We start from the raw sequence: 144,179 nt of genomic DNA, 5'->3' as shown, positions 1-144,179 counted from the left end.
ACATGAATGTTGGGCATTACTTTCTCGTAAACTCAAGCGCATGGTAAACTTCATAGTCAATTTCAAAGTATTAATTCATCAATTAGAACACTTATAAATATTGAGTTCCATGGGTGTATAGTATAAACTTGACTTATTACAATTAAGGATCCAATCGTCAATTTTCATGATAACATTGATAATCAAACAGAGCATTCCTGGATATCCCAACCTAAACTAAAACTTGCCTTATAATCCAGCTTTTTTACTCTTCCAGCTTTTGATTTTTCCATCAATCTCTTCACGCTGTGTCAACCTTTTTAAAGATCTTTAACAGGTAGCCGTTTTCGATGACAACTGCTTTTTTTTTTTTTAAAGCTAGATATTCTTCTTTTTTTTTTCATTTTTTTTCAAAGAACATGATGGACAAATTCCCCAGGTTGGTTTCTTCCATGCTTAGTGATTAGCAGGTTAATAATTCAATATCAAACTGAAACTTTAATGTATAAGCTAGATGTGACATGTGAAATCATGACTCAATCAATGTTTAAAATTTCTAATCACGGATTAATAATTCGAACTTAATTGTGAAATCGAACAGGTAGCTGAATCCAAGAGTCATAAATTACCAACATTACGTATCTTATACTTCTAAATCAAAGACGGCCATCAAAATCACTTTAAATTCACAAAAATTTCCAGAAAATTTTTTAAAAAATTTCACAATTTTTCCTCAAGATCAAGAAAATACTGATTAGGTAACCTAATCTCTCATCCCCAACCTAAAATCTATATTGTCCTCAATGTAAAAGATATGGTAATGCACATAAGACAACGAAAGTGTAGGAGAAGTGATGGAAAGATTGTACCTGATGAGGAGATTGAACGGCTTTTTCCCAAAGAGATTTTAGCGTGAAGACGGCTCGGCTCAAGAGTTAACCAACAAAAGCAAACTATTCTAAAACAACTGGAAAACAAACTAACCTAACAGCATAAAGCCAACTAACCTAGAATGACAAAAAGCAAACTACCATAGTCCTATGAAAGCAATAAACCTACCTATACCCCCATCAGACTAGGAGATCAATCCTAGTAAACAGGATCATTCAGAGGCATGGACATATCATCTGAATCAAATTTCTCAACGAATGACTTTAATCGATGTCCATTTACTTTAAACTCATTGTCATTGTCTGGATTCCGAATCTCGATAGTCCCATGAGGGTAAACATTAATAACAGTGAAAGGGCTGGTCCAACGAGATCGGAGCTTACCCGAAAAAAGATGTAACCGAGAATTATACATAAGGACTTTTTGACCTGGCGTAAATGATTTTCGCAGAATGTGTTGGTCATGAAACGCTTTCATCCTGTCCTTGTAATTTCTTGAGTTCTTGTACAGATCGTTCCGAATTTATTCAAGTTCATTTAACTGAATTTGCATAGCGAACCAGCGTCGTCCAGATTGAAATTCAGATTTTTGATCGCCCAGTAGGCTCTATGTTCCAACTCCACAGGAAAGTGGCAAGCCTTCCCATAGACGTGTCTGAAGGGAGACACTGTAATAGGGGTCTTAAATGTAGTACGGTAAGCCTATAAAGCATCGGTCGATCAAATTGACCAATCCTTACGGTTAAGGTTAGCTGTCTTTTCTAAGATATGTTTGATTTTTCTATTAAAAATATCAGCTCGCCCACTTGTTTGTGGGTGGTATGGAGTGCTCACCTTATGAGAGATACCATATTTCTTCATTAAACTCTCGAATGGTTTATTACAAAAGTGTGAGCCCCCATTACTAATGATGGCTTGAGGCATTCCGAATCGGGAAAGGATGTTCTCTTTTAAGAATTTAATGACCGTGCGATGGTCATTGTTCCGACACGAGATCGCTTTGACTCATTTAGTGACATAGTATACAGCAAGCAAAATGTATAAATTTACAAATGAATGGGGGAATGGTCCTATGAAATCGATGCCCCAACAATCAAATGCTTCTATGATAAGAATGGGGTTCAAGGGCATCATATTTCGATGGGACAATGCTCCCAATTTCTGACAACGCTCACAAGCTTTGCAAAACTCATGAATGTCCCTGAACATAGTGGGCCAATAAAAGTCACACTGCAGAATCTTGGCCATGGTCTTTTTAGCAGAAAAATGACCACTACAGGCCTGAGAGTGACAGAAGGAGATGACATTCTGATGCTCATCATCTGGCACACATCTCCTTAAGATTTGGTCTGGGCAATACTTAAACAAATATAGATCATCTCAAAAGAAGTTGCCCACCTCAGTGAAAATTTTCTTCTTATCTTGCACAGTCCATTGTGTCAGTATAAAACCTGTGGCAAGATAATCAGCAATATCAACAAACCAAGGTGAATGGGAGACTGTGAACAATTGTTCGTCAGGGAACATGTCATTAATATGTGCCATCTGAAGGGAATCAGAGGGATTAAAGCAGGAAAGATGGTCAGCCACTATGTTCTTTACTCCTTTTTTATCTTTAATGTCTAAATCAAATTCTTGGAGTAGGAGGATCCATCTTATCAGGCGGGGCTTAGAATCATTCTCAGCAAGAAGATACTTGAGCGCTGCATGATCTGTATAAATGACGATCTTAGATCCAATCAAGTAGGACCTAAATTTGTCCAAAGCGAACACTACGACTAAGAGTTCCTTTTCCGTAGTCGAGTAATTCACTTGGGCAGGATTTAAAGTTTTACTTGCGTAATGAATAACATAAGGCTTCTTTTCTTTTCTCTGGCCTAAAACCACCTCAAAAGCATAATCAGACGTGTCACACATAAGTTCAAAAGAAAGGCTCCAGTCGGGTGGCTTTATGATAGGTGCAGTGGTCAACATGCCTTTTAGCTTAGTGAAAGCTTCCTGTTATTGCTCAGTCCACTCGTATGGTGCATCCTTTTGACGTAGATTACATAGAGGATGAGAGATGAGACTAAAGTCCTTTATAAATTGTCTGTAAAACCCGGTGTGTCCTAAGAAGGATAGCACGTCCCGTATATTCTTGGGTGGAGGTAGGTTAGAGATAAGATCAATTTTTGCCTTATCTACCTCGATTCCTTTGGATGAGATGATATGTCTAAGGACAATTCCCTTACGAACCATGAAATAGCACTTCTCTGAATTGAGTACCAAATTCTTTTCTTCACATATTTTCAGCATACATTTAAAACTCTTTAAGCACTCGCTGAAAGATGGACCGAAGACAGAGAAATCATCCATGAAAACCTCTAGATATTGCCCCACCATATCAGAAAAGATACTCATCATACATCGCTGAAAGGTGGCAGGGGCATTACATAGTCTGAATGGCATCCTTCGGTAAGTAAAGGTGTCGTAGGGACATGTAAATGTAGTCTTTTCCTGATCTTCAGATCAGGGCCTATCTCTATCTAATTGTAGCCTGAATACCCATCAAGGAAACAGTAATACGAATGACCAACTAACCTTTCCGGAATTTGATCAATGAAGGGCAAAGGAAAGTGGTCCTTTAGTCTCGAGATTTCCAAGGCGTCTGGTGTGTTTTCCTATCTGGGAGTTCCTTTAGCCTCGAGCAAGCTCAAATCTTCCAACTTCCAGCCGATGTTAGATAAAGTGGAGGGGCGAATTCGAGGCTAGCAGGCGAGATGCCTATCCCAAGTAGGAAGGGCAGTTTTGGTGAATCATGTGCTTTCTGGTATTCCAATACACTTCTTAGCTACAACCCACATCCCGTCTCAGGTTCAGCTTTGATTAGAGAAGAAATTTACGTCATTCTTCTGGGTTGGGACAACGGTAAAAGCAAGTGTCACTGGAAGAGTTGGAAAGCGATTACTCTTCCTAAAGACGAGGGGGGTCTAGGAATCAGGAAGTTGAAAGACATTATGGCAGTGCTGCGGTTGAAGATGGTCTGGGCCATTAAATATGTTCCTGGGAAGAGTCTTTAGAGCTCCTTCATGTCTGCTAAATATGCTCAAGACCTATCCTCTTTGGGGCTTACTCATCCAGCAAGTTTCACCTCTCCTTTGTGGAAGAGGATTCACGAGTTCACCCCCTTAGTTGACTCCTATGTGCAATGGAAACTAGGAGACGGAGAATGCAATTTCTGGTCATCAAACTGGTTGGGGCTTGGCCCTCTTCATCGCCTAGCTACATCCCCGGTCCTAGCTTCTTTACTAGCTTTGAAGACTACGCAAGTGTTGGGAAAAGAAGGTCCCCTCCCTCCATCGGCAACCTTCAATTACCTACCACGATAGGTAATCGACCATATATTTCAACATGGTTTGTCTATCAGAGGGGCTAGATTCACCGCTTTGGCCTTTTTCAGCATCGGGTGTATTCTTAGTTGCCTCAGCCTGGGAAAAGTGCAGATCTCCTCAGCCCAACCGTAGCTAGGCCAAATGTGTGTGGCATGATACCCTCCCTCCTAGGATCTCTCTGTTCATTTGGAGGGTCCTGATGAAGGCGACGCCAGTGGATGTGGCTGTCCAATCGCACGGCATCAACTTGGCATCCAAGTGTGTGTGCTGTAACGGTAGCTCTTCCCAGGGCCACTCAACCGAGACAATCCCCCATTTGTTTTTGCACAGCCAGATTGTAGTAGCAGCATGGTCCTACTTTGGAAACCTCTTCAGTATTCACATTCTAGAGGCTGACTCGATCAACATCAGACTGACGCAATGGTGGGGAGCCTCTGCGATTTGTTCGGCGAAGTTTGTAGCCCACAAGGTCACCCCATGTTTGATCCTTTAGTCAATTTGGAAATGTCGTAATGCGGCAAGATTTGATGGGCAGATTGCCTCAGAAGCTGCAGTGTTTGCACAAGGTAGATGGTGGATGTCCATCATCACTAGGGACTTGTTGGAGGTTTCTTCAGCAACCTTGCATGCCCATCTCAGAGGCTTAGCTCCTCTCCCCTCAACTTCCAATTCAGATAACTGATATACCAGTCTCCCTCATCCTCTGCATGGAGAGAGAGGCAGATCCATGTCGGGCCGGTTGTCTAGGGTGGTTAGATGGTGCACACCCCCACCAGGCTGGGTTAAGGTTAACGTAGATGGGTCTGCGAATGGCAACCCGGGGATTTCCGGAGGCGGGGGCATATGTAGAGGTGACAAAGGAAATTTCTTGTTTGCATTTAAGTCAGGTTATGGAGTGGGGTCAAACGTGAATGCAGAGTTGCGGGCTATCCTAGATGGTAGGGTGCATTGCTTGTCTAGAGGCTTTCAGAAGGTGGTTGTGGAGTCTGATTCCCAGGTCGTCACTAACATCCTCCTTGGTGCAGCTAACCCCAGCTGGAAATGGGGATACTGGATATTGCAGATTGAGCAGCTTAGGAGTAGAGGGGATTTCCAATTTGTTCATATTTTAAGAGAAGGAAATGCGGCGGCCGACGCAATGGCTCAGGCCAAGAGCTTAAACCAATTGCCTCGCCTCGTTACTAGCCTGCAGGACCTCCCCATTCAGGATCGCGATCTATGTTTCCTCGACAAAGTGAGGCTGGGTTCTGTCAGGGAAGTAACTAGGGGTCCGTTGGGCTGAGCTTTGGTGGCCTATCTCCTTGTTTCTTTGAAGTTTTTTATGGTTTTTTTGGGGTTTTGTTTTTGTTTGAGGGAGCCTGGTTTATGATAGGTTTCCCCCAGGTAATTTTTTCTCTTGGGGGATCCCAAATGTAATTGATTCCTGATGAAATGGAAAGCTCGATGCGTTTTTTTAAGATAAATGCGGTGAGTACAAATCGAAGGGTCAATTCCCTTGAGGTCCGCAATCGTCCATCCAAGGGCTCCCTTATGCTCAATGAGAGTAGATATGAGCATACTCTCATGTTCTTGCTCAAGGTGGGATGAAATCACCACCGGGTATGTCTCATCTTGACCTAAAGAAACATATTTCAAATCAGAGGGCAAAGGTTTTAGGTCAAGCTTCAATGCCTTGAGGTTAGACGGCAGAGGCACTTCTTCGGTTTGGGGCAATTCTTCAAATTATATATGTGTTCACTCCCCGAGTAAAGGGTTGTGATGTAGTAATAAACTCAATGAGACCGAGGTCGAATCCCAAGAGACTGATACCTGTACGTAATCTAAAACTAGGTAGAAATAGAACTAGCCTAAGATGAAATCTAAATCAAATATAAATTGATAAATAATGGTGAGAGATTAATGTAAAACTTGACAGAAATCAAAGATAAGAAACTAGGGATTCAGAGGATTCACTTGTAGAGATCAGGGAGATCTACGGTCGATTCATGATCTCAACTGGACTTCGAGTCCCATCTTCATCCAGTTGGAAGATATATCACTAAAATTGAATCTAGACTTTTGTTGATCTAGTTTTCAAGAGATAAGACGGTTGTAAATTAGAATGGATTCCATCACAAAACCATGCCCATGAGACAAAGTAAACAACAGAATTAAACTAATCCACAGCTAATCAGAGAGATGTATGAATGTCAGGAAGAGTTCCGTCATCCAACCATGCCCAGGAGACAATGGTGAACAACAGGGCTTCCTAAATTCATAATCTCTATAATGAAAGAACATGCTCCAAGCTATCGCAGATCTATAGTAATTTCAGTCACAACAAACCATTAAAAACTGAAAACATTTCTATTAATCAAACTAAAATCAACATCAATTCATAACCATGAATCCAATTAGTAGAATCACCTCATCACGCTACAAGCTTCACCTCTTAGCCCTAGCTAAGAGGTTTAGCCCGCCATGATGCAGCTAACCCTTGAACAAAAACAAAATAAAAAGGAAACGAAAAGAAAGAAAAACACTACTATCTTTCTCTCTCTCTCACGTTCCACGTTGAAGCCCCAAACCGCGATCCCCTTCTCTCTCCTTTCTTCTCTCTTTATAGTTGTGAGGGGCGATAGGAAGGTCGGATGCCAGGAACCGACCTTGCCTACGCAGCAACAGATGGAGAGGCGATGGTTTTCGGCAACTTACGCAGCGAAACCATGAAGTTGATTGGCTGCAGTCCACGTTTGATGCTGTGGAGGATCTTGCTACAAAATCTGAGCCATTCAGGATCCTTGGCATTGGTCGTCCACCCCATGGCATGAATTTGGACGGTCCAGATGGACGGACCGACCCCTGCTATGATCACAGAATGGCCCGGATTGGCCGGGCGTGCGTGAGCTGCGTAAACAGAGCCCGAAACGGTCGGCGCTGGACTCTCAGTGGGGCCCACTTCCCTTGCCGTTTGAGAAATCCAAACCGTCCACCAGATTCCCCTAGAAATTTCGGTCGGGGATGGGTTGTTTTGGATCGGTTTTGGTGTGGCCCATAGAATCTTTCTTGCTGCCGTTCGTTCTGTGTTTGAACGGGTGGAAACCTATCATCACTATTTCTTCGAATTTTGTCACCTAGGCCTTAGTAAGAGGGCCTACGAGATTCCAATGGACGGTCCAGATTGGACCGTCGAATCAAGATGGTGGCCCACTGCACCCAACCGCAACTCTCTGTTGCTATGAAAAACGGAAATTTCTGTTTTTAATAAGAGAAGTCGGGTCAGCGCCCGACTTGGTTTTTCGGTGTTTGGCGAGTGCACTTGTGCTGTGTGCACTGGAAATGTCAGTTGGGTCCACTTGTGCTGTTTATGAAGTATCCAATCCGACCATCTGTTTCGTCACCTCATTTAACGCGTTCAGTCAAAAAATGAAGTATATCCAGATTTCAGGCGGGCCCCAAATCATGATTTTAGGGGCTGATCTAGCCGTTGGGCCACTTCCACATGGATCCAAGGGCTCAAATTTTATGTGTACGGTTAATTTATGTTCTTCGGGCCCTGTATGAAGTTTCGAGCCGATCAGATGGTGGGAACCCCGTGATCTTGTATTCTGGACGTTTTTCAGGCCTATTTGGAGTGAGTGGCTGTAATTTCTCTGATCTCTGGTGTGTAAATCCTTGATCTTAGTCCCATGAAGTCCCATCCAATGCCTTGGTGATGCAAGCATGTTAAATCCATATTTTTAGTGTCATTTCCAGTCCACGCTCGTAGATTTACCTTGCATCACAACATGATTAAAATAAAGCGTTAAACAGTATCATGCTCGTAAATCCAGCTAATAAGTGGGGTCTAATATGTAATATTTGACCCTCAACAATATAGCCTCTACCAGTTAACTTCAAGTTTCGGCGCAGTATCAAGCATGACAACCATCTCCCTAGTCATGTCATAATCAAAATCATGGGAGTGGGCCAAGCACGTCTCTAGAGGGTCAGAGGCGTTCTATCTTCCACGAAAGAGTCAATCATGTTAATGTCTTGGAAATCATTATCATCTTCTAACCGTCTGCCCGTATTGAAAAAGATGTTTAACTCTAATGTCATATTCCCGAAGGACATGATCATGACACCATTCCTGCAATTGATGATTGCATTTGAAGTGGCAAGAAATGGGCGACCAAGAATGACGGGAATCTGAGTGCTCATGTTACTGATGGATTTAGTATTCAGGATGATAAAATCTACATGGTAGTAGAATCTGTCAACTTGGACCAACACATCTTCAATTATCCCTCTCAGTACATGAGTAAAGCGGTCAGCAAGTTGTAATGTGGTTAAGGTGGGTTTTAATTCACCCAAACCTAACTGTTTGTACATCGAATAGGGAATCAGATTTACGCTCACTCCTAAGTTAAGAAGTGCGTGCTCAATGCGGTTATTTCCAATTACAAAAGCGATGGTTGGGTTACCGGGATCTTTGAATTTCTGTGGCACATCATGCTTTAGGATGGCAGTCACTTTCTCAGTTAAGAAAATTTTATTTTAAATATTTTGCCATCTTTTGGTCGTACATAAATCTTTCGAGAATTTGGCATATGAAGGTATTTATTTTACGGCATCAAGTAGAGGACTATTTAGCTTCACTTGTTTCAACACCTCTAGAATGTCCTAAGAGTTAGAAAGAGGTTTTAGTGTAACTAACTATTGGGGAAATGGAGCAACTGTCTTTCCTTGAAGTTCTGATTCTAATTCTTGTGGAGTAGTATTAGGTTTATCATCATTATCCTCTTTCGGGTTCTTAGGCTTTTCAACCCTTACCGAAATAAATTTGCCAATTATCTTCCCATTTCTAAGAGTGGTGATAGACTTAGCTTGCTCCATTTGATTTAAAGAGCTTGGATCACTTATTTCGTATTGCGGTTTAGGATTGGGGAAAGGTTGGGCAGGAAGAATCATTTTTTTCCCAATTGAATTTTTTGTCTCACGCCCTTGTATGGCCTTTGAAATGTCTTGAAGGGTTTGCAATATTCCCTGGGTGATAAGCTCTTGGTTTTGAAAATGTTTTAGAACCGGATCCTCTTAAGGTTTCACTTGATTTGGAATTTGATTAAAGTAACCTTGAGTAGTAGCAGTTTGTCCATTCCTCCAACTGAGATTTGGATGATTTCTCTAACTAGGATTGTATGTATTGGAAGTAGGTCCATTGAAAGGTCTTTGGTAATTGTTCACAGCATTGGATTGCTCATTCAACACCTCTTGAAAGGCAGGTATTGTTGGACAATTTTCAGTTGTGTGAACGTTTCAAGCACAAATACCGCAAACAGTTTCCTTAACCTTATCCTTCTTTAATTCCATGGCCTCGAATTTCCTTATGAGATTAGTCACTTTAGAATTGATATCATCTTCCTCTTTCAGGAGATACATTACACCCCTCTCCTTATATTGAGTCGGCCTAGACATGGTACTTGATTTTGGGTATGTGTCCCATGATTGCGCGTTTTCAGCAAGTCTAAGTAATCCCACACATCATCGACATTTTTATTCATGAATTCCTCATTGCACATTGTATCAACCAATTGGCGCATGGAAGATGTCAGTCCATCATAGAAAAAGTGTATAATGTGCCCGTTTCAAAACCGTGTTGTGGGCATGAACTGACAAGATCCTTGAACCTTTCCCAACATTGGAAGAATGGTTCATCCTCCTTTTGGGCGAAGTTCATGATTGACTTTCTAAGGGTGTTCGCTTTATGATGTGGAAAGAATTTCTTTATGAACTCCCTTATCATATCATTCCATGTGCCAATAGATCTAGGACGTAGTGAATGCAACCACGTCTTAGCTTTCTCTTTTAAGGAAAAGGGAAAGAGTTTCAGCCTGACTGTGTCCTCGGAAACATTTGAAGAGTATAAAGTGGTTATGATCTCATCAAACTCTTTTAGGTGTAAGTATGGATCTTCTGACTCAAGCCCATGAAATTTAGGAAAGAATCGGATCACCCTTGGCTCGAAATCCATGTGTCCCATATTCTCTGGAAAAACCATGCATGAGGGCGTGCTCACCCTCGCTGGTTGTAAATAATCTCGTAAGGTACGAGGCGGGGGTGCTTGATGCACCTCATTCTCATCTTGGACTTGCCCAACCCTAGGTTGAGGTAGTCCTTCTGGTCGATTTGCAGCCATAACCTCAATTAACTCTGGGGATCTCGAGCGGTGTCTAGTCCTGCGATGGATAGTCAACCCCTCAACAAGCAATTCTCCTTCAATCAAGAGACGTCGAGTGTTGTCATAGACCCACTTGGGCATGAAACACTCGGAGCCCTCAATTCAGATTCTAAACATAAACCTAAGAGAAAGAAAGTAATAAAAATCTAGAAAGAAAGAAGAGAGAGGGTTGGAAAGAAGTTACCAAATTAGAAGTTCTTAAAATAAAACCTGCAAAACAAAACAAAACAAGTCAATTTCCAGAAATAGAAATTTTGAAGTTAGAAAGTTCCTAAAATAGAAAGTAAACTAGTCTCTAAAAAGGAAAAATTCCTATAAAAAAAAGGAAATAGAAAGTTTCTAAAAACAAATTAAGAAAGTTCTGCACCTAAATTAGAAGAAATCCTAGAATTAGAAAGTTTCTAAAAGTAGAAAATAAAACCTAATCTAAAAATAGAAGATAGAAAAACTAGAAAATTAGAAAGAGATTATCAATTTAGAAAGTCTATGTCAGGGTCCTACAAAACAGGAAAGTTAGGTTAGTTTCTAAAAATCAAACAGAAAAACCTAAACCTAGAATTAAGAACTAGAAAAAACCCTAATCTTAACCTAATTATAAAACTAGTTAATCTTAGAAAAATGTAACCGTCAATCCTTGACAACGGCGCCAAAAACTTGTTCACCACCCCAAGTATAGGGTTACAATGTAGTAATAATCTTGGTAAGACCAAGGTCGAATCCACAGGGACTGAACCTTGTACGTAATCTGAAAGTAACTAGAACTAAAACTAGACGAAGATATAATCTAAACTAGAAGAATTTAAGAGAATAATGGTGAAGTATTAAACTAAAACTATTGAAATTCAAAAGTGGGAAACTAGGGTTTCCAAGGATCCACTTGTAGAGATCAGGGAGATCTATGCTTGATCACGAACACAACTGGATTTAGAGTCCCATCTTCATCCAGTTGGAAAATATATCATTAAAAACCAAATCTGAACTTCCTTTGATCCAGTTTTCAAGAGATGAGAGGTATGAGAATTAGAATTGATTCCATCACAAAACAATGCCTATGAGACAAAGCAAACAATAGAATTTAACCAATCTACATCCAATCTAAGGGAGATATGAACGTTAGGAAGGGTTCCATCATCCAACCAAGCTTATGAGACGATGGTGAACAACAGGGCTTCCCATCTTCACAATCTCTCTAATGCAAAGAACATACCCAAAGCTATCGCAGATCCATTGTAATTTAAGTCACAACAAGCCATTAAAAACTAAACGCATTCCTTACAATCAAACTAGAATCAAAATCAGTTCAATTTAAACATGAATCAAAAGGCATAAAGAAAAATCTCACATCACACTACAAGCTTCACCTCTTAGCCCTAGCTAGGAGGTTTCGCCTGTCATAGACATGATCAAACTAAAAATAAATCAAAGGAAGAAAAACCATGAAAGAAAGAGAAGCTCTTGATGATTAGAGAGATGGTCAGCTCTCTCTCTCTCTCTCTCTCTCTCTCTCTCTCTCTCTCTCTCGCTCTTACTCGTGCTCGCCCGTCCTCCTCCACGTCCAAAGATATGCCAAAGAATGCTTGGCTCTCTCTTCTTTTCTCCTTTATATAGGCACCAAGGGTGGTGCTTTGGCTGGAAGGTAGCTGGAGTCGGTGTGTAACTCGTACGTATGTTGCATGCGCAACAACAGCGAAACGCAAAGCTTCTCGCGTTTGGATCGAGTTTCGGGACAGTGGAGCACCAAAAAAATCCATTATGACTCCATTGTTGGGTAAAGACCCCCATTTCAGACTTTTAGACAGTCCAAATCACTGATCCGACCACTCCCTTGATCACACAGTGGCCCATGGAGGCCAGACGACCGGACGCACGTTCCTTGCGGACGTTCTTGCGCTGCGAAGCTCGGTGGGCCCCACAATACTGTTTTAAGAGCAATCCGCCCCGTTAATTGGATTCCTGACGAGATTTCAGCCAAAAATGAGTAGTTTTGGTGGAGTTTTGGTGCGGCCCACTATATCAAATCATCTCACCTTTCATCCTGCGTTTGACGGCGATCTACTTGTGTACGTGTGCATGGGACCAAAAGGCCACCATGTCTAGGGTCGTGGCCACCCCCCGAGGCTAATGGACGGTCTGGATCACTGAATTGCTCCACAGTGGTGGCCCACTACCAATCACAGCGTCCTCCCGTCCGCTCGCTGGACGTTTTCGCAAGAAGAGTCGGGTCGGCCAGACTTTGACCGGGTTGACCAGTCCGGTGCACATCCAGTGCACGTGCACCATATGTATGCAGATCCCCATGTGGGTCCATTTTGATACTTAAGAGAAATACTCTCCGTCCATCCATTTTGCCCTCCCATTTAAGGGGTGGAGACCAAAATTGAAGTATATCCAGATATCAGGTGGGCACCAGATTAGTGTGTTATGGGCTAATCTATCCGTTGGGCCACTTCTACACCGATCCAATGGCTAAAATTCGACATGTACGGTTAATTTATGGTCCTCAAATACATATAACGTTTCGAGCCAAACGGATGGTCGGAACCCTGTGATCTTGCATTCAGGACGACTTTCAGGCCTCTTTATCATTGATTACTTGATTTTCTCAGATCTTTAGCATATAAATTCTTCGATCTCGATCTCATGGGATCCGACCCTTGCCTTGGTGATTTTTGAGCATTAAATCCACGCTTTTAGTACCATTTTTCAATCTCAGCTCTTAAATTCACCTTGCAATAAAAACATGATTAAAATATGATATTAAGCATTATCATATATGTAAAATCATGTTATAATAGGGGTCTAATATGCAATATTTGACCCTCAACAATTGTCATGGTCCCCAGGTTGGTTTGGGTGGAAAACACCAACCTGGTTTGAAATCGGGTTGGGTTCTGGTTGAGCAAATTCGGGTCGGGTTTGGGAATGATCACGTATTTGGAGCTGGTTGGGTCAAGTATAGAGGACTTCAAGTTGGGTTTGGGTTGGTCACCTTGGATTGGAATTCAGCTCACGACAAGTTGTGGGTTGGATCCTCTTCAAGTCCGGTCGGGCTCAAGTTGACCCTCAACCTGACTCAATCCCCCAAGTTACACCTTCAAATGTTAGCCACACATGCCAGATTGTAAATGGTAGAGGTGTGTGTGGGCTAAGCAAATTTCAGCCTAAATAAATGGACGACAGTCAACAAACCTTGCGACCATATATGGTACCAAGGAAGCGATGGGCTCAATCTGTGATGTAAACTAATCCCACTGTGAGAGGTGCCCATTTGCGTAACATAAATCCCCAATGCGGAAAACTATATCATTGTTCTTTAAGTCTCGAATAAGCTGGTCAGTAGTATTAAGGGAGTCGGGTTGATGACACTCGATCTGATTGAAGCTCTCATCGATAGGCTTGCATAGTTTCACGGAATTGTAGGTTTTATTTTCTAATTCAGTTTTAAGGTATTGAAAATGTGTTTTAGGGCTTTTGTGAGCAAAGGAAAATCTAAGTTAGGGTTTTATATAGTTTTCAAGGTTAATTCTCGGATTAGTAAGTTTTTCCATCTCTTGTATACATTGATTATCATAGTTGGCTTGTTGTCACTTTGTACTGTGGTTTTTTCCTATGAGAGTTTTTTATGTAAAACCTTATGTTCTCTGTGTGCTTCATTTATCTGATCTCTTATTTTTTGATTCTAACTCAGGGTTGCTTCCACGCGTCTCCCCAACATTAAGTGAGCACCATGTGATCAATGCGTTGGATGATTTGACCGTTGGATATTTTGTATGGGCATGACGGTAGGCCCTATAAAGCTTTGGCCTACAGGTAATTCGCATCCTCACTTGAAAACTCATCGTTCTCCCTATCAAATATGGGTGGCACGCCTACTTACGTATTGAATCTGCCTCATTTTTTAATTCGTACCCTACAATGAGCTAGTGAAATAAATGGTTCAAGTCATATGTATGGTCCCATGGAGCTCAAAGTCACATGGGATTTATGTATATGTGGGTCATAGAAATATTGCATCCCATAAGAGCCATCCATCTAGTAATTCCAAAAATGAATGGCCACATGTTTTAAAAGAGCTCGGACTACATAATATTTGCTCATTAGTTTCAATGGTGTGGCCCACTTGATGAGGGGCGGCCTAATTTTCATTCCAAGTGATCTTTTATGGTGGGACCATTTTCATGGTACAAATTCCTTGGACAAGGATATATTAGCAGGAAAGATGTGGCTAAGACTGACAAGTCATACTTCTAACTATATGTAATTAGTTATAATTTAAAAGCCCAAGCATACTAGACCATCATATCTATCACTTTTCTTTGATGTGATTAGTTATAATTTATAAAATAAAGTACTCTGGACCATCATATCCATAACTTTTCTTTGCTTCCACTGCTGCATGTAGACAGTTTTAATATTTTGTTACTGCCAAATACCGTTGAGTAGATGGATGGGATCATCTGATGCATATCTATAAATATCGAAGCATTTAGAGCGAACTAGATGGATAGTCAAAATTCTCTACCTTCTTCCCTCTTTTGAATCACCTCCTTCATTACATGCTAGTTCGCATTTTGATCCACATGAGCCGGCATAGTTATCGTGAGAAAAGAGTGCTCACCCAATTCATGAAGTTTATGTGACACACTGACAAAAAAAATGCATTTATCTTAGTTCTACTTATATATACAAGAGCAGAGATAATATTTTATTTTTAGGGTTATTCTATTTTATTAAATGTATCAAATTTAGATGATTTACATTTCATTATGGAGTTATTTGATTTTATTAAAATTATTAAATTTAGATGATTTATATTTTTTATATTATTAATTCCATACTAGAATAAATATGTTTAATTGCTCCTGTGCAAACGGTGTATTGAAGAGAACTAAGATATTGGAGATAACTGAAAAAATGGTATGCATAAAAATCAATTGTGTCTCTCATATTTTTTTTCTTAATATAACTTATTTTTATTTTTTTATATAATTTATTTTGACTACTGATTTGTTATTAATCTTCTTTTTCCTAGTCACATCATTTCATTATATTATTTTTAGTCTTTAAGTTTGAAAGTAATTTGTATTTTATTTTTATTTTTATTTACCAAAAATGTCTCTTTTTTCGTGGCGGATCATATTAGAAAATAAAACCTTTGTTTCTTAGGGTTCTACAAAGAGAAAACCGATACAACTAGAAAGAAGTATCAGGTACTGCTCAAATATGTTCACAATAGCAGAAGGCAGGAAACTGATGAAGTGAAACAATGTACTACAAATAGAAGACATGCCCTTTTTCTGAGTGTTACTCTGATCTCGTACCACGTACAGGTCAGCAATTTTTAAAGCTTCTGGCCGCACACATCCGCATTCTTTTACAGCTTCGGATATCAAACGAATAATCTTTGCAACACCTTGTGCCTTTTCAATTAAATGTTTTATTTCACCTTCACAATCAAAATCTTTAATAGCTGCTCTTCTTTTAGCTCGATCACATATTTCCATGTCTGCCTCCAATTCCGAAGAAAAAGTGATATTAATAATCTCATGTCTAACACACTTGTAACCCCAAGCACTTGCAGTTTCATTGATTAAAGTCATTATACTTTTGTCCAGGCCAGTTATCTTCCTTATTGTCTCATCGAAAGGAAACTCCACTAAATTCTTGCAAACCTCTTAATACAATATGCTAATCAATCCTTCAACAGGTTTCTGGCTTGCATACGATGCCAAGTAAGGACCAATCATCTTCACACCAAATATGCTATTGAATGAAATCTTTATGTGATCCATGGATATTGCAAGTTGATTAGAAATTTGTATCAAATCTTCACTTACGCAGTGAACAAATGATATATTGTCAATGAGGGGTATGAGAAAGTGCGTGCTGGCTGACATTACTTTTTTTATACTTCCTGAGTCTCTCTACTACGTAGACCCAACTCTCTGCAACTCTAACGATGCCATAGTTGATCGGCGGAGTAATCTCCTTGATTAAGTTGGGGCAGATCGATGAGAACGATCGCTAAAATGGTGGGATAAAAGATTTCGATGTGAGAAGATGAGGGAGAAGATGCTTCATCTTCTCGATCACCATTTTAGGCGATGTTTGAGAGAAATTTGTATGTTTTGTGATAGATATTTCTAATATTTAGACAAATGTTTAGATATATTTTTATGATCTTTATTACCTTATTTATGTGCCATCACATGTGTAATAATGTTGAATTGGTGTGACATTTCAACAATCTATCTGGTATTTCAATTTTATTTTTTTTTTGTCAGGCGAAACTAACCATCAACATCTTACATGTTTCAGAACTAGTGTGGTATACAAGGAATAACAAGAAATATGGTATACAAGAAAGATGACCCGGCTGACTAACACTACTGGTATACAAGGACAACCACTCAACTGGAATATGTCAATTCTTTTTCATTCTTGTATTTTTTATTTTTTTTCTTTCAAATGTATTACTATTACTTTGTCATAAAGGAAATCCAAAGAAAATTTTGCCCATGTCCACACTAGTTCTGAAACATGTAAGATGTTGATGGTTAGTTTCGCCTAACAAAAAACAAAAAACTTATTAAATCACCAAATAGATTGTTGAAATGTCAAACCAATTCAACATTATTACACGTGTGATGGCACATAAATAAGGTAACAAAGATCATAAAAATATATCTAAACATTTGTCTAAATATTAGATATATCTATCATAAAGCATGCAAATTACTTTCAAACATCACTTGAAATGGTGATCGAGAAGCTGAAGCATCTTCTCCCTCATCTTCTCATATCAAAATCTTTTATCCCACCATTTCAGCGATCGTTCTCGTTAATCTGCCCCAACTTAATCAAGGAGATTACTTCGCCGATCAACTGTGGCATCGTTAGAGTTGCAGAGAGTTGGGTCTACGTAGTAGAGAGACTCAGGAAGTATAAAAATAGTAATATCAGCCGGCACGCACTTTCTCATACCCCTCATTGACAATATATCATTTGTTCACTGCGTAAGTGAAGATTTGATACAAATTTCTAATCAACTTGCAATATCCAAGGATCACATAAAGATTTCATTCGATAGCATATTTGGTGTGAAGATGATTGATCCTTACCTGGCATCATATGCAAGCCAGAAACCTTTTGAAGGATTGATCGACATATTGTATTTAGAGGTTTGCAAGAATTTAGTAGAGTTTCCTTTCGATGAGACGATAAGGAAGATAACTGGCCTGGACAAAAGCATAATGACCTTAATCAATAAAACTGCAAGTGCTTGGGGTTACAAGTGTGTCAGATATGAGATTATTAATATCACGTTTTCTTCGGAATTGGAGGCAGACATGGAAATGCATGATTGAGCTAAAGGAAGAGTAGCTATTAAAGATTTTAATTGTGAAGGTGAAATAAAACATTTAATTGAAAAGGCACAAGCTGCTGCAAAGATTATTCGTTTGATATCCGAAGCTGTAAAAGAATGCGGATGCGTCCGGCCAGAAGCTTTAAAAATTGTTGACCTGTACGTGGTACGAGATCAAAGTAACACTCAGAAAAAGGGCATGTCTTCTATTTGTAGTACAGTGTTTCACTTCATCAGTTTCCTACCTTCTGCTATTATGAACATATTTGAGCAGTACCTGATACTTCTTTCTAGTTGTACCGGTTTTCTCTTTGTAGAACCCTAAGTAACAAAGGTTTTATTTTCTAATATGATCCCCCATGAAAAAAGAGACATATTTGGTAAATAAAAATAAAAATAAAATACAAATTACTCTTAAACTTAAAGACTAAAAATAATATAATGAAATGATGTGACAGGGAAAAAGAAGATTAATAACGAATCTATAGTCAAAATAAATTATATAAAAAAATAAAAACAAGTTATATTAAGAAAAAAAAAAATGAGAGACAATTGATTTTTATGCATACCATTTTTTCAGTTATCTCTAATATCTTAGTACTCTTCAATACATCATTTGCATAGGAGCAATTAAACATATTTATTCTAGTATGGAATTAACAATTTAAAAAATATAAATCATCTAAATTTAATAATTTTAATAAAATCAAATAACTCCATAATGAAATGTAAATCATCTAAATTTGAAACATTTAATAAAATAGAATAACCCCAAAAATGAAATATTATCTCTGCTCTTGTATATATAAGTAGAACCAAGATAAATGCAATTTTTTTTGTCAGTGTATCACATAAACTTCATGAATTGGGTGAGTACTCTTTTCTCATGATAACTATGCTGACTCATGTGGATCAAAATGCGAACTAGCATGTAATGAGGGAGGTGATTAGTGGGAAGAAGGTAGAGAATTTTGACTGTCCATCTAGTTCGCCCTAAATGGTTCGATATTTATAGATATACATCAGATGATCCCATCCATCTGCTTAATGGTATTTGGCAGTAACAAAATATTAAAACTGTCTACATGCAGTAGTGGAAGTAAAGAAAAGTTATGGATATGATGGTCCAGAGTACTTTATTTTATAAATTATAACTAATCACATCAAACAAAAGTGATAGATATGATGGTCTAGTATGTTTGGGCTTTTAAATTCTAACTAATCACATATAGCTAAAAGTATGACTTGTTAGTCTCAGCCACATCTTAGCAACTGCCCGTCGAAAGGCAGAAGAATCCTTTCCATTCTTAGCAACTGCCAATCCCAGCCATATCTCGCCTTTTGGAGGCTTCATCCGAGAGATTTGGGACGTCCGAACTAGGGCTGTCCGGAAAATCTTGTAAGAAAGCCAAGATTTTGGGCGAGTCGCAGCCCTATCTCGAACCAACTTCGTTTTGGGAAGATCATCACCAACGGCCCATCCGTCACCAGGGAATGGGCCCCACAAGCCCCATGGGGATAATCTAACCCATCTAAACGCTTTCAATCATAGGATCGACCAATGGCTGCAAAATCACCATGACCAGTGGGTCATCTTCTCCAATATGGCTGGTTGACCCACATTTTGTAAAGCTAACCATTTCACTCGTCTAAGTCATTCATCATGCGGTCCACCCCATTTAAAACCCATCAGGAGCAATTGTATCAGCCCCTGTACCGGATCTAATGTTTGGGGAGGCCCTGACGACAAACCATTCCTAGTTTACTCACGTAATCTCCACCTAATCCTCGTGATTAGCGATAGAAGCGGAATGGCTATAAATAACCATGAATTAGGGTGAATCCCAAGAAGGTAGAAAAAGAAAGAAAATAGTATAGAGAGAGGGAAGGAGAGAACGTGAGTGAGCAGCTGCTGGAACCAATTTCCAGTTGTTGTCCAACTAAGTAACTCCAATCGGCTCTATAGAAGGCGAGTTAGAACCAATTTCTGACCCATTTTATTGTTGATTCGTCAGTGATTTTGAAGAGGTAGGAACCCCTCCACTCTGTTTGCTGTCGGGTCTATTTTGACCGAGCAGGATGGTGCAGCGAGTCGGGGTAAACTAGTGCGCTCACTGACTCACCTCACTAGCTTCAGTCAGGTATGGAAACTGGATCCACCCTTGTCATTACCTTGCACCTGGCTCATTTGTAACCCAACCCAATGTGTCGTTGTGGCAGGCTGGAACCCAACTAGGTGACCAGGATCAAGCCAATTCCTGACTTTTCGTCGAGCTCGGAGCTGAACTCACCACGCCCAGACTCTTCCAACATTCAAGAACAGTCCCTGACCAGGTAATCCACATCTATCCTTTCTCAGTTGTTGCAAGACTTCACACACTCGGCCAACCGCATGCACAATCATTTCCCCTGCAAACCGTCAATTATGAGTTAACTCGGTAACATTTTACTGAAACCTCAAAATGACCCGTAACAAGTGTCTTTCACAGCAGCTCGACTCAAAGAGTTATCACCCCTTGATCAGGTATAGCGCCTAAAAGACCCCTTGTGAGCTCCATTTCAAACAACTCGTAACGAGTTGACTCAATATTCGAACTGGATTGTAACTCAATCAGCCATTAAAACTGGAACCTGAGTTTCTATTTCACTATCCATGGAAGACAACTTCCACCTAGATATGAAGCTACAAAATGCACCAGCTTCAAGGGAACCCTCTCTCAATTCAACCATGAGTTAATTGGTCCGAGTTCCCAACCGAGTCAACTCAGTGGCACCCCACTGCTGACTATCATTTTTCTAATCAGGAAATACTTGGGATCATCTGCCGTGAAGAACACCCCTTCCTCCTATTAATCCAAACAAGATCATTACACACGCTTCATAAGAACATTTCAAATCAATACCCAAGGTGAGGGATATCCCACACGGCTTCAACATTTCATGGAGTTCTAAAGTAGTTGTATAAAGACATTATAACTGTGTAAACAGTAGTGTTGTTCCTCTAATTTTAATAAAATATCATGTGGAAATACCTGAATTTGATCACTCTAATCCATCTCATAAGGATGTTAGCATATTCATTTTGCCACATATGAAATGGCCTTAAATGCATGTACACACCTACTAGTTATATTAGACGTAGGAATCCTTATTTTCCATTCCATTGGTAAATTGCCACAATACTCATCATGTAAAGTAGATTTGTTATACTTTGATTCTAACCAAAGTTTTAGAGTGACAATAATAATAGGTTAGCTCTTTAGTTTTCTCATAAGAATGTGATGGACAGGCATTAGTACACTAAAATTCCTTTACTCAAGTCCCATGGTTGATAACTATAACATTGGAATGTGATTTATAATACTTTAGTAGAGGCTTGATTTTGGGCATAATCCTACTAGTAATGATAAGGGTCATGATATTTTATGTCAAGGTTAAGTTAGGTGTGGAATGTTGTCTTTCATGAGAAATGTTGAACAAATTTGTATTAAACTTGCATACTTGAAATATTATAATTATGAATCCTCATGGGAATAGAGCAAGTGAATGGACTTATATTGGGCTCACATGTGGATGTCTGATACTCTATTAAAAGACCGTGAACTTTGATCGCACTTATGAAAGTAATCTTGTTAAATGCATATGAGTATCATGGTACATGACATCCACGCATAACATATGGGTTTTTTTGAGTGCTCAATGTAAGCCACACTCTGTCTGATTAGCCGTGAATCCTATCACGTTAGTTAAACTCATAGAGCATGTGCATTTGGGTCACTTTGGGCGCTCTTTCTTTTCATGAGGCTTTTCCGGGATTAGACATTCCTCGGGCATACCTCGTGTATTTTTTCAGGAGATATCCTTGGGCGCACTCACTTGCATGATCTTTTCTGGGTGGCTAGTTCTCCTTGTGCGTATCTTTGAATATTTTTTCGGGTGACTAGTTCTCCTTGGACGACCCTTTATTTTGACAGCTGGATGTACATCCACAGATTTGTGACTTGAGCATACATTCATACATCCATACATGTGCATTTGAGTTTATATTATCCTCATTGTGATTGAATATGAGTGGTTTAAACTGTTTTGGAATAACATGATATGCATGAATCCTTGTGGGGAATTTCCACTGAGCTTTCACTGACCCAATAGTGCGGTTGCACCAAATAGATACAGGTATGATGGAGGAAGGTGACGCCTATGATGGTACCCCTGGCGCAACCAATGATGTAACGACCTTGGAATTTTTGTGCTAATCTTTCCTTAAGTAGTTGTTTTTGGGGTAATTAGCGCTATACTCGATTGCTTGTGAAATTCACATCAATCACTTTAAATTGTATCTGCATGGCTCTAAACTTGTAGATTAGTTAGCGCTACGTTACTCTGAAATCTGAGATCCATCGCTAAATCCAGTTGTTCTGGAAAATTTTTGGAAGATCTGGATCGGACCTGGACCGCGCGTCGGAAGTCCGATGGCGATGATCTTAGGCTGTTGCGGTCACCAAGTTGGGCTTGACCATCACCTCGAAAATCAAGTCCATGTGATGTTCTTGGTCGATTTGATTGAGTTCGGAGTGAAGAGTGTGAGAACGGTTGGAATTTATTAAGTTTTTTATGAAATCTGAGTCGTGTCGCTTGCGCGACGATTTTAAGCTATCTGACTGTTGGATTCTGACCCAATTTCACCCTCTGATCAGGATAGTTGGCCTAGGCATATCCTAGTGCTTGTGGACCTGATCGAGATTCCGTGACCGTTGAATTAAGTGTGGTCCGCCACGGCTGATCTGAAGAGCCGGTCGGTATGAAAACTCAGCTTGACCTAGATCCATGGTCAAGGAGCTTAAGTCCGACCTTTCGTGGTTATAGGCCCACCAGAAGTGCTTCGTTGGATCGAGAGAGGCATGCTTTGGTTATAACCTAAGTATACCTTGTCCCTAGGGTTATTTTCATCAATTTGAGGCCTATTTATAGTCCTTAAACCCTAGCTCTCTTTTCCATACGAATTTTCTCTAACCCTAGCTTGGAAAGAGAGTGGAAAAGAGAGAGAAAGTGAGAGAGATAAGTTGGTGAATCATCTTGGATTCTTCCTTGTTCTTCTTCATCTTTGAACCTTCACTTTGAATCGTTATTCTGACGATTCTGAGTTCATTTTGGGATAAGTTAATCTAACCCTAACCTGTGTTAGAGCTTAGATTAGTCTTAGTGTTGTTGTATCTCATTTCTATCCTTGTTTTAGGGTATCCTATCGCCGTTGACGAAGACAACTCGTCTAAATCAGTTCGGTGTTTCTTTCCTTGCTTAAGGTGCGGACTTTAAGTGTATAGGTTATGGTTTTCAAGGCTTTCAATGCCAGTTAATGATTTATTCTTGTTATGGATGAGATTTCACATGCCAAATGTTGTGTTTACGTTGCTTTCCTGATATGCATGTGCTATATTGAGATTTGTGTATTCTGTGTATTTATAAAGTACCGTATACGTATAAAATATGCACTTATGTTTGCCATGATTATTTGTCATGTATGTATGCTAGATGCATGTATGACAACTCCTTGGTAAAAGGAATTGTCTAAATGCATGTTTTTCAACATACGTCATGTATGTTGTTCCATGTATGCTAAGTGTTTGTAGAAATGCATGAATGATCTAAAGTGTAATTTGTTACACTAATTGCGGGCGTTGAGAAGTGATTCTCAACACTCCTATTGATGTGCATGATTTCCTTTATGCAAGTTACATTCCATGTTATTTAAATTCAAGCATTTCATATGCTTACATTTATGTTAAGTTGATATTCTTCAAATGTCTATGTACCATGATTTGAGTTGTTGTTCCTTTACTCTTTTACATCCAATATGAACATCTGTAGTAGTGTAATGTGTTTGGGACTATGCATTAGTCCAGGAAATCGGTAATCGACCCTATGTTCGTGGTTGAGGTTGCTTTCGCCACGTAGGATGTATTAGACGAACCCGAGCCGTATTAGAGTTGTCGGCAGTGGTTTGGCCACGCGGAGTGTTTGCGCACTCTATGTCGCTCAACTCAACGTGCGCTCGTGCTAGTCGAGTTCGTCAAGTAACTCGATTGTCCGATATATGTTCATCATGTATGGACGCTACTGCTTGAATCTAGGGTACCGAACTTACCAGTGAAATCCTATTAACCATGGTACTTGATCCGCTAAGACTCATGAGCCGGACATGGTGGTATGGGACACCGTGGTCGAGCTGTCGACCTACGCTGGGGTGACGAGCCTCCCCGTAGTGACCAGTGAGCAACTAAACTCGTGAGCCGATTATGGTGGTATGGGACACTATATTCGTGCTGTCGGCCTACATTGATTGGTGACGAGCCCTTTGTAGTGACCTCGAGCATACCTGGATACCGCAAGGAGGTAACGAGCCGAACTGTGGTAGTAAGGGCATGAAAGGCGTGCATTGATTGGTGACGAGCCATTTGCAACGACCTCAAATATATGATCGTATGAGATGTCTAGGATTGACGACCCTAGTATGGATCACTGTTTAGATGGTGATATGAGGAAGGTATCTTAGCTTCCCAATCCGGCTGTGTGAAATGGACTAATAACAACTTGGTAATCATATCCATGCACCACATTTGCATGTGCTTTGTAGATGTGGCGCACTTTGAGGCGATGTCATGCGTAACGTAAGATGAAGACGCTGAGGGTGTACGCGTGAGGGCACGCATCATATTACATACATCCTTGCATTAACAAGAGTACTTAGGATTTATTTAATTGTTCTGCTTTATCATTACTGTTTGATTGAACTGATAACATGTTAACCAGTGCCTTATTGTTCGACTGAGTTGATCACTTACTCCCACGTTTCTGGGGCGATGTTAAACACCCACCAGACTCTGTCTTAGGCTCTGATGTTGCAGATGCAGATGTGACTTCTGAGGCAGAGCGGGAGCTGGATGATGATGAGGCTGCGTTCTCTTATATGCAGTTTTCAGACGGGTTCTAGCGAGCCTCGGTCTGATGCGCGGGATCTCTGGGATTATTTTTGAAATTTTAAATTATGTAACTTGATACTTATAATTTTGTTAAATAACACTTTCATACGACCTGTCTTGTACATGTATTTCAGGGATTTACACTTGTACACATACTTTTCTATAAGTCTTCCGCTTGCTTTATTCACTTATCCCTGAATCATATCTGTGTTTTGGCTTAATCTATTCCATGTTTTATGCACTAATACAGTCAACATATATCCATCATTAAATATATTGCATAAGTGATGTTTTGGAACTCGGAAGCTGAGTTATGCTCGACCCCCGAATTTCAGGGCGTTACAAGAGGAGTATGGAGATGATGGACAGTATGCTGATATAGCCGTTAGAGTTCAACTGATGATATAGGATCTGATTTCTTTCATGCTTTCAGACATTATCCTCATTTTGCTTAGTGTGGGAATTGTAATTAAAAATCCCATGTTGTGGGATCTTGCTTTACTTCTTTATTTTTATTCACGTATGCTGAACTCCTTTTATTAGTTTATACAGTAGTCATTTCTCGATGTTATGAAATGTGTTGGTGATTAGACGAATGATAGTTTCATTTCATGACGTAACCTTCGGGTTCTCGTACTCGAGCGATCATCCTCGGGTTATGAAAATCAGGGTGTTACAAGTTGGTATCAGAGAGAGAGTTTAGACAAACCTTGCCTATGGGAAAGAGTTTGTGCAAACTTTTAATACGTTAGGTATAGAAATTCATAGATATACACTTGAACTTGAAAGTTAAGCATAGGTAAAATTCCCCCTAGCCTTAGACAGTTTTAAGAACATAAAGATCCAAATTTAGGTTCCATTACTGAATTCCATAATGACATTAGGTTTCTTAAATACATACTCACTTATGTCAACATCTGTATGTCAACTACACTCAACTGTAAAAATCGTGTTCCTCAGCTATCTAATGTCGTTATCCATAATAGTATTACTAATCTGGTCGCCATCCCATAAAACTTGACCTTCAATACTAATAGATACATGGATTCCATGTTGATACACAATTGAGTTCGGTTACAACATCTTTCTTAAAGCATAAACTGAGAATATCGTTAATTGAATAATTGTAATCTCTGATTTATGAATCTGTAGATATAGAGCATGAACTATTAGTCTCAATTCACGAGAATTATTCACTTGATTTTAACTAATTAATTGATGCTTCCTTTACATATACCATCTGAAATAGGGACCACTGGGCATGTTTTAGATTGTACATAACAACTGTCCAATAAATGTCAACCTGTTTGGTTGTTTGAACATAGAAACTAAACTTAGACCCCATTTCTGACCACCACGTATCTAGAAGCAAAGACTAGAGATAAAGACTTTTTAGAAGAATTTAATTAGGAAATTGTTTCCTTTGAGAAGTTCCTTTTAGTTAGGAAGAAATTTTTCAGAGAACTTAGAATCCCTTGGAATGTAAAATCCTTATAACAGAACTATTTATCCCATAGTGTGATTATGATAAAATAATGCACCCTGATATTACGTCCCAAAATTTCAGGACAGGATGCTCCCAAAGAAGAAATCCCAGCAAGCACAGGCATATATAGTGATGCCGCAAAATACAGGGTGGATTGAAAGGGAGGAGAGTCCTATATATACCCCGACACTCCCGGTGCAATCTAAGGAGCCCAACTCGAAGTCAAGAGCAAGGGCCATCCCGACACCCCACCCAGCTCAGGCAGAGAGGACATCTTCATTTGAGGTGTAGTCAGGGATTCCTACACCGAATGCATGGGAGCAGATGGTTGCCTTGCTGAGTCAGCAACAGGCCTTTATGCGAGAACAGCAGGCTACCATGGCCGCTGCAGTGCAACTATGAATCAGGGACCGTGCGGGGCAGTTCCATGTCCAGTTATTGGGAATGATGCTGACACATTTGAGAGATTTCAGAAACTGCGACCTCCGACCTTCTCAGGGACGAATGATCCCTTGGTAGCCGAACATTGGCTGAAACACATGCTGAAACTGATGGAGCCATTGGGATGCTCGAATACACAAAAGGTGACCCTTACCACCTTCGTGCTAGAAGGGGAAGCAGATGAATGGTGGGATTCTACTCGTAGGATCGCTAGGGTAGAATATTTATGGACTTGGGAGAGGTTTCAGACCAAGTTCAACGAGAAATATTTTCCAGAGTCATTCCGCGACGAAAAGGTGCCACGGTTTTTAAGCTTAAACAGGGTAACATGACGGTGGCACAATACGAAGCCCGCTTTATCGAACTCTCTCGGTACGTGCCAACTATCGTCAGTGAAGAGAAGGTAAGGCTGAGGAAGTTCAGAGATGGGTTGCAACCTGGGATAAGGTCGAAATTGTGCTGCTTCGACTTTTCCCGATATGCATAAGTGGTGGACAAGGCTACCCGGGTGGAGAAGGATATAAATTAGATGATGAAAGCTTGGACCCCGTTCAGAGATTCGAGTAGCTAAGTCAGGCCCGCACCTCTACCTCCTTGGGATTCGCCCTAATTCACTGCTATTTATAGCCATTCCGCTTCTGGAGGGTTCTGTAGCTAATCACGAGGATTAGCATGGAGATTACGTGAGTAAACTAGGAATGGTTTGTCGTCAGGGCCTCCCCAAACATTAGATCTGGTGCAAGGGCTGATACGATTGCTCCTGATGGGTTTTAAATGGGGTGGGCTGCACGATGAAAGGCTTAAATGAGTGAAATGGTTAGTTTTACAGAATGTCGGTCAACCGGCCATATTGGAGAAGATGACCCACTGGTCATGGTGATTTTGCAGCCATCGGTCGATCTTATGACCGAAAGCATTTAGATGGGTTGGATTATCCCCATGGGGCTTGTGGGGCCCATTCCGTGGTGACGGATGGGCCATTGGTGATGATCTTCCCAAAACGAAGTCGGTTCGAGATAGGGTTGCAACTCGCCCAAAATCTTGGCTTTCTTACGAGATTTTCGGGACAGCCCTAGTTCAAATGTCCCAGATCTCTTGGATGAAGCCTTTAGAAGGCGAGAGATGGCTGGGATTGGCAGTTGCTAAGAATGAAAAGGATTCTTCTGCCTTTCGACAGGTAGGGGAGCATTTTTGGAAATAGTAGGGCTGATGAGGTTGTTCTCTGCGTTCGTGGCTTCCGTCCGACGGGTTCTAACAGTCGGATTAGCCAAAGGCACGGCGGACGTGGATTTATCCTCCCCGTTAGTGCCTGCCTTACACATTGCTAGATCGGTTGCTGACAGAGGTGGCAAAAGTGATTTTCAATCATAAATCTTAGCATGATCAGGGTCGGTGGAACCCTACAAATCAGACGGACGGTCTGGATTACCATTCCTTATTCGAATGGTGGCCGTTTGCATCATCAAATGGACAACCCGTTTCGAGCAGCGCCAGGCGGGAAAGGAACTTTAAAATTCCTTCCCATTTATGATTTCTCTCGGGTCAAAGCTCGTTTGACTCAATAAGAAGATTCTATGCACAACGCGGCACATAATCTATGTACACGCACCGATCAAAAATGGCATCCATGTCATGATCTTGTCCGATCCACACCGTTCATTCATCTTACAAGATCATTAAATTTCTAATGCAGGCATTTTGGTAGGTTCTAATTGGTATGGATGAGCTCTAAGCGATCAGTTTATCTTACAGGGTTTATGAGTCGCTCAGGTCTGAAGATTAGTCCGCCTTCGTTCTTGGAAAGGCTTACACTAGGAAAATTAGTGTTGATAACCTTAGTTAGACGGTTAGTTCCTATTTAATTATGTTAGTTTAAGTGAGGTGGTTCATCTTATTTCAAGTTGAAATTTATACAAAAATTACAGGTGGCCTCGCCACATACTGCGGTGGGCGAGACTACGTTGCTGATGGTCCAGGCTTGTTGCCCTCTTCTCATATCCTTCTGAAGCAAAACTTGGCGGCATGCCCCAGCTTTCCACAATAATCGCATGGCATACCCGGGTACGGAGAGGTTCTGACTCACCTATCAGCCACAGCGGGGCTAAGAGGTAGAGGTGCGTAAGTGAAGGAATGCAGGACTGGTATGTCAGTTCGGATGGCGGCCTGAGATACTGAGGCCGTATTTGAGTACCGAAGGAATGGGTGAGAAGGTTTAATACCGGGATTGGCCGGGCGCGCCAAACATGCTGGGCATAGCAATCCAGGGATATATCAATCCCATGGATCTCCAGACAATCCACTGACAACACCATTATTACCTAGAAATCCACGCCATCCACCCTAATAGCATTCAATCCCTTCCAATCCACCCGGCCAAACGGGCCCTGAGGGGCATGCCCAGGCTTTCCACAATAATCGCATGGCATACCCGGGTATGGAGAGGTTCTGACTCACCTATCAGCCACAGCGGGGCTAAGAGGTAGAGGTGCGTAAGTGAAGGAATGCAGGACTGGTATGTCAGTTCGGATGGCGGCCTGAGATACCGAGGCCGTATTTGAGTACCGAAGGTGCCAGAATTGAAGAAGGCAATATTGAGCAAAGCGCACAAATCTCATCTAACTGTTCATCCTGGCAGCATAAAGATGTATCGGAACGTTAGGCGTCAATATTGGTGGGAAAATATGAAGCGGGATATTGCAGAATACGTTGCAAAGTGTCTCACCTGCCAACAAGTAAAGGTAGAACACCGCAAGCCACCAGGCCTTTTGCAACCATTACCGCTCGCTGAATGGAAGTGGGATTGTATCAGCATGGACTTCATCTCAGGACTCCCAAAGACATGTGGGAACCATGACTCCATCTGGGTGATAGTTGACAGACTTACCAAGTCAGCCCAGTTCCTCCCTATATGTGTGAGTAATTCAATTGACAATTTGGGTAAGTTGTATATTCGAGAGATTGTTCGTGTACACGGAATTCCGCGAGAGATTGTGTCAGATCGCAACACCCGATTCACCTCCACCTTTTGGAAAAGATTGCAAGAAGAATTGGGTACAGAGCTAAAGTTTAGCACAACATTTCATCCCCAGACAGACGGTCAAACCGAAAGGGTAATTCAAGTGCTAGAAGACATGTTGAGAGCTTGTATGGTGGACTTCAAGGGCAGTTGGGACGAGCATATCCATCTCGCAGAATTCGCTTATAACAACAGCTTTCAAACCAGCATTGGTATGACACCATTTGAAGCTCTATACGGACGACCTTATCGAGCACCACATTGCTGTGCTGAAGTTGGAGAGAAGAGTTTACTGGGACCAGAGCTTGTCTAGGAGATGACAAAGAAGATAGACATAATCCGAAGACGCCTACGGATGTCTCAGAGCAGGCAGAAGAGTTACGCAGACAATCGTAGGCGAGATCTAGAATTTACGGTCGGTAATCATGTATTCTTGAAGATCTCTCGTATGAGGGGTGTCATGCGATTTGGGAAGAAAGGGAAGCTCACTCCTCGATTTGTTGGGCCTTTCGAAGTCATGGACACGGTGGGAGCCGTTGCTTATCGTCTAGCCCTACCACTAAAGTTCGCCAATGTTCACAATGTTTTCCACATATCTATGTTGAAGAAATATGAACCGGATGCATCTCATATCATCAGTTGGGAAGAGATCGAGTTAAACGATGATGCCAGCTATATAGAAGCTCCTGTTCACATTCTGGACCATAAGGAACAGATCCTGCGCACCAAAACCATTCCGTTGGTGAAGGTTCATTGGTCTCACCACGATATCGAGGAGGAAACGTGGGAGAGCCAACCTGAGATAAAAGAAAAGTATCCACACCTTTTCGATGACCTCACTTAGGTATAATTTCGAGGACGCAATATTATTTTTTTTAGGGGGGAATATTGTAACGACCCTAAAAAATTTTGCATAAATTTCAACTTGAAATAAGATGAATCACCTCACTTAAACTAACATAATTAAATGGGTACTAACCATCTAACTGAGGTTATCAACACTAATTTTCCTAGTGTAAGCCTTTCCAAGAACGGAGACAGACTAATCTTTAGACCTGAGCGACTCATAAACCCTGTAAGATAAACTAATCGCTTAGAGCTCATCCATAACCAATCAGAACCTACCAAAATGTCTGCATTAGATGTTTAATGATCTTACAAGATGAATGAATGGTGTGAATCAAACAAGATCACGACATGGACGCCATTTCTGATTGCGCTGTACATAAAATCTTCTTATTAGGTCAAACGAGCTATGACTCAATAGAAATCGCAAATGGGAAGGAATTTTGAAATTCCTTTCCCGCCCGGCATTGCTCGAAATGGGTTGTCTGTTTGATGATGCAAACGGCCACCATTCAAATAAGGAATGGTGATCCAAACCGTCCATCTGATTTGTAGGGTTCCACCGACCCTGATCATGCTAAGATTTATGATTGAAAATCACCTTTGCCACCTCTGTCAGTGACCGATCCAGCAATGCGTAAGGCAGGCACTGACAGGGAGGATAAATCCACATCCGCCGCTCCTCTGGCTAATCCGACCGTTAGAACCCGTCGGACGGAAGCTACGCATGCAGAGTACAACCTTGTCAACCCTACTGTTTCCAAAAATGATCCCCTACCCGTCGAAAAGCAGAAGAATCCTATCCATTCTTAGCAACTGCCAATCCTAGCCATCTCTCACCTTCTTGAGGCTTCATCTGAGATATTTGGGATGTACGAACTAGGGCTGTACGAAAAATCTCGTAAGAAAGCCGAGGTTTTGGGTGAGTCATGGCCCTATCTCGAACCGACTTCGTTTTGGGAAGATCATCACCAACGGCCCATCCGTCACTAAGGAATCGGCCCCACAAGCCCCATGGGGATAATCCAACCCATCTAAACGCTTTCGATCATAAGACCGACCGATGGCTGCAAAATCACTATGACCAGTAGGTCATCTTCTCCAATATGGCCAGTTGACCCACATTCTGTAAAGTTAACCATTTCACTCATCCAAGCCGTTCATCGTGCAGCCCACCCCATTTAAAACCCATCAGGAGCAATCGTACCCCCTGCACCGGATTTAATATTTGGGGAGGCCTTGACGACAAACCATTCCTAGTTTACTCACATAATCTCCACCCTAATCCTCGTGATTAGCTATAGAACCCTCCAGAAGTAGAATGGCTATAAATAGCCATGAATTAGGGCAAATCCCAAGGAGGTAGAAAAAGAAAGAAAATAGTAAAGAGAGAGAGGAAAGGGGAGAACGTGAGTGAGCAGCTGCTGGAACCGATTTCCAGTTGCTGTCCGACTCAGTAACTCCAATCGGCTCTATAGAAGGCGAGTCAGAACCAATTTCTGACCCATTTTATTGCTGATTCGTCAGTGATTTTGAAGAGGTAGGAACCCCTCCACTCTGTTTGCTGTCGGGTCTATTTTGACCGAGCAGGATGGTGTAGGGAGTTGGGTAAACCAGTGCGTTAACTAACTCACCTCACCAGCTCTAGTCAGGTATGGAAACCAGATCCACCCCTGTCATTACCTTGCACCCGGCTCATTTGTAACCCGACTCAACCTGTCGCTGTGGCAAGCCGGAAACCAACTAGGTGACCAGGATCGAGCCAATCCCTGATGTTTCATCGAGCTCGGAGCTGAACTCGCCACGCCCAGACTCTTCCAACATTCAAGAATAGTCCCTGACCAGGTAATCCACATCTATCCTTTCTCAGTTGTTGCAAGACTTCACACAATCGGCCAACCGCATGCACAATCACTTCCCTTGCAAACCGTCAGTTATGAGTTAACTCGGCAACATTTTACTGAAACCTCAAAATGACCCATAACAAGTGTCTTTCACAGCAGCTCGACTCGAAGAGTAATCACCCCTTGATTAAGTATAGCGCCTAAACGACCCCCTGTGAGCTCCATTTTAAACAACTCGTAACGAGTTGACTCAATATTCGAACCGGATTGTAACTCAATCAGCCATTAAAACTGGAACTTGAGTTTCTATTTCACTATCCATGGAAGACAACTTCCACCTGGATATGAAGCTACAAAATGCACCGGCTTCAAGGGAACCCTCTCTCAATTCAACCTTGAGTTGATTGGTCCGAATTCCCAACCGAGTCAACTCAATGGCACCCAATGCTGACTATCATTTTTCTGATCAGGAAATACCTGGGATCATCTGCCTTAAAGAACACCCCTTCCTCCTATTAATCCAAACAAGATCATTACACACGCTTCATAAGAATGTTTCAAATCAATACCCAAGGTGAGGGATATCCCACACGGCTTCAACATTTCATGGAGTTCTAAAGTAGTTGTATAAAGACATTATAACTATGTAAATAGTAGTGATGTTCCTCTAATTTTAATGAAATATCATGTGGAAATACCTGAATTTGATCACTCTAATCCATCTCATAAGGATGTTAGCATATTCATTTTGCCACATATGAAATGGCCTTAAATACATGTACACGCCCACTAGTTATATTAGACGTAGGAATCCTTGTTTCCATTCCATTGGTAAATTGCCACAATACTCATCATGTAAAGTAGATTTGTTATACTTTGATTCTAACCAAAGTTTTAAAGTGACAATAATAATAGGTTAGCTCTTTAATTTTCTCATAAGAATGTGATGGACAGGCATTAGTACACTAAAATTCCTTTACTCAAGTCCCACAGTTGATGACTATAACATTGGAATGTGATTTATGATACTTTAGTAGAGGCTTGATTTTGGGCGTAATCCTACTAGTAATGATAATTATAAGGGTCATGATATTTTATGTCAGGGTTAAGTGTGGTGTGGAATGTTGTCTTTCATGAGAACTGTTGAACAAATTTGTATTAAACTTACATACTTGAAATATTATAATTATGAACCCTCGTGGGAATAGAGCAAGTGAATGGACTTATATTGGGCTCACATGTGGATGTCTGATACTCTATTAAAAGACCGTGAACTTTGATCGCACTTATGAAAGTAATCTTGTTAAATGCATATGAGTATCATGGTACATGACATCCACGCATAACATATGGGTTTTTCCGAGTGCTCATTATAAGCCACACTCTGTCTGATTAGCCGTGAATCCTATCACATTAGTTAAACTCATAGAGCATGTGCATTTGGGTCACTTTGGACACTCTTTCTTTTCATAAGGCTTTTCCAGGATTAGACATTCCTCGGGCGTACCCTGTGTATTTTTCCAGGAGATATCCTTGGGCGCACTCACCTGCATGATCTTTTTTGGGTGGCTAGTTCTCCTTGTGCATATCTTTGAATTTTTTTCTGGGTGACTAGTTCTCCTTAGGCGACCCTTTATTTTGACAGCTGGATGTACATCCCTAGATCTGTGACTTGAGCATACATTCATACATCCATACATGTGCATTCGAGTTTATATTATCCTCATTGTGATTGAATATGAGTGGTTTAAACTGTTTTGGAATGACATGATATGCATGAATCCTTGCGAAAAATTTCCACTGAGCTTTCACTCACCCAATGGTGCAATTGCACCAAATAGATAAAGATATGATGGAGGAAGGTAGCGCCTATGATGGTACCCCTGGAGCAACCGATGAGGAGTATGGAGAGAAAGGACAGTATGCTGATACAGTTGAGCCGTTAGAGCTCAATTGATGATATAGGACCTGATTTCTTTCATGCTTTCAGACGTTATCCTCATTTTGCTTAGTGTAGGAATTGTAATTAAAAATCCCCTGTTGTGGGATCTTGCTTTACTTCTTTATTTTTATTCATGTATGCTGAACTCCTTTTATTAGTTTATACAGCGGTTAGTTCTCGATGTTATGAAATGTGTTGGTGATTAGACGAATGATAGTTTCATTTCATGACGTAACCTTCAGGTTCTCGTACTAGAGCGATCGTCCTCAGGTTATGAGAATCAGGGTGTTACAAACTCCACATCAATCCCAACGATTATCTTGAGAGTTTCTAAGGGAACTTAAGTTCACTTCTAAGTTTTACAGTTACTTGAGCAATTTTCTAGGGAACTTAGAATCTCATTTCTCTATATTTCTCAATTTCCATCAATTTTGATGAGACTTCACATCAATTCAAATGATTTTCCTAACCATTTCTAAGGGAACCTATGTTCGAATTTCTACGTTCTCAACCATCCTTCTAAGTCTAAGGGAAATTCACCTAAGTTCGAATTTCTAATTGCAAACTTCCTAACTTAAGATATTTAAGTTTGTATAAGGTCATTTTCCCAAGGCCAAGTTTGTCCAAACTATGATCTGATACCAACTGTAACGCCCCGACTTTTCAGGACCCGAGTATACGACCTGTTTCCCAAAAACCCGAGTGTTAACTTATAGAAAGCCAATTTCCACCTATATATATATATATATATATATATATATATATATATATATATATATATATATATATTTCTTTTCTTTCAGAGTAAGCAAATTAGCGTGGTATGGATAAATCAAACATAAAGGAAAGTTTGCATTATCATTTAAATATAGAAGAGCTGCCCATAATGACTTATACAAACCAATGTCCTCGTTCTTGCAGTTATGAAATAAAATAATATTACATGTGAAACAAAGTAAATTTATAAAAATCTTGAGCTGTGAAATCCTGTAGTAACCCTTAACAAATATAGTCATGCACTCTTATCAACCATAGCCTGCTCCTCATCAATATGAACTTGAATGTCGTTTGGGCCACCTATGCTACCTGTACGGTTGTATATTAGATGGATGAATAGTCAACTCAGTATGAATTCCCCTCAAGATTTCATACCGCCGCATTAGGTAAGCATAGTCATAAAGCAAAGCATACAAAACAATACATGATACAGATCTTATTAGATGCATTGATACGTGAATGCAATTAACACCCCGGGGATGCTCATCCGTGTGGAATTTAAGCTCGTCACCCATGCAATCATCGACGTGGGAAAAATATCCGGTCGGACAAATACGTACATCATGTACGATAGTAATAGATGTTAGTCTACGCTATGTATGCATGATTAGCCAACCCGTTATTAGTCCAGTTACAATCAACCAATTTAAATAAGCTCAAGGTCATTACGGGAGCTCGTCACCAACGTAGGCTGACAGCTCAGGTATAGGTCTCATACCACCATCCCCGGCTCATGAGACTACCACATTAGGATGTTTAATGGAATTTCGTCAATTAGTGTCCAGTCATATTACAATACATGGGGCTTACCATCGCATGGTTGCACAGTATAAAGCATCGAATCCATATATGAAAAATACCAAAATAAAGCCACATAGGGCCAATATCAAAACCATGTGATAAAAGACCATCCTTGAAAACCATTGGACACAACAACCTTGGATGATGGCCCACATCAATGGTCAATTTAAACCACCATTCAATAACCACTAAGTCGAAAGTCCATTATAATCACAACCAGTTGAGTTACATTTCAAGTATAGGTGTATATTTATAAGTGGGGGTTTCCCACTGATGTACTAGTTTAAGTTTCATAAGCAATCCACAAATAATCCACAAGCATGAGATAATATGCTGGATAAATATTAAGCATGAAATCTAACAATTTGATTCCAACAATTACACATGTGATTATAAGATGGAGATATCCATTATCAATTTAAATTAAAATAAAACTATACTTAAGCTAATGGGAAAATGGAAAGCTCAAGGGGAAGAAATCGTCACCTGATGTGTCGAATTGTCCATTAATATTGCTAGGAAGCGCGCACGCCCTTAAACTTGGATCCTACCATGAATTGTATCATTAGATCCCAACTTAACTTACTATTTATGTTTAAAGTATCGACCTAGGGTTTAGATTACTTAGGTTTAGTATTTTATCTTAGAGTTTAGGTCTAAGCTAGATTATGTGAACTTAACCTTAGTGTTAATTTAATAATTATAAGATATTTATTAACATTAGTGTTATAGTTAACACTAGTTAATAATTATTATGACGACACCAATTAGTACGATTTGATCCGAGTTCTACACACCACCTAGGTTTGAGGTCATGGCCTAGAGTTTGAATCATTTATCTTAGGATTTTTAGTGTAAGATCGGGACTTTCATCCTAGGGTTTAGTCTTAACTTAGATCCTAGGATTTGAAATATAGTTGGTGTGTTAGTTACCATTAATCTCAATAACCACAAGATAACTACTAGCGTTAGTGTTATATTAGCTAACATGGTAGTAACGATGATGATTAACATTATGGTCTACTATTAGCGATGATATTTAAGAGTGACAAGACAAAACATTAATATTTAATACTGATAATTGTATGTAATAGATAATATTAGTATGGACAATTTACTAATGGTTACTCATATATGATATTAATACTCCAAGTGAAAACTGGGCCTGCACCTACCTTGATCAAGCCCAGCAGTTGTGGCCCAACATTAGGCCCCAAAACTGGGCCTGGTCTCAGCCCGGTTCGGCCCTGCAATTGCTGCCCAACTATGGCCCCAAATTGGGCTGGGTTTGGCACCTTTTGGCCCAGTAGTGCTTAGTGTGGCCCACTGAGACTTATAATGTGGCCCATGTCTGTGGCTGTAGCTAGCCCACCTCTTGGACTGATTTCAGCCTAGAACGTGGGCTGGTTTTGGCCCACTTCCTTTGGCCCAGGTCAACAGCTGGGCTCGGCCCAAACCATGAGGAGTTTCCCATTCCCAGTATAAAAGATATAGGTTCCAACAAGCCTGGGCTAAGCTGATAAAACTGGGTAATGCTTCCAACAACATATTAGTGCAGTCCGTGGATAAACAGGCTCTGTGGCTTGCGACCAGAGATGTATTTCTCATAACAGTGCTAGCAAGTGACACTGCTTGTGGTGATCTACGAAGGGCCTCAACATTAGAATAAAGCAATTTTTGATCCAGGAAAGGGAGAATGGTCTGAAGTTGTTGTTCGATGGAATCAATAGGGGTGAGTAAAAGACGAGGAACAATGTCATATCTCAAGATGAAATGGAAGAAGTGAGAAGACCAGGCCTTACCCAACTCGCGCCCAAACTCAACAGCGAGTCAGTTTTCAAACTGCAGGCCTGACCCGACACACGCACTTGGAGGGCGGCTGCTGTTTGGCCTCCTATTCTCCCCTCACCTTCAACCCCTTTCTCCTCTTCTTCCGTTGCAATGACCAGCAAGGTCAGGACTCGAGCTGGCTGAGCCCGACCGAGTCCATGACTCAGTTGGAGTCGAGCTGGTGCGGGAGTCCCTGCATTTCAACGGGAGTGCAACACCACCTCACACCGAATCTCGAACTCTCTTCCTTCATCTCACTGTCTTCTCCCTCCTTCTCATCCTTTGTCTGCTACAGACCCGACAGTGGCAATGGGCCCTGCCTGACTCGGCCTGGACGAGCCGGCCATGGTGGTGCGGTGCAACAGCCGCACCACCCCATCTCTTCTTCTTTCTACTTCTTCCTATCTTCCTCCTTTCTTCACTCTTCCCCTTCTTAGACGGCTGAAATTATCCTGGACTCGGTCCAGTGGCACCAGCAGCACCGTTGAATGAAGAAAACCATTGGGGAAGACGACAGCCATCAATGGCGTTTTTGAAAATGGAGCTTCTTCCTCCAATCCGTTTCTTCCAGACGGTCCGTATGGACCCTAGAATGCTTGCAGACAAGCTTCATTGAAGCTTTGAGGAGGTTGGGTCGGTGGGTTGGAAGGGAGGAAGAAACGGCTAGGTTTTTGGGTCTTATGCTTTCTCTTTGCAAAGCCTCAGGGACAAACGGCTGGGATTGCTTGAGAACGGAGGGTTGGGATGATAAGGGAGAGGTTTCACGCGGATTGCCATCGTGGCAAGGAGGACAGTTTCCGTTTTTGGAACGTGATATGTTTGTATGGCCTGTTTGCACCAAGTATTGTGTGTACGCCCGTGCATAATATCAGGTGGATTGGATATTTTTTGGTCTTCATCTACCACTCAACGAGATGGACGGTTCAGATCATTAATATGGTCCCTCTGGTGGGCCACCATCGAAGCAAACGGACGAACGTACGTTCGCTGAAAAAATAAAAAAACAAAACGGAAAAGGGCGTTCTTTCCATTCGCGGGAGAACACGGCTCAGACCCGTTTGACTGAGCTGGGTCGTCCAGCGCACCGCAGGTGCTTTAGTACCGGTGTACATTCACACTAATGTGGGGCCTGTGGTGATGTTTATGGGAAATCCACTCAGTCCATGATGTTTCAGGGATCAACTAGGCCATCTTGACCGAAGATTTGGCAGATCCAATGCTCAGATGGGCCATACCAATCGAATCAAGATCCGTAGGTGTCGGTTACATAGATCCGACAGTCGGATCACCCTGAAATTGAAATTCAACGGTTGAAAGGTCCTAATGGGCCATTTGTAAGACTTTCATTATATATTAATAACCAATACTAATATTAACATAGATTTCATTACTTTTGTATATTACTTATAATTAAAATAATTAAAATTTCATAAACCTATATAAATATAATTTTTGGTATTAACATACTACTATATACATGCTATTGATCACATATTTATTAATATATAATTCTTAATATACAATATCATTTTATACACATATATATAAATTGAAAATTGTAAACTATCATATTTAAAATCACATGTTAAATAATATGCCATTTCATTAAAATATCTACTAATTTTTGTATACATATTTATAAAAGATATTTAATACTACATTAATATTTATAGTTCAGTTGTACATTGAAAAATTATCACCTATTATGTCTATTTAAGATAATATTATTTTCATAATATTTCATATGCAGTATATATCTACATATCACCCTATTACAATACAGTTCCAGATAAATTATTAAAATACATCTAAAATTTTGTTTTTTTTAATCTATGTTTGTATAAAATAATATACTTATTAAATATCATATGACTTCTGGATGGTTTGATTCATCTATCGAGGTGATCGAAGTCCCGATAATGGGTTGTGCTGATGGTGTGATGTTTTGTCTCAAACTCCAACGGATGGATGGGTTTTCTTATGGATGATGACTGTTCTAATCAATCAGATCTAAACCGTAGTGATTGTGAATGTTTAAGTAGGTTAGGTTTGTATTTATACTAAACTAGATCACATGGTAACACCCGAGTACTAAAAAGTACGGGGTGTTACACTAAGTATAAATGGGTTTCATTATTGATCATGGTCGGTTGGGTGAGAACGAGTATAACAGACTAGCTACATAGGCCGAGTGAGGTATAAGGAAAGTTAAGGGCGACTATAGTAAAATGGTCTGGTGTTTGATAATAACAATCACACTGATTATTGTGGCAAACCCATTCCATCATGCATTCGTGCATTGATTTTCTTAATTCTTGCAAATTTTATAACTTCCTTTATCATGAATTATTTCTTAATTTAGGAAAAAAAGTAATAGAGGTTTACTCACTGCGTTGTTAGCTCATTCTATTATTTTCTTAACAATTACAAATTTGGATTAGAGTTATTGTATGGACTATACTTTAATTTTTTATGTAATAATGGATTTGAAACATTATTGTAATAACTAGTTGGAATAATTCATTTTGTAGAATCGTATTGAATTTTTTTAGTATTATTCATGTGAAGTGAATGTATGTGATTAAATGAATTCTTAGAATGATGAAATGGATACCTCACCCATGTTACGACATCAGGGTTGAGTATACCGAGGCACCAAAATCGGGGTGTGATAGTTATAAATGGATGAAATCTTTTCATTTGAAAGATGAAAACTTACATGAGAGGATGCTCACAGAAAAGGATACAACGCAGTTTCATAGGCATTCATGAAAGGAAACCACGTACACCATCCACATCCTATCAATGCATATTGTCCTGATCGTAAAAATATCTTGGGTCCACCTTGTTATGGCTCGAAAATGCAAGTCAATGATATAAATGCTAACAGATTTTCAGGTTCTGTGTAATGAAAATTGAACCTTTTAAAAATCAAATTTGTGTACAATAATCTCATATTTCTAATAATAGTCTTGATCTTACCTACACTAGATGAATCACATGAACAAATTTCTATGATATAAATTCAGATGTTGATTCTCTAACTAAAAAGGTTTCTCCTCGATATAAGAACCAATGCCTAGCCCTTTGGAAAGGGCAAAGGATGACACAAATTGTCCACAAAAGTAAACCACACACGCTCGTGAAGGAGATCAAGAGATGAAGGAAGAAGGCGCACGCACTCTCTCTCTCTCTCTCTCTCTCTCTCTCTAGCTCTCTCTTCTTATCCAAGTTCTCTCTAAAATCTCTAAACTCCTTCCCTGCCATAGGATTTTAAATAAGAAGTTTGGGTTTATGTGGAAACCTAGGTATGGCGTTCCACCACCGGACTAACTTCGGTGTATTCTACAGTGAACTAAGTTTGTTAATATGTCTCATACATATACATACTCATGATATTAACCTTCTATTGCCTAAGCCATTCACCATAGATTCAAATTTCATGCTGATCAAATAGCAGACCATCAGATCCGATTCATCACATCATCATTAAGTGTAATAAAATAAAATTTAACCGTTACAATAAATTATTAATAGCTGAAAATCTTTGTAAAATCAATTAAAACCTTTAAACTATTAGGCCAAGAGGTAAAATCATTTGATGATTGTGAACACTGAACACTCTGCCACACTTCAATTTTGGCTATTTACTATATATTTAGTTTAGTTTTATGTTTAGGCCAACTGAGCATCCAAACACCCAAAATGATATTTAGTCGAGTTTCTTATTTAGGCTAATCTTTTGAATTTTGTGAATGAGTTTTTTATTAAAGAAATTTGTGTATTTTTTTTATGACTATTAGGTGTAATAGATTAAAAAAACAACAAATATAACGTTGTTTTTTTATCTTCTTTTTTTTTTGCAAAATTTTAGCGACGGACCATATCCGTCGCCAAATTTTATAAATGACAAACAATTTGGTTGGGTTCAACAACAATTTTTTATTTTTTCTATTTAAAGGATCCGTCGTTTATTTGTGACAGACTAAGCCATGGCAGTTTCCCCATGAATCCCATCCGTCATTTAATTTTTGCGACGCAAACAGCAACAAATCATGCGACGGACCAAGTCCATTGTTAATTGCATTTTGTGATTAACCTAGTACGTCGTAAATTTTCAGTTTTTGCATAGTAGCTCAACACTTCAAAGTCGAAAAGGTGGGCCACCAGTAGAGATGAGTGGCCATGATTGATTCAAGACTATCCCTTTGGGTTCTTGGATCTTGGTCTGGTTGTCTTCATCAGAGAAAATTTTAGTGGTCCTGGGCCTAACCTTTAGTGGGCCATGAAGGATCGGGTACAAGAAGAAAAATCCAAGAAGCCATTGAGTCCAGAGCTGGCTGGAGTCCTTTCTTTCCAATGCAAGCCAGTAGTTTCAGATAAATCAAAAAGATTCTTATATTCAAAATTGTGATATGATTGCAAAGGATTTAGAAGTAGCAAGGAAGCCCAACGACGGGTTTTACCGCCTCGACAAATTATAAAAGGAGCGCACGAAGAATATCTCAAGGCCCCACGCCAAATACGTTTATTTACTTTACATTTATTTTAGCTTAGCCTAGCCTAGTTCTAACATAGATAGCTAATGCATAGTTGCTCTCACTACAGTACCTTAGGAGTATAGTAAATATCATAAACATTAAGTTATAAGATCATGACGAATTAAGTTCCAATTTGGTTGATCATATCAATCCGGTCACATCTTGCTGACCACCTGCCTTGATCATTTGTTCCGATAGACGTATCAAGTATTTAATTATTTTTCCTTTTCATTAATTTTTTTGGTTGATTATTACTTCATCAATTATAATGGGCCATGCATTCAAATGTCAATAAAATCGGCATTGTTTAGCCTCATTTTATTAATTTGTACATTCTCGTTCATTTGTGAAATATACAAACCTAAAGACTAGTGGAAAAAAATGTCCTTTATACTCATGTCTACTATCCCAAGGTAAAAAGATCGAACTCATTTGGAAGGGTTAATCCCTACTCTTTCACAAATCATCTAAATAGAGCGCAAGCTAGTGATTGAGTGAATAACTGGATCCTGTGTCCAATCTCCAATCTGTCCATCTCGACGCAAAAGAACACCAGCAATTCAATCAAACTTTTGAATTGACTCTGTCACGCCCACGCATCTTACCTACACGTGAAAAGCCAATCCAGGCTCTGGTTCACATATGTGACCTTATTTGATTTAATTGGCAACATCAGGAAGACCATTAATATGGTCGGCCCAAGTGGATGGAAGAATACTCTCTTACTTTATTTTTAAGGCCCAAGCAGGTAAAATTGACCCAACAATCAGGTGAATCACGTCATTTTAGGCCAAAGACCCAAAAATCAGGCCCATATGTTATTCAGAGACATGATTGAAAACAACGTACTGGGCAACTATCATCTTTCAAACTGTACTTGTTTGTATGGCCCACCTGAATCACTTGTGGGTTTGATTTTTATACCACAGTTCTAAATTTTGGTTTGACATATGATGAATGGAGTGGATTCCATATAATCATCACATTTGGACATTGTCAAAATCAAGGTGGACGTTTATTCCAACCGTTTTATTTGATGTGGCACACATGAATCTCAAGTATTTCACAGGTATTTTGTTGGCTCTTAGCTTAAATTGACATTACCAGGGTGTGGATTTCTCAATCGGCCCCATAAAACATCAAGCCCACTGCATCCCTCCCTCTTTATAGACAGATTATTTAGAGAGAAAAATGGGACGCTATTCTTGATTTTGACGGGCCCACGGTAGTAATTATATTGATATTCCATACAAAAATTTAGACCTACAAACCATCCAACATATCAGGCCAAACATGCGCAGCATTGGTGGTTCCAAGACTGTGTGGCCCAAGTGATGTATGTATTTTTCGTATCCACATTGTTCATCATGCCTTCTCCTCGATTATTCCGAATATGATCTTTGCCCATGATAACGCTAGCCTCGTAACCCCGCCCTCGATTCAGGAAGTCTAGCAAGCACTCTCGGCTATGCTGAAAGATGGGGCCCCGGGGCTGGATGGGTTCCCTGCCATGTTCTTTATGTCGTGTTAGGCCTTTGTGGGGGCTGATCTCCACAAGGCTGCTTCATTCTGGTTTTAGGGAGGGCCCTTGCCGAGGGCCTTCTGCTTGTCCCTTATTTGTCTCGTTCCTAAAGGAGCGGCGCCTGCTACTTTCGGTGACTTCAGACCCATAAGTCTCTGCAACGTGGTCTACAAAATGTTTTCTAAGATGCTTGCTATGATGCTCAGCCTGCTCCTTCCAAAGGTCATTTCAGCGGAGTAAGGGGCATTTGTTTCTGGCCACTCCATTGCAGAAAATGTTGCACTTGCCCAGGAATTAGTTCGGGACCTTAACAGGAAATTTCATGGCAGTAACTTAATGTTGAAGCTTGATCTAGAGAAGGCTTATGATCGAGTTGACTGGAATTTTCTTAAGGGGGTACTTAAGAGTTTTGGCTTTACGGAAGCGAGCATCGCCCTTCTGGAATCTTGTTGGAGAAATAATTGGTTTTCGGTTTTGATCAATGGAGAGGTTGCGGGCTATTTTCCTTCTTCTAGAGGCCTTTGGCAAGGCAACCCGATCTCTCCTAGGCTTTTTGTGATTGCGGCTGAAGTGCTCAGCTGGGGATTCAGGGAGCATGTCACCCTTTCAAGCTAAGAAGGGGATGCCCAGCCGCGTCGCATCTCCTATTTGCGGACAATACCCTTCTTTTGCTCAATGGTAGTCGTGGCTCTGTTCAGGCTGCTAAGAACTTCCTTCGTCACCTGCAAATCTCGTCAGGGCAGAAAATTAACTTATCCAAGTGCTCCTTCCTATGCTCTAAGAAGCTCCCTCCAAGCAGGGTTAGAAACATCGAGTGGTTATTGGGGATTTTGAAGGCCTCCCTTCCTATTACTTATCTCGGTGTGCCCCTTCACCATGGTAGAGTCAAGGCGGCTGATTTTAGATTTCTCATGGACAAGGTCAAAGGTCGAATTGGCAGGTGGAAATCTAGGCTTCTATCTCAAGGAGGCCGGGTGACGCTGATAAGACATGTGCTTAGCAGCATCCCAATTAATGTGTTGTTTGCTACTCAAGTGCTGCTATCTCTCATTGGGACGCTTGAGAAGTTGTTTGTTGATTTTCTTTGGGGGTGGGCTGAAGGGGTTAAGAAGATGCATTGGGTTGGATGGAAGACTATTTCCAAGCCGCGGCTGGAAGCTCGGCTCGGGATTCGGCCCCTTGAGAGGTAATGGAAGCTTTTCGCGTGAAACTTGCCTAGATGGTGAAGAGAGGCAGCATAGATCACCATGAGTCAAGCTAATGATTGCTAAATATGGCAGTGACATTTTTCTCCTTGCAGGGCACGGTGCGGCTGCCCCTCCCTCCCCTCTGTGGAAGAAAATCAAGGATACCTTTCAAGCTTTGGACGACAAGATTCAGTGGGCTGTGGGTCGAGGTACTCGTAGCCTTTGGGAGGATAATTGGACGGGCCTTGGGCTGCTCGTTAGGCTCACCAGTCAACTTGTCCCAAACCACCTTCTAAGCTTACAAGTTAAGGATTTCCTGGGGGCCTGCAGGTCCCCCCTCTCCATCCTTGGTGCTTACTCTTCTGCCCCAGGAAGTTGTGGATGCTATTTTCTAGGGCGGTTTCGCCATTTTCGAGGACTTGGACATGTACTTCTAGCCCCTGGACCCTTTGGGCCACTTCTCGGTCAAGTCAGCTTGGGCCTTGTGTAGATCGTTTGGCCCTCAGCACCCCTGCACAAGACGGATCTGGCATAGTAAGCTACCGCCAAAAATCTCAGTCTTCATCTGGCATCTCCTACATAGGGCCATCCCTCTGGACGCGAGAATCCAAACTAAGGGTATCCCTCTTACCTTTAGGTGCTCTTGTTGTGATGTTGACCCTCAACACAAGCCTGATGTTGAGACTCTGCCCCTGCTGTTTATGCACAACGCTCTCGTGGTCTACACTTGGGCCCACTTTGGCAAAATCTTTGAGGTGCCGTCGCTGCAGGCTATGTCGATTGAAGCTAAAATGCATTAATGGTGGATGTCGAATGCAATTGGTGGATGTCTTTCGACTATTCGAAATCTGGTTCCCTGCTTGGTGTTGTGAGAAATCTGGAAGGCCAGGAACAAGGCCAGATTTGAGGACCGTAGCATAACAATGGCCGTAGTTGTGGGCTGGATCGCTGGTGGTTGTATCATATTGGAAAGGCGCTCTCCCTTCCCACTCCTAGAAATCGTACGGATGAGCTGACCCTTCAATCTTTGAGGATTGCCATCCCTTCCCCGCCCAGATGCCAAGCATAGATCATCAGGTGGGCCCAGCCTCCATCTGGATGGGTCAACCTAAATGTAGATGGGTCCTCAAGGGGCAATCCGGGTCTGTCAAGAGGTGGGGGTGTTGAGATGTGGAGCCACATCTGGACAGGGTCGCTCGACCAGTCAAGTGCCCTGCTCAACCAGTCGAGTGGCCCACTCGACCAATCGAGGGCTAGCTCGACTCAAAGTCCAGCGAGCAACAGTTTTTTGGGTCTGAGGGTCCACTCGACCAATCGAGCAACCTGCTCGACCAGTCGAGGTTACGCAGATTTGTTTCTGGATTTTGCACGGACTGTGGATTTTTGTGACGGTTTCGCAAGAGGTGCAAAAGGAAAGTTGCCTAAACTATAAATAGGGGGTCCCTAGGGCTTTTCTAGGGTTATGGGAGTTATTCTAAAGTGTTGGCAAAGGGTTTTCTCTATACATCCAAGGGAAAAGGCTAGTACATTGCTTGTAATCTCGTTTTCTTCATAGTGTAAGTTTGCACCCATGGTTTTTTACCCTTGTTTGGAGTTTTTTTTACGTATATCTTATCTTGTGGTTTGTTTGGTATGCTTTGATTTTACTTCTAAATTATATTTCTTTCTGTTTATCATTTGTGGGTGAGACCGGAGATTAGATCTCGGTTCACTACGTTGTTGACATGCTGCGCAACAACTAGTATTGGAGCTATTGGTTCTTTTCTATTGGGAGCGATGACGGAAGAAGGGAAGTCTAGAATTGAGAAGTTTGATGGTTCAAACTTTACTTTATGGAAGATGCAGATGGAGGATTATCTGTATCAAAATGACCTCTATATTCCTCTAGGAGGAAAAGAGAAGAAACTAGAAAAGATAACAGATGATAAATGGTCTTTATTAGATCGGAAGACTTTAGGAACGATCCAACTCTCTTTGTCTAAAAGCGTCGCCTTCAATATATTCAAGGTAAAGACCATAAAAGAATTAATGGAAGCCCTAGCTATGATGTATGAAAAACGCTCAGTATCCAATAAGGTTCATCTTATGAAATAGCTATTCAACATGAAGATATCTGATGGTGAGAGCGTGGCTGAACATCTAAACGAGTTCAATACAGTCACAAGCCAGTTGGAATCCGTTGGCATTATTTTTTAGGACGAGGTCAGGGAGTTATTGATCTTGTCCAGTTTGCCAGACAGTTGGGATGGTTTGATGATGTGGCCAGTCTAATTCTCATCGAAGAATCTAGAAGAAAGGCATCAGGAGTTTCAGGGGATTCAGGGAATGCTCTAAACGTTAAAGGAAGAAGAAGATCACTGAACAAAGGAGGCAATAAACACAGACATTTTAAGTTGAGGAAGAAGTCCAAAGGACTGAAAGACAAAGACGAGTGTTGACATTGCGGCAAAAAGGAACACATGTTCATATAAATCAGAAAAACGAAATGACTTTGAAATTGAAGGATGTCAGACATGTACTGAGTTTGAAACAGAATTTGATCTCAGTGGGGCAGTTGGCCGATACCGGATATGTAACGGCATTCACTAGTGATTCCTAGAATATCACAAAAGATGCCTTGGTGATATCTCGAGGCAAGAAGGAAGGTACTTTGTACGTGACTTTAGGATCGTATAGTTCACTCATAGTCGCATCAACTGGAATGAATGGGCATTTATGGCATCAAAGGTTGGGACATACGAGTGGAAAATGGAAGAAAGTGCTATTGTTAAAAGAGAAGCTACCAGGGCTGAAGTCTATTGACTTGAAATTTTACGAGGACTGCATGTATGGCAAGCAGAAAATGGTAAGTTTCAAGAAAACAGGACGCGCTCCAAAGACACATAGGTTGGAACTTGTACACACTGATGTGTGGGGACCGGCACAGGTATTATCTCATGATGGTTCACGTTATTTTATTTCTTTTATTGATGATGCTAGTAGAAAACTATGAGTCTATTTCTTAAAGCATAAATCTGATGTATTTGATGTATTTAAGAAGTTGAAAGTAATGGTAGAAAAACGAGACAGGTAAAACAGTAAAATGTCTCAGATCAGATAATGAGGGAGAATACTGTGATAAGAGATTTGATGAATATTATGCAGCAAATATAATCAAACATCAGAAAACGATTCCAAGGACACCACAACAGAACGGTGTGGCTGTGCCTATTAACAGAACCATCCTTGAGTGCACCAGGAGCATGAGGTTACATGCAGGGCTGCCCAAGACGCTTTGGGCAGATGCTGTGAATACTGCCGCGTATTCATCAATAAAAGTCCCTCAGCACCATTGGATGGTGGGCTACCAGAAGAAACATGGACTGGGAAAGAAGTGAACCTTGCACATTTGAGAGTGTTCAGTTGCACTTCATATGTTCATATTGATACAGAGCATAGAAATAAGCTGAATGCCAAGTACAGGAGGTGCACGTTTATAGGCTACGGGTAGCATAATTTTGGCTACAAGTTTTGGGATACAGAAAATAGGAAAATCATCAGAAGCAAAGATGTGGTCTTCAATAAAAAAAAGTGATGCATAAGGATGGTGTGCAACAAGACATGGTCGGGGAGAAAGAATTTGTAGAGTCGGAAGAGTTACCGGACACAGCTGTTACAGCTCCACAAGATGATCATGCACAGGAGCATTATGAGGCCGGGCCACATACACCGGTTGTGAGGAGGTCTACTCGGGAGAGGAGACCCACGGTCCGAAACTCACTCTCCTTACGTTATTTACTATTGACAGATAATGGTGAACCAGAGTGTTTTAAAGAGGCATTACAGTCAAATACACGGGTTAAGTGGGAGTAGGTCATGGATGATGAGATGGACCCTCTTGAGTCTAATCGTACATGGGAGCTAGTCACTCTACCAAAGGGTCAGAAAGTTCTTCATAACAAGTGGGTTTACAGACTGAAGGAGGAGCATGATGGTTCGAAACGGTACAAGGCTAGATTGGTTGTGAAAGGGTTCCAACAAAAGGTGGGTATCGACTTCACCGAAATATTTTCACCAATGGTAAAAATGTCTATAATTCATATGTTCTTGAGTATAGTGGCTACAGAGGACTTACATCTAGAGCAGCTAGATGTTAAGACAACATTTCTTCATGGGGACCTTGAAGAAGAGATCTATTTGCATCAGCCGACAGGATATGTAGCACCAGGAAAGGAGAACAAGGTGTGTAGACTGAAAAAGAGTTTATATGGCCTGAATCAGGCCCTGAGGCAGTGATAAAAGAAGTTTGACAGTTTCATGTTGGGAAACAGTTTTAGGAGATGTCATACAGACCACTGTTACTATTTGAAAAAGTTTGATACGCCGTACATCATCCTTCTTCTGTACTTTGATGATATGCTTATGGCCGGTTCAAGCATGAAGGACATCTCAGATCTCAAAAGACAATTGTCTAGGGAATTTGTCATGAAAGATTTAGGAGCTATAAAATAAATCCTAGGCATGAGGATAAAGCGTGACAGAGAAAATAAGAAACTGGTTTTGTCACAAGCAGAGTACATAGTCAAGGTACTTAATCAATTCAATATGGGAGGTGCTAAGCCTGTTAACACTCCATTAGCCAACCACTTCAAACTTTCTAAGGAGCAAGGTGCAAAGATGCAGGAGGAACGGGACTACATGGCTAAAGTCCCATACGCGTCAACTATTGGGAGTCTCATGTATGGTATAGTGAGCACGAGACTAGACATTGCTCAAGCAGTGAAAGTTGTTAGCAGGTTCATGAACAACCCCGGGAAGGAACATTGGGAAGCTGTGAAGTAAATTCTTAAATACCTGGTAGGTACTAAAGATGTAGCGCTGTACTATAGTGGATCGAAAATTAAGCTACAAGGCTATGTAGATTCAGATTTGGCAGGAGATATCGACAGCGGAAGAAGCACTACAAGTTATGTCTTTACTCTGGGTAGTGTTGCAGTCAGTTAGGTCTCTCAGTTACAGAAGATAGTATCTATAAGTACAATGGAAGCAGAATATGTTACAGCTACAGAAGTGTGCAGGGAGATGGTGCGGATGCAAGGTTTCATGGAAGAGTTACGTAAGAAGTAAATAGATTGCAAGTTGTACAGTGACGATCAGAGTGTAATACACTTGGCTAAGAATTCAGTCTTTCATTCAAGGATCAAGCATATTAACATCAAATATCACTTCATATGTTCGTTACTGGAAGATGGATCGATTGCTCTGGAGAAGATTCATACAAGTGAGAATCCTGTGGATATGCTGACCAAGGCGGTCACATGGGAGAAGCTGAAGCTCTATTCAGCTTTGATTGGTCTTCAGGCTTGAAAATGGGGAGATGGTGCACTCTGGATGTAGAAGACGAAGGTTTATGGTGATGTGTCTTCGAGTGAGAGATTGTTGAGATGTGGAGCCACATCTTAACAGGGCCGCTCGACTAGTCGACTCAGAGTCCAGCGAGCAACAGTTTTTTAGGTTCTAGGTGCTTGACCAGTCGAGGCTCATGCTCGACTGGTCGAGGTTACGCAGATTCATTTTCGGATTTTGCACGGACTGCGGATTTTTGAGACGATTTCGCTAGAGGTGCGAAAGGGAAGTTACCTAAACTATAAATAGGGGTCTCTAGGGCTTTTCTAGGGTTATGGGAGTTATTCTAAAGTGTATGCAAAGGGTTTTCTCAATACATCCAAGGAAAAAGGTTAGTATATTGCTTGTAAACTCGTTTTCTTCATAGTGGAAGTTTGCACCCGTGGTTTTTTACCTTTGTTTGGGGTTTTTTCACGTATATCTTGTCTTGTAGTTTGTTTGGTATGCTTTGATTCTACTTCTATATTATATTTCTTTCTGTTTATCGTTTGTAGGTGAGACCGGGGATTGGATCTTGGTTCACTGCGTAGTTGATGTGCTATGCAACAGGGGGAATATACAGGTCTGTGAGCGGGAATGTGATCTTTGCCTTTGCAGTGGGCTATGGCGCTGGTTCAAACAACCTTACAGAATTCAGAGCAGTTTGGGATGGGCTCGTCCTTTGTTTTGCTAAGGGGCTGTCCAGCATTATTATGAAATCAGATTCCAGATTAGTCGTGGACATTCTCAACAATTCCTCCAACCCTTCTTGGTCATGGAAGAATTGGAGATCGAGGATTGGTAAATTGGGGAATCTTGGGCAACTTATTTTTCAGCATGTGTATAGGGAAGGTAATGCTCCGGCGGATGGCTTAGCGAAACTTGGGAGTGCCTCCCAATCCTCTTCTTATTTTGCCTGCCCCTCGTCGTTCCCCCAGGAGATTAGAGGGTTAGTTTTCCTAGATAAGGTGGGGCTAGGGTCTGTTAGATCTCCTAGCCCGTTGGTCTTGCGTCTTTGGGTTGGGTTTTGTTTTGTTTTTTATGTTCATTTTGCACATATGATAGGCGAGGCCCGGTTATTTTGTGGGTGCCCGCCCGAATGGATGTATAGCTCTCTTCGTTTCAATGGACTTGGGGGTAATCCCTCCTTTTAAAAAGAAAGAAAAAAAATCAGGCCAAACATGCGCAGCTTTGGTGGTTCTAGGACTGTGTGGCCCAAGTGATGTATGTATTTTTCGTATCCACATTGTTCATCTATTTTGCCAGCTCATTTTAGGTCATGATCTCAAAAGTGAAGCAGATCCAAATCTCAAGTGGGCCACACAACAGAAAACAATTGTGATTGAACACCCACCATTAAAAACTACTTAAGGGCCACGAAAATTTTCGATCAATTTGATATTTGTGTTTTCCCTTTGTCCAAGTCTGTGTGAACTTATCAACAGATTAGATGGCAAACAAACATTATAGTGAGGCCCTATAACTACAAAGTTTTTAATGGTGGCCATTCAATGACCACTGTTTTCTAGTGTGGACCACCCAATATTTGGATTTACTGTAATTTTTGGGATTGTACCTTAAAATGAGCTAGAAAATAGATGAATATAAAACACATACATCATGATATGTATGTGTTTTTCATATCCACATTGTTCATCTGTTTTTTCAAGTCATTTTAGGTCATGATCTAAAAAATGAAGCAGATCCAAATCTCATGTGGTCCACACAACAGAAAATAGTGGCAATTGAACACTCACCATTAAAAACTTCTTAAGGGCCACAAAAGTTTTGAATCAAGCTGATATTTGTGTTTTCCCTTCATCCAGGTCTATGTGAGCTTATCAATAGATTGGATGCATGGCAAACAAACATTATAGTGACGCCTTATAACTACAAAGTTTTTAATGGTGGGCATTCAATCACCACTGTTTTCTAGTGTGGACCACCTGATATTTGGATCTACTGCATTTTTTGGATTATATATGCCTTAAAATGAGTTATAAACCAAATGAATATAAAACACATACATCATAATGGACCCCACGGTCCTATAACCACCGAAATCCACGTAAGCCACATCTGGTCAGCAGCTTTATTTACTCGTGTCTATTAATATCCTATTATTTTTATTATTATTAAAAAGATAGGAATATACTACCTAAAACTTTGATATTAATAATAAATGCACAATAGAATAATTGAGCTCCACAAAAAATATATTGGCCCCCACCTATCATATAGTATCTTATCCTCAACGGCCAACATAGATCAACTCCAAAGGGAAAAATACGTACCCTCGAAACAGTAAAGGGGGCACACTCGTAACATGAGCGGGCAAAACTGATGGAAGGTGAGGATGTGCAACCGGAGCTTCCTGTTATATGCAAGTATACTCACACAAAGTACACGTGTTATTAGAAGATTCGTGGCCGGTATATGCTGTCGGAAACGGATTGGCTACTCCCCTGTCATTAGCCCGATGGCGGGTGATCAGTGCTCGGTGGGCCTCACACTGATGTATGTGTTTCATCCATGCTGTTCATCCATTTTTACTGATCATTTTAGGGTTTTATCTCAAAAATGAGAGGGATATAGATCTCAAGTGGACCACACCACAGGAAAACAATATTGATTTGATATCTAACATTAAAATCCTCCTAAGGCCCAATGTATTGTTTATTTGACATTCAATCGGTTGATTAGGTCATACAAACCTAGATGAATGGAAAAAACAAAGATCAACTTGATCTAAAACTTTATGGGCCCGCCAAAGCCTTTCGCAGGAAGTGACTGTGCAAAGATGCGTCCATCCATTTTGCCAGCTCATTTTAAGAGAGGAAATATTAAGAATTCAGTGAGCACTGTTAAAGCCTTCTTATAACTATAAAAGTTTTGTATCGGGCTATTTTTTCAATGTTTTCAATTCATGGCAATAAGAATAACCTTAAAAACGGTTTGGATAGCATATAAACATCAAGGTGGAGGCTCGTGAAGGTTTCCATGTAGGAATTTCATTTTCCAATTTTTTCTCTCATATGACCCACTTGAGTTTTGTATCAACCTCATTTTTTATTAAACATCCTAAAATGAGCTAGCAAAACAGATATACGGAGTGGATTTCTCAAAAACTTTTGGGTGGGTCTTTTTGCATGAAAGGGCGCGGATTGCCTGGTTTGACCATGCTGGTGTGCTGACGTCACCAGTTTAGTAGTCCCGATGTATTTGTTACATTCATGCATACAGATATTTTACAAGATCACCGGCCTAAAAAATGAGGTAGATGCAAAGTTTAAGTGGACCACACCACAAAAGCAATAAGGATTCAACGCATACCATTGCAAACATATTATTGGCATCAGAAGTTTTGAATCAAGCTAATATTTATGTGTTCCTCTCCGGAAGCTCGCCGTCCATCAAACATATCGCTAGGGAGAGCACCAAGGATTGGGTAATCAGAAGGTTTCATGGCGGTCCAGGGCCCCCATCTGGTGTTTGTGGAAATGCGCCAGAGATAATAGATGTTACAAGTAATGGTACAGTTGGTAAAAAGTCTAATGTTTACAATGTTGTCCATAGGGAGGAGGAGCCTTTAGCGATTATGGATGCTAGGGGATCGGTTAGTACAGAGGCTGTTGCAAATGAAAGACAAAAGGTGAATGGCAATGAATCTCCTGGAATTTGTGTATGTACATCAACGGGGAATGTGCAGACATCAGGAGGTATGGGTGCTTTGAGGGTTGGGAATAAAGTAACTATGGGAACTAAGGAAATAAGGGTGGACTCTGATCATGAACTTTTGATCGGTCATGCTGACGATATTCTCCCGCTAGAAACACTGGCTGGCAGGATTTGGAGGATGGAGGATCAACAGGAACATCATTAGGGATTTAGTCAGAAAACTGAATCAGACCTTGCCTACCAAGGTGAAGCTGATCTGTTGTGTGGTCTGCAGCCATACGTCCAGCCACAACCCTGCATTCTCTCTTCGGTAAGTCATTTGGTTATGATTCATTCTGATGATTTTGTGGCAAGAAATGCAGGCACAGTATCAGCAGGGTCTCCTCCAAGGATTGGGGGTGCAGATTTTGTGGAAAAGAATGTCGGATTAGAACCAACAGGGTTATCTCTAATGGAAATCAGGAATCAGTCCAAGTATCAGGATTTACTGCAGGTACAGGCATTTGACTGTGGGAAGGAGAATGTTCCTCCACAGTCTAGCATTAACTCAAGTCGACAGTGGGCTGAGGGGGAGGATTTAAGTGAACGCAGATCAGCAGCTAGTATAATCGAGGAATGCAGGGCAAATACAGGAGGGGGACATCATTCAGCTCCAATCAAGTTATATGAAGGCAGCAACACTCTGATTGAGAGAGCTGCCCTTGAGGTTGACCTCTCACCACATTTCTCCTCAGTTATTAGGCCTCTCAGCGATACAGATGGAAATCGGAAAGGAAATTTTGATAGCCCTGTTGACAATCAGAGTGTGATGCAGGATCAGTAGCAGGATACGGATAGGGGGCATGTGTTTGACTGGAATTTCAGGAAGAATGACCTCATTGACGAAGGCTTGCCAGATGGACACAATTTGCTGGATGTGGAAAAATCAGTGAAGCAGTCTAGAAGGCATAGAATTCTGTACGCTAAAGGAGATTGGAGTTCCAGGCTTCGCCGGTTGAAGAGAAGGGCCGTTAATTCTGGATGTGTGACGGATGGATAATATCATAGTGTGGAATGTTCGTGGAATTGGCAACCAAAGGACGGCTAGGACTGCCAAAAGAATTATCAAGAAACATGATCCTACGATCTTGGTGCTTCTTGAGCCTATGCTTGGCAATGGGAAAAGAGTGCAAATTGGCCTCTCTTTAGGCTTTCATTCATCCTATTCTAACTGGGATGCAGGGGGCAAGATTTGGCTATTTCACAGGTCCTCTGTTTCTGTTTCTCTAATTTTCAAATCTGATCAATGTTTGTCGATAGTTGCTTCAGATCATAACAGCGCTGGCCCAATATATTTCACCTTTGTCTACGCAAGGTGTGCTCGGATTCTTAGGAGATCTCTCTGGGCAGACTTGGCTTCCCTTGCATCTTCGATCCAAGGCCCATGAGCGGTGCGTGGGGACTTTAATGCAGTAGTAGAAGACTCGGAAAGAAGAAGTCACAGAGCTGCAGATAGAGCCTCCTCTGTTGAATTTGCCCGATGCTATTAATTGTGCGGGTCTCCTAGATGCGGGTTTTTCAGGCAATAGGTTCACTTGGAGCAATAACCAGTCGGGTTCGTCTCGTGTTTGGGCGAGGTTGGACCGTGTTCTCATCGATGTTAGGTGGCCCATTCAGTTCCCGCAGTTTCAGGTCACCCACTTACCTCGCACTCAGTCGGATCATGCGCTGCTTCTTCTATTGTTACCTCAACAACCAAAATGTGGCCCAAAGCCTTTCCGTTTTCAGTGAATGTGGACGACTCACGAGAATTATTCTAATGTGGTCAGGACAGCGTGGAAAAAGGTCGATTCAAATCATCCAATTTACAACGTCCTTTCCAGACTCAAGCAAGTAAACAAAGATCTCAAATCTTGGAATAAGGAGGAATTTGGGAACATCTTTGAGCAGATCCTGTCTATGGAACGCCTCGTGGCTGAGCTGGAGGCTAAGATGCAGGATTTTTCAGGCCCGGTAGATCAGATGCTCAGCATGCAGCAGGACCTTAACTATAACTCAGCCAGGTTAGAAGCTTTGGAGCTTAGGCAAGAAATTTTTTGGAAACAAAAATCCAGAGTGGATTGGCTGAAGGAGGGTGATAAAAACACGGAGTTTTTTCATGCTTCAGCCATGGATAAATAGAGGCACGCATCCATTCGCCAGGTGGAGCTGGATTCAGGTCAGATTGTCGAGAACCAGGATGACATTAAAGCAGCAGCAGTAGCTCATTTTCAACAGATTTTCTCTGGTGAACCAGCTCGGGTGGATCAGAATCTTCTTCAATGCATTCCACATAAGGTCACGCAGGCACATAATGAAATGTTGATGGCGATTCCTTCAATTTCAGAGGTACAATTTGCAGTCCAATCCATTCTGGCTGACGATGCGGTGGGGCCAGATGGTTTTTCAGCTGCTTTTTTTCAGTCTTCATGGGAGGTGGTTGGTCATGACATTCATAGGGCTGTTTCTATCTTCTTCCAGTGAGGGAAGTTACCTAGAGCTGTGACTTCCTCGATCATCTGCCTGATTCTGAAATCAGGTTCTCCAAAAAAATTCGCTAATTTCCGACCAATTAGCTTGTGTAACTGTTTGTATAAAATTTTCGCTAAGGTGGTGGCTTCTAGGCTGAGTCAGATTCTTCCATTGATTATTTCTCTAGAACAAGGGGCTTTTGTGCAGGGCCGATCGATAGCTAAGAATATTGCGTTAGCGCAAGAACTGTTTCGGGAATTAAACAGGCCAGTCCGCGGGGGAAATATTATTTTAAAACTAGATATGGACAAAGCCTATGACAGGGTGAACTGGGAATTTCTTATGCAGGTTTTACATCGCTTTGGGTTCAGTCAGACTTGGATTGAGATGGTCGAGAAATGTTGGGCGAATAGCTGGTTCTTAGTTCTAATTAATGGAGAAATGGCCGGTTTTTTTAAATCTTCAAGGGGATTGAGGCAGGGGGACCCTCTCTCTCCTAGCTTGTTCATTATTGCTGCCGAGGTGCTTAGCAGGGGTGTTAAACACGTGTTATCTCTTCAGATTACTCGGCCGTTTGCACTTAGTAAGAGGTGCCATATGATATCTCATTTACTTTATGTTGATGATACATTGATATTCACAAACGGGAGTAAGTCCTCTCTTCAAGAGTTCAAGAGGTTCCTGGATTCCTATCAAGCTTCCTCGGGCCAAAGAATTAATCAGCAGAAATGCTCCTTCTTTTATCCCAAAAAGATGTCGCCCACTCGTCTCAGAAGCATTGAAGGAATTCTCGGATTTAGAAAATCTGCTTCATCTCTAAGCTATCTGGGGGTTCCTATAGCGGAAGGGCGTCTTACAGCTAGTGCGTTTAAGCCTTTGGTGGATAAAGTAGTGGGCCGAATAAATGGGTGGAAGGCTCGTATTCTGTCACAAGCAGGGCGTCTGGTCCTCATCAAGAACGTTTTATCAAGTATTCCGATTCATTCTATGGCAGCAATTCATATTCATGTGTAGGTGCTCAAGTCTATTGAGAGGCACATGGCAAACTTTTTTTGGGGTTGGTCTAAAGGAAAACAGAAGTGTCACTGGAAGGCTTGGAATTTGATGACTACGCCTAAGGATGAGGGGGGAATTGGAATTAGAAAGCTCGAAGATATTATGAGGGCTTTTCGACTTAAAATGGCATGAACAATTAAATTTGGCAAGGAGGATAATGTCTAGAAATCCTTTATGGCGGCAAAGTACCTTCCTCAAGACTTGCTTGGTGGGCTAGCTGTGTCAAGTCGGCTTTCTTCTCCCATGTGGAAGCGAATTAGGGAGCTTATTCCTACGGTCGAATCTCATGTTCAATGACAAATAGGTGAAGGCAAGTGCAGCTTCTGGAGGGTGAATTGGACTGGTCTAGGCCCTCTCCTCCAGTTTGCTAACTCTGAAGTGCCGGTCGGGCTACAGGATGTCCAAGTTTATCAGGTGATTGGATCTCTCGGGCCTCTTCCCCCTTCAGCCGCCCTTCTCTTTCTCCCTCAGAATGTCATTGACCATGTGTTTCAGGCAGGTTTTTGTACCTCAAAGGATTTGGATGTGCCCGTTTGGTCGTTAACGCCGTCAGGAGAATTTTCTATTAAATCAGCTTGGTCGTTGTCTAGGGCCCCTAACCCAAGTCGGAGCTGGTCAAGATGGGTTTGGCACTCAAAGCTTCCTCCCAAAATTTCTCTCCTCGTTTGGAAAGTGATTCAAGATGCAATCCCCGTGGATTGTGCGGTGCAATCTCGGGGTGTCCATCTGGCGTCTAGGTGAGCTTGTTGCAATAGTCGGGTCTCCCAGAATTTCGCCATTGAAACCTCTCTTCATCTGTTTGTTAACAGCAATTTGGCGCAATCAGTTTGGTCAGCTATGGGTAGTTGGTTGGGGATTAGCGTCATACCAGCAATATCGATTGAGGCAAGGCTGTTTCAATGGTGGGCGGTTGTCGAGTCTATGCAACGTAGGTCGGTATTTATGATGTTGATTCCCTGTACTATTATTTGGGAGCTGTGGAAAGCTCGAAATGCTGCAATTTTTGAAGGTAGAAGCATCTGTTCGGATCGCGTGGTTGCAAAGATAAAATGGTGGGCGAATTTGCTTACTGCTTCTAGGAGTGATAATTGTTGGAGTAGTCTTTCATGTCCAAATAGGACCTCGCAGAGCCATACAAGAAGAGTTGGACGCCCAGTTCTGATAAAGTGGGAGAGGCCATTGCCCGGATGGGTTAAAATAAATGTTGATGGTTCCCCTAGAGGAAATCCGGGAAGTTCTGGTGGTGGTGGAATTGGTAGAGGGCCGAGAGGCGAATTCATATTTGCCTATTCAGCTGGTTACGGCTTTGGAACTAACACAGTGGCCAAGCTTTGTACAGTGCATGATGGGCTTTATATCGGTTTTCAGAGGGGTCTTAGCAATATCATTATTGAGTCGGATTCGCGTCTAGTAGTAGATCTCATTAATGGTGTGGCTCAGCTAGGTTGGAAATGGCAGGCGTGGTTGCGTAGGATTAACCATCTCAGGAGGAGGGGCAATATCAGCGTTTTGCACGTCATCAGGGAAGGAATCGCGTCGGTGGATTTCATGGCTCGATTAGGTAGTGCTACTCAGTCTCAGGCTTCTTTCATGAATCAATCGAAGCTTCCATGTCAGGTTCAAGGTATGATTTTTCTTGAGAAAGTTGGATTAGGATCGATTAGAGAGGCTCCATATCAGGTGGGGCCTTTGTAAGTATCTAGTGTGATCTCCTATATGATAGGTCAGGCTCGTTTCTTTATGTTTGGGCCGGCCCGAAAGGATGTACAGTCAGTCTTTTCTTAATAAAATTGGTGGGTTGGCCCATCTTCTCCAAAAAAAAAAAAAAAAAGCTAATATTTATGTTGTCCTTTTGGATAGGTTGGTGTGACCTTAAATTACGGGTGTCATTATTACCATTAATTTTTGTGGTGTGGTCCACTTAAACTTTGGATTTGACTCATTTTTGGGGATGTCATAAAATGATCTCAATAAATGAATGTTTGTAATGGTGGGCCAACAAAACTTGGTGACGTATATAAACACACCACAGAAGTGGTGTGTGGCACACCATGCAACTATCTTTTTTTTTACTAGATCATGTTCAGATATGGTCCCAAAAAAGAGACAGATCCAAAACTCAACTGCTCATTGAAGATCTCCCGGCAGGGAGCGATCAGGGACCTACATCTCCCGACAGTTTCAAAAAGATATTCCTCAGTTTCCATAGTAAAATAGAAGAGGCGGATGGAAGGATGGTCTAAGCTAAATGTCGATGGATCATTCCATGGGAATCCAGGGCTATCCAGAAGTGGCAGAGTTTGTAGAGATGATGGAGGTAATCTCATCCGTACGAAGTCGGTTCAAATTTCCAAGCAAAGGCCAAAGCGGTTTTAGACGGCCTTAGCCTATGCGTGGCTCATGGTTGTGTTAGGGTAGTGGTGGAGAGTGATTCAACTGTGGTGGTGTACTTATTCTCGAAGTCAGACCAAGTCCTGTGTAAGGCCTTTTTATTGGAAAATGTGCTACAATGACTTCAAGAACATAGCCAATATCTCGATCATCCATACCCCTAGAGAGGCTAACAAAGTAGCGGATAGCTTAGCCTACCTTGGCAGTGCTGACCAACAAAACAAGGTCCTTTCTAACCCTTCTCTTCTCCCCTTCCTCACCAAAGGAGATCTAGTCCTTGACAAAATGGGCCCACGAGTTGTTAGGATCAGTCAAAATCCTAGTATCCTTTCTTAGTCTTAGCTTCTAAGGGTCATGATAGGCCGCCCTTTTCCCCTTTTTAATGCTGAGGGCAGCCCAAATAGAAATTGTGTAATGATTGTTGTACAGTTCCCCCATCCAATATACACATTTTGAAAAGAAAAGAAAAAAAAAAAAAGTTGCTCATTAAATAGAGGAAAAAGTAGGTAGGGAAATGCCACTTCTTCCCGGTGATGATTATATGCCATTCATGCCATTCATACCTTTCATATGGTCATTCATGCCGGCTTGAACATAAAACACAAAAATATTAGCCTATCCTAAACTTAAGTCGTCCCACTAATGTTTCAATGGTGGATGTTCAATCCTCATTGTCTCCTGCTATGAGGCCCACTTGAGTTTTGTATCTGTAGCATTTTTAGACTCATATCTAAACATAATCTAGCAAAATGGATGGACATAGTGGATTTGTCACAAGCATGGTGGGGGCTCGCAGTTCTTGGGAAGGGACGCTTTGGCTAGTGAATTAGGTATTTTGTGGGCCCCACAATGATGTATGCATTTTATGTATGTCTATCCATATCATTTTATGGATTGATCCAAAAACTGAGGCAGATCTAAATCTCAAGTGGACTATGTTCACAACCCCAAGTGTAGGCTGTGATGTAGTAATAACTCGATGAGAACGATGTCGAATCCACGGAGACTTACCTTGTACGTATTCTGAAATAAACTAGAACTAGAATAAGATCTAAACTAGAATTTGGAATAAGAGATTAATTATGAATAAACTATCAATAATAAAAGGGAAACTAAATCGCCAAGGATCCACTTGTAGCTATTAAGATGTTATCTTACTTGATCCAACAAATACAACCGGAATCGAAGTCCTACCATATCCAATTGGATGATAGATCTAGCAGTTAAACCAAATATGATTTTTTCATTGAATTAGTTCCCACATGAAGCACCAATGTGATGATCGTAGGGAATTCAATCATCCACCATGCTTAGGAGACAATGGTGGATCACGAATTTTACAGATATCATAATTACAAAACAAGATAAGAAGATATCAAAAGTTTTTCAGGCATCTGCTGTAATTGAAGTCACAATAAATCACGGAAAATTAAAAATATTCCTTCATTCAAACTATAAATCAATGGAAGTTTAATATAAACGTGAATTAAAGTAAGATAATCATCTAAACAAAATACAAGCTTCACCTCTTAGCTCTAGCTAAGAGATTAGCCAACCAAAAACATGATTGAAACTAAAACTCTGAAAGCATAAAAACTAACTAAAAGAAGAAGATTGAGGAAGAAGGAAGGACTCTTTGAAGTTCTTTAATACCTTGTTCCAATCTTTCAACCCTAATTCGTGCTTAGAAACAAATAAAATACCCATATTTATAAGGTTTGCTTAGACCGACTTTGAAATCACCTCGAATTTACGCAAAAAGTTACGCTTCGGTCGGACCGAATTAAGGCTGAAAATCTCATTTTCTCACTGGACAATTCTGCGCGATTTCAATCAGACCGAATTAAGGCTAAAAACTTCACTTGTCGCTGGACTGTTTTGCGCAATTTTGATCGAACCGAAATTCGATTTTGATCGGACTGAAATTGAATTTCGGTCAGACCAAAGTCTGTTTCAGGACTTTTCTGTTTTAGACTCAGAATTTCAGAATATGTTTTTGCTGGCTAATTTTCAGAATTCATTTTCTTCACTTCAAATCTTCGATTATCTTCATTCCTCACTTGGTTTCCTTGGATCTTTAGCATATGAATTCTTCATTATTAACCTCCAAATGTCCAAATCTTCATTTAGTCATCTTTTGAGTATAAATCTTCCTTTTGGCATCAATTTTACCTTAAGCCCTCGAAATCACCTCGCACATGAAAACATAAATAATTAGATCAATTAAGCACTATCATTTTTATAAAACCAAAGCATAAATAGAAAAAATATGCAATATTTCACACTTAACAGACCACGTCATATGAAAATAATGGAAATTGAATTTTCACTATTAAAAACCTCTTAGGGCCCACTATAATGTTTATTTGACATCCAACCTATTGATTAAGTCATATAAGTCTAGATGAAGGGAAACCATAAATATCAACTTCATCCAACACTTTTGTGATTGAAAAAGTTCTTACAGCGTGGAAGTTCTTTCAACACTGTTTCTTATAATGTGGTCCACTTAAGATTAGGATCTACCTCATTTTTTATCTCACACTATAAAATGATCTAAAAATATGTATGGATGACATGGATGAAATGCGTACATCATGGTTGGGCCCATATAGCACAACCACTAGCCATTGGCTGAAGTCTATCGGATTGGAGTGAGGAGGCAGATTTCCTGCATAAGGATGCTAGGTGGGGCCCACTACAATGTATGTGAGAAATTCATTTCATCCATCCTTTTTGAGAGCTCAATTTAGTTAGTGCGACCAAAAAATGAAGTGGATACAAAACTCGAGTCACATAAGAGGAAATTTTGGGGAAAGAAATTCCTACGGATGAAACCTTCTTGGGCTCGACCTTGATGTTTATATGCTATCCAAACCATTTATAAGGTCATTCCAAATGGGATGAAGTGACACCAAAAATGGTGGGTGTCACTATTACCACTACTTTCAATGGTGTGGTGCACTTGAGCTTTGGATCTGCTTCATTTTTTGGCCCATGCCTTGAAAAGATCTCTAAAAATGGATGGACGGTGTAGATATAACACATACATAATGGTGGGCCTATAGAACTTGGTTTCAATCCACCTGCTGGGAGAACCTTTAGCGTTTCCTGCTAGGGAAGCTGGGTAGGGCCTGCCATGATGTTGGTGAGGAATCCCCTGTGTCCATCTATTTTTATTTTTTCATATTATGTCAAGACATAATTTTAAAAAATAGGCAGTTCCAACACTCAAATGGGCCTCACGATAGACAAAAAGTGGGGAGGAAAATGCCCGGCATTGAAATATCTCCCGAGTCCACCATGATGTTTATATCCCAATGTTCATGCCATCCATAAGGTTGTTCGTACTAACACCCATATCCATAGCTCAACTGGCAGATTGAGTGGAGATAGCTCGTTTGAACACTTGAGGTCTTGGTATCGATTGGCTAACATGGAGTGTGCGTTCTGACATGGGTGTGTACTAACAAGCCAACTCAGGAAAAAAAAAAAAGTTGTTCGTACTGTACTTTTTGTAGTGCACTGGTGAGAGGGGTCACACCATGGAATATGCATCATATTCTTTTTAATAAAATAATCATAACTCTTTTATTGGTATCATCTTTCTTCTTCTTCTTCTTCTTTTTTTAATTTTTTTATTATTTATTATTTTTATTTTAACACATGCATCCGACACACCCCACCCACGCACGCCATAGTGGGATTTCCCCACCTATGGGTCTCGAACCAAAGACCTCTTGCTGAAACTCCTCGGAGTCTACCACTGAGGTAAAGGACTTAAAACTGATGATTGGTATAATCTCACACTAAGTGGATGATATAAAGCATTGATCGGTATTTTATAGACCCTATATTGTTTGTGCTTTATCCAAGCCGTCCATTTATTTTGCCTAATCATTTTCGTGCAGGAACTCAAAGATGAGGTGCATCCAAACCTTAGGTGGATCACACCACAGGAAACAATAGTAATTAAAAGCCCATCATTAAAAATTTCCATGGGAGGGATACAAAATAAAGTTTGACTTACAGTTCAGGTACGCCACACTAAAGAAATTAAGTGGTATAGATGTCTACAATATCATTACATCTCACGCTAAAATTTAGGCATGGGACTAAACAGCAGGTCTATTCATGATTCATGTGGGTCATATCAGGAAAAATATTTCGGAGGATGACAGTTGCCATATACACTATTTCCAATCATGTGGTCAGTTGATAGCATTGACCAAGAAATCCTAGCCATCAGATTGATAGCTACTAATTGTTAAGGTAAAACAATTAGTACGTAGTCCTACTTTGAAGAGAAAAGAACAGAATATTAAATTATATTACTATCACTACAAGAAAACGGCCCTTAGCCGACCGATGTGCCAACCCTTTGCCGGCAGCCAGTTTTAACGACTGCCGGCAGGGTCCAGCTAGGCTGATCCACGACCCTCTCTCTCTCTCTCTCTCTCTCTCTCTCTCTCTCTCTCTCTCTCTCTCTCTCTGTCTCCTCGGCCCTCTGCTGCAATATCAGGTATCTCTCTCTCCGCTTGATCTACCGCACATCAAGGAGCATTCTGTTGCAACATCAAGTCTCTCTCTCTCTCTCTCTCTCTCTCTCTCTCAGTAATATCTACCTACCCCAGTCCACAGAATCCATTTTCTCCCATTTGGTGCGCTGAAAATGCCCTAACCCTCGTACTCTCTCTCTCTCTCTCTCTCTCTCTCTCTCTCTCTCTCTCTCTCTCTCTCTCTCCTCGCCACTCTGCTACAACATCATGTATCTCTCTCTCCGCTCGATCTACCACACATCAAGGAGCATTCTGCTACAACATCAGGTCTCTCTCTCTCTCTCTCTCTCATATCAATTTGGGCATTTTTGGCATTTTTTAATCCTTCAAGTAACATTGTGCAATGATTTGTGTATTGGGAATTTTTGAGTTTTAAATCCCTAATTAGGGATTTATAGTGTCGATTCCGTAATTGGGGATTTTCTGATATTACAAATTAGGGATTTGGGGATTTTAGAATTTTGGGGATCTTGAGGATTTTTGAAATTGGGAATTTCAGGTGGTTTGGATAGCTGATTTGGTAGATTTGATGTTTATTTGTTCATATTTTGTTTATTTATAGGGTTTTGATGGCCGATTTGGAGGATTTGATGATTATTTATTCATGTTTTCTTGATTTTTAGTGTTTTGACTGCCGATTTGGAGGTTTTGGTGTTAACTACAATATTCCCTGGTGGCCCTTTGACGATGGACTAGTCAGTGTATCTAGTAGAGATAGGTTTTGGTATATACTTTCCTTTTCACGGAGTATTAGGTCCTTTATCTTATTCTTTAATGGACGTTCCTCTCTTTTCACCAACAGTAATTTGGTGGCTAGCTTTCCATATACATAAAAAGATCGGAGAGCTTACACATCCTTCTAAGTTGCATTTTGTATTTTTGGGAATGCCAATTACTTTGCTAAGAAATGATATAAATACATGAATCTAAAATTTCATGCCTTTTTTTGTAGGGTTGTAGAATACTTTAGAGCGAACTACCCCTATTCTGGGAAAGCAAAGAGTAAGTATAAAGATCAGGAACTGTGGCTTTTGTCTGTCGAAATTATATAGCCATGTAATTTTTACTCATGGTATCTGAGGAAATTTCTTTATGTTTTGACTCTACATGCAAATAAATTTGAATTCCATGCATTTTCATACTATGAATAATTCATAAATCGTGGTAGTGAGGCACTACATTGATCAGATCAAACAATGCTAACCATCTGACTGCAGATACAACTCGTGTTTAAAAGTGAATGATAAAAAAAACAGAGAAACAGCAAGTTTTTCTACAATTTCTACAAGTTTTTCTTAAAATTTGTTTTATACTGGTAAGTGGGTTTAATAATGCATCAGTTGCTTTTTCATCTCTTCTAGAACACCCATCGTTAGAAACCTTAATAGGAACTGCTATCAATGGTAGAATGCTTTAGAGCGAACTACCCCTATTCTGGGAAAGCAAAGAGTAAGTATAAAGATCAGGAACTGTGGCGTTTGTCTGTCGAAATTATATAGCCATGTAATTTTTACTCATGGTATCTGAGGAAATTTGTTTATGCTTTTTCATCTCTTCTAGAACACCCATTGTAGGGTTGTAGAATGCTTTAGAGCGAACTACCCCAATTCTGGGAAAGCAAAGAGTAAGTATAAAGATCAGGAACCGTGGCTTTTGTCTGTCAAAATTATATAGCCAAGTAATTTTTACTCATGGTATCTGAGGAAATTTCTTTATGTAAGTGCCATTGATTTGACAGGGATTTTGGTGTCTTTCTTTGCAACCATTATTTATTAATGTTTTCACATACTAATACCTATTTGATTTGTGATTAGTGTATTTGCGTTTGGATGTATTATGCTTAATTAAAGTGAAACCAATAGTTTAGAGTAGAGGCTTAAAACAAACTGTTTCTCCATGTTTATTTTGCTCCTAGTCTGGTCACTCTTCATCTAGAAAGGAACTGCACTTGTAGCATTTACAATTATAAAAGGAGTTTCAGCTGTCCTTGTACAATTTACTTTAATTTTAGCTATATTCATGAGATGTTAACTATAAAAGGAAAGACTGAAGATTCAGTGACTAGGATTTTCCAAATTTGGGATTTTTGTGTTAACTATAGGAAACACAACTTGATACTCACCATCAACACATTGAAACAAATTTGATGACAAAGAGTTGCTATACATGTTGTCTTCTCATATATCTTTTTGATGATGCTTTTCTTCTTCTTCATGTGTAATTTGTTAAATTTCATCTGTCAGTGCTTTTGTTAGACTTGCACTCTTGTTCACTTAGCTATCAGATGTCGACATTTATCTTGATGATAGAATCACTATAAGCATTTCATTTTTGCATATTCTGAAGCTTCAAAGAGTGTTATGCTGATTTTATGGGAAATTGGAACATCTAGGTACACTGGTTCTGGAACCACATGGATAAATGTGCGGACCTCCGCCTTTGAATCGTTGTCCCATTATGCCAGAATCTCTTAAATGATTTATCTACGTGTTGCCTTCCTTTTAGTTTTGTTGTAGTATAGTCATTTTATTTTATAAGCATATGTCATTCAAGGTGACATTGTCTGATATATGATTTTGTCACTGGTTTCCTCTTCAATCTAAATGCAGTGATTTAAACATGTCCATTTAATAAATGCAGGATATCAACTGAACTTGCTACCTTGTCTAGTCAGCAACATGGTGCCTTGTTTCAAAACCAAAGCAGCAACGATAATTTGTTCCAGCAAAATCTGGGGATATCCAATGATCTCTCAAGTGATCCCAACCAACATTCACACAGGTGGTTACTACTTGGTTTAAGTAAATAAATCTTCAAGTATAGGACTAGCCCACCTTTTGATGGCTATCTATTAGTTCTTTCGAGTAGTTTATCATGATACACGTAGATGCTAAGATTCTTTCATTCCTTGAAAAATACTCATTCACACTCAAATATTTAAATACTTGTGACAGATAATAATGTTTTCCAATGAATCGTTTATACAAAAACACTTAATTCCAAAGGGAAACAGAGTCATCTTCTTTGAACTTCTCTCTTTTCTTACTTTCTCTTAGTTTGGTAATTCTCTTGAACTTTCGGTGCTCTGTAATATCTGCTGAAGAAAGTCTGAATTGATTTTCATTTTTTTTGTCATGTTCATAGATCCTTGAAAAGCTATACCATGCCAGCCACATCATCATTGGAAATGAGTTGGTGAAGCTAGCATCCATTCAGCTCTCATTCAATGATTGTGCTTCTGCAATGGATACCATAAAACGGTTAGATGCAATATTTTCACTGTATAGTGGATCTAACACGTCGAAGCTATTTCCATATTTGGAAAATCTCAAAAGAAAAGTTGCATGTAATAGGATAATCCTGGGGTTATGACCACTTCATTGCGGGGCCTGCTGGACAAATTGGACCAGATCTTTGTATTCTACAAAATGTTCCCATGGAACTTGCATGTAATAGGTATGATCATAATCCATGTGCAATTAGAATGCCTCATTCAAGCTCATCTTCTTTGATTTTCACCCCTGTTTTCCTCATTTTTTTTCTTCTAAATGTTACTTAGGTAAGAGATTGTCTGTGATATCTTTTAACATTTAATGGCCTACATGCATATGCCTTACTGTAAAAGATGGTTATGGTTCCTATCATTGCCTTGCTTGGATGGTAATTTTTCTCTAACATTGAATTTGAAGGTTACTACAAATTTTCTCTAGTCTTTGATTTATATAGAAAAAAAAAAAAAAAAATCAAGAAAAAAAGTTGTGCAGATTTTGGTATGGAAGAACTCAATCAAAAGCTATTTGGAGTTGTGTTTCTCTTGTTTCCTTTATTTCCAAGGACTCTTGAGTACATAAAGAAACTTTTGCAGGCTCATTGATATAAACCCAATCAAAAGCTATTTGTGGAATTGGGTTTCTATTGTTTCTTCAATTCCAATTTTATGCAGGGGTGAGCCCTCGACAGTTCAAGCTCTAGGAACGTAAACCCGAAGTTTCTGCTATGTGTCTGACATGGTATGCTGTAGATACTTTCTTCCTCCTAGACTTTCAGTATTATGCAAGAATGACTTTTGTTTGAACTATAATAGTTACATTTGTCATGTATTTCTTTGACAAACTTCTATCAATTGATTAATTCACTACCTGTCAAGGGGTCGGTGGAGTTCTAGGGCTTGACTGGGAGTTGCTTGCTTTCTGAGGTCCTAGTGTGTTGCTTTTGGAGGTGCTGACCTTCCTTTTTTCTCCTTATTCTTTTTTCCTTTTGTTGTTTGATCATTGTTTTGGGCCATGTATTTATGTTCGGCCTGTTGCTTAAAAAAAGAATATTGGAGTTAGAGAGAAGGTGAATATGCTAGAACATATGCACTATATGTAACTCATAATAGTCATAGACTGGAATATGCAATTGACATGAATTATCATTTAAGAATTACTGTGTCATGCTCTTTTTTTTTCATATAGTTTAAATGATAAGCCACTATTTTGTGGATTGTTTCTCATTCGTTTGCATACAATTCTATATTCAATTTCTATTCTCTTATGCCCTCAATTAAAGAATATGCAATGGAAAGTAGGTTCCAGTTTCTTCTAGTTGTTTGCTGCATGTATCCATCAATTGTACCTTTAAACCGGGTGTCCTTCTATGCAATGGTACGAATGGGATGCTGTCAAGGTGGAATGGCAACTGCTTTATTTTTCTTTGAAAGAGTATCATATAAAAATTCATTTTCTTATATTGTCATGTTGTTTTTTGACTTTATTGTTTCTTCATATTGAATCAAGCTTGCTTGTTAGTGTGGTGATGTTATTTGGGTAATTCTGTTTGACTGGGGATCCCATTAGTAATTAATGAATTTTACTATCGAATAAATTGGGTGATTGTGTTATTGGGCAGTTGGCTGGCTGTAAATATAATGAATGTGGACAACCACTTTCTTCCTAAAAATTATGCCCCCCCTGTAGATGAACCTTGGACAACTGAAATTTTCAATCAATTGTTGCCAAAACTGCTTTGTCAACTGAATGTGTCTCATCTAATGTTCTGGTACTTGTGTCTCAATTCTGCTCTTAACTCATCTCAGCCATCAGTTAGCACCACTGATACATCTCTTTCTTCTGGCAATGGAGCTTTGGTTGACTCCTGCTAATAACATTGTATTTACTATTTGCATGGGAAAAGGGCTTAGATGAAATTGTCTTGATCAAGGTGATGGGAAGAGCTATAAATAAAATTGTTATGATCGCAGAGTTGATTAAGGTGGAGTATCTTATATCAATATTTTGTGTTTCCTTTTCTTTTCTTTTCTTTTTTTTTTTGGTTTTTAGAAGTTCGGTTCCAAGTAGTAAAGATGGGAAGGACCACCTGTATTCATTATCAACTCATGTTGCTGGCTACATTCTATATACTTACATTCTTCATGCTTGTGCCTGAATGTGTTGGGCGTTTGCAGGCAGAGATGATGTTATGCTTTTGCATGTTCGCAAGCAACTTGAGGTGGTTCAAATGGGTTTGAAGTTCATTCTTTTGTGTTGATTGAATTGTAAATTTGTTTGATTTGTTCTCTTATCATCTTGTAAACGTAGACTTGATTAAGTAACTTTAGAAACATGGATTTATATGTTGAATGTTTAATTCTTTAAACTCTATTGAGAAAATCCTTTCCTTGAAATGCTTCTTGTGACGGTGGATTGTTTAAGATTAACTTGCCAACAGTCCACTGTCAACATAGACATCTGTGTAAGCCCTCTAGCAAAAATCGCTTTCCTATTATCTCTTCATGCTTCCTATGATGGATGATTGCTATAGCCATTTATTTCATCTTTAATTGCATTGTATTTTAGTTGATATGATTCTTTTTCACCTATGCTTACAAGCTTTGCTTCAGAATTTTTCTCTATAATTCTTTGTGAAACCTTTTATCTAAGCTGCAAGTCATTCATTTGTTGCACCAACCTTTTGTGTACTTCATTCTTCTAGGGAACTTCTAATTTTTTTTCTGGAATAATGGCAGGGTTTTGATATGAAACTAATCAATGTAAATCGGACTTGCAAAGTTACAGAGGTGATGCTCCTTTCTCTTTTATTTGGGTTCTTTCATAGGAATAAAATTCATTTCTCTACTGTATGTGATCTCTCTTCACTTCATGTTTCAGGGAGGACAAGTGGTCAAGTACACTGCTATGTTAGCTTGTGGCAACTATCAGTTGTGGGCTTTGTAAAAGGAAAAGGCCCAGCAATTCCCATTGCCCTCCAGAAGGTATCTATTTGATGCATTTGTAGATATCAGCTCCAATTTGAAGTCCTTGTTAATTGGGAAATCGATTATTTATGGTGAATTCTGCATTGTGGCTCATCCATCAGCAAAAGAGTGACTATTTTACCTCCATTTGTTGCCATTCTGAGACGCTGGCAGCCACTTTTGGCAGGTATTCATGAACTTCTTCAGATGGTCTGAATCCCCTCGTTGTTGATGATCGTGCTTTGGCAGCAGATGCACTGCCTCTTGAGGTGATTGAACTTCCACACTCCTATCACTTTTCAGTTCCATGAAAACTGCGAGTTGTTGCAATTAGGCATTAAGAAAAAGCAATATTTTACAGTGGTGAATTTGATACAGAGGGCACGTGCCCACCAAAATCTGGATTAGACTGAATTCTGATTTTGTGGGATCCCAGACCCAAACGGACCCTTTAGAACCTGTTTGGTAATCCATTTGGTAGACGGCTAAATGCAAGTTCAACTCATTTTAGTTAACTCATAATTTTGTATTAGAGATCACAACAGTTCACTATCAAAATTATTTTTAATCTTTACAAAAAGAAATATGATCTCTAATACAAAATTACAATTAACTAAAATGAGATTAACTCATTTTTAAGGCCAGCCAAACATGCCTTTGGTAAATTTCCAAAACCATAAAAAGATATGTGGGCATGAGAGAGCTCTTTCTTTCCAATACAAACGCAAAAGAGCCTCATTTCATGATATTTGGAAATTCTGCTAAGAGTAGGAAGTTGCTTTACAAAATCACAAACTATTTTCTCCAATTGTAGATGGCCATGAGCCAAATGAATCTTTATCATTCAGGGCCTATTTTGTTAGCTGTAAATGCATGCAAAACGGTGGTAAATTAGTAATTATGGCAAGTGTCTGCTGTTTGTTTTAAGGTTCATTTCACCTCGGAAATTGTGCAAAACTCAACCCTTAACAGGTGGGCCCCACCATGATGTGTGTGTTTCATCCACACCATCCATTCATTTTTTCAGATCAACAGTCTTATATTTCAGATAAAGACAGGCAGTTAGTTTTAAAATTATGATTTAAATATATTGATACTACAATCAAGAATTAAATGAGTTTGTGACTAAGAATTTAAGCATGGATGGCATTGACTTGAATATATTGGATTTATTTTTTGTGCAATTAGGAAAATCTTTTTCCTTGGGCCACCCAAATGCCAAGATTAGTGTCCTCCATGCAGCCCTGTCTTTTGAAGCCCCCAAATTATTTAAATCTTGTGATGTGCAGAACAACATAAACCCATTGTAATCTCCCTTTGTGCAGTTTCTGGACCGTGGTGAGAAGATTGAGCTTCTGGTAGACAAAACAGAGAACCTCCGCTCGCAGGTGGTGAACCCTGAACCTGCTGAAGGATTCCGAAATACTGGCGCTGACGCCTTTTACTGCTACACAGCTCACCAAAGATCGACAGAAGAAACGAGTCCCTTGGAAACAATGGCAATCATTGGCAACAAGGAGATCATTGACATTACCAAGGTATGTTAGCTGCTTAGACTGGTGTCAAAAAAAAAAAAAAAAACTAGGATGCATGTGGGTCACCTTTTCTTTTTCTTTCAACTTTTTGATAAGAAAGATTTTCTCTATTGCTACGGATTGTTGGTGGCCATGACTCCTCTAGCTACAGATATAATCCGTAGCAAATTTTAAAAAACTGCGGCCTAATGGCTACGGTGGCACTGTGCCAAGCCGTCTTTTGCTACGGATAACTCGCGATTTAGCGGCGTCCATCACAATTGTCAGTAAAGGTCCCGACCGCCGGTAAAGCCTTTGCCGACCGAGGCTTTACCGGCTGTTAGCTGACGGCGGGCAAAGGATTTTTCGGTGGTTTTATCCTTTGCCGGCGGTTTTGACCGCTGGTAAAGGCCTGTTTTCTTATGGTGTATTTTATTTTTTAGCTACGTTAAATCTATGATTGGTTCATAAATTTGAACGGTCTTGATTGCCCTAAAACTATGAGAACACTTGAAGATCCAACATCGTTTATCAGCGGTAAGTAACTAACACGGTATAAATTATGTTTTTCAACCCACGCACTCACACGTCAATGGGATTTCACAACGATGGTTACTCAAAACCGTTACCTCATGTTGAAACTCATGTGAGCCTATTCATGCCATGTGCAACAGGAAGGATATCTGTGTATCCCACCGTCAAGTGCTGACATCCACACCGTCCAACGTTTACGGAAGATCATATATATGAGAAATAAAGGGAGAACATCAGGCCGATCTAAATATCAAATGGGCCACACCAGAAAGAGCTGTGAGGATGTGCGCACCTACAAGTGAAAGTTCCCTGGGCTCTTTGTTCAGGCTTTTTTTTTTTTTTTTTTTCCATCAATCCTATCGGACTCACATTAAGGAAGGGTTAGATGGAGCCGTGGGGCCTACTTTGATGTACCTGTTACATATCCACATCGTCCATCAATTTTTCTAACTCATTTTAGAGCATAGTCCAAAATATGAAGCAGATCCAAATCTTAAGTGGACCACACACTAGGGATAGCATTCTCACCATTAAAAACTCCCTAAGGCCCACTGTAATGTTTATTTGCCATCCAACCTGTTTATGAGGTCACAAAGATCATGAAAGGCAAAACTCAGGTGGGCCACACCATAGGAAATAGTCGTCATTGAACGCCTACCATTAAAAACTTGGTTGCCCATTATGTTTATTTGCCGTGGGCCTTGAATATTTATTTATCATCTAACTTGTTGATAAAGTCCCAAAAACATGTACAAATGGCAAATACAAATATCAGTTTGAGCCAAAACTTTCGTGGCCCACAAGAAACTTTTAGTAGAAATTCAATCCCCGCTGTGTGCTCCACTTGAAATTTGGACCTGTTTCATTTTGGGACCATATATTAAAATATATGGATATGCAACACATACATCAAAGTAGGCCCGGGGTCATGGCAATATCCACTAACCTGTTACCAGGGTAACACTTAATCAACTCCCTCAATAAACGCAATAAGGGGTAGCATGGTGATGTTTGATTGGGCCAGCCCGTGGACTGATCGTGAGTCAAGTACCTACTCAACAAAACTGATTTCAAACATGCTTTGTGTGGCCCCACTTCCAACAGTAGCACAGGGTCCAATCAAATCTCACCATGTGGCCTCACCAACCTCAGTGGTTCCTCAGCTCACTGAATTCAGTTCCCAGTACATGTCCCTTGGAAAATCATGCGAATGACCTGTGGCCCCCACCAACAGCTAGTTCATGTATAAGTTAAAAGTCCACCATGATGGTCCTGATTATAACTTGAGAGAATTTGTAAACAGGTTTGTAGGCATCGATCTTGTGATTTAGGGGATGATTTAGGGGGGTGTGAGTGTGTTATTAAAATAAAATACAAAATTCAATGGTGGATGTTTCGATTTTCCTTATTTCTTGTCAAGTGGCTCACCTAAGTTTTGGATCTAGCTAATCACTGGACTTCTTACCTATTATTAGGTTGCAGAGCTGATGGACAGAGTGGATGTTGGCATGAATATCTCAATGAGCCCCATGTAGCTTCCACCTACAAGAACTTTCTGTTGGCGTGGGCACATGCAATTTGCATCCCTTATAAAGAGGATTTATTTGATACCCTGATTGCATGGGACGCTTGGTACTCATGCAATTAAATTCACTGTTGGTCAAGTTACAGCTTACAAACATAATCCTAGCTTCTAATTTATTGGCACTCACATTTTGAAGATAAAGTCCTTAGATACTTCTTATTTTAGGACTCGTTTGGATACAACCAAATAAGTTATTTTTCTACCTACAGCAGTAGATAAGCAACTTATTTCAGTTAAGTAAGTTTAGTTTCTGATTAGTTATAAGCAAATTTTTAGTTAAATATATTTCATCACTTCAGGTGTTTTTTTTTTTTTTTTTTTTTGAAAAAAACTTTTCTACTTTTCAAGATAAGGCCATAGGATACTTTTTTTTTTTTTTTACTGTCCAATATTAAGGACCTGTTTGGATACCACCAAATAAGTTACTTTTTTTACTTACATTACATTAGTAGATAAGTAACTTATTTCAGTTACGTTTACCTTATGATTATGTATAAGTAACTTTTTACTTAAAAGTACTTAATCACTACCTTTATTATTTTAAAAAAACTTTTCTACTTTTCACAAGTTGTTAATGGGAGGTATGGGTGAGACAAAAGAGATGAGAAGTTGATAAGTATGTCGTTTACCGAATATACTTATCTTCTTAATGAGTAGAAACTAATATACGATCCAAATGGGCCTTAAATGTTCAATAAAAATCCATCACGGTTTGGGCAAATAGTTCTAGTCGTGGTTTACTTCTCACAGACATGAGTTTAATTCCTTTCCCCGTAGACTATCCAAATGCACCTGGTTACCAAGTGATTGTTTGCATCAGCAAGGAGCCTTAAAAGGGGCGAAGACACACTGTCATAATAATAATAATAATAATAATAATAATAATAATAAATGTCCAACAAAAATAAAGGGTACTAGAGTTCTTGGGAATTTTAATTCCAACAATCCAAATCAACCCTATGAGTGAAATTTCATTATTTATGTGGAAATTAAAAGTACCCTATGTTTGGGGTATTGCAATGGCTAGTAAATATTTGAAAGCTGGTATTTTTAAAATATAAGAATATAAAAAAAATAGTGTATATAAATATTTTAATGTGTTTATTTTCAGTTAATGGCTGCAAGAATCATCGTATGCTTTTATGGTGGGGAGTTAATATATGAAAATAATGTATATACGTATAAGGGAGGAAAGTCAAAAAGTATTGCTTTGAGTGTCAGGACTACATATAAGGAGCTTCTATCTAAACTGTACATGATTATTATGGTTGATAGAAATATGATGTGAAAGATGGGCATCTTCGCATTTTGTACGAAAAAAATTCAACTTGGTCACTACTAACTGCGTTAATGCTTTGTTTAAAGAAGAACGAAAATATCTTGTGACTATATTAATAGAGACGATCAGATTTAAGATAAAAGAAATGTTCTACAAGAGGAGAATCTGCATAATCATTGTTGGATTTTAGACTGTGGAATCACATAAAGATGGATTTAGGATCGCAATCCAAAAGCATCAAGCAAACACAAGAGAACATAAAGATTTAACATGGAAAACCCTTTCGAGAAAAAAACCACGGCACAAAGCGACAGATCTTCACTATGAAAACCAAAATTACAAAGAGGAAGGACTTACTAGACTTGAGCAATTCTCAAATCTCTCCCTTGCTCCACCCTTTTAAAAACCCTAGAACCCCTTTAGAAAGCCTTAGAATACCTCACAATCCCGTTTACACCCATTATATAGTTTTAAAAAGAATCCCAAGTAAAATCGGAAAGAATCATAAACGAAACAGGAAACAAATCCCGCGCTTTCGCACTTGCGTGAAAAATCTACGCAAAATCTAATTAGATTTAAGACATCAAATACAATAATCTCCATTATATCTTCAATCTTCAAATGTGTAGCTCTTTATCCTCTTCTTTTATCTCTGTCTCGCATCATATCTTCATCAATGCTTCTCGTGCACACACTGTCTTCCTTTTACGTCATCATCAAGCCTAGAGAAGTTGCACAAAACTTGAACTTCTCTGTATGAACAACCTTGGTGAGTATGTCCGCAAGATTCACGCTGGTGTGAATCTTCTCTAGAGTCACGCTTCCTTCTTCAAGTACTTGTCGGATAAAGTGGTGACAAACATCAATGTGTTTAGTATGAGAGTGATAAACTGAATTTTTAGCCAAATTAATAGCGCTCTCGCTATCACAATTAATCGGCACGGCCTCCTGCTGAAGCTCTAGTTGATTTATCATGCCTCTTAACCAAATACCTTCCTTAAATACTTTTGTCATTGCCATATATTCTCCTTCGGTCGTGGAAAAAACCACCACAGACTGAAGCTTCGACATCCAACTAATTGCTCCACTCGTTAGTACAAACGAGTAACCTGAAGTCGACTTTCTGGAAACCACACTACCTGTATAGTTTGAATCTACATACCCTACCAATTTTACTCATGTCTTCTCAAAAGTTAAGACGTAGTCTTTTGTACCTCGAATGTATCGAAGTAGTATTTCACTACTTCCCAATGTTGCTTACTGGGGTTTGACATATTTCTACTCACAACACCAACTACCTGTGAAATATCTGCTCTCGTACAGACCATGGCATACATTAAACTGCCAACCGCATTCGAATAAGGCACATGAGACATAACCTGTTTTTTCTCATTTGAATTAGAATATTGTTCTGAGGAAAGCTTGAAGTGAGTCGCGTGGGTAATGCTCATCGGCTTTGCTTGGCCCATCCCATACTTGATCAGCACATTTTTAAAGTATTCTTCTTATGATAACCAAAGCCTGCTCCTCTTCCTCTCTCTATGAATATATATGCCGAGAACCCTCTTTGCAGCCCCCAGATCTTTCATCTTGAATGTCCCTGATAACTAAATTTTCAATACGCCGATTTTAGACATATCATAACTAGCGATTAACATATCGTCAACGTACAATACTAGGATGATAAGTTTTTCATCACTCAGTGTCTTGTAATATACACAGTGATCGTATTCACTCCAAATAAATTTCTGATTCAATATAAAAGAATCTAATTTTTTATATCACTGCTTAGGCGATTGTTTTAGGCCATACAACGACCTCATTAACATGCAAACCTTTTTCTCTAAGCTGCAAACATTTTTCTCTGCCACTTTCACTTCGTAGCTTCTTATTGCTTCATGTAGATCCGCTCTTCCAACTCCCCAAGCAGGAATGCAGTCTTGACATCCATCTGTTCCAGCTCAAGATCGTATTGGGCAACCAACGCCAACACGAATCTGATAGATACTTGCTTAACCACCGACGCGAATATCTCTGTAAAGTCGATTCTTTCTCTCTGAGCATACCCCCTCGCTACCAGTCTCGCTTTGTATTTGTCTTGTTAACTTTTCAATAACCACTTGCATCCAATCGCTTTTCGACCCACTGAAAGCTCCACCAGCTCTCATGTGTTGTTTTTGTGCAACAAGTCCATCTCATCGTTCATAGCAGCCTTCCACTTTTCTGCATTTGGCTCATTAAGAGTCTCTTGAATAGTAGACGGGTCTCCCTCATCTGTAATGAGGTCATATGCAATATTAGAGTTGTCCTTATATTTTGTCGGTAACCTGTGATCACGCAGTGAGTTTCTTCTCACAGGTGGCTACTCCACCTTCTCTCGTACCTCTGTCTGCACATTTGTCTATGCCTGAGTATGATCTGTGTCAATCTGAACGTCTACGATCAACTTTTTTGGTTCCTCTCGCTCCTCTTGATCATTCTTGTGGAATACGGAGCTTTTATCAAATCTGACATCACGGCTAGTAATAACCTTGCGTGTGACCTTGTCGAATAACCTGTAACCTTTTACACCAACACCATGGCCAACAAAGATGTACTTTTTGAATTTATGGTTTAACTTATCTCTCTCAACTGGCGGTACATGAGAGTTAGCGTCATAACCAAATATGCATAAGTACCCATTGTGGTGAAATCCCACTGTGGTGTGAGTGCGTGGGTGTGTGTGGGGTGTGAGTGTATGTTATAAAAATTTTAAATAATAATAATAATAATAATAATAATAATAATAAAGAATTAGTAGGCCACGGGTGAATTTGAAGGTTTTTGGATGGTGTAAAATGTTACTGTGATGTTTGGATCAACCTGATTTTTAGGTCATATCATCATTATGGTCTATTGAACAGGTTGGAGATCATTCATATTTTTAGCCTGAGCCTGACCCGCCACCCATTTACTTTAGACCGAACCCAACGCAAGAATGGGTTGGGTCAGTTGACACACCGGCTGACCTGAGCTATTGCCACCCCTAATGTCGCCTAATAGTCGATCATTTTCCACCATCCATCTTTAATATAAGAAAGGACTACCTAATGTGCCTTTTCACACATTATATAACTGCATGATACTTGACGATAGGGCTATCAATGGGTGTTGGCCAGTGGGTCAACTGACACAACCTGCTTCTAAGGCAGGGTTTGCCCCAGCTAAATGGGTGTGTGGCCCCGTTTAAGTACTTGGGTCAGGCATGCATTAAACCCACTTCACACACTTGCCCATAGATGATATCAATGGGCCAGGCCACATGACCTGACCTAATTAACCCAGCCCAATAACCAAAACAAACTGCTAGAAGTATATATAGACCCATGCTTCATACCAATAGATTGGATGACATATATGAAACATGGTGGGCCCTCTATGAGAATCAAGGGTGTGCATCCCCTCTCAACTCTTCTTATTCGTGTGACCCACCTAAGTCAAGAATTGCCCCAATTTTTTGGCCATTGACCAAATCAAGGATAACATGTCAGGTGGTTGGTCTGGATTCTATCAACACACCATGTGGGGCCCACAGCATCAGTTTGCACTTGATCATTTTCAGGTAAATGTAGTGTATGTATCCACTAATGAGGCCAGGCTAGCATTCCTTTTCCTGATATTATGCAGTGCATTCATGTATGTAGGAGTCATGCTGGGTTGGGTTGGATCTGTTAAGCCCAACCCATTTGCAATTAAATGGGTTAAGTGGGTCACTTACGGCCACAGGGTAACAGGTTGTGGGTCAGTTTCAGGCCCAATTAAATGGGTTAAATGTTTGATCGCATACACAGCGAGGCCCACCTAATGAACAGCCCAGATCAAACATTGAGCATTTATTCAGATCAATGATAGGCCCCACATGCAGTCCTGAAACCACCCAGATACCTACTTCTACTACCGTGTGGCCCACCTGAGATTTGTATCAACCCCAGATAGCAAAATTGATGGACGGTGAGGATGTGCAGACGGAGCTATCTGTTAGACGTAATACCTGTACGCAGGGTATACGTGTGGGGATATTCAATGAAACGGCCTGTTTCCAGGAAAGTGTCACTGAGAAATCCTCAACCCACTATCAACGGTTTCGAAGCCCCAAGAAGATTTCCATTTTTGTCATTTGTCCCACGTAAGTCTTAGATCTGACCAAAGATCATACCCCGATATAGACCGTCGAAACTGATGGTCACAGCCGTCTCCACCAATCTTCGGCTTGCGTAAACATGGCTCTCATATCTCGTTAAATGTGGGTAGTTACACGTATGGCGTTTTCATTTCCACAGCTTTCTATCGTGCGGCTGACATGAGTCTTTTTTTTTTTTTTAATCGATGAGTGCTCTAGAAACTAATGAATGGAGTGGATTTCTCACATACATCACACAGTGGGCCCCACAGATCTTCCACCTGCGTAAACTTCCGCACCCATGTGGTGAGCGAATAGTCGGTTACTATATATATTATATATTCAGATGAAAGAATCACTGCTCCTCACTTGAAAACTCCCATTCTCTTCTTTCCAAATATCCAGAAACTTCTTCTTCTTCTTCTTCTTCCTCCTCCTCCTCAGAGAGAGATGAAACCTATGTTGAAATTCCCTCCAGGTTATCGCTTCCTTCCCACCGACTCTGAATTATTAGTACATTATCTTAATAATAAGAATCTAGGTCTTCCACTCCCCGCTCAAGTAATCCAAGAAATCGATATCTACAACTTCAATCCTGATGATCTTGCAAGTAAGCAAACAAACGATTCTATCTTCTTCTTCTTCTTCTTCTTTTTCTTCTTTTTTTTTAAAAAAAAAAAAATCTAAAATCAAGATTTGATTTGCAGGTCAGTTTGCGGTTGAAGAAGAGAAGGACATGTATTTTTTCACACAAAGGAATCGTAAGTATGAGGGTGGATCACGCCCAGCTCGGAAAGCAGGAAACGGCTACTGGAAGGCTACTACCGGACATACGACGGTTCTTGATCAAGATAAAGTAGTTGGATATAAGATGAATTTGAAATTCCATGTTGGTACGGCGCCTAAAGGGAAGAAAACAGATTGGCTAATGACAGAGTATAGGATGGAGGAGGTTGATCCTCCTACAACGACTACTGAGACTGAGGCTAGGAAGAGAAAGAGGAAGATGGTGGCTGCAACTCAAGAGGATCATCACATAAGAGTAAGAAAAAAAAATATCTCGAATACATATTTTTCACGTACAATCCATTGCATGGTGTCCTAACAACGTGAAATATCTTTTATTTATTTATTTATTAATATGATTGCATTTTGATTTTCATTGCAGATGAATGGATTTGTTTTGTGTCGAATATACAAGCATAAGTCGGGAGCTAAGAAAACGAATGAAACACCAGTCAATGAAGTTATTGAAGAAGACTGCACATCATATATGGCTCCTTGTTATGAAGATGATCAAGTGAACATCATCGACTACAAGTGCATGCATTCACTATCTTGGGACATGATATTCGACGAAATTACTCCAGAAGTAGATAGATTGATTAATATTCCGTGGGATAATAACGAATATCTCCCACCACTAACATTATCTGAATTCAATGACCCATCACCCTTTGATGTTATGCCCACTATTTGATAGTTTATTTCTATTCTTTTATTTATTTCTCATTATTTAAAATTTTAAAAAACAAAAAAACAAAAAAACAAAAAAAAAAAAGTGACACAAATATTTTGTAATTTTCTTTGTACAGATGAAATATAATTTTATTATTTTCTTGATAATGATATTATCCTTTTGTTATGGTTGATATCTGAAAAATGATTGGTAGAGCTGTAAATGCGCCGAGTTCAGGCCCACAGCGATTGGCTGATTTATGCAATCTTTACTTCTTTAAGAAGGACTCTTTGATTGGTATCATCACCAATAGACACATCAGGTGGGTGATATAAAGCATTGATCCGTGCTCTATGGACCCCCATATTGATTGTGCTTTTAACCAAGCTGTCCATCTATTTCACTAGATCATTTTCGTACATGAACCCAAGATGAGGTACATCCAAATCTTAGGTAGACCACACCACATGAAACAATGGTAATTAAAAGCCCATCATTAAAAACTTCCTAGGGCCCACCTTAATGTTTATTTTCCATCCAACCTGTTGAATAGGTCACACAAACCTGGATGAAGAGAAAACACAAACAAGAGCTTGATTCAAAACTTTTGTGGCCCCACGAAGTTTTCAATGGTGGCCATTCAATCACCACTGTTTCCTATGATGTGGTCCATCTGAGATTTGAATCTGCATCATTTTAGGGCATTGTTGGGCTCATGCCCTAAAATGATGTGGAGAATGGATGGATGGCATGGATAAAACACATACATCATGGTGGACCCATGGAGCTTTTCCAGCACGACTGGAGGGATCACTATGTGGGTGCTACCCTGACCATGGGGCTCACCTTGATCTATATGTTGTATATCCACATTGCCCATCAGTTTTCCCAGCTAATTTCAGAGCACGGTCCAAAAAATGAAGCAATCCAAATAAAATATTTAGTGGACCATACCATAGGAAATGGTGGTCATTAATTGAACGTCCATCAATAAATACTTCCTAAGGCCTTTTATTTGCTATCGACCAATCCAAATAAAATATTTAGTGGACCATACCATAGGAAATGGTGGTCATTAATTGAACGTCCATCCATAAATACTTCCTAAGGCCTTTTATTTTCTATCTAACCTGTTGATAAGGTCATACAGACCCAGATGAAAGGAAAATAGAAATATCAACTTGTTTCAAAAGTTGTGTGGCCCTTAATAGGTTTTTAATGGTGGCATTAAATCTCCATTGTGTGGTCCACTGGAGATTTGGATCTGCACCATTTCTGGGGACCTAAAATGAGCTAGAAAAATTTATGGACGGCTGGGATATACAACACATACATCATGAAATGGAAAAACTGATGTATGTGTTATACAACACAGCTTTTCTAGCTCATTTTAAGGTCCACGCCGTTGTGATGTATCTGTTATATATATCCACACCATTCATCCATTTGGTCAGATCATTTTAGGACATGAACCCAAAAAAGAGCCCACCATTGAAAACTTGTTATGGGTTACAGAAGTATTAGTTCAAGCTGATATTCGTGTTTTCCTTTCATCTAGGTCTGCAAATAAACATCATGGTGGCCATAAGGAAGGTTTCAATGGTGGACGTCATTGTCCTCATTGCTTTTTTATGGTGTGGTCCACTTGAGCTTTGGATCTATCTCATTTTTGGGCTTTTGGGGCTCATGCCCTAAAATGATATGGCAAAACAGATAGATGGTGTAAATATAACACAAATTATGGCGGAGTCCACGGAACTTTGTCAAGTGAAAAGAGTAGAGTTGTTATTTATATTTATTTTTAAAAAAAAAATTATGGATACTTTGGTGAGTGACCAAAAATTTTAAACAAAATCACTTTTCCTATTCCGTGTTACATCTTAAGTTACGAAAAGAAAGCTTAAAAAATAAAGCAAACAAGCTCTTAATTTTAAGAGGTCACTGCAATGTTTATATGAGATCCACCCCGATTATTAGATTTTTGGTCTCATATTAAGCCTAGAGACAAAAAATCATACTGGTCTGTGATTTTTGTGGGCTACACAAAAGGAAACGGTTGGAATAGAGACATCCACCCTTGATTTTTACAAGGCCCACCATGATAATTATATTAAATCGAATCAAATCATTAGATTCCACACAAAAATTTAGACATGTGGCCAAAAGATCATACCCAAATGTAAATTCCATATTAATAAAGTGGTCTATGTAAAGTTTCCTTTTTCATTAATTTTTCCTCTTTGCAATGTACTCTCGCAATTGCCATTTTTGAGTTGTTTGAAGTTTTAACTCTCTCAGGGTCCTTGTGATTTAAGCTGGGCTTCTCTTAGGAATCATGCTATGTTGAGCTTTACTTTTCCTACTACAATGTTATACTGTTGATGTAAAAAGAAACTAATAAAGAGACGTACTCTCTACTTCATTTTCTCCATTTGATTTTGATTACAGATTAGTCTTTTTTCCTCCATTTACTAATCTTATTGCATTTTGATTTTCACTACAGATGAATGGATTTGTTCTCTGTTGAATTTACAGAAATATGTGGGGAGCTAAGAAAACTAATGAAGCCCCTGAACAAACATTGTAGAATGCCCGCAGACATCAACTTCATCTTGGTGCATGTCATGTTATAACTCTGAAGTATCAGACTCCAATATTTTATTTTCAGATCAACTTACGTAAATTACTCCAGAGGATAAATGGCTTGCAAATTTCATTGAGAATTCCCTGTGCTAACATCATCTCAGTGCACACCCTGCTACAGCTCCAAAGATATGTTTTGTAATGAACTTGGAAATATTGCTTCGGTAGTGGATAGATGGTGGGCTGATTTCAAAGGCAACTCTATCATCCAGCAACTCCGATCATAATCCGGATTTGCACCAAGCATGGGATATGTAGTTTATTTTTATTCTTAAATTTATTTTTCAATGTTTAAAAATAATAATAATGACAAAAAAAAAAAAAAGGCACTGTACAAATATTTTATATGTGGATTTTTGTTATAAATTAAATTTTTTTCATTGTTTTCTTCATTATGATATATGATTTTTCTTGTTCTTGTTTACCTCTCCAATAGGACTGTCAATGGGCACGGCTCGGGCTGGGCAAAATCAAAATTTTGAATAAGAATAGGCCCAGCCTCTTGCATTTTATTATTTTATTTGGTTCGTACTAGGCATACTGTGCGTGGGTTTTGTGAATTCTACAGTACTGAAAACCAACACCAATTTGAGGTGCACTCGAGTGCTTTCACCAAACCCATTTTATTTATTGAAGTCCAACATACATTAATTGCTAGCTATTTATCAACACAAGTAATGTTGTTATCACCACATGATCCGACATTATTTTTAATTATTGTTTGTAATTTCAATGACTCTAAAACCACTAAAATCAAAATAATTAGGTGAAATATAAATATAAGTACCTTAGCCCTAATGGCATTGGTCAACAAGAATCTAATGACAGCCACATCAAGAAGCCAATGTTGTCCTCGGACAGTTGTCTATAGTGCAGGCTAAAATATCTCGATAATCACGTGAGATCGTGAAGGAGTCATAAACCTTTCCATTGCTACTCTTCTTATACTCAAACAGCAATGTCGAATGGTCGAATGCAGTGAGTTTCACAAACCCAAAGTCATAGTCTTTGTAAATGCTCCATTTGGTCTGGATGGTGGTAAAATCAGCAAGGCTGGCACCTCCACCTCCAGCAACTACATGGATGGTTCCATTCAAGGGACCCTTGTAGACGAACTTCTCTTTATTTGTGCATACGTTCTGCAACAAAAAGTAAAATATTGATGTTAATTAAAGAAGAAGAAGAAGATAACTGCATGATTACACCTTGCAGAATCTGTTTCTTTGATATATGGATACTGAAGGCAGTTGGTGTTTGTTTGCTATTTTTCAACAGAGACGCAATCATATATTTGTGATGGTGAGGATGTGAAACTTGTGCACCCAAGGAATTACATTAATCCAAAATGAACATTGTTAAGACTGATTAAAATGCAAAGAGAAATATATGATCTTCAATCCAGGGTTTTAAATAGTATTCTCGATTCAGTTTGTAGAGGGGTCAGGCCATGTTTCAGTGATGCAGTTGACAGTACTGGCCCCAAATGGATGGACCATGGTAAAAACTCTGGTACATAGGCACTTAACTTACATGTGGCATACAAGTATCTAAAGTTAAACTGTCCAAATTATCCCACATTAGATGTATCATGAATTTTTTTAAAAATTACCCTACCGTGATTATCTGACTATCCGATTGGTGGACATTTATTGGACAGTTAGAAAAGTAAAATGTCCAATCGTCCCATTTCCACAAATAAGTGTCCAAGAATCAGAGGTGGTGATTTCTCAATCAATCTGATTTTGGGACCATGAATAAGCAACAGTGTCTTCCACAATTTAGTTGGTTTGATTTGAGTTAATGTATGCCACATGAGTATCAATAACTCCCCATAGACCATACCTAAAAAATCTCTGGAATTCAAATATCCTAGCCATCACTCTTTGACCCTTTTTCAGTTGAGCATGGAGCATTGCTGCATTTCCTCTCTTAACCATCAATTTGCAGGCCAATGTTCAGGGTTAGAACTGTTCCATAGAGGAGATTTTCGAGTATAGCCAATTCACTTTGGCCCATTAGATTAACAACTCGATACTGAACCATAGGCCCACTTGTACAAACTAAGGACTCGAAGATATAGTGCATATCAGTGGGTTTTTCCCCAGTTGGTACAGGTGGGGCCAATGGTCGAGTGATCCAGACCATTAATATGGTGGGCCCAAGTGGATAGAAGAATCCCCAGATCTCTGGGAAATGGAAGACCCCGTGGTCATTTGAGCATGGACCATCACTGTAACCGTCCTTTTGCAGGCCACTGGTCAATGGATTAGAATTCTCCAATTGAGGAGACTTTTGTGGTGTAATCCACATCAACCTTTCAGATAAACAGTCTAGATCACTGAACCATAGGGCCGCTGGTACAAACGATGGACCAAAAGCTACTACATGGGCTCGGGTCAAGGATCACAGAATTCCTCTTAAATGCAACATGAATAGGAGAAAAACTGTGGGTGCGTTTGGTTGCACCAAGTGTCATGACATTTCATGATTAATCAGTCTAATTTGGTGCAAATGAAATTTTGCACAACCAAACGCAACCTAAACCATCAAAAGTCCAACTGATTTCTCTTTCTGTGTGAGTCTGTCTTTTAAAAACTCAAAACTTCGAGAATGCTATTCGGGTGAAAGAAATGTGAATAGAATAACATTACAAAACATCAAAGTTCAAGTGGTACCTGGTAGATTGGACATGTTCTTTCATAGTTGTGGACATGGCCATAGAATGCAATGTCGACCCTGTACTTCTGCCAAAGTCCTTGAAGGCTCTCCCTTCCCATTGGCTCCTCAAAAGACCCTTCCTCGGCATAGAAACTATTAGAAGAATAACCCAGAACCCGATGTGCAAGGAATATTAGCCATGGCTGCTTTTGTCGATCAACTGTTGCCAGGCAGTGCTCAATGAATTTATATTGCTCTGACCCTTCTCTCCAATCATGCTCGGTGTCAGCTATACAGAAGCGGAACATTCCATAATCGGTTTGATACCTGGAAATGCATGTGAAATGTCTTTTTGGTGATTTCTTTGTGCGCCAGATGAAATATTCTCAATCCCGGATGGGAAATTTTAGATTTTCATTTCCTTTTTAAGCAAAGTATCCTTTTTTTAATTGCCTCTGTTTTTAAAACAGATTCCAATTTTTCTTATTATATTTACAAGTTCGGATCCTCTACAATGTTACAAATAAATTTATTCTACAACTCTTGCATGGGGGACCAACTGTAGTGTTTTCATGGCATCCAATCCAATATGAAGGGTCACCCCAACATGAAATTGGGACTCCTCGTGTGGACCAGCATGAGAATCTGAGGTTTTTTGGGTGGTGGTTCATTTTTTCTATGGTGTGGCCCACAGTGATGTCTTTATGAAATTCAAGCTGCTCATAAGGTGAGCCCCACCATGATTATATCTCCAAAAAAATAAACCTATACAATCATCAAGTAGTCCACACCATATAAAGCAATGAACCACCCCAAACCTTCAAATTCACATGGTGGCCCACATGATGTTTGGATTGGTCTGATTTTTTAGGCATCCCATTTACATTGTTGGGCAACCCTTCTAAACAGGTTCGATGGCAAACTTAAACCGTGGTGGGCCCACCTGCAACATTTGTGAATAAGTTCATTCTCAAAACATTATAGAGGACCCAGCCACTATATTACACCTTTAAATTTTATTCAAGCTCCCTGCTACAAATCATGATAATTCATATTTCAAATCTTAATCATATGATAGAGCATTCCCTCCAAGCAACATGCCATGATTTCTAAACACGGTTAAGGTGTAAACTATGCAAAGGTGGGTAGGGCGTTAGTGAAACAAGATTTTTAAACCAAACCCCAAATATCTGGGATAAGGTTATGAATAATAAAGAATTAGCCATTGGGAAATTGGGCTCCTCCCCACAAAACGACAGGAAAAACCAAAAAAAACGGAGGGGGGGGGGGGGGGGACATCATGGGCATAATCAAACAAGTGTGCCAGATGTGCGTATCCAAGCATGGGTTCAATCATGTAACTGCTGACATAGCAGTGTGTTTAGAAACTTAAGTTTCATTATGAAAGACGAAAGCTTGAAGGATACGTGTGACAATTACAGAAGATTAGATTATTCTTCAAATCATAAAACAGAAACAATTTCATGTGATGTGATTCTCATGTTTCCATACCAGAACTTGGCCCTATTCTCAGCTGGAACGTAGAACATGGTTTCAGCTAACACACCACATTCTCCTCCCGAATCCATATTTCCATAGAAGGATCCTGTTCCAGGCCAGTCTCGCTCATGGTTACCACTGCAATCAAAATCACAGTTCATCATTCAATATATACCTAGAAGCTCCCATAAAGTGTATACTAAGCTTTTCTAAGCCTGCACACACCCCTATATGCCGCACAAGTGTTAACTGGAATGTGGTCAACATCTGAGCATGTGTCATGTGGATCCAGCTCGTAGGTAACCTGACTGAAAAATCAGGCTGGTCAACTCATCAAGTGGTCTGCACATGTACACTGAATGTGGACTAGCAGAAGCTTTTCTAAACAGTAGCGTGTTTTTTAACATATGTGGCCCATCCGATGACTTGACCCGCCTGATTTTTTTTTAGGTCATCTACAGAATGGAACTTGGCATCTAAACAGATCAGATGTTGGTAGAGCTGCAACTTGGATTCAGGTCAACTTGAACCCAATTGACCCAACTCGAGTTCAGGTCAGATTGTCATGGTCCTCAGGTTGGTTTGGGGTGGAAAACACCAACCCGGTTTGAAATCGGGTTGGGTACTGGTTGAGGAAATTCGGGCCGGGTTTGGGAATGATCACATGTATTCAGGGAGGGTTGGGTCAAGTATAGAGGACTTCGAGTTGGGTTTGGGTTGGTCACCTCAGATTGGAATTCAGCTCAGGACAAGTTGTGGATTGGGTCCTCTTCAAGTCCAGTCGGGCTCAGGTTGACCCTCAGCCTAACCCAATCCCCCAAGTTGCACCTTCAAATGCTAGCCACACATGCCAGATTGTAAATGGTAGAGGTGTGTGTGGGCTAAGCAAATTTCAGCCTAAATAAATGGAGGATGACAGTCAACAAACCTTGCGACCATATATGGTACCAAGGAAGCAATGGGCTCAATCTGTGATGTAAATTGATCCCACTGTGAGAGGTACCCATTTGCGTAACATAAATCCCCAATGTGGAAAACTATATCGATGTTCTTCAATTCTCGAATAAGCTGGTCAGTAGTATTAAGGGAGCCAGGCTGATAGTTGTTGTATTCATTGGAACCATCACGTTCTGCCTGAAAGTAGAAGTACTTCAATACCACAGTATATCCACAAAAAAGTTTAAACATCAAATCGAACTCAATCAGTTATCAGCCGAGTATGATTTGATTTGTTTCTCTTGGAAAGGCCAGTGACCGACTTTACACTCAGCCGGTTGTTTTAAAATTGAAGGCAGTTTCTAAAAGAGTAATGCTATGGCATATCGACGTATTATTTCAACACGTGCCCTCCATGGCTCCATTCCACATTCAATGCAACCGAGGTAGGGCGAGCAAATTAAATCTGTGGGTACACCGTGATGTGTTCCCATCACTTGAGCAATCTTATGATGTGGGCCCAAAAATCATACTGATCCATAACTCATGTGGGACACACCACAAAGAACAATGGGAATGGGATGCATGCCATTGAAACCTTCCTGGGGCCCACCAAATTTTTAATCAGGCTGATATTCAGATTATCCAATCACCATGGATGTAATCGCCTTATGAAGGGGTTGGATGTCATCTAAACATTATGTAGAGTCCCAGGAAGGTTTCAATGGTGGACAGTCCCATTTCCACTGTTTTATATCCTGTGGGCCAATTGCATTTGTATCAACCTGATTTTTTGACTCATGTCCTAATACAATCTGTCGCAGCTGATGGATCAAGTGGATTTCACAAAAACATCATAGTAGACCCCATGATCTTCTTCTTCTTCTTCTTTTGTGAGCACTTACTGAAATCCAATTAAATGTGGGAGGAAGGGGAGACATGTCACTAGTACAGCACGAATCACCCCTGACCAAATCGCCATAGCATTACTCTTTCTAAAAATCAAACAAATCAATGATCAACTTAGTTCATATTATCCAAAAGAAACACGGGCAAGTCCAAGAAAAACTCAGCCGAACTTTTGCACCCCTAAACAAAAGAAGCAAGTTTATGCACACCCAGTGCTCATTTTTAGAGAAACAAAGTAACTTGGCTAAGTGCCAAGTACGGGCACTGGGTGCTTTAGATCAAAGTCTCCAACTGTTATAGGAAACCTATGTGTTAGCCGCTACCTCCAAGTGCTTCAAGATCAGAGGATGAAATAAGAACTACCACAATAATCAAGACAAACATGATTATGCTTTTCTTTTTTTAGAATTGTAAGATGATTATACTTACACATGCATGCGAAGGGTTTCCAAGAGACTTCCTACCTTTCCCATGTCACCAAAAATGACTACACGCTGTAAAGAGTCCTGTCCAGGATAAGGAGATGCTTTGAAGAGATACGTTTGACTCCAAATGTATGAACCATTGATTAGCCTATGCCCCAACTTGTAAGTGTACCTGCACCAATATCAGGTTGGAATTAAGTTTATGGAATATCTAATAATCAAAGCTACCAAAATTAACCTGTTTACAATTTTCACGTTTTGAGAAACTAGTATTATAAACATACACTAACGTAAATGTTGGAAGTACCCCACATTGACATTTTGTTTAATATGATGGTAGGGTGGAGAATCAAGTTTGTTCGTTTCAAGTACTTGAAATGTACAAATTCTACAGGCACTATTGCTGCCCCTCTTCCTGAGGTGCCTCCAAACATACCTAGAAGATCTGGAAAAGTGCAAGTGAACATAAAGTTACTTTGTCTTCTAGGTTGAAAGCAATTATCAGTACATAAAGGTGACAGCCCATGGTTCAGTGATCTGGACTGTTTGATCTAATGAGCCCATGGATGGGGTTGCCCCAAAAGTCTTCCAGGTTAGAAGGACCTACACCTTCAATTAGAAACCTACAAACAGGCAATGGCCTGGAAAGAAGGCCAACAATTGCATGGCTAGGATCTTCTAATCTGGAAGGCTTTCAGGCATGCTTCAATTGAATGAGGCCCATCAGCTCAACAGTATGGATCACCAAGATGGCCCCAACTTACGTGATCTGGGGGCACCAATGTGCAATTTGTGCCCTGATGCAGCTAACGGACAATTCCTTCTAGACTGAAGGTTAATGAAATAAAAATGCAAGCAACATACAAAAACTGACTTTATCTGATTCGTATTAATGGATGCTCTAAATACTTCATTACCAATAGAAATGTCATGGAACCTTTAGTTTGACTAAATTGTGATGAAGAATATTAGAATATGATTCATGTGTTCCATCTTATTCTTCCAGATATTTTTTATATTTTTCATTGATTTGGTAAAGAAATTTGAAAAACGAAAGACTTAGGACTCGTTTTGGCCAGTCATATTACCATGCGATGCAAATACTGCTCCAAGCAACCTTTTTTTTTAGTAATGAAAACCCAAGCAACTTACTAATGATCATACATCCAAATATGCTGAACTTGAAGATTTTATGAGAGTAGCACAAGCCTATGTAATTGAAAATAAACGATTTGAGCAGACGCACTTACATTGAATTGGGCCACAATTCCTTCAAAAAACTAGTATGGATGAAACCAGGATCACGCCACCCCACTGTCCGTGCTGGCGAACCTGTACAAGGATATGGAAGAAAAGAATTGTATTCATCACAAGAAGGATATGGCACATTCTTTTTGGAGTTGAAATTCATGTTATTTCACCAGACAAACAAATGCGAGAAACCCAATTATGAGTTCATTAGATACTATTGAAACAATTAAAGGTTGAGAAAAAAATGGGGGCAATGCTGACCCTAAATAGTTGAGCCTTGGACCAAGACGATGATGATGATGACTGATGACGGACTTCAAATACATTCTAAAATGATATGGAAAGCAACCATGGTTGATATAAGGGCCTTCAAATACAAGGGAAACTTCAATAGAACAAAGAAATAGTACTTATGGAATTCAAAAACAATTCTTAAAACTCAAAATGATCATTTCATAATAATGAGAAGGCAATAATCTATTTCAACACTAACTGTTCGGCATAGATGGTGGAAATGAACAACAAGTCAAGGATCAAGCGTAGATCAACCAAGGCAAGCTATTGGAGTGATTGCAGAGTAAATCATAAAAATACACAGCTGCAGGCCTAATATCATTCGCTTTTACCCATTTGCAGTTCTCGACATTTAAGAAAAGAGAAATGTTTAGGCAATTTGTGCAAGAGACTGAAGGGTGATTCACGGCATGCATGCCAATGTGGGTGTGGCATGTTTACAAGATCTAAGCAACTCATAGGGTGTGGACCACCATAATATGTCCTGGCCAAAAGGTCCACTCATCAAGTGGGACACACATGTATGCTGAATTTAGACCACCGGTTAACTGTCCTTTTTTCTCATACACATACAGCCCATGTGTGCAAAGACCTGATTCAGTGGCCCACCTCATTAATAGGCCATATCTTGCACATGCTGCGAAATTGGCATGTATGCCACGAATATCATCTTAAATCTACGCTCATGCAAATCACCCTAGCACTTTCTTAAGGAACACAAAAATATGGACAAAATAAGCAGTAACAGGAAACAAAGTGATGGGATAACCAAGGACGCTGATGTAGCAAAGGCTTCAAAACCCCCACCACACCCCTCTTCCCAAAATAATAATAATAATAATAATAATCTGTAATGAAATATTCTGGGATCTGATTCGATGTTTACGGTTTACCAGATTTGAACACTCGTCTAATTACCAGCAGATTGCAGTTGAGCAGATTCGGAAGCCTTCAATATTTGTACAAACAAACAAGAAAATGGAGCAGAAAAAGGACAAGACAAATGGTTCCTGAATTGGAATTGCATCAATCAAGGGACCCTAGTGGAATCACTCCACAAAAGTAGGATCATTGCATCCCAGAATAAATACTTTGCTGGTTCAGCTAGGGAGAAAAATAAACTGATCTCATAGCATCCCAAATGTAAATAGCTTGGCACATTTATAGACAGCTTGTATAAAACTTTCCTATTCTAAATCTTAACTCCCACAAAGATGGCTTGTTACAGGTGTCAAACCATACGCGGATACAGGTAACAGTGCACACGTGTCAACAGAGCAAGCATGTGGAGCACACAGTCTGATAGGAGAAGGCTACCACTTGACTCTAACAAAGATGGCTTGCTAAAGGTGCTAACCCATTAGTGTATACAGATGAACGATGCACAAGGACAAGCATGTGGAGCACACAATTTGATAGGATAAGGCCAAAGAAGCATATCACGGAGCCCACAGTCTGATCAGCATCAAATCAGGCACACAGGATATGGTGAGGCAGTTTTTAGGGGCCTGATCATCATCCGGATAGGCTGTGGGGCCGATGCCATCATCAGTGGACGATCTTTGAGATTAGGGGCCTGGATGCAACAGAAACCCAAAAGTCCCAAAGCCAAAAGCAAAAGAAGGGCTTCAGTGTCTAGTTACATGACTTAGGTCTGTCAATTATAGCCAATGACTATTTTCATATGTAGTTATTCAAGAAGCTCCTATTAGCAAATAGAAGAAAAATAGTATGCATGGTATGCAAAATGATGTTGTGGAACTTCTTACACGTGTGATAGTCGGAGGAACTCTGAAAAACAAAAACATTGCAGGCATCTAGACCTTCACTTTTTAACTTAGACTAGGACTTTTTTATGAAAACATTCTAAATATTACTACAAGAGGGAAAGAGCCAAAGAGCAGAACAATAAAGAGCTCAAATGGTAAGCCACCCTCCAATTGCTCAACCCCGGGAAGACCAACACAGGGACAATTTTAATGACGGTTATGGACTTCAAAAATGCCACAAATAGTTGTCTAGAGAACTGTGCATGCTGACATGGGCATCGGCTTATATGATGATACTGGAAGATGTATTAGTAGAATATCAGTTCATATAAGTAACCAATACTAATGCAGGGGCATTTTCACACCGGTCTCAAGTGGGGTTGCATGTGGGATGCAGGGGCACACTCAGGGCGGGCCCTGCCAGTGTGAGGCGGTACCCATGTGATTTGGGGCCCACAATGGGGGGTTTAGCTGAGGTCCTAACCCATGAGATGTGGAGCCTGGACTATGAGATAAAGGGATTGATTCGCCATACTTTAACAGTTCGAGCTTTTAGAGCAAGTGGTTAATTGTCCTGCATCAAATTGGTATCAGAGCGGGTGGTCTCGTGTTCAAGACTCCTCACTGAGGGTGATTAATGCAGGAGCATTTTCACACCGGGCTCGAGTGGGGTTGCCTGTGGGATGCATGGGTACACTCGGGATGGGCGGCCCATGTGAGGTGGGTGGCTTGTGTGAGGCAGGCCCCACCCGTGTGATTCGGTTCAAAAACCCACACTTTTTTTCCAGCATGAACTGTTTATATAAAATGGAGAAAGCTAAATGGAGCACTAAATTCAGAAAAGGCACAGACAAATTTGTATTACTGATACCTTGAAAGCTACTAACCTGAAAGAACATGTGAAAGTGCATAGTTAATCCACCACCCGTAAGCCTAACAGTTTCAGTAAATCTCATAATAATTTACAATAAATGAGAAGAAAAAACAAGAAACAAATTACTCACCACACATGCTGTTTCGACTAATAGTCAATGTCCCAGCTGGGGATCGCATTGGAGCTCTTCCTAGTCGACTCCATTCAACAAAAGGCTCTGCCTCATCAATATTATATCCACTTGTCCAAGTTACTGTCATCTGAGTAAGAAGGAAACAACCAACTCAGAACACTAATATATACTTAATCAATCACTTAAGTCCAATAGAGAATAATGTGGAGAAGTAGAACACTGGGACAACCACACTATGTAATAAAATGGCACCATCCCACATTTAGTATATGGAAATTGAGCCCAGCTAAATTTGCAGGTGCAAAGAAAAGTGATTATATTATAGCATTCAATTGGAAGGGCAAATAGTGTGGATACATGTGGATATCTGATGACTGATAATCCAATATGTCATATTGAAATTCTGAAAAATCATGTAGCCAGTAAACTATTTCTGCATTCTACTTTGTAAGACTTCTCATATAAAATAAAATTTTGCAAAACAAACATTTTCAAATTCGCGCTATAGGCCTTGCACATTATCAGATGGTAGTCAATTACAAGAAAAGACAATTGAAGAGTTTCACCATAGATGGTTTCATCAACGATCACGTCAATATTTACAGAAGCTAATTATTTATTGGGCCGGAAATTTTAAGATTGTCCCTAACCCATTGTTGCACAAATTTCAGGAGGATTAGGGATGATTTCCACAGGCATTCATAGAGCATTGCCAAGCTATGCATAACAAAAAAAAAAAAAGCATGCCCCTTTGAAGAGGTTTTTTATTGATATGAGTTTAAATATATATTCTAGGTTGTGGTCTAGCATGGGTTCTTAATTAAATTCCATAGGCAAATACCATTTATTCTAAGGCAAGGCATAAATAGAGTGGCAAATGCATGCATCATATGAATGAAATAATAACCGGAATAAACTCACCACTTGAAGAGGATCGATATAGTCCAAATCTATAAAGAATCCATGAACCTGTACAAGGTAAAGCCTTTGAGGAGATGTAAAGTGCGGTTGAGAGGGTGTGGAACCCTAGGGGCATAAGCTTCAAGGAAGACCAACCACCAAAGGGATACGGGCTCTTATGGGGTAAACCTCGGGCCCACTTAATGCAGGTTGTGAAACCTTTATGATGGCATTATATGTTTTCCCTTCCTTCCAATCAAACAACCAAAAGAAAGAGGCGCAGAGACTTACGTGATTCAACAATATGCCTACTCCACAAGGTTAACAATGCGAAGCGTTCACTAAAATGAGGAAAATTAAAAGTACAAGTATTAAGTTGTGTCAGGTACGAGACAAACAGAAGAGTATTGTGTCATGCACGGGACAAGGAGCTCAGAGTTGTGTATGGGTAGGCAAGGAGTGTAGAGTTGTGTCCATGTGGGCAAGGAGCTCATAGCCATGTCTATGTGGATAGCGCAAACAGCATTTATACAATATGATGATGAGGTCAACACATGGCACTGCCTATGCATGTAGTTCAGCCAACATTTGCCAATGTACTGGGTACCATGAGAGTGAGCATGGCCAAGAGCAACATTGGCAGTGCTCGCTTGGATGCGCAAACCTGAACTTGTGCTCTGTTGGGAGACTAGTGATGGGCAATATCCCCAACAACTTCGTTGGGCTGTCACCCCAGCCTGCTAGCCTTTATGAGTGATTAGGTGTCTCTCTTCACCTGTTCCCGAGTTGGCGCAAAGAGTAACAATTGAAGGTCTCAGAGAGGTTTTTCTGAATCTTTCAAATGAAGGCCCCGAAGGGACATTTATAGGAGTGGAAGCAGCTAACCTCGTGCGAGCCCACGCAGCGTTGCCATCAGGCCACCAACAAGTTGTGTACCGACCATAGCTAGGTGGGCGCCGAAGGACATCGACAATGTCGGGCCGTTGCTGGGCTGCCACTAGGCCGGCACCAACGGGCATCAATGGCACTGAGCAGCTACCAGGTTGCCCAAGGTTCGCATGTTGACAGTGTCGAACTGCAGCTAGGTGGGTGTCAATGACGTCAAGCTACCGACAACACCAGGCCATGGCTAGGTGGGCATCGACGGTGCGGAGCCGCTGAAGGATCATGGCATCGAGTCGTCATCGGGTCGTGGCTAAGCCGCCAAGGTACTTTTTTTGTGTCAACAAGCATTTATTTGCCATCATGATCATCCATACCTTATCCCAATTAATTAGGGTTGGCTACATAAATCTCGTTCCACCATTGCACTCTATCAACGGCCAAACCTTCAGTTAAACCATAGGTCATCAAGTCCTTTCGAATCAGGCAAGGTCTAGCCTACAGGCCTAAAAATAATACCCTCGCCTGGCTTGTGAGGCCTGGTAGAGAAGTGCGGCTCATTAACAGGCCTAACATCAGTAAAACGAGGATAGGTAAACGTATAGCCTTTTTCTGCTTGAAGCTTCGGAAACACTGTCATTTTACAAATGGTTTCTACTAATATGATAAATTATACCTTTGCATCCATGATCAACAGTGGTCAAACTGCCAATATAAGATAGTAATAGCATATTAAAGCAAATGCATACTAGCATAGGAAACTCATGTTTTAGAAGGTGGAAGCATCATTCCATCATCTAGATGATGACAACAAATGGAGATTCAGTACAACGATAGCTGATATAAGAATAAGTTGGTAGAATAGGATGTTTATGCTAATGACATCACATGATGCATAGATTGTAATGAGGGGGCATTTTCACACCAGGCTTGAGTGGGGTGGCCTGTGAGATGCAAGGGCCCACTCAGGGTGGGCGGCCCGTGGAACCCATGGATTTGGAGTCCGTGTGAGGTGGGTGGCTCGTGTGAGACGGAACCCATGGATTTGGGGCCCATGAGGAAGGTTCGGCCAAGGACCTAACCCATGGATTTGGGGCTTGGGCTATGAGATAAAGAGATTAATTCGTCATGCTCTATCAGTTCGAGCTTTTAAAGTGGTGAATTGTCATGCATCAAATTGGTATCAAAGCGGGAGGTCTCGTGTTCAAGACTCCTCACCGGGGGTGATTAATGCGGGGGCATTTTCACACCGGGCTTGAGTGGTCTGGCCTGTGGGATGTAGGGGCACACTCAGGGTGGGCGACCCCGGAACCCATGGATTTGGGGCCCACAAGGAGGGTTCAGCCAATGACCTATCCCATGGATTTGGATCATGGGCTATAAGGTAAAGGGATTAATTCGTCATGCTCTATCAGTTCAAGCTTTTAGAGCAAGTGGTTAATTGTTCTGCATCAAATTGTCTACAAATTGTCATTGAAAAAGCCAAGGGTTTTGTATTTTGGTAGGTAAGTCATAACTAACCATAACTAAAGCTTAGAATTCTTAAGGAAAGCTTCTATCTAGATTACATGAAGGAGTTAGAAATGCTACTCCTACACTTCATACTGTGGAGTAAGGCAAGCTTAAAATATTGTTACAATCATATGACATGGCTGTGTGAATTTATTGCAATACAACTCCACTACAATATAATAGCTTCCTATAGTATTAACCATGGTACAATATTAAATTCCACCAAATATATCTGGGGAGGAATGTGTTGAAGATACATTCAGAATATATTCCTTTTTATACAAACTGATATAAATGATACTTCTCAATATCATAGCACAAACTTTGGTATCGTATCACTATCACTAGATGAATGCATCACGTATAGTTCAACATAGTATGATAAATTCCAATATTTTGAACCCTCATCTCAACTATAGTGACGAGACTCGGTAGTTTCCTCAATTGCAAATGTTGAGGACACAAACTCAACCTTTTTCCAACCATCATTATTGTTTTTATGTTTTCCATGTTATTTTTGGTGAGTTTAAATAGTTTTGGAAAGCGGATTGTAACTCCTATTTGTACAAAGGGGATCAAGTCATCTAATTTATTATCTAAGTAACAATGTAACACATTGTGCACTTGGAGATTGTAATACGGTAAGAGTGACCCGACCCTTCTTTATATACAAAGTATCTATTCACTCTGTGTTTCTTATTTTTAGTTGTCTTAACATGGTATTAGATTGAATTTGATTTTGTCCATTTTTTTATGTTATTATGATTTTTTCAATTATGCTTTGTGTATTTCCACTATGTCAAATCCATGCACACCAGAAATAGAAATCACATTTTTTTTATTCTTTGCTTTGTTTCTGTTTGAGTTTTCAACTCTATTTTCATAGCACACATCAACTGTTTTTTATTAGGATGCTCATTGCAACATGCCCAATGTTCCAAGTATTGGTATGCTACAAGTTTCACTGGCCAGGAATATAGAAACAATATCATTATTGCCAATAATATCGCCAATTTCCAGAAATGCAAAAAAAAAAAATATTGAGGAAACATGGGGAAAATAGTGGAACTTTAGGAGATGGTGAAATGCGCATATTTGCATATTTAAGAATCAAATAATGGCGAAAAAGATACACATTTGCACATTTAGGAATCAAATAATAAGTTACGCTTTAATGAGGCCTAAAAGCATGTGTTGTATTGTTGACATAGAGAAAATTTGGGGAAACGTGGAGGAAATGGCGCATCCATCCATCCGTCCAGCCATCCATTCATGCATGCACATACATAAATACATACAAACACACATGCATGATCCGTCCATCCATACAACCATGCATGCATGCACACGCACGCACACATATACACACACATCCAACATCCATCCATCCATGCATGCATGCATATACACACATACAAACATGCACTTCATCATACAAACATGCACCCATAAAAAAATTTAATGAATTTTTTTAATAAACAGATCTTTGGCAATATCAACACATTGATGATACATTAGTGATACTATCGAAATATTGTCAATACACTGGTGATACAAGCGACACTTGGAATTTACACAGTTAAACGTATTGGTGATACATTGGTGATATTGATATATTGGTAATACAAGAGACACCTGGAATTTACGCAGTAAAAAATATTGGCAATATGTTGGCGATATCGATACATTGGCTGTACTTAGCGATATACCATCGATACTTGGAATTTCTGATACTACTAGTGTTATCAATATCGCTACCAGTGTTATCGGTATCTCCGAGCAGGAGATGGGGATAATATCAGGGATATTTCAATAAAATTGAGGATACTTCGAACAATGAACGTGCCTGACACGGAGGATTTTAATTGGCACTTGAAATTTCTTTATGGCTTTATTCTTAGTCCAACATGCCTTGTTACTTGTTATCATGAGTGTGGTTCACCCATTTGTAGCGCAATTTTGCACTTGTGTCTTCACATGTTGCTATCACTTTCTTGACCATCTTCTTTGAGATGATTTGCATATGAGTGACAGTTTGATAGCTCAATGCATGTCGAGCCCAATCAAGGCCTACAATTTCTAGAGAAGAATCATGTGCATTCAAAGAAAAGACACAAGCTATGACACAAGATCTCAATCTACCATGTTGGGTTTGAGGGGGAGTGTTAAGAATATGGAATCAACATTTCCTTAACTTCATTACTGTGGTTATATTTGTAATGTTACTTTCTACTTAATTTAGTCCTGCATTGATTTGATGTGGAAAGTGCGTGGTGACTCCAATGTCTATAAAGGTGACACGGACATCAGTGGTGCGCCCTTTAGAGTGTACCAGATGAGGAGGCATCGCTGACAGAATACCAGAGCGGAGGAGTTGATGTGGATGGACGACGGGTCCATTAGACCCACTTTCTGACGCGCTACGAGTGTATGAGCGACATGACCACACCCCGACCATAGATCCATGGGTCGGATTTCACACCCCACCACACGGGTGTTCACCCCAACCATAGATCCATGAATCGGATTTCACCCCCTACCACATGGGTGTTTTAGTTTTGGACTTTTTTTGTTATTTTTCTTATTTCAGGGGCTTTATTGCAACTTTCTTTATTTTTCGTCTTTTTTGTTATTTTTCTTATTTCCAAGGGCTTTAGTGCACTTTTACTTTTTCCATAGCTTATATATACATTGTGAAGAACCCTATTTTCATTATTATTGAATGAATAAGAATTCGTCTATTTTCTTCCTCTTTATTAAAGAGATTAGGGTTTCAGGATTGGCCCTCGGGTGTTGAGGATTCCACCCCGATTTCGGGTTTCCCTCTTTCTAAGATCTACGAGATGCAGGAAAAGGTAAAAATCATCCTCCTCCTTTTCTTTTGACGACGAAGGACTTATACCTTCTTCATCTCGAACCCCTCATCCTTCACCCCTTTCATTTCTCTCTGGATACCCCTTTCTAGTTCGAACGGAAAAGAGGGATGGTTAGTCAGTAGAATCAAATCCAAGCGTACTTGTGGACTGACTTATGCTAGATCTAGGATATCCTCATATCCCAAGGTCCTCCCTTTTTACTGTTTACGTGATCTTATACTAAGAGGCATAATCCTGACGGAATAACCTCATCTTTGTGTTGAGATTTACCTAATCCCTTTGATTGGAAACAGTTGATTAATTGGTGTATTTATTTGAATATTCTTTAACCTGATTATACATGCATATAGGGTTAGGTTATCACATGTCCCTACATCAAAAGGGGATAAGTCATCTAGTTTACTAAGTCAATAACAACATGGCAGCATAGCACCTTGTGCACCTAGGAGCTTGTAACATCCCGGATTTTTCCCAACTTGGCGATGGACGTCCTTGGACGTAGAGCTGCCCTAGGACCCTATTCTGTCGTAATTATGGCACGATTCAGTTAAGTACTAAACTAAACAATCAGTAGAATTAGCTTGAACCACTTTCTATACGAACTGCAAGACCCAAAACCATTATAATCGCTAACGCTACATTACCTAAAAATCTAGGATCAATCTCAAAACCCAGTTGCTCTCGGGAGCATCTTGAAACTCCGTATCGGACCTGGACCGCGTGTCGAAAGTCCGATTACCGTGAAACTATACGGTTATGACCGCCTTACTAGGCTTGACAACCATCTCAGAAATCAAATCCAGATAGTGTCCAGAAACGCACAACTTGAGCCCGGAGCGAAGTGTGTGAGAAACGTGAATATCTTTAGGAAATGAACTGAAACTTAAGTGAGTTGAGTCGTTCGCTTGCAGGCCGAATCTAAGGATTCAGACCGTCGGAATCTAACCCAATTACACCCTCGGATTAGGGAAAATTTCCAACACATGTCAGTGTACTTGTGGCCCTGATCGAGTACTGATGACCGTCGAACTGAAACTGGTCCTCCGCGGTCGATCTGTAAATTCGATCGGACCGAAAACTTAGCCTGGCCTAGATCCAATGTCAGGGAGCTTAAGTCCCACCGCATGCAGAAAAAGGGCCTCCAGATGTGCTCCGTTGGACCGAAATGGCCAGTCTTTGGCTATAACCTAAGTATACCATGGCCCTGGGGCCATTCCCATCAGTTCTGGGCCTATATAAGGGCCTAAACCCACCCCTCTCTCATTCCATACGAATTCCTAACCCTAGGAGAGAGAAGAGAGAGAAAAGAGAAGAAGAAAGTGAGGAGAAGAGAGAGAGTGTTGGCGTTTGTTCCTGAGATTCTCCCCTGCCACCCCACGTGCTTAACCACCGTTGCCGTATCGCTATTCCGGCGATTCTAATTCCGTTCTTAGGTAAGAAAACTTAACCCTAATCTGTTTTAGGGTTTCAAATAGTGTAAGTGATGAAATAGTTAACCTATTTCATGCTATATGTGGCCGTCGTGCCGTAGACAAAGACTTGGCGTACAAACTGAGTTCGATACTTGTTTATCAGCGAAAGGTGCGGACTATAAACGTTTAGGTTATGGTTTTCAAGGCTTTCAATGTCAGCAATGATTGATGTCTGACTTGATTGCTATCACATATGCCTAGATACAATGTTTCCCGTACATTTCACACACATGTAAACTATGTTTATCTTAAATGCATTATATGTGTTTGTTGAAATGTCTGAATGAGTATGGATTTATGATTTGTGCTTGCCATGATTTCTGATCGGGAATACCTGATGTTTGTACGTATGGCAACTCCTATGTGGAAGGATTTGCAATAATATGTGTTATAGTTAATATATTACATGTATGTAATATGTGTAGTCCAAGTGTTTGATAAAATGCCTGAATGTGAAAATGCTTGTTTAAGTGCTTGTAATGAGGGTGTTGAGATAGGATTCTCGATTCCCTTAACTATGGTTATAGCATCCTTTATATAATCTATCTTGCTACTGCGTGATTTATGGATGAATGTCTATGTACGATAATATGTACTCTCCGTGTTCGTTAAAATGCTCGTATGAGATGTATATTTGAACTGGATGTTACATGCTGCTTGACTAGTACATATGAATGCCTAATGTACATGAAATGTGTTTGGGGCTACGACGTAGTCCAGGCGATCCGTAATGTTTTCCGAGTTAGTGGCTGAGCTTGTTTCGCCACACCAGACACATTCGAGGAATTCGAATCGTACGCTGCTAGTCGACAATGGTTAGGCCACGCAGAGTGCTTACGCGCTCCATGTCGATCGGCTCGACGTATGCTCGTACCAGTCGAGCTTGTCAAGTAACCCAATTGGCCCGATGTATGTTCACCATGTATGGACGCTACTGTTTGAACCTAAGGTACCAAACTTACCAGTGGAAAGCCCGTGTAACCTTGGTACTACGATCCACTAAGACTCATGAGCCGGGCATAGTGGTATGGGACACTTTGGTCGAGCTATCGGCCTACGCTGGGGCGACGAGCCTCCCCGTAGTGTCCAGTGAGCAACCCAAACTCGTGAGCCGAATACGGTGGTATGGGACATTGTATTCGAGCTATCGGCCTACACTGACGCAACCTGGCTGTGGTCCCTAGTCGGGTTGGCGACGAGCCTTCGAAAATAGACTGTCAGTTGGTAGGGCGTGGGTGGAGTGACCTCGAGCATACTCTGAGACTGCGTTGAGGCGACGAGCCTTTCCGTAGCAACTAGAGTATAAACTAGGCCTACACTGATCAGGTAATGAGCCCTTTGTAGTGACCTAGAACCGCAACATCGTATGAGATTTGCTAGGACTGACGACCCTAGAATAGATCATTGTTTGGGAATTGATATAAGGGAGGTACCTTAGCTTCCCAATCCTGTTGTATGAAAAGGTCTAATAAAAACTCGGTAATCATGCTCAGACATCGCATTGCACGGTGCTTTGCCGAAGAAGTGCACAGAGGAAGGGGTGCATGCCGCGACCGTATGAGGAAGATCGCAGAGGGAGTGCAGGCGAGGACATGCATCATTAATACATATCATTTTTGCATTAACCAGAGTACTTAGAGATGCTTGATTATATTACTTTATCATTACTGCTAGATTAAATTGATAACATGTTAACCTTTGCCTTATAGCTCTACTGAGTTAATCACTCACTCCCACGTTCTGGGACAGTGTTGTACACACCAACCAGACTCTGTCTTAGCTGCAGGTGATAGCGATACTTATGAGGCAGAGACGGACTATTACGATGACGAGGAGGAGTTCTCCTATATGCAACTCTCTGGCGGGTCTATGTAGGCCTGGAGTTGCGCTGTCAGGGCTACGGGGTTTTGAATAGAGAACAATACACATTTTGATTTTGTATATTTTGAATCAAACTTGTAAATATTTAACCTAGTGACATTCATACTCCGAGGGCTTCCTATTACTTTTGTACAGTTTATAAACACATCACAATCTTCTGCTAACGCACTTTAATTGCCTCTGGAGTATGATATGCTGTTTTGGTATAATCTCATTCATGTTTAAGGCACTAACATGGACAACATTAATCATCATTATCTATGTCGCATAAGTGATGCGTTGGAACTCGAGAGTTGAGTTTATGCTCGACCCCCGATTTTCAAGGCGTTACAGAGCTCTAATTTGATATGAGGGGCCCCAGCCTTCTTTAATATAAAGTATTTGTGTACTTACATGTCTCTTACCTTTAGTTTTCACAAATGTAGGAACCTTCTCACAAGGTGCCACTCCTACTTCCTAGGCATTTACACTTGCTCACTTTTTAAAATGGATACTTTGCTACTCACACACTCAAAAATATGATCCCATTTACCCTCACAATTTGTGCAACTAACGTTTACTCAATAATGTTATCTTTTTTCATTTATCTCAACTGCTTTCTATTTAGTCACTTTTTATGTGTATCATTTGTATACGAATTGTATTTACTGTATCCACATAACCTCCGTTGTTTAGTTCTCCAACATCCACGAACATTGACACCCTTTTTTGTCATGAATGCGTGAACTTCAGCCACTCCAATTTTTGTGTCGTATTTTATTGCAATTGCCGGGCAGTTCTTTAATGTAATCTTCAGATGAGTACTAAGTTCATACACATTATTGTTATATATCCCATCCTTTCAGCCAATCACTGTTACCAAGTTTGGATTCAGGAAAAGAAGGTTGATGCAATCAGTTTAAATCCTAGGCATATTTCAAAAAAATGTGGAGAAAAAGAAAATTAATTTCTTTATTTATTTCCATTTTCCTTTCTGAATAATTTGTGAAGACTTTGTGCATTATTTGCTAAGAATTTGTGTGTGAGTGTGTGGTGAAATACTCGCCTGCAAACAGGACCGCACGAATGGCCTTGGGGTGGGCCCCACCATGATGTTGCCATGGCATCCATCCCTTGCATTGGATGTGAGACCCTCCAGTGTCTAAAAATCAGGCAGATCCAAAACTCAGTTGGGCAACAGCACAGGGAACGAGGTGGGACAAAACGCCCACCATTGATATGCATGTGGAGCCCACCATGTTGTTTATGTAGAATCTAGGCCATTCAAATCGTTCATCTAGCTAGCACAAAGGGTCAGACCAAATTTCAAGGGGTTTTATAACTCTTGTAGCCCCACCGAAAATCAAGGGTAGGCATCCGCTTCCACCTTGTTCCCTATGTTGTGGCCCACCTTTGGGGCTTTGGGGGTTTTTTAAGGTGGTGCATCTGATGGACAGGATGGAAGTCCTCAAAACATCATGGTGTGTGTGTGTGCGCGTGCGCGCGTGTGTGTGAATGTTAGCCAATCGATCTTGAGAGAGTCAACACCATATAGCTTGAACATGATATGATTATGATAATTTTGATTTTTGTACATTCACATTAAAGTGCCATTGTGGATGGTTAAAGGCTGGATTTCCTTATTCTCTAGTTATTTTATTGTGCCTTTAATATTGCATGGGTCCAACAATATTCAATGAATAGTGAGAAAGTATTGCCAGCATATGGTTGAGAATTCCACAACTATGTCATCATGAACTTGAGTAATACTGTAATCTAAAAAAGAACAAGGAAAAAAAAAAGGAAGAAGAAGAAGAAAGGAAGAAAGAAAGAAAGAAACTAAAATCCTAAACCAAAAACTCTACATGCATGTGAGATGTTAGACCTCTACACATGACACAAGTACTAACCATGCATACGTGATCAACTCATTAGGTTGGCCACACATGTACAAATACAATGGACTGTGTAAAAAAGAAAACTTCCCCATTGTTTTTTAATACTGTACACCTACTTGACTATTTTCAAGCCAGGTCATCTAAATGGTGGCTCCCATCCAATACTTACCTTGATTTCCTAAGGTAGGCAGATGGCACCGTTGACCGTGTGCACAAAATTCATCAAAACAAGACCAGTTTCTTGAAGTTTAAATATCCAACGAAGTTGGAAGCAAGGAGTTCTCTTTACACCTACCGTTGAGTAGTTATGCAGGACAATTAACCACTTGCTCTAAAACCTCGAACTGTTAGAGTATGGCGAATTAATTACTTTATCTCATAGCCCAAGCCCCACATCTCATGGGTTAGGACCTTGGCCGAACCCCCCTCGTGGGCCCCAAATCACATGAGTACCGCCTCACACAGGCCACCCACCCCGAGTGTGTCCCCGCATCCCACAGGCTATCCCACTCGAGCCCAGTATGAAATACGCATTAATCACCCCGGGTGAGGAGTCCCGAACACGACACCTCCCCCGTGGGCCCCAAATCACATGGGTCACCTACCCTGAGTGTGTCCCCACATCCCACGGGCTACCCCACTCGAGCCCGATGTGAAAATGCCCCTGCATTAATCACCCCCAGTGAGGAGTCTCAAACAATAGACCTCCCGCTCTGATACCAATTTGATGCAGGACAATTAACCACTACCTCTAAAAGCTCGAACTGTTAGAGTATGGCAAATTAATCCATTTATCTCATAGCTCAGGCCCCACATCTCATGAGTTAGGACTTCGACCGAACCCCCCTCGTGGACCCCAAATCACATGGGTACCGCCTCACACGAGTCACCCACCCCAAATTAATTCCTTTATCTCGTAGCTCAAGCCCCACATCTCATGAGTTAGGACTTCGACCGAACCCCCCTCATAGACCCCAAATCACATGGGTACCGCCTCACACGAGCCACCCGCCTCACACGAGTCACCCACCCCTAGTGTGTCCCCGCATCCCACAGGCTACCCCACTCGAGCCCGGTGTGAATGCGCATTAATCACCCCCGGTAAGGAGTCTCAAACACGAGACCTCCCCCGTGGGCCCCAAATCACATGGGTCACCCACCCCGAGTGTGTCCCCGCATCCCACGAGCTACTTCACTCGAGCCTGGTGTGAAAATGCCCCTGCATTAATCCCTGGTGAGGAGTCTCCAACACGAAACCTCCCCCATGGGCTCCACCCACCCCAAGTGTGCCCCTGCATCGCACAGGCGACCCTAATCGAGCTCGGTGTGAAAATGCCTCTGCATTAATCACTCCTGGTGAGGAGTCTCAAACACGAGACCTCCCGCTTTGATACCAATTTGATGCAGGATACTTAACCACTTGCTCTAAAAGCTCGAACTGTTAGAGCATGGTGAATTAATTCATTTATCTCATAGCCCAGGCCCCACATCTCATGGGTTAGGACCTCGGCCAAACCCCCCCTCGTGGGCCCATCACATGGGTACCGCCTCACACGAGCCGCCCACCCCGAGTGTGTCCCCGCATCCCACAGGCTACCCCACTTGAGCCCAATGTGAAATGCGTATTAATCACCCCCGATGAGGAGTTTCGAACACAAGACCTCCCCCGTGGGCCACGCCCATCCCGAGTGTGCCCCTGCATCCTACAGGCGACCCCACTTGAGCCCGGTGTGAAAATGGCAAAATGCCCCTGCATTATAATACTACAAAAAAAAAAAACAACAACAACAAAAAAAAAAAGTTTAAAATCAAAGAGAAATATACTTACTTCATTCCACGAGTTTCCTTGAGCTAAACGTGGGTAAAGAGGTGCCTTTGGATTGGCGAAAGCTATTGCATTCGAGACAGCTATCAGCTTCGGCTGTTATTTCAAACACATTCAATTTGAAGTTAGTGCTGACTCATTTGGAAAGAACATCTTCATCCATGACTCACAAGAGCAAAACATAATGATTCACATTCATGACAGTTAAGTGAAATTGACAATGATTGTTGAGTCAAAAGTAGGAACAAATAGACAAGACATAAACCATACATCTTAGGGCTGCAACTTAAGTTCAGATCAAACTCAGCCCCTTTGAACCAACCCGAGTTCAGGTCAGGTTCTCGAGGTCCTCAGGTCAGATTCAGGTTGGAAAACGCCAACCAGATTTGGTTTGGTTTGAGCAAATTCAAGTCAGGTCGAGCATAGAGGAACTTGGATCGGGTTCAGGTTAGGCATCTCAGGTTGGAATTCAGGTCAGGTTGAGCTCAAGTTGACCCATAACCCAACCCAACCTGCTCAAGTTGTACCCCTAATATATTTTAAATACCAAGCACCCACATTTCCTCACCAGAAAAAGGCAGTTGTACTTACGCATGAAGATGGTTCAAATTTTTCTTAGATTTGGGAACAATTAAAGGAAGAGAAATACAAAGGTACAGTAGGCCCCACCATATACAGTCGTGGACTGAAAATCAAGATAGTCAATGCATGGCTAAAGAGTTGAACAATGGTCCACAGTCACTGCATGCATCGCCTGATTTTCTGGCCGCAGCATATAAACAGTTGGGCCCATATGAAGAACAGCCCAGATGTTGCACAGACATCCCATGGTGGGGCCCATCTTAAGCAGCCTATCATGGCTCTTAAGAGAATAAGATTGAAGTGTATTACTTCTATGGACGTACATTTGAGAGTCCACCAGAAAATAATGCAAAAGAGAAGTCTGCTCTTTGGTTGATCAATTGAAGCTTCAACGATCCCGTCCCTGTCGAAATGTAGTTTGGACTGGAGTAATTTGCAAATTGGTACTGCACAATAAATAAAATACTTCAATATTCATATTCATAAACTACTTCTCTTCAAAGAAAAGCAGCCGGTTAGTTCTTGATAGCACAAACCTTAATAGGTGCAGTACATAATAGTGGAGGTTTGTCTCTCGGATTTTCAGGTACGCAGATGGAAGCACTGAAAATTTTAGAATGATAGCTTCGATTATTTATATTAAGAACATTCAAAAATCAAGAATCGCTCCAATTATAGAACCCATCTATTACTCTTTGCAACTTCAGATCTAAGGTGAGATTTGATCAAAGATAGTCCTCACCTTTTTCAGGAGACAAGCAAGTTCAATGAGTACATAACAGTGGGGCCCACTGTCTATTGCTACAGGCCAATGAATCTGATGGGCCCCACCATGGGTGGAACATGACCAAAAAATATCCAAGATCAGAAGATCTTATCCATCCAATCTTCAGTCATTTTTACAGTTTAATGCAGCCAGTTGATGTATTTCTCTTCTGAACCATCCACTTGCTGGCCACCAATCGAAGGGTTAGAATCATCTGATCGAAGAAATTTTCAGGGAAATGCTCTATACACAGCAGATCCCATCAGATCAATGCCCAGGATCCCATAACCAACAAATACAGGTTAAGGAACCGAAAATACTATGCATCCTCAGCTCAGAGATGATGTAATACATCATTTCTGAAAAACAAATGCAGTCATTACCTGAAATTTGAGGGAGAGAAAACCCCAATCCAGTCATCATTTGAAGGGTTAGGGCAACTAAACTGCAAGTTCACCCAGTCAGCGTTTTTCCCCTGAAACAATTGAACAAACTCATGTGTAAGGGGGAAAACAATCTATCACACATCTAATAAACTGAATGTAATGGCTGATACCAAACAATAAAAAATGAGTGGCGGAATCGGGCAATTTGCATTCCTCCATGCAAGCAGCCAAATTCTATCAGTCGTGAAAATCTGCCTGACTACCACTTCCGTTTTATAAACTAACTTTCGAAATACCATGCACGTCATCATTGAAGCTGTACATGAAACTGGCCAAACATAAAAAGAAAGTTACAAGCATGCCTTCCAAACATGGTAATTAGAGAAATGTGTTGGTGTTGGACATAGGGATCACACAAAACCTAACTCAATGACACGTATGTATAGTTTTCATCATCATCTAAGCCTTATCCCAGTTAATTGGGGTCAGCTAAATGAATCATTTTCAACCATTCCACTCTATCAAGGGCCAAACCTTCGATTACACCATAGGTCATCAAATCTTTTATTGCTACCTCCATCCACGTCCTTTTGGGCCTTTCCCCATACCCTTTTAGAGCCTTCAACTTGTACTTACTCACTCCTGCCACAGTACTTGGTGTCTGTTGCACATGACCATCTAAGTCTACTTTCCCTCATCTTATCACGTATTGGGCCTTCCCCATGCAATCTTCATGTTGTCATCTCCTTGAGGTTGTACTGCATTCTACACCATCTCAAGAATGCTCCTCGTCGTGGTCTTTTCTATTCTAATCATGGTCTTTTCTATTCTAATCATGGTCATTTAACGATCAATGGCTTCTATGACGCAGATTGGGCAGGATCTCCTTCCTATCATTGGTCCACTGCAAGCTATAGAACATTTTTTAGTTGTAATCTTGTCACATGGAAAAGCAAGAAACAGTCTGTAGTGGCTCACTTTTCCATTGAAGCTAGATATTGTGACATGACCCATGCTGCATGTGAGCTAATTTGCATAACATCAATTATTTGAGATATGGGACTCAGAACTTTTTCTATAAATCTTCATTGTCATTATTGCGTTGATATTCACATTGCATCCAATCATGTTTTTCATGAACGAACAAAACACATCGAGTTTGTCTGTCATTTTCTTCGAACAAAAGTTGCAACCAAAATTTATTGTTGGAATTTACGGCCCACTTATGGCATTGGTTGCCGGAGCAACAGATTGGACAAATTGGATGATCGGAAACAATTCTAGATGGGGCCCACAACCATGTGGAATGTACGGTTCATGTCTACCCCATATATTTCCATTCGTGAAAGAGGATTAAGAAAAGAAGGATTCTGAGAGAGAGAGAGAGAGAGAGAGAGAGAGAGAGAGCTATGGAGGATACAAAGACAAACGGTGAGCTTCATTGATGGGTAGGTCTCTTCCGTGATCCGTCAACCTTAGAAGGTTATAAAATCAATCCTCAATCCCCGACTCCGCACACTAGTGAGGTTTTTTCTTCCCATTGCAATACCGGAGTGTGTGGAAGAAGATCGACGATTGCTATCTTCTTCGGCGAGCATTCTCGTCGGTGTTAATGGCCGTCAACCCGACGTGAACAAGGTAAGGTTCAAAATCCATTTTCCTTAACACACAACAACGTTTATAACATGTGGTGTCAAAGCGAGGTTGCTCTGCTTGTGCATCTAAGACTCGTTTTCTTTATATACGTTGGCAGTTTCGTCATGAAATCCGACAATAGGTGTTTGCTTCCGTTGTGTCAATTCGTATCACTACTTTTATTTCAAATGTTGCCTATCCATAGCAGCCACGATTGCTTTTTTTATTAATATCATACCTTATGGGCCTGATAGTGGAGTGGGCCTGTTCATATGGGGCGACCCAACTGTTCATGCATCCAGATCATATGATGTAACTTGATGTATTGTTATTTGGTATCATGACATGGATTCAAGGTTATTTTCTGGTGCATTGGGCTTAACGTCGAAGACAGCCCTTAAAAGCGTATGTGCGCTTGATTAGATTTATCACACCATATTTATGGTCAATCGGGCCCATTAGAACTATCAATCCACATGATTATTGTGTTCTCATCCATCCCAGTCATGCTTGGTGCTTTATGGAACGATTCCTAACAAGAAACACATTATGAAAGTGTGTATCTCATGGTAGTCAGTAGGGCCTGCTTCTTTGAACCCTCCTATGGTATAATGGGTTTGGATTTAGAAGTACAAGTGCAATATTTATATTAGTACACTTCCTTCTCAAGCGTTCTTTTATATTTATAGTGTTGGTTTATATATTTGCTTTTGCACAACAGATAAAGTATAAGTTTCATTCAAATTATATTTTGATAGGATTACATGAATATTTGTTTCAAAATAAAGTTACCCTAGTTATGGTGATCATTAAGCTTATTTACCACCCTAGTTTGTGGCCTTGAACTAATATACGGGTTTATACCCATCCATATTTCAAAAAAAAAAGGGGGGTGGGGGGGTTGGGGGTCCAAAATCAATAAAGTGACTAGTCAAGATTTTAGATTGTGACCCTCGTGACCTAGTTACCCACCTCTTGGCCCATGGGCCTTAAGGATATCCACTTGGGGAAACGGAGTGGCTTGGATCCTAGTTTCTAGGGTTGGCAAGCGTATCTAGTTGTGTTCCACTAAAGTGGAAGCAACTAGAGATGTGAACCGATTCTTAGAATCAAGGATATGATGTATGCGTCATGCATTAGAGGATTTGATTGGGTGGCGTTTGTCTCCAAATAGACTTGCCTTCGACCTAAAGGAGCTCACAATCTGGTTGGAGCAAAACGAATTGGATGGTTGATGTTAATTTTGTGGGATCAAGTTTGTCCATCTTGTCACAAAGGTGTTAGGCCATTTGAGCTCAAATTATTAGCACTCACCCAACCTCATGTTATGAGAACCACTCGCATAATGCGCACTCGACACAAAGTATAGGCCGCAATGATGCACTAGGTTTCACACTCAGGATTAACGTTTACGCTCGTCATCCTCGATAATCTAATTGACCGCCTCGTCGATTAGATAAAGTTTTGACATTCGATGTTTTCTTGTGTGAGTTTTCTCCATCCTTCTTGTACACAGATATGCATGTGTTCTCTCAAAATTTCTTAGATCATGGTTTCAGTAAGATTCAAATGCGATCAACTTCTAAAAAGGTCCTTAGGGTCACAAACATGAAAGGGAAACTACCATCGAAACTTGTACACCTATGTTCTTGTCTACTTGAGATCAAATTTAATTGATGCACCAAAAAATTCACGGTGGATCGATTCAAGCTCCACGACTCATGTTTTCAATTCCATGATTGGATTTATTAGGAGTCATCAACCAATAGATGGAGAACGTTTTGTTCTTATGGCCAATGGCACTCAAGCGGCGATTAAGGTTGTAGGGGTTTATAGATTGAGGTTGAAGTTAGGGCATTATTTGGAAATGGAAAACATTTTTTACACGTCGTCCTTACGGCGCAAACCGGTTTCCATATCACGTCTCGACACTAGTGGATATACATTCTCATTTGGGAACGAAAAGTTTGTGTTGTCGCATGGTTCAGATATCATTAGCCTTGGCTCGTTTTTAAATAACCTATGTCAGTTACAACCTAACAACACGTACCTCCAATCAAAGTCTATGCATGTGAATGAAAACATGAATGTTAGCATAAAAAGGAAATTGATTAAAGAGAATTCCCCCATGTGATGCCACAAGCGACTTGGTCACATTTCTTGCGAGAAATTTCAGAGGCTTGTTAAAGAAGGAATTCTAGGTGCATTGGACTTCACAGACCTTACAGTCTGTGTAGATTGCATAAAGGGAAAGTAGACAAGAATGAGGAAGTCGAGTGCCACCAGTACTAGTCTCTTAGAGGTAATATATACAGAATTACAGATATATGGGTATATTCCCTATGGCTTCCTGGAATGGACAAAAGTACTTTATCACCTTTATAGATGACAATTTTCATTATGGGTACCTATACTTAACAGATGATAAATTGGACACCCAATATATGTTTAAAATCTTACAAGGGATCAAAGAAGTAGGCCCTACTAACCACCATGAGATACACACTTTCATAACGTGTGGCTTATTAAGAATCGTTCCATGAAGGGCCAGCAATGACTGGGATGAATGAGAACACAATAATCATGTGGATTGATAATTCCAATGGGCCTGGCTAGCCATAAATATGGTGTGATAAATCTTATCAAGGGCCAAATCAGGTTGCATCCTAGACGATTGTAAACTGGCCTAAATATCTCACAATCCCTATCGTACGCATTTGGTTCAACACAAGCTTTTAAGGGTTGTCTCAAATGTTAAGCCAAGGGCACCAGAAAATAGCCTTGAATCCATGTCATAACCCAAACTACAGCACATTAAGTTACAACATATGATATGGATGCATGAATAGTTGGGTCGCCCCATATGAACAAGCCCACAATCAGGCCCATAAGGTGTGATATTAAATAAATAAATAAAGCAATCATGGTTGTCATAGATAGGCAGCATCTGAAACAGAAGCAGTGATATGAACTGGCACGACAGAAACAAACACCCATTGCCGGATTTCATGGCAAAACCGCTGACACATATAAAGAAAATAAGTCTTAGACACACAAACAAAGCAACCTCACTCTGCTACCAGATGTTATAAATGTTGTTGTGCGTTAAGGAAAAGGGATTTTGAACCTTACCTCGTTTGCCCAGGTTGGCAGCTATTAACGCCGCTGACAAAGCTCGCCGGAGAACATAGCAACCTTTGATCTTCCTCTCACACTCTGGTATTGCAATGGGAGTAAATAACCTCACTAGTGAGCAGAGTCGAGGACTAAGGATCGATTTTATAACCCTCTAAGGCCAATGGTAGAGTCCTAGCCATCAAAGGAGCTCGCCGTCATTCTTTGGAAGAATCCCTCTTTTCTTAATACTCTTTCATGTATGATACTATATTGGGTAGACAAGAACCGTACACACCACACAATTGTGGGCCCCATCTAGAACTCTTTCTAATGATCCAATTTGTCCATTCCGTTGCTCTAGCAACCAATGCCATAAGTGGGCCATAAATTCCAACATCCCTTTTCCTTAAAGCACAACAATGTTTATAACATTTGTCTCTCAAAAAAAAAAAAAAAGGTACGGCCAAAATTCTACATATGCCATTTGTTTGTTCAAAAAACCAATATGTTCATATTCTCACCAAGACCATCCTATCAATTCGTATAAGCAATATTATTAGCAAGCTTGGCATGTATGATTCCATGAACCCGCCTAAGGTGGAGGACGAGGGTACACCATTTTGAGTGTACATGATGTGTACCTTCTGGTGGAGCACATTATTTCATAGTCCTTAAATGCATTATAGCTTAAGGAGATCTTGTGTATCCTTGGGGATTACATTGTATTTACTTTAGTTCTTATCTTTGTAAGCTTGAATCTACTAAAAATAAAGATCTTCCATCAGAGTGAGGATGTTGAATCCTCTCCTTCCCTTCTCCTCTATGTTTCTTCTCTCATTTCCCTTTCTTTCTCTTATTCTACGTTTTAAGGGGAAAAAATCTAGGCTTAAGAGAATAACAAAACCATACAATTAAGCTTCCTCTAAAACCCTATTTGCTCATTTTAGAATAAGAAAATGATCAAATGGTAAAACAAATGAAAAGGTCATGCTAACTATTGACTTGTGTCAGAATTTTTATAGATGAAGATTAATCATGCCTAGAATGAGATAAACAGGACTCCTGATGCAGGACAATTAACCACTTGCTCTGAAAGCTCGAACTAATAGAGCATGGCGAATTAATCCCTTTATCTCATAGCCCAAGCCCCAAATCCATGGGTTCCGCCCCCTCGTGAGCCCCAAATCCATGGGTATGCGGGCCACCCACCCCGAATGTGCCCTTGCATCCCACAGGCCACCCCACTCGAACCCGGTGTGAAAATGCCCCCGCATTAACTCCACAACATGAATAAAAGTTGCATCCAAGACTACACCTATGCCCAAAACATGTATGTCCTAGAGCATTTATGTATTTATTGATATTTGCATGAGATATGAGGCCATTTGTATATGCATATAAGCATGATGAATTTATATAAATTTAACCATATGTGCCTAAGTATGTATTCTTGTGGGAGTGCATATGAATGATGTTGAGATTCTTGTTTGAATATGTTCAGAATAAGATCATGAAGAAAGAAGAGATAAGAAACCCAAAAACATAGTCAATATTGAAAGATTACCTTCAATCCAAGAACAAGAGGAGAGGCCTTGACATAAGCCAAGTCATGAAGAGCAAATGTAGCCTTATGAATAGCGATTTTTGAAAGAGGTTGCTCCCCATTTGGCTGCGGCTCGCCAAAACACACAATTGTACCCAACAAAACTCCCAACAGAATCAACCCACATACTCTCATCATACCCAAAATCTACAACAAATCAGCCAAAAAAGAAAAAATCATTCAAATGAACCCGTAACTCACAACTCTTAAAGAAAGTTATTTAAAAAATGGGATCATGTCATCTTGCAAATTAAAAAATAAAAAATAAAAATGGTATCATGTCAACATCAGTAAACATCAGTGATCCAAGAACAAGAGAATCACACCAAACTTTGGTAATACCTTCATGCCTTCTTCCACCACATCAACAAAAGTGTATTCATATTCGTGCAAGGACAAATGGACAATAGAATATAAGATTCTATTCCTTCAAAAAGCAAGATAGGGGACAAATAGGAAAGACCTCCACCACATATAACACAACAATATAAAAAATTTCTGACCCCACCCACAGCCAAACCCAAAACCCACCTGAATACTCACAATACAAACAGAAAAAAGGCACCAAGCCTGCTAGTGCTATCCTCTTTCCCTGAGGATCTCCACAAACAGATTGCTACTAACGGACCCACTTTTAGCCAAAAGGTCCACCTCTGCGGATGCTAGAGAAGGACACATGGTAATTAGATCTCAGATCAATAACCTCAATCACATTGACAAGCGTCCAAGGGTAGTGTCCACCGTTGGGCCAAGCATCATGTTGGAATAGAGTATTATTGTATTGGAATAGGAGATTCCCGTTGTTCATTATTGCATTTTCATACTCTCCGTGATTAATATTGAACCCAATTAAGGATTTTGGGGAGAAAGTGTTTCCCGTAATTCATTTTTCCTCTCTTTTTCACTCAAATGAGAAAAATGGACAGTTGGAGAGAAAATCATGAACGACCTATCCTCAGGCATGCTTGTGGCCCATCTGATGAGTAGATTACCCTGCCTTTCGAGTCAGAGCATGTTCATCTTGAGCCTGATGCTTGTGCCACACACACATACAGTAGTTCACCTCTTCAATCTCTCCTCACGTGAATTGCTGTAGCACAATTCACAAAGAAAAGAGACCAAAATCCAATTCATAAGAAGTTCAATCTGGAATTTTGGTTGCAGGCCGAGGGGAGGGATGGAGGGATACTGAGATTTTTTATTTTTTTTATTTTTTTGAAAGACTGTGGTTCCTTTTCTGCTCAGATTTAAGTAAACCATCCACTTGCAGCTAGCAAGGAATGGCCAACAGAGCTGACCTCCATGTCATTACAGTAACAGCCATCCACATGATTAATCAGACAAATCAATGGTCAGGATCACCACAAACAAGTGCCATCCTTACAATGAACATGTCCCAACACCGCATGGAACACCACAGAGCATGCATCATAGTCAGATTTTCAACCCTATAATAATAATAATAATAATAATAATAATAATAATAATCCAAAAACCATAAAATTCCTGCTTTTGATATGATGTTCCATCCATAAAAATCTAGAAGAGCTAAAACAGAAGGAAAACACAACTTCTTCCCAAAGAACTACATTCGAAGAAGGGAAATCCGTACGATGGGCGTGTCCCAGCAGTTCATAGAACACTATGAAGCATGACTCATAGTAAGATTTCCAAACCCCAAAAAAAATCAAATTCAGCCAAAACCCATTTCTAAATAATAATAAATAAACAAATAAATCCTACTTAGATATGAAGTTCTATCCATATAAATCTATAAGAGCTATAAACAAACCAAAATGTCTTCACAGAACAATACTCAAAGGGGACCAAAATGTCATAGAAACCATAAAATTCTACCTTTGATCTGATGTTCTAACCACATACAGCTGATCAAATCAAGAAGACAGCACTTGGGTATTCAAGAAATAGTAACCTTCCTTATGGTAGAAAGTTGAATTTGCAGGTGGGCCCCACATAAAAGTGAAATCCAAAAGCAACCAGGGTCAGCGAAACAAAGATAAGAAATAATCTCACCTTCTTATAGTAGAAACTTGAATTTGCAGGTGGGCCCCACAGATAAGTGAAATCCAGAAGCACCCAAGGGCAGCAAAACAACGATAATCTTCGTTTACTCAAGAGAATGATCTCTTAAGTGCTGTTGCTTTTCAAAGGACCGAAATCGTCTGTACCACTTGTTTTACGCTTGTTCTACCCACTGCGTAAAATACCGAAGCTTGTGGGGCCCACCATGTTGTATACGTAAAATCCACTCCATCCATAAGTTTCTATCCACGATTATAATAAATTTAAAAAAAAATGATAAACATCCAACATTTATGTGGGCCACAAAACAGGTAACAATGGGGACGGTTTGACAACGATGGATTTATATATGGGCCATAAAGATTTATATATTCCATCAAAACCATTAATCGGGTGTAAATAAGTAGGATAAAGAAAAAATTAAAAAATAATCATCATCCAATTATCTTTCAAGCCACACTGTAAATTTCATGATTTTAAAGCTGTTCTTTGTTGTTCGAGAATTTTATCCGGCTGATCTTTTTCTTTTAGAGTATTAATAGTGGTTCTCACCTGATGGACGGATTGGATTCGAATATAAAATGTGGTGGGTCCCATAGAACTTAGGTGTTCTACGTGGCTGCGTAAAACAGGTGCTGTAGACGATTCCTGAACCTTTTGAAATTGGGGTCAGAGAATTTCTGGGATAAGGGAATGATATTATGCCCGAGTATGAAATGTCATACGCATGCACGCAACCCTAGTACATCAACGTCCATCTGGCTCGATCCAAACCGTTGAAATTCTGACCACTACAGAGATTTTATGTTATTCCCGAATTTATGATAATTCCATAATACTGACTAGTGCCTTGATGAACATCAAATGGACGGTTAAAAGAAAGTTGGAGTTGATTAGAAAAAATGTACTTTCGGTCACACCTTATCTACGCTTCAACCCATGATTTGGACGGTTTGGATTGAGATAGATGTTGTACACATGCATTTAACTCAATCTGTACCGTACAGTTCATGGGCCCACTGTGGATGAGACATGACTAAAATAATCATTCGGATTGGACTAAACTTACAGACACAATGGAGTTTTTTAGATGAATGTGAACCGTTGGATACTTTTCTTTCTAGGATCCAGTGCTCCCAATGGTTCTAACCGTCTGATCAATATCACATAGAATGGACAGTCAAGATTGTTTATATAGAAGACGACTAATGGGCCATAATGGGCTGCAAGCGTGGGAAATGATATAATACATCTAACATGGTGAGCCACCAATATCATAATGACGGAAACGGATTGGCGACTCCCCCTGCCACCAGCCGCATGGCTGGTGGTCGGTGCACTGTGGGCCCCACCATGATGTATGTGTTTCATCCATTCCCTTCATCCATTTTTACATATCGTTTTAGATCTTTATCTCAAAAATGATAGGGATATAAATCTTAGGTGGACCACACCACAGGAAAACAATAGTGATGGGATATCCACCATTTAAATCTTCCTAAGGCCCACTGTACTGTTTATTTTAAATCCAATCTGTTAATTAGATCACAAAGCCCCGGGAAAAACAAAGATCAGATTGATCCAAAACTTTTGTCCCCCGGAAGGTTTTTAATGGTCTAAACTCATTCAATACTGTCTCATTTTTGGTCTCATACTATAAAGTGATCGGGAAGAATAGTTGAACGACATGGATGAAACACATACATTATGGTGGGGCCCACCGACCACCAGCCAATGGCTGGTGGCAGGGGCCGTTTCCCATAATGACACAGCGTATGATGGATTAAAATCGGATAGTGACTTCATAGGCCACTTGCACCGGAAGCGGATTGGCTGATGTACCATACACCATACACCACCGATCTGGCTGGTGTGTTGAAGTCAGTAAGTCTTATGAGTCTCATCGTGAGGTATATATTATATCATAACCGTCTTTTCATTTGTAGAGCTAGTCGTAAGGTCTGAGACAAAAAAATAAGACAGACTCAGAGATCAACTGGACCACACTACAAAAGGCAGCAGGGGATTGAAGGTGTACCATTGAAACCTTTTTCAGAGTCACAAAAATTTTGGATAAATATGATATTTGATTTTCCTCTTCATCCAGGTCTGTGTGACCTTATGAATATGTTTGATGAAAAATAAACATCCACCCCACTAATTTTTTAACAGTGAGAATCATTGTCTCCACTGCAATTTTGTGGTGTGGTCCATTAAGATTTGGATATTAATTATTTTTGGTGTGGTGCTTTGAAATGATCTATTAAAATGGATGAACAGTGTGGATATAATAAATACATCATTTTTGGGGCTATTTAACTTTTATCTCCTTTGAGCCGTCCGTACAATTAGGAGCTCGAGGAGCGGCAGCGCTCGTCTTCGCACGACACGTACCCACATCAGCTAGATCGGTGGTGTGCGGTACACCAGCCAATCCCCTTCCGTGGCTTTTTGGTGGCTTACCCTTCTGCAATACAGCGTACAGTACTGCATTGTCGGTGGGGCCCACCACGGTGTCAACGTAGAATCCGTTCCGTCGATAGGTTTGCAAAATCATGGTAGGGACTATGGAGAGAGCTCACAACCGAGGCAGATACAAGAATCTAGTAAGCGACACCACAAGAAACAGTGGAAAATGAACGGCCATAATTGAAACTATCTTGGGGGCCATAAAGTTTTGGGTTAGACTGATATTCGTGGTTTCCCTTTATCCTGATGGGAATCACATTATGAACGGTTTGGATGGCGTATAAACATTAAGATGAGCCTCAGGAAGATTTAAATGGTAGACGTTTCCAACCCCACTGTTTCCTATGGTGTGGCCCACTTGAGGCTTAAATGTGACTTATATTTCGAATCTTATAGTAACAGAATCTGACACAGCTGATGGACAGACTGGATTTTACAAGGGCGCCGTAGTGGGCTCCAAATAGCTTTGGGTTACATGAACTCAGGAGACTCGCGTCCGGCTGTATCTAACCATCGAATCCATGGCTTGGAAACACGCGACTATAAAAAGAAGATGTACAGTTGGTTTGGACCATCCGGTGGGAGTAATACTTATAGGGTAGGTCACCCATTGGGTTATGAACATAATGGACGGTCTAGATTCAAAGATTGAATCATAAATGTATCCTTATGCAAAAAGGAGCGTTAATTACTTCCACTGACTCATCATGAGCGTTGGATTATTTATCCGAATTAGTTAGATTCTTGCTTTCTGAATATTCGGGACAAAATGGGGAAACGGATCGCCTCCAGGCACGGTCTCTGTGGGGCCCACCGTGATGTATGGGTTTTATCCACGCCGTCCATTTATTTTTTTCAGATTATTTTAAGGTATGAGTCCAAAAATTAGCGAGTCCAAAAATTAGCAAGTCCAAAGCTTAAGTCGACCGCACCACGGGAAGTAGCGGCAATAATGAAACTCACCTTTGAAACTTTCTTAGGAGCTACATGATGTTTATTTTCAATCCAACCTGTTCATAAGGTCATATGGACGTGGATCAAGGGGGAAAAAGAATATTAGATTGATCCAAAACTTCTGCCGCTCACGAGAAGTTTTTAATGGTGGGAGTTCAATCCCCACTGCGTGGTCCACTTGAGCCTTGGATCGGCCTCATTTTTAGTTTCAACTTTTAAAATGATCATAAAAAATGGATGGACGGCGTAGATAAAACCCATACATCCTGGTGGGCCCCACAGATCCCTCCCTGGAGGGCTTATGGGCAGGACGCGATCCGCTCCAAAAAAGGCATCTCGAAAAGAATTATTCCGGCTGTTACGTCAGATCTATAGCGTTTGATCGGGCGTTATCCTTTCCTGATCGATCCGTTATATATATATATATATATATATATATATGTGTGTGTGTGTGTGTGGAAAAGGTACTATGCAGTCGTGCTCACGGGAACTTCCCATGAGGTCGAGCTGTGTGGGACCCACCATGATGCTTGTCTACCATCAACACTGTACATTTGATGGGTCCCCTTTAAATTAAGGGATATCCCAAAAATTAGCCATATACAGAACTCAGGTGGGCCATACCATCTAAAAGCATGTGAAGACATGCCTAAAACATATAAAAGTACTTGGTGAGGCGCACCTGAAATTTGGATGCGTCTGAAACTTGATCTTAACCCTTGTACAAGCGGGACACATATAATGGATGGGCTGGATTTGCAAACCACATCTCGGCAGGCCCAACAAATGATTATGAATTTTTTAATGGAGGGTAGCCCCACTCAATTTCTGTATGTGGTGTGGCCCACACAAGTCACGGGTTGACTTGATTTTTGAAACCTAGGCCCACCATGGAATGGTGCATCTGACTAATGGGGTAGATGTTGGACAAGCATCACGGTGGGGCCCACACAGCTCAACCTCATGGAAAGTTCCCATGAGCTCGAATGCATAGTACCTTCTATATATATATATATATATATATATATATATATATATATATATATATATATATATATATATATATATATATATATATATATATATATGGGAAAAGGTACTATAAGCTCGACCTCACGATAAGCTCCCGTGAAGTTGAGCTGTGTAGGCCCCACCGTGATGCGTGTTGGCCATCAATATCATACATTTGATGGGTACCCTCTAAATTATGGAATATCTCAAAAATCAGCCTTATACGGAACTCAGGTGGGTCATATTATCTAAAATCATGTGAAGACATGCCAAAAACATATAAAAGCACTCGGTGGGGCCCACCTAAGTTTTGAATGTTGCTGAAACTTGGTCTAAACCCTCATCCAAGTGGGACACACATAATGGATGGGCTGGATTTGCAAACTACATCTTGGTGGGCCCAAAAAATGATTATGAACGTTTTAATGGTGTACGGCCCCTCCCCACTTCTGTATGTGGTGTGGCCCACACAAGTCACGGATTGACTTGATTTTTGAGACTTAGACCCACGATGGAATGGTGCATCTGACTGATGGGGAAGATGTTCGAAATGCATCACTGTGGGGCCCACACAACTCAACCTCATGGGACGGTCTTGTGAGGTCGAGCGCATAGTACATTTTCCTTTTATATATATATATATATATATATATATATATATATATATATATAGTTATCAAGAGACTCTTAGAATTGCGGATTTAACGTCAAAGCCTTTTGTTGGAAGATCCAGTGTAAGGATTCTATGTGAGGCCCACTATGATGTTTGTGATAAATCCAACCTGTTCATTCATTTTTCGAAATCATTTTAAGACATGCGACCAAATTTGAAGAGGATCCAAAAATTAAATGTGCCACATGAGAGGAAACCGTGGGGATTTAGTAACCACCATTGAAACATTCATATGGCTACAAAAGTTTTGTATTGATTTATGTTCCTGGTGTTTTCATTTCATCCCAGTGAAAATGACATTATAAACAGTTTGGATGGAATATAAACATCAAGGTGGAGCCTATGAAGGTTTCAACGGTAAGCATTCCTTTCCCCACTGTTTCATCTCGTATGGCCCATTTGAATTTTGGATCCTCCTCATTTTTGGTACAATGTCCTAAAATGATATCTAAAAATGAATGGTCGGGTTGGATTTCACACAAAAATTACAATGGGCCCCACACAAAATCTTTATGCGGATCTCTGTGGGAAAGGCTTTAGCAGGAAATCTGTGTCCAGTGAGTTTTGGGAAACGGACTGGCTACTCCCGCCATTGGCCAATGGAGGGTGGTTGGTGCTATGCGGGCCCCACCATGATGTATGTGTTTTATCTACACCGTCCATCCGTTTTTCCATCTAATTTAAGTGGTTGATCCCAAAATTGAAGCATATCCAAAGATAAAGTGGATCATGCCAAGGAAAAAGTGAGGATAATGATTTCCACCATTGAAACCTGTTAGGCCCCATAGTGATGTTTATTTGTCATCCAACCTATTCATAAGATCATATAGACATGGATGAACGGAAAACAAAAATATAAGCTTGATCCAAAACTTATGTGGCCCCCAAGAAATTTTTAACAGTAGAAGTTCAATTCAATTGTTTCATGTGATGTGGTCCATTTGAACATTGTATATACCTCATTTTTGGGATCAAGTCATAAAATTATCTGGGAAAATGGATGGACGGAGAAGATAAAATACATAAAATACATAAATCATAGTGGACCTCACACAGTTTACTCAGTAAGCTAAGCAATCCCCTTCCGTCTAGGAAGGAAGCGGATTGGCTCGTGTACCACACACCAGCTATATAGCTGGTGTAGATACGTGTTGCGTCGTGCGAAGACAGGTGCCGATGCTCCTCGAGCTCCAAGTTGTACTAATGGTTCAAAGGAGATCAAAGTTACATGGCCCCACACTGATTTATTTATTATATCCACACGTTCATCCATTTTTCGAGATCAATTTAGACCATTAAACAAAAAATGAATCATATCCAAAGCTCAAATGGACCACACCAGAAATACCAGCGAGGGCAATGATTTTCTCCATTAAAAAATTCGTATGGCCTACCATAATGTTTATTTTCCATCAAATCTGTTAATAAGATCACAAATACATAGATGAAGAGGAAAAACAAATTTCATATTGACCAGAAACTTCTGTGACCCCCAAAAGGGTTTCATTGGTAGACGTTCAATCCCCAGCTGCTTTTTGCAGTGTGGTCTACTTGATCTTTATATCTGTCTTATCATTCGGCTCAAGCCTTAAGACGAGCTTGCCAAATGGATGGATGTTTTGGATATAACACATACCTCATGATGGGACCCACAGAACTTGTTGACGTTAATACACCAGCTATATAGCTGATGTGTGGTACACCAGCAAATCCACTTCCATCTCTAAGTGGGACGCGGATAACCTAATGAGAGGTTGAGTAGTCGAAGTAACGTCACCAAGTTTTGTGGGTCCCACTATGATGTATATATTATATCCACACCGTTCATCCATTTTGAGAAATCATATTATGGCATTATCCAAAGAATGAGGCAGATCAAAAGCTCTAGTGGACCCCACCACAGAAAAAAAATGGGGAGAGTAATGCCCATGGTTAAAATCATCCCAAGGCCCACTGTACTATTTATTTGGCATCCAATCTGTTGATTAGGTCATACAGACCCGTATGAAGGGAAAAAACAAAGATCAGCTTGATCCAAAACTTTTATGGCCCCCAAAAAAATTTTAATGGTTAACGTCCATTCAACACTGTTTCCTGTAATGTGGTCCACTTGAGATTGGGATATACCCCATTTTTGGTCTCATACCATAAAATGATCTAGAAAAATAGATAGATGACATAGATGAAACACATACATCATAGTGGGGCCCACATAGCACCGACCACTCGCCATTGGCCGGTGGCGGGGGAGTAGCCAGTCCGTTTTCCAAACCCATGGGACACGGATTTCCTGCTAAAGCCTTTTCATGAGAATCCTGCTAAAGGATTCTGTGTGGGGCCCACTGTGATCTTTGTGTGAAATTCAACCCATCCATTCATTTTTAGATATCATTTTAGAACATTATACCAAAAATGAGGAGGATCCAAAATTCAAATGGGTCATACGAGATGAAATAGAGGGGAAAGGAATGCTTATCGTTGAAACCTTCATAGGCTCCACCTTGGTGTTTATATTCCATCCAAACTGCTTATAAGGTCATTTTCACCGAGATGAAATGAAAACACCAAGAACATAAACCGATACAAAACTTTTATAGCCATATGAATGTTTCAATAGTGGTCACTAAATCCCTGTTATTTCCTCTCATCTGGCCCATTTAATTTTTGGATCCTCCTCATTTTTTGTCACATGTCCTAAAATGATTTCGAAAAACGGATGGACAGGTTGAATTTATCACAAGCATCATAGTGGGCCCTACACAGAATCCTTGCACAGGATCTTCCAACGAAAGACTTTTGCGTGAAATCTGCTTGCAATTCTAAGAGTGTCTAATTGAGTGTAGGAGACAGTCTTTTTTTTTTAAGACTCTCCCTCTCTCAATACACTAAATCCCAACCACTCTCCTCATCTCACGGCTTACATAAAAGCTCGCACATAAATTCCTTGTGGTATGGTTTGCAGGAGACCATTACTCTCTCTCTCTCTCTCTCTCTCTCTCTCTCTCTCTCTCTCTCTCTATATATATATATATATATATATATATATATATATATATATGCATTTTGACCGTACTAACATTGAGGAATGGGAAAAATCTCTAAATGAATGGGAAGTATCTACCCCATCAGTCAAATGCACCATTCCATAGTGGGACACATGCTTAAAAATCAAGTCAATCCATGACTTGGTGGGCCACACCACATACAACAGTTGATAGGGGTTACCCTCCCATTAAAACATTCATAATCATTTATTGGGCCCACCAAGATGTGGTTCACAAATCCAACTCATCCATTGTGTGTGTCCCACTTGGATGAGATGTCAGACCAAGTTTCAACCACATCAAAAACTCAAGTGGGCCCTACCAAGTGCTTTTATATGTTTTAGACATGTCTTCAAATGGTTTTAGATGGTATGGCCCACATGAGTTTTGTATACTGCTGATTTTCGGGATATCCCATGCCCTAAAGGGGACCCATGAAATGCACGGTATTGATGCTCAACACACATCACGGTGGCCCCTCCTTTATTATAGGGCTATGGAGCTCTATGCAGTCGAGCTCACGAGAACTTCTCATGAGTTCGAGCTGTGTGGGCCCCACCATGATGTTTGTCAAACATCAACACTGTGTATTTGATGGGTCCCCTTTAAATTATGCGATATCCTAAAAATTAGTTGTATACTGAACTCAAGTGGGCCATATCATCTAAAATCATGTGAAGACATGCCTAAAACATATAAAAGCACTTGGTGGGGCCCATCTGAAATTTGGATGCATCTAAAACTTGGTCTGACCCCTCATCTAAGTGGGACACACATAATGGATGGGTTGGATTTGTGAACCACATCTTAGTGGGCCCAACAAATGATTATGAATGTTTTAATGGAGATAACCCCTCTCAAATTTTATATGTGGTGTGGCCCACACAAGTCACGGATTGACTTGATTTTTAAGCCCTAGGTCCACTGTGGAATGGTGCATCTAATTGATGGGGTAGATGTTCGACACGCATCATGGTGGGCCCACACAACTCGACCTCATGGGAAGTTCCCATGAGGTCGACCGCACACACATATGTGTGTGTGTGTGTGTATAACGTCTCGAAAAAATCCATACAAGGACCCAAGTACCACCTCAGGCAGAAATCACCCAGGACCAAAACCTTTAGAAATTAAGTTAATATTAGCAAGTGCTAAACTAGAGTACTTGTGAAATTAGTACTAATCACTTTAAATATGATCTGCAAAACCTAAAACGTGCAGTATCATTGACGCAACATTACCCTAAAATATAGAATCCATCCCTAAACCCGGTTGCTCTCGGGAGCACACCGAAACTCCGTATCAGACCTGGACCGCATGTCAAAAGTCCGATTACCCCGAAACTATACGGATATGACAGCATTACTGGACTTGACAACCCCTCAGAATTTAAGTCTTAATTGTATCTAGAAATGCACAACTTGAGCCCGGAGCGAAGTGTGTGAGAAACGTGAAAATATTTAGAAATAAAATCTAAATTTAAATAATCTGAATCGTGTCGCTTGCGGGTCAAATATAAGGATTCAGACCATTAGAATCTGACCCAAATACACCCTCGGATCAGGAGAAATGTCCCACACATATCGGTGTACTGTGGCCCTGATCGAGTGCCGGTGACCGTTAAACTGAAACTGGTTCGCCACGACTGATTTGTAAATCCGATCGAAATGAAAACTCAGCCTGACCTAGATCCACGGTCAGAGAGCTTAAGTCCGACCGCACATGGAAAAAGGGCCACCAGAAGTGCTCCGTTGGACCGAAACAGTCCATATTTGGATATAACCTAAGTATACCTTGGCCCTGGGGTCATTTCCATCAATCCTGGGCCTATATAAGGACCTTAAACCCTCTCTCTCTCTCTCATCTCATACGAATTTGAGAAACCCTAGGAGAGAGAGAAGAGCAAAGAGAAGGGAAAAGACGGAAAGTGAGAGTGAGGGTTGGAGATTCTTCTTGAGATTCGATCCCGCTACACCACGCACTCAACTGTCATTCATGTATCGCTATACAGGCGATTCCGACTCCGTACTTGGGTAAAAAAACCTAACCCTAACTTGTTTTAGGGTTTCCAACTATTGTAATAGATGAAATAGCTGACCTAGTCCTTGATATAGGTTATTGTGGTGCCGTAGACAAAGACTTTGTTTTAAAACTGAGTTCGTTACGAGTCTACTAGCGAAAGGTGCGGACTATAAATGTTTAGGTTATGGTTTTCAAGGCTTTCAATGTCAGTTAATGATTTATGCCTGACTTGAATTGCTATCACATGCTTAGACACGTTGTTTCCCACACTCTACACATATATATGAACTATGTTGAGTTTAGTGTATTTCATGTGTTTGTTGAAATGTTTGAATGAGTTTGAAATTGGGATTCGTGCTTGACATGATTATCCGTCGTGGATATAGGATTGATGTAATTATGGCAACTCCTTGGCGAAAGGATTTGCCCTAATACATGTTACGCCAACATACGTCATGTATGTTGTAACGTGTAGCTTAAGTGTTTGTAGAAATGGCTGAATGAATATGGGACCATGATTTGTGCCTGCTATGTCTAGGGAATGCAGTTACATGATGGTTGTGTATATGACAACTCCTCGCTAGAAGGATCTATCCAAATATATGTTATAATCAACTCATGTTATGTATATGATATGTGTAGTATAAGTGTTTGATAAAATGTTTGTATGAGTGAGTATTTGGTGAAATGTAATTTATATGGGTGATGAGATAAGATTCTCAACTACCTTAGTTTTGTGTATAAATCCCTCCTTGCACCTACACTATGTTGTCTGTTTTACTTACGAAATGCATATGTGTGAATTCATGTTATGTGTATTTCATAAATTGCTCAAATGGTTGTAGGATTTGAATTACTTGTTCGTTACTGCTTTGACTACCTCATATGAATACTTGTTGGAATTGGATATGTTTGGGACTACGGAATAGTCCAGGCAATCGGTAACAGGCACTGAATAGGTGGCTGAGGTTGTTTCGCCACATGGGACGTGATCGATGAATCCGAGCCGTACTTGGGATGTCGGCAGTGGTTAGGCCACACGGAGTGCTTACGCACTTCATGTCGATCAACTCAACGTGCGCTCGTACTAGTCGAGCTCGTCAAGTAACCCGATTGACCCGATATATGTTCACCATGTTTGGACGCTACTGCTTGAATCTAAGGTACCAAACTCACCAGTGAAAACCCCTTTAACCTTGGTACCTCGATCCGCTAAGACTCATGAGCCGGGCATGGTGGTATGGGATACCGTGGTCGAGCTGTCGGCCTACGCTGAGGTGACGAGCCTCCCCGTAGTGTCTAGTGAGCAACACAGTCTAGTGAGCCGAATACGATGGTATGGGACACTGTATTCGAGCTGTCGGCCTACACTGATAAGGTGACGAGGCCTTTGTAGTGACCTCGAGTGTACTCTAAGACTGTGTAGAGGCGACGAGCCTTTACGTAGCAACAAGAGTACAATAGGCCTGCACTGATAAGGTGACGAGCCCTTTGCAGTGACCTATAACCATATCTTCGTATGAGATTTACTAGGACTGACGACCCTAGAATGGATCATCGTTTGGGAATTGATACAAGGGAGGTACTTTAGCTTCCCAATCCTGCTGTATGAAAAGGACTAATAAGAACTTGGTAATCATACTCATGCACCACATTGCATGTGCCGTTTGGCGATGTGTAGAGAACACGAGGAAGTGACTGACATGCGCGACCGTTAGATGAAGATTGCTGAGGGAGTGCAGGCGAGGGCATGCATCATTTATTCATACCATTCCTGCATTAATCAGAGTACTTAGGGATATTCGATTGTATTGCTTTATCATCACTATCTGACTGAATTGATAACATGTTAACCTTTGCTTTATTGTTCTACTGAGTTGATCACTTACTCCCACGTTACGGGACGGTGTTTTAAACACCAACCAGAACCTGTTGTAGGTTCAGATGATGGCGTAGCCTGCGAGGCGGAGCCGGACTTTGAGGATAATGAGGAGGCATTCTCATATATGCAGTATTCAGGCGGGTTCTCGTAGACCGTTCTGAATCGACGGGGCTTCAGGGTTACACTTGTAGTGGACTGTTATATTTTTGATATTTTGTACTTTGAAACAATACATGTAATTAATGAGCTGGCAATGCATACATACTTTGGGGAACCTAAACTAGTTTATCAAGTTATACATACTTATTTTAGTCTTCCGCTTGCGTATTACAACTGTCCCTGGATTATATTTTGCTAATTTGGCTTAATCTTATTCATGTTTTATGCACTAATACATACAACATTTAATCATCATTAAATATGTTGCATAAGTGATGCGTTGAAACTCGGAAATTGGACTTTTACTCGATCCCCGATTTTCAGGGCGCTACAGTGTGTGTGTGGGGGGGGGGGGGGGGGGGAATGGTACTATGAGGTTGAGCTCATGGGAACTTCCCATGAGGTCGAGTTGTGTGGGCCCCACCATGATGTGGGTCGAACATCAACAATGTGCATTTTAGGGGGTAATAGGATATCCTAAAATTCAGTCATATACCGAACTCGTTTCGGCCATACCATCTAAACTCACATGAAGACATGCCTACAAAATAAAAAAGCATTTAGTGGGGCTCACATGAGTTTTGGATGCGGCTTAAACATGGTATGACCCCTAATCCAAGTGGGACACACACAATGGATGGGATAGATTTGTAAACGACATCTCAGTTGACCAATAAATGATTCTGAATGTTTTAATGGAAGGGTAACTCCTCTCAAATATTATATGTGGTGTGGCCCACCCAAAGTCATGAATTGACTTGATTTTTAAGCATGTGGCTCACCAAGGAATGTTTTATGTGACTGATGGGGTAGATGTTCGACACACATCACGGTGGGGCCCACGTAGCTTGACCTAATGGGTTCACGGTGGGGCCCACGCAGCTTGACCTCATGGGTTCACGATGGGGCCCACATAGCTCAACCTCATGGGAACCCATGCGGTCAAGCTATGTGGGCCCCAACTTGATGTGTGTCAAACATCAACATGGTGCATTTTATGGGTCCCCTTTAGGTTATGGGATATCCCAATCAATTGTTGTATGTGGTGGGGCCCACCCAAATCACAAATTGAGTTGATTTTTAAGCCCATGGCCCACCATGAAATGGTGCATTTGACTGATGGGGTAGATGTTCGACACATCACGCTGGTGGAAAGTTCTCATGAGGTTGACCTTATGGTACAATTTCCCTATATATCGAATATCAACACCGTGCATTTTATGGGTCTTCGTTAAGTTATGGGATATCCTAAAAATCAATTGTCTATGGAACTTAGGTGGGCCATACCATCTAAAACTATTAGAGATGTACACGAGTCGAATCGAGTCAAGCTTGGCATAGCTCGGCTTGGCTCGGCCAGTAGTTAGCCCCATCTCGAACTTGACTCGGCTCGGTCCTCGAGCCTGTCTTGTTAGCTCGGCTCGGCTCGATCAGCAACTCAGGCTAGTTCAAGCTGAGTTCGAGCCTATTCAACATTTTCTCAAACAACTAGAACGCATCTTCAATTTCTGAAATAATGTAAAACAGTAACAATATTTTACAGGTATTTCATCAAACACCTAGAGAGTAGCATCAAAATCAAACACCTGAGCGAGCAGCATCAAAATCAAACAACCAACGTATCCATTCCTTCCTCACCGACACTTCGTTAAGTCATTTAATCAAACACCCGGCGAGCAGCATTCATATCAAAATAACTGAGTCACCGAGTTGATTCGATCCGAGTCGGTTCGAGTTGAGGTTCGATCCGAGTTGAGTCGAGCTCGGGCAAGCTTGAACTCGGCTTGAAATTTTTTTGAACTCTAGAAACCAATTGGACTCAATCCGAATCAAATTTCGAGTCGAAGCGAGTCGAGCCATCGACTCATGTACAGCTCTAAAAAACTATGTGAAGAGAAGCATAAAATATATAAAAGCACTTGGTGGGGGCCTATCTAAGTTTTGGATGTGGTTAAAACTTGATTTGACTTCTCATCCAAGTGAGACACACACAATGGATGAGCTGAATTTGTGAACCACATCTCGATAGGCCCAATAAATGATTATGAATGTTTTAATGGGAGAGTAACCTCTCTCAACTGTTGTGTGTAATGCGGTCCACCCAAGTCATGGATTGACTTGATTTTTAAGCCTATGGCCCACCATGGAATGGTGCATCAGACTGATAGGGTAGATGTTTGACACACATCACGGTGGGACCCACATAGCTCGACCTCATGGGAAGTTCTCATCAGTTTTATATATATATATATATAGACACACACACAATTATCGTTAAGTTCTTTTTACTCTGAATATGGATGGCTTATGAACCATTGTTTTGTGGACCATGTTCAGAATCTTCTAAGATGTGTCTACTGTCCAACCCATTGAAATATGACTCACTGATCCAACGGCTATAAGTTCCTCCTCTTCCATTGAAATAGGGATGTATTGTAGCAAATCTCTTCCATGAGTATTTGGTACTCCGCGATCAACTCTAATTGATAGTCATGACTCACAGATCCAACGGCTATAAGTTCCATTAGCTGGTGGACCACACTCTGAATGGCCCAGAATGAAAGTTTACACAGAGTCGGGAATCCTAACTTTCAGACTAATGTACTTCCACTTGTTAAATTAGAACCATTGGCTGTTTCAACCATAGGAGCCGATTAGGTGTTAGCCTTACCCTTACCGTGTGGGGCCCACTTTGATAAATGTGTTGTATATCCACGCCGCCCATCCGTTTTTCCAGCTTATTTTAGTACTTTATACCAAAACTTAAGAAGATTGAAATCTCTGGTGGACCACACCACTTGAAAAGGTGGTAAATGAGCATTAAAAGCTTTTTTAGGACAATAAAGCATTGTATCAAGCTGATCTTTGTGTTTTCCCTCCATGCAGTTCTGCTTGACCTTATCAACGGGTTGGATGGCCAGTAAACATTACGAATCTGCTTATGTAGCCCATGGAAAATTTTAATGGTGGGCGTTTAATCACCACTGTTTCCTGTGGTGTGGTCCAACTGAGATTTGGATATGCTTAAAAAATTTTAAAACACGTCCTGAAATGGGCTGGAAAAATGGATGGACCGCGTGGATATACACTACATCATGAAGGTAGGCCCCACAGTAAGGGCCGGGTAACACCTAATCAGGTCCCTTCAGCCATTGGGGGAAACTGTTGTGGACCACTCAATGATCCAATTAGTGAATTCTCAATTGAATCATACAAATTAAGGGCCACAAAATGAACTGTTGTGATGAAGCCAAAGTCCACTTTGTCGGATTCCCCACTCTTGTGTATTGATCGTTGAATGGTTATTGGGCCATTAGTTGAATAAATCATCATCCGCATGGTTAATATAGGCTAAAAAAACAGCTCTAGCTGAAAATAACCTACAATCCTTTACTCATACACCATCTAGAGTGTTGTATTTGAGGGTTTCTAAATAGTTTTAGAGTTTCAAAGCGGTGGAATAAGGGTGAGATTCGAGATTATTTGTATAGGGTAAGCGTTCTCTCATTGTAAGTTTTGCTTTCATAGTGAATTTCTATCGATTTATGTCATAGTTTTTTCTCAAAAGAGTTTTCCATGTTAAATCGTTGTGTTCTTCTTTATATTTGATTGGTGATTTTTTATCGCTATCTTAAATTCATCTCTACGTGATTCCACCATTTTCCCCAACATAGGGTTCCTCAAACAATGAGATATCTCAAATCAAATCCGTCTGGCTTATTCTCCTCTCAATTCCAATAGAATGCAACTGGATCCAATATGAATTGGCAATCAAAATGTATATGGATAGGGCTAATAACAGGATCTCGAAAAACAAGTAATTTTTTATGGGCCTATATCTTTTTTAAAATTTACTAGGATTTTTATTAGTTAGAACTTTTAATTATCTTGGTGAGAATCTGATATCCTTATTTTCCTTTTGGAATCTATAAAGATATCATTACAGCTATGATTTTTAGCATTAATAAACTAGAATTCATACCAAGTTCAACACACAATAGAAAAATTAAAAAAATTGTGAAAACATAAAACAGTAATCATATAACATCTGCGAGAATATAAACACAGACCGAATTAGAAAAGAGGGAAGGTTTGAGAAATCAAGTTCTTAAATAATATAGTCCGAAAGCAGAAGGTCCATTGTGACATCATAAAATCTGGGTCTTTTTTTTATGAGTGATATGATCGATGCGGTACTGTGAATGAATTCCAACTGTCATAAAATCATAAATTTCTCCCAATGGAAACTACGCAGAATTAGCCCATCATGCGGATGTAGAGAGGTTTATAGACATATTCCTGGTCCACATGGACTGAAAAAAGCCCAGATGGAAGCGGACGTAATTCATCAGATTTGGCCTCAGTCTTACTTGGGGGCATAATGTAACTGGGCCCAAGCATGTCCGGATCAGAAATATTCATTCCGGATTGAGAAAAAAAGATGTTGTTTAAAAGATCTAGAATGAGTCACAAGATGCACGACCTATGAATTTTGACTGAAATTTTGTTCTGGGGCCAACCGACATACGTAAGACTGGGCCAGATCTGATAGATTACGTCCGCTTTCGTTTGGACTTTTTTTTTGGTCCATCTGGGCCAAGAATAGGTCCGTGGCCCGCTCTACATCACACGCACTTCATGTCGGAGGAACAAGACAATAGATGGGAGGATGAGGGTATTATGCACACCTGAGATGAACCAACACTATATGATTTTGCAGGGCCACACACGCCTATGATAGAGGAGGGGACAGTGATGGCAAACTGGGGAGATGGCATCAGTGATGGAGAGCGAGAGAGGAGGTCGCTTGGGCTAGCCTGGAGGATTCTGGATGCGGCATCTCTCTCCACTGGAAATGCCTTGGAAAAATGAGAAATTACATAAATGTCATGTGAGTGTAAGTCAGCTTGAGCTGACTACTGAATGCCCTGAAAATCGGGGGTCGAGCATAGACTCAACTCCCGAGTTCCAATGCATCACTTATACAACATAGATAATGATGATTAAATGTTGTTCGTATTAGTGCCTTAAACATGAATGAGATTATACCAAAACAGCATATTATACTCCAGGGACAAATTAAATTACGCAAGCGGAAGACTATGATATGTATATAAACTTTATAAGAGTAATAGCAAGCCTCAAAGTATAAATAATTATAAGTTTAGTTCCAAAATGTACAAAATGAGAAAGTGTAATGTTCTTTATCCAAAACCCTGCAGCCCCGTCAACACAACTCCAGGTCTACATAGACCTGCCAGAGAGTTGCATATAGGAGAACTCCTCCTCATCATCGTAATAGTTTGGCTTTGCCTCATAAGCATCACCATCATCTACATCTACAACAGGGTCTAGTTGGTGTTTAAGCACTGTCCCAGAACGTGGGAGTGAGTGATCAACTCAATGGAGCTATAAGCCAAAGGTTAACATGTTATCAATTCAATCAAGCAGTAATGATAAAGCAATACAATCAAGCATCCCTAAGTACTCTGTTTAATGCAAACGTGATATGTATTAATGATGCATGCCCTCGCCTGCACTCCCTCTTGCGACAACGTCTTACGATCAGCATGCTCCCCTTCCTCTGTGCACTTCCTCGCCAAAGCACTATACAATGCGATGCATGGTCGTGTTAGCCAAGTTCTTAACTAGAAATATCCATACAGCAGGATTGGGAAGCTAAGGCACCTCCCTTTATATCATTAACCAAATATTGATCCATTTAGGGTCATCAATCCTAGTAGTGACATACGATAGATGGTTTCTAGGTCACTACGGAGAGGCTTGTCACCGTTAGCGTAGGCCTGGTTTATACTCTAGTTTACTACGGAAAGGCTCGTCACCTTAACGTAGTTCTAGTGTATGCTCGAGGTCACTACGGGCTCGTCACCTGATCGTAGGCCGACAGCTCGAATACAGTATCCGATACTACCATATTCGGCTCACGAGTTTGGGTTGCTCACTGGTCACTACTGAGAGGCTCGTCGCCCCAGTGTAGGCCGATAACTCGACCACAGTATCCCATACCACCATGTTCGGCTCATGAGTCTTAGCGAATTAAGGTACCAAGGTTAACGGAGTTTTCACTGGTGAGTTTAGTACCTCAAGTTCAAGCAATAGCATCCATACATGGTGAACATACATCGGGTTACTTGACAAGCTCTACTGGTACGAGCATACGTCGAGCCGATCGACATGAAACGCGTAAGCACTCCGTGTGGCCTAACCACTGTCGACAAGTAGCATACAACTCGAATTTATCGAGCATGTCTGTCATAACTAAGTAGTATGGCCACCTATCGTAAACCATTACCGATTGCCTGGACTACCTTGTAGCCTCAATCACTTTCCAAACAATATCATTCACATATAGTAAGCCAAAACAGCATATGGCAACTGAAATCAAATACATATCTCACATGAGCATTTCAATAAACACATGGGGTACATGTTAGCATACATAGGCATTTCAACCATAAAGTACGTAGTAGGGTACATGTTAGCATACATAGGCATTTCAACCATAAAGTACGTAGTAGCGATATAGGTTATATAAAAGAAACTATAGCCATAGTTAAGGGAATTGAGAATCCTATCTCAACACCCTCATTACATGCATTTCAACAAGTATTTCCTCATTGAGGCATTTTATCAAACACTTAGACTACACATATTACATACATGTAATAACTTAGTTAAAACACATATTATAGCAAATCCTTTCACAAAGGAGATGCCCCGTATACAACGATCATGCATTTACAATCAATAATCATGGCAAGCACGAATCATAATTCCATATTCATTCAAACATATCAACAAACACATGGATTTCACTATATTCAACATAGTTCATATATATGTGTAAAGTGTGGGAAACATCGTATCTAAGCATATGACAGCATTCAAGTCAGTCATAAATCATTAACTGACATTGAAAGCCTTGAAAACCATAACCTAAACATTCATAGTCCGCACCTTTCGCCAGTAGACTCGTAACGAACTCAGTTTAAAAGCTAAGTGTTTGTCTACGGCACCACAACAACCTACAACAGGGAATAGGTTAGTTATTCCACCATTTACACTATTGAAAAATCCTAAAACAGATTAGGGTTAGGTTTTCTTACCTAAGAACGGAATCGGAATCGCCGGAATGGCGACATGGGAAGGGTGGTTAAGCACGTGGAGCGGCGGGATTGAATCCCAGGAACAACTGCCAACTCTCTCTCTCTCACTTTCTCTCTCTTTCCTTCTCTTTTCTCTCTCTTCTCTCTATAGGGTTTGCATATTCGTATGTGGAGGGAGAGAGAGGGTTTAAGGCCCTTATATAGGCCCAGAAGTGATGAGAATGGCCCCAGGGCCATGGTATACTTAGGTTATAACCAAATACGGACTGTTCCGATCCAACAGAGCACATCTGGGAGCCCCTTTTCTGCATGCAGTCGGACTTAAGCTCCCTGACATGTTTATCCACGCCGTATTTTCATTTTCTCAGATCATTTTAGAGAAATTTGCGACTGTACGACCCATTTATGGCCCATTTAGGAAACTACGCCCACCTTATTTTCCTTTGCGAGAATACGCCCGAGCTGTACGGAAGGCTTGCCAAAGGTCGAAAATGCCCCTGCTTGTTCCTTCAAGCGGATATGTGGCGCTCGAAGACAAGCGCTGACACTCCTCGAACTCCGAGTTGTACGAACGGTTCAAAAGATATCAAAGTTACATCGGCCCCACAGTTACGTATTTATTATATCCACAACGCTCATCCATAGTTCGAGATCATTTCGGAGCATTATCAAAAAAAAAAATCTTATCCAAAAATCAACTGGACCACACCACAGAAAGCAACGGGAAAACTGATTTTAACCGTGAAAAATTTTGTAGGGCCCACCATAACATTTATTTTCCATCCAATATATTCATAATGTCGCAGAGACCTGGATGAAGAGTGAAAACAAAATTTGTAATGATCCAAAAGGTGGTGGGGATTACAACAGGGAAAAAAAAGAGCTGGTATCTTTGGCTACGGATTATAACCGTAGTGATAACCGCAGCTAATGCTTTTTCAATATATCCTCTGCTATACATCGAAGGTCTTTCGATATGTACTTCGATATATCGAATGTCTTTCGATTAATCGGAAAAGGTCCAAAACTGTCCAGCAACTTTGCATAAAAAATCCTGCAATTTTCGATTAATCGAAGTGTATTCGATATGTATCGAAGATATAGCTACAGATTATAGCTGTAGCGATAACTATAGTCCGTAAAAGTCTATGCAAATTTTTTTATTTTTTTATTTTTTATTTTTTAGTTTTTATTTTTTACATGGAGAACTTTATTCTACCTACAATTTTCTCTAATACATATTTATATAAATATGTATATATAAGCATAAAAAAAAATAAATATCTCTTTTTTTCTTTTATTTATCTATTAATTAAACAAGAATATCTTATAAACCAAAATTAGTTACTTGATGTACCCTATATGATTTTGGGGTAGGAGAAGCTACTTTAGCTAACAAACCTGGGTCGATGGTCGAAAATCCATTTCATTCACTTTGCGGTCAATTTCAATCAGTTCGTGGTCATTTTCATGCATTTCACCGTCAATTCCCTCCACTTCATGGACAATTCCATGCATTTCAAGGTCATCCCAAACTATTTCGTGTTGATTCACGGTCGTTTGAGGCATTTCGCGGTCAATTCCCTTCACTTCACATCATTTGCATGCATTTCGCTCTCAATCCAAACCATGATCATTCCCATGCACTTCACGGTCATCCCAAACAATTAAGTGTTAATTCACGGTCGTTTGAGGCATTTCGCGGTCCAATTCCCTTCACTTCATGGTCGGTTGCATGCATTTCACCGTTGATCATGAATTTATGCGATTTGAGCGTGAAATGCATGCAAATGACCGTGAAGTGAAGGGAATTGACCACGAAATGCCTTGAAACGACCGTGAATCAACACGGAATTGTTTTGGATGACCGCGAAATGCATGGGAATGATCATGGTTTGAAGCGATTTGAGCGCAAAATGCATGCAAATGATCATGAAGTGATGGGAATTGACCGCAAAATGCCTCGAAACGAGTGTGAATCAACATGGAATTGTTTGGGATGACTGCGAAATGCATGGGAATGATCATGATTTGAAGCCATTTGATCGCGAAATGCATGCAAATGACCGTGAAGTGAAGGGAATTGACCGCGAAATGCCTTGAAACGATCATGAATCAACACGGAATTGTTTGGTATGACCGTGAAATGCATGGGAATGATCATGGTTTGAAGCGAATTGACCGCAAAATGCATGCAACTGACCATGAAGTGAAGGGAATTGACCGCGAAATGCCTCGAAACGACCGTGAATCAACATGGAATTGTTTGGGATGACCGTGAAGTGCATGGGAATGATCATGGTTTGAAGCGAATTGAGCGAGAGCATGCAAATGACCATGGAGTGAAGGGAATTGACCGTGAAATGCCTCGAAACGACCATGAATCAACACGGAATTGTTTGGGATGACGCGAAATGCATGGGAAATGCATGGGAATGATCATGGTTTGAAGCGATTTGACTGCGAAATGCATGCAAATGACCGTGAAGTGAAGGGAATTGACCGCGAAATGCCTCGAAACGACCGTGAATCAACACGGAATTGTTTGGGATGACCGCGAAATGCATAGGAATGATCATGGTTTGAAGCGAATTGACCGCGAAATGCATGCAAATGACCGTGGAGTGAAGGGAATTGACCGCGAAATGCCTCGAAACGACCGTGAATCAACACGGAATTGTTTGGAATGACCGCGAAATGCATGGGAATGATCATGGTTTGAAGCGAATTGACCGCGAAATGCATGTAAATGACCGTGGAGTGAAGCGAATTGACCGCAAAATGCCTCGAAACGACCGTGAATCAACACGGAATTGTTTGGGACGACCGTGAAGTGCATGGGAATGATCATGGTTTGAAGCGAATTGATCGCGAAATGCATGCAACTGACCGTGGAGTGAAGGGAATTGACCGCGAAATGCCTCGAAACGACCGTGAATCAACACGGAATTGTTTGGGATGACCGCGAAATGCATGGGAATGATCATGGTTTAAGCGAATTGCGAAATGCACGCAAATGACCGTGAAGTGAAGGGAATTGACCGCGAAATGCCTCAAACCGCCGTGAATCAACATGGAATTATTTGGGATGACCACGAAATGCATGGCAATGATCATGGTTTGAAGCGAATTGACCGCAAAATGCATGCAATCGACCGTGAAGTGAAGGGAATTGACTGCGAAATGCCTCGAAACGACCGTGAATCAACATGGAATTGTTTGGGTTGACCGTGAAATGCATGAAAATGATCATGGTTTGAAGCGATTTAACCGCGAAATGCATGCAAATGACAGTGAAGTAAAGGGAATTGACCGCGAAATGCCTCGAAATGACCGTGAATCAACACGGAATTGTTTGGGATAACCGTGAAATATATGAGAATGATCATGGTTTGAAGCAATTTGACCGCGAAATACATGCAACTAACCGTGAAGTGAAGGGAATTGACCGTGGAATGCCTCGAAATGACCATGATCAACACGGAATTGTTTGGGACGATCGTGAAATACATGGGAATGATCATGGTTTGAAGCGAATTGACCGCGAAATGCATGCAAATGACCGTGAAGTGAAGGGAATTGACCGCGAAATGCCTCGAAACGACCGTGAATCAACACGGAATTGTTTGGGATGACCGTGAAATGCATGGGAATGATCATGGTTTGAAGCGATTTAACCGCGAAATGCATGCAAATGACCGTGAAGTGAAGGGAATTGACCGCGAAATGCCTCTCACCTGATGATTTCTTTATTGACCGATGCAATATCACATCCTCCAGTCCATTATCATATCCTTCTTTAAGCACTTCGATCAATAGAAATTTTTTACCAGATGATGATGGACAATCATTCTCAATTGACCCATACAACAACATACCCTCGATTCCATCACCATCTCCTCCCCCTTCTTCTTTTAAATCGAGCTTCTCGATTAGCGAATGGTGGCCCATCTCCTCCACTTGAAACCCTTCCCCAGTCAATAAGATTCTGGTTGCTGGACCATTGAGGTACATTTTCGATATATCGATATTTACTCGATATATACTTACTTCGATATATCGAAATATCGAAGATATAATCGATAATTGCACTTAAAAAGCAGTTTGACGCTGGACATTTTTTGACAATTTTCAATATATCGAAATCTAGTCGATATATCGATACCTCGATATATCGACATCTACTCGATTATATCTATAATACAATTTAAAAAGTATTTTGTCGCTGGACAGTGTGTGACTATTTTCGATCAATTGAATAATAGTCGATATATCGATCGGTTGTAAGGATCACTTACTAATATTATATCGACTAGATTTCGATATAATCGACAACTTACTCTACCATTAATCGATTAGGCTTCGATTATATCAAAGAGTTTCGATATATCGTGTTCTATTCGATATATCGAAGTGTAATTTTTCTGTTTTTTTTCTAATGTGTTTTTTTATTTTTTTTTTATATTTTTTTTTGTTTTACTTTTTTAGGCTAGCTTGTTAGTACACACCCATGTCGGTACACACTCCATGTTTTCCAAGTTGTGTTCATAGTGTGCTTCTTCTAGTCTCTTAAGTTGCATGGTCATTTGCATGCATTTTGCGGTCAAATCGCTTCAAACCATGATCATTCTCATGCATTTCACAGTCATCCCAAACAATTTCGTGTTGATTCACGGTCGTTTCGAGGCATTTCGCGGTCAATTCCCTTCACTCCACGGTCATTTGCATGCATTTCGCGATCAAATCGCTTCAAACCATGATCATTCCCATGCATTTCGCGGTCATCCCAAACAATTCCGTGTTGATTCACGGTCGTTTCGAGGCATTTCGCGGTCAATTCGCTTCAGTCCATGGTCATTTACATGCATTTCGCGGTCAATTTGCTTCAAACCATGATCATTCCCATGCATTTCGCGGTCATCCCAAACAATTCCGTGTTGATTTACGGTCGTTTCGAGGCATTTCGCAGTCAATTCGCCTCACTTCACGGTCATTTGCATGCATTTCGCGGTCAATTCGCTTCAAACCATGATCATTCCCATGCACTTCACGGTCGTCCCAAACAATTCCGTGTTGATTCACGGTCGTTTCGAGGCATTTCGCGGTCAATTCGCTTCACTCCACGGTCATTTACATGCATTTCGCGGTCAATTCGCTTCAAACCATGATCATTCCCATGCATTTCGCGGTCATTCCAAACAATTCCATGTTGATTCACGGTCGTTTCGAGGCATTTCGCGGTCAATTCCCTTCACTCCACGGTCATTTGCATGCATTTCGCGGTCAAATCGCTTCAAACCATGATCATTCCTATGAATTTCGCGGTCATCCTAAACAATTCCGTGTTGATTCACGGTCGTTTCGAGGCATTTCGCGGTCAATTCCCTTCACTCCACGGTCGTTTGCTGCATTTTTCGGTCAAATCGCTTCAAACCATGATCATTCCCATGCATTTCGCGGTCATCCCAAACAATTCCGTGTTGATTCACGGTCGTTTCGAGGCATTTCGCGGTCAATTTCCTTCACTCCACGGTCATTTGCATGCATTTCGCGGTCAAATCGCTTCAAACCATGATCATTCCTATGAATTTCGCGGTCATCCCAAACAATTCCGTGTTGATTCACGGTCGTTTCGAGGCATTTCGCGGTCAATTCCCTTCACTCCACGGTCAGTTGCATGCATTTCGCAGTCAAATCGCTTCAAACCATGATCATTCCCATGCATTTCGCGGTCATCCCAAACAATTCCGTGTTGATTCACGGTCGTTTCGAGGCATTTCGCGGTCAATTCCCTTCACTCCACGGTCATTTGCATGCATTTCACGGTCAAATCGCTTCAAACCATGATCATTCCCATGCACTTCACGGTCATCCCAAACAATTCCGTGTTGATTCACGGTCATTTCGAGGCATTTCGAGGTCAATTCCCTTCACTTCACGGTCATTTGCATGCATTTCGCGGTCAATTCGCTTCAAACCATGATCATTCCCATGCATTTCACGGTCATTCCAAACAATTCCGTGTTGATTCACGGTCGTTTCGAGGCATTTCGCGGTCAATTCCCTTCACTTCACGGTCAGTTGCATGCATTTCGCGGTCAAATCGCTTCAAACCATGATCATTCCCATGCATTTCGCGGTCATCCCAAACAATTCCGTGTTGATTCACGGTCGTTTCGAGGCATTTCACGGTCAATTCCCTTCACTGCACGGTCAGTTGCATGCATTTCGCGGTCAATTCACTTCAAACCATGATCATTCCCATGCACTTCACGGTCGTCCCAAACAATTCCGTGTTGATTCACGGTCGTTTCGAGGCATTTCGCGGTCAATTCGCTTCACTCCATGGTCATTTACATGCATTTTGCGGTTAAATCGCTTCAAACCATGATCATTCCCATGCATTTCGCGGTCATTCCAAACAATTCCGTGTTGATTCACGGTCGTTTCGAGGCATTTCGCGGTCAATTCCCTTCACTTGACGATCATTTGCATGCATTTTACGGTCAAATCACTTCAAACCATGATCATTCCCATGCATTTCACGGTCGTCCCAAACAATTCCGTGTTGATTCACGGTCATTTCGAGGCATTTCGCGGTCAATTCCCTTCACTTCACGGTCCTTCACTTCACGGTCAGTTGCATGCATTTCGCGCTCAAATCGCTTCAAACCATGATCATTCCCATGCATTTCACGGTCGTCCCAAACAATTTCGTGTTGATTCACGGTCGTTTCGAGGCATTTCGCGGTCAATTCCCTTCACTTC

The 144,179-nt window shown here is 40.5% G+C and overlaps 3 protein-coding genes and 1 long non-coding RNA gene across 7 annotated transcripts; 3 read left to right on the top strand and 1 right to left on the bottom strand.

Moving 5' to 3' along the window:
* Positions 1-55,091: 55,091 nt before the first annotated feature.
* On the top strand, positions 55,092-56,562 carry LOC131218169 (uncharacterized). Its single transcript, XM_058212848.1, has 3 exons — positions 55,092-55,414; positions 55,869-56,102; positions 56,223-56,562. The coding sequence occupies exons 1-3, from the start codon at positions 55,092-55,094 to the stop codon at positions 56,560-56,562; spliced, it is 897 nt and encodes a 298-aa protein (XP_058068831.1).
* Positions 56,563-67,947: 11,385 nt separating this feature from the next.
* On the top strand, positions 67,948-71,061 carry LOC131219347 (uncharacterized). 2 transcript variants are annotated; one of them, XR_009158118.1, is made up of 5 exons: positions 67,948-68,566; positions 68,704-68,774; positions 69,447-69,809; positions 70,003-70,046; positions 70,979-71,061. It is a non-coding gene; the product is annotated as an uncharacterized LOC131219347 (long non-coding RNA). The 2 variants fall into 2 exon arrangements; XR_009158117.1 differs by lacking the exon at positions 70,979-71,061 and having other exon boundaries at positions 70,003-70,342.
* A 9,488-nt stretch (positions 71,062-80,549) lies between these two features.
* On the top strand, positions 80,550-81,400 carry LOC131219343 (NAC domain-containing protein 2-like). Its single transcript, XM_058214435.1, has 2 exons — positions 80,550-80,904; positions 81,031-81,400. The coding sequence occupies exons 1-2, from the start codon at positions 80,599-80,601 to the stop codon at positions 81,340-81,342; spliced, it is 618 nt and encodes a 205-aa protein (XP_058070418.1). The 5' UTR covers positions 80,550-80,598; the 3' UTR covers positions 81,343-81,400.
* A 3,171-nt stretch (positions 81,401-84,571) lies between these two features.
* On the bottom strand, positions 84,572-118,210 carry LOC131219342 (probable inactive purple acid phosphatase 1). 3 transcript variants are annotated; one of them, XM_058214433.1, is made up of 13 exons: positions 118,062-118,210; positions 115,989-116,174; positions 109,670-109,761; positions 109,057-109,123; positions 108,844-108,966; positions 107,942-108,034; positions 94,711-94,840; positions 91,643-91,724; positions 90,432-90,564; positions 89,051-89,256; positions 88,135-88,260; positions 86,640-86,949; positions 84,572-85,103 (listed from the first exon to the last, which is right to left on the bottom strand). In XM_058214433.1, exons 2-13 carry the CDS (start codon positions 116,163-116,165, stop codon positions 84,798-84,800), a joined length of 1,845 nt encoding a protein of 614 aa, XP_058070416.1. In that variant the 5' UTR covers positions 116,166-116,174; positions 118,062-118,210; the 3' UTR covers positions 84,572-84,797. The 3 variants fall into 3 exon arrangements, with proteins under 3 accessions (XP_058070416.1, XP_058070415.1, XP_058070417.1); XM_058214432.1 differs by lacking the exon at positions 118,062-118,210 and adding an exon at positions 117,885-118,040; XM_058214434.1 differs by lacking the exon at positions 118,062-118,210 and adding an exon at positions 117,961-117,980.
* Positions 118,211-144,179: the final 25,969 nt, after the last annotated feature.

Source organism: Magnolia sinica, chromosome 11, assembly GCF_029962835.1.
Source record: "Magnolia sinica isolate HGM2019 chromosome 11, MsV1, whole genome shotgun sequence".
In the NCBI taxonomy this organism is placed as follows: domain Eukaryota; kingdom Viridiplantae; phylum Streptophyta; class Magnoliopsida; order Magnoliales; family Magnoliaceae; genus Magnolia; species Magnolia sinica.
Note: the sequence above shows the minus strand (reverse complement) of the source record. Positions and strands in the feature narration are given on the sequence as shown.

Bases quoted from the DNA above. Each gene is read 5' to 3' on its own strand.
- LOC131218169 (XM_058212848.1), top strand. From the start codon at position 55,092: ATGGATAATATCATAGTGTGGAATGTTCGTGGAATTGGCAACCAAAGG. The intron at 55,415-55,868 runs GTGTGCTCGGAT...TAATGTGGTCAG, and splicing joins TTCACCTTTGTCTACGCAAG to GACAGCGTGGAAAAAGGTCG. The intron at 56,103-56,222 runs GTTAGAAGCTTT...GGATAAATAGAG, and splicing joins CTTAACTATAACTCAGCCAG to GCACGCATCCATTCGCCAGG.
- LOC131219343 (XM_058214435.1), top strand. From the start codon at position 80,599: ATGTATTTTTTCACACAAAGGAATCGTAAGTATGAGGGTGGATCACGC. The intron at 80,905-81,030 runs GTAAGAAAAAAA...TTTTCATTGCAG, and splicing joins AAGAGGATCATCACATAAGA to ATGAATGGATTTGTTTTGTG.
- LOC131219342 (XM_058214433.1), bottom strand. From the start codon at position 116,165: ATGATGAGAGTATGTGGGTTGATTCTGTTGGGAGTTTTGTTGGGTACA. The intron at 109,124-109,669 runs GTAATGACTGCA...TAAAATTTTCAG, and splicing joins TTCTCTCCCTCAAATTTCAG to TGCTTCCATCTGCGTACCTG. The intron at 91,725-94,710 runs GTGAGTAATTTG...ATCCTTGTACAG, and splicing joins TAGTCGAAACAGCATGTGTG to GTTCGCCAGCACGGACAGTG.